The sequence below is a fragment of the Hydractinia symbiolongicarpus genome, chromosome 6, assembly GCF_029227915.1.
Source record: "Hydractinia symbiolongicarpus strain clone_291-10 chromosome 6, HSymV2.1, whole genome shotgun sequence".
NCBI lineage: Eukaryota > Metazoa > Cnidaria > Hydrozoa > Anthoathecata > Hydractiniidae > Hydractinia > Hydractinia symbiolongicarpus.
The window spans coordinates 28,758,291-28,902,469 of record NC_079880.1 but is presented as its reverse complement, the minus strand read 5'-3'; positions in this window follow the sequence as shown (position 1 = coordinate 28,902,469).

The window sequence follows — 144,179 nt, the reverse complement described above, 5'->3', positions numbered from 1 at the left end:
GTAAATCCCGGGCTTGTCCCGTATAGTCGAATGTATACAAAGAAAGTACCCTGTGAGTAAACTCATTTCCAGAACGATTTTTTAAATTATCTTTTCACCACTAAATCGCACGAGACTTGTAGTTTTCAAAAATGTTTTCATTTTTGATGAGACGCTGAATAAAAGAAGTTTAATCGCCGGCAAACGAAAACCCTCGATTTCCCGTAAATCCCGGGCTTGGCATGTATAGTCGAATGTATATAAAGAAAGTACCCTGTGAGTAAACTCATTTCCAGAACGATTTTTTAAATTATTTTTTCACCACTAAAACGCAGTTTTGAAAAATGTTTTCATTTTTGATGAGACGCTGAACAGAAGAAGTTTAATCGCCGGCAAACGAAAACCCGCGATTTGCCGTAAATCCCGGGCTTGGCCCGTATAGTTGAATGTATATAAAGAAAGTACCCAAGGAGTAAACTGATTTCCCGAACGATTTTTCAAATTATTTCTGCACCACTAGAACGAATAAGACTTGTAGTTTTCAAAAATATTTTCATTTTTAATGAGACGCGTAATGAAAGAGGTTTAATCGCCGGCAAACGAAAACCCGCGATTTCCCGTAAATCCCGGGCTTGGCCCGTATAGTCGAATGTATACAAAGGAAGTACCCAGGGTGTAAACTCATTTCCCCAATGATTTTTTAAATTTTTTTTTTCACCACTAAAACACATGAGACTTGTAGTTTTCAAAAATGTTTTCATTTTTGATGAGACGCTTAATGAAAGAGGTTTATTCGCCGGCAAACGAAAACCCGCGATTTCCCGTAAATCCCGGGCTTGTCCCGTATAGTCGAATGTATACAAAGAAAGTACCCTGTGAATAAACTCATTTCCAGAACGATTTTTTAAATTATCTTTTCACCACTAAATCGCACGAGACTTGTAGTTTTCAAAAATGTTTTCATTTTTGATGAGACGCTGAATAAAAGAAGTTTAATCGCCGGCAAACGAAAACCCTCGATTTCCCGTAAATCCCTGGCTTGGCATGTATAGTCGAATGTATATAAAGAAAGTACCCTGTGAGTAAACTCATTTCCAGAACGATTTTTTAAATTATTTTTTCACCACTAAAACGCAGTTTTGAAAAATGTTTTCATTTTTGATGAGACGCTGAACAGAAGAAGTTTAATCGCCGGCAAACGAAAACCCGCGATTTGCCGTAAATCCCGGGCTTGGCCCGTATAGTTGAATGTATATAAAGAAAGTACCCAAGGAGTAAACTGATTTCCCGAACGATTTTTCAAATTATTTCTGCACCACTAGAACGAATAAGACTTGTAGTTTTCAAAAATATTTTCATTTTTAATGAGACGCGTAATGAAAGAGGTTTAATCGCCGGCAAACGAAAACCCGCGATTTCCCGTAAATCCTGGGCTTGTCCCGTGTAGTCGAATGTATACAAAGAAAGTACCCTGTGAGTAAACTCATTTCCAGAACGATTTTTTAAATTATCTTTTCACCACTAAATCGCACGAGACTTGTAGTTTTCAAAAATGTTTTCATTTTTAATGAGACGCTGAATAAAAGAAGTTTAATCGCCGGCAAACGAAAACCTGCAATTTCCCGTAAATCCAAGACTCGGCCCGTATAGTCAAAAGCATACAAAGAAAGTACCCAGGGAGTAAACTCATTTCCCGAACGATTTTTTAAATTATTATTTCACCACTAAAACCCATGAGTCTTGTAGTTTTTAAAAATGTTTTCATTTTCGATGAGACGCTGAATAAAAGGAGTTTAATCGCCGGCAAACGAAAACCCGTCATTTCCCGTAAACCCCGGACTCGGCCCGTATAGTCAAAAGTATACAAAGAAAGTACCCAGGGAGTAAACTCATTTCCCGAACGATTTTTTAAATTATTTTTTCACCACTAAAACGCATGAGACTTGTAGTTTTCAAAAATGTTTTCATTTTTGATGGGACGCTGAATAAAAGTAGTTTAATCGCCGGCATACGAAAACCCGCGATTTCCCGTAAATCCCGGACTGGGCCCGTATAGTCAAAAGTATATAAAGAAAGTAGCCAGGAAGTAAACTCATTTCCCGAACGATTTTTTAAATTATTTTTTCACCACTAAAACGCATGAGACTTGTAGTTTTCAAAAATGTTTTCATTTTTGATGAGACGCTTAATGAAAGAGGTTTAATCGCCGGCAAACAAAAACCCGCGATTGCACGTAAATCCCGGCCTTGGCCCGTATAGTCGAATGTATACAAAGAAAGTACCCAGGGTGTAAACTCATTTCCCGAACGATTTTTTAAATTTTGTTTTCACCAATAAAACGCTGGAGATTTGTAGTTTCAAAAATGTTTTCATTTTTGATGAGACGCTTAATGAAAGAGGTTTAATCGCCGGCAAACGAAAACCCTCGATTTCCAGTAAATCCCGGGCTTGGCATGTATAGTCGAATGTATACAAAGAAAGTACCCTGTGAGTAAACTCATTTCCAGAACGATTTTTTAAATTATTTTTTCACCACTAAAACGCGTGAGACTTGTAGTTTTCAAAAATGTTTTCATTTTTGATGAGACGCTGGATAAAAGAAGTTTAATCGCCGGCAAACGAAAACCCGCGATTTCCCGTAAATCCCGGGCTTGGCCCGTATAGTTGAATGCATATAAAGAAAGTACCCAGGGAGTAAACTGATTTCCCAAACGATTTTTAAAATTATCTCTGCACCAATAGAACGAATGCGACTTGTAGTTTCCAAAAATGGTTTCATTTTTAATGAGACGCCTAATGAAAGAGTTTTAATCGCCGGCAAACGAAATACCACGATTTCCCTAAATCCTGGGCATGTCCCGTATAGTCGAATGTTTACAAAGAAAGTACCCTGTGCGTAAACTCATTTCCAGAACGATTTTTTAAATTATCTTTTCACCACTAAAACGCATGAGACTTGTAGTTTTCAAAAATGTTTTCATTTTTAATGAGACGCTTAATGAAAGAGGTTTAATCGCTGGCAAACGAAAACCCGCAATTTCCCGTAAATCCCGGGCTTGGCCCGCATAGTTGAATGTATATAAGGAAAGTACCCAGGGAGTAAACTGACTTCCCGAACAATTTTTCAAATTATTTCTGCACCAATAGAACGAATGAGACTTGTAGTTCCCAAAAATGTTTTCATTTTTAATGAGACGCTTAATGAAAGAGGTTTAATCGCCGGCAAACGAAATACCACGATTTCCCTAAATCCCGGGCTTGTCCTGTATAGTCGAATGTTTACAAAGAAAGTACCCTGTGAGTAAACTCATTTCCAGAACGATTTTTTAAATTATCTTTTCACCACTAAAGCGCATGAGACTTGTAGTTTTCAAAAATGTTTTCATTTTTGATGAGACGCTGAATAAAAGGAGTTTAATCGCCGGCAAACGAAAACCCGCGATTTCCCGTAAATCCCGGACTTGGCCCGTATAGTCGATTGTATACAAAGAAAGTACCCAGGGTGTAAACTCATTTCCCGAACGATTTTTCAAATTATTTCTGCACCAATAGAACGAATGAGACTTGTAGTTTCCAAAAATGTTTTCATTTTTAATGAGACGCTTAATGAAAGAGGTTTAATCGCCGGCAAACGAAATACCACGATTTCCCTAAATCCCGGGCTTGTCCTGTATAGTCGAATGTTTACAAAGAAAGTACCCTGTGAGTAAACTCATTTCCAGAACGATTTTTTAAATTATCTTTTCACCACTAAAGCGCATGAGACTTGTAGTTTTCAAAAATGTTTTCATTTTTGATGAGACGCTGAATAAAAGGAGTTTAATCGCCGGCAAACGAAAACCCGCGATTTCCCGTAAATCCCGGACTTGGCCCGTATAGTCGATTGTATACAAAGAAAGTACCCAGGGTGTAAACTCATTTCCCGAACGATTTTTCAAATTATTTCTGCACCAATAGAACGAATGAGACTTGTAGTTTCCAAAAATGTTTTCATTTTTAATGAGACGCTTAATGAAAGAGGTTTAATCGCCGGCAAACGAAATACCACGATTTCCTTAAATCCCGGGCTTGTCCCGTATAGTCGAATGTTTACAAAGAAAGTACCCTGTGAGTAAACTCATTTCCAGAACGATTTCTTAAATTATCTTTTCACCACTAAAACGCATGAGACTTGTAGTTTTCAAAAATGTTTTCATTTTTGATGAGACGCTGAATAAAAGGAGTTTAATCGCCGGCAAACGAAAACCCGCGATTTCCCGTAAATCCCGGGCTTGGCCCGTATAGTCGAATGTATACAAAGAAAGTACCCAGGGTGTAAACTCATTTCCCGAACGATTTTTTAAATTTTTTTTTCACCACTAAAACGCATGAGACTTGTAGTTTTCCAAATGTTTTCATTTTTGATAAGACGCTTTATGAAAGAGGTTTAATCGCCGGCAAATGAAAACCCTCGATTTTCCGTAAATCCCGGGCTTGGCATGTATAGTCGAATGTATACAAAGAAAGTACCCTGTGAGTAAACTCATTTCCAGAACGATTTTTTAAATTATTTTTCACCACTAAAACGCGTGAGACTTGTAGTTTTCAAAAATGTTTTCATTTTTGATGAGACGCTGAATAAAAGAAGTTTAATCGCCGGCAAACGAAAACCCGCAATTTCCCGTAAATGCCGGGATTGGCCCGTATAGTTGAATGTATATAAATAAAGTACCCAGGGAGTAAACTGATTTCCCGGACGATTTTTTAAACTATCTCTGCACCAATAGAACGAATGAGACTTGTAGTTTCCGAAAATGTTTTCATTTTTAATGAGACGCCTAATGAAAGAGGTTTAATCGCCGGCAAACGAAAACCCGCGATTGCACGTAAATCCCGGGCTTGGCCCGTATAGTCGAATGTATACAAAGAAAGTACCCAGGGTGTAAACTCATTTCCCGAACGATTTTTTAAATTTTCTTTTCACTATTAAAACGCATGAGACTTGTAGTTTTCAGAAATGTTTTCATTTTTGATGAGACGCTTAATGAAAGAGGTTTAATCACCGGCAAACGAAAACCCTCGATTTCCTGTAAATCCCGAGCTTGGCCTGTATAGTCAAATGTATACAAAGAAAATACCCTGTGAGTAAACTCATTTCCAGAACGATTTTTTAAATTATTTTTTCACCACTAAAACGCGTGAGACTTGTAGTTTTCAAAAATGTTTTTATTTTTGATGAGACGCTGAATAAAAGAAGTTTAATCGCCGGCAAACGAAAACCCGCGATTTCCCGTAATTCCCGGGCTTGGCCCGTATAGTAGAATGTATATAAAGAAAGTACCCAGGGAGTAAACTGACTTCCCGAACGATTTTTCAAATTATTTCTGTACCAATAGAACGAATGAGACTTGTAGTTTCCAAAAATGTTTTCATTTTTAATGAGACGCTTAATGAAAGAGGTTTAATCGCCGGCAAACGAAATACCACGATTTCCCTAAATCCCGGGCTTGTCCCGTATAGTCGAATGTTTACAAAGAAAGTACCCTGTGAGTAAACTCATTTCCAGAACGATTTCTTAAATTATCTTTTCACCACTAAAACGCATGAGACTTGTAGTTTTCAAAAATGTTTTCATTTTTGATGAGACGCTTAATGAAAGAGGTTTAATCGCCGGCAAACGAAAACCCTCGATTTTCCGTAAATCCCGGGCTTGGCATGTATAGTCGAATGTATACAAAGAAAGTACCCTGTGAGTAAACTCATTTCCAGAACGATTTTTTAAATTATTTTTCACCACTAAAACGCGTGAGACTTGTAGTTTTCAAAAATGTTTTCATTTTTGATGAGACGCTGAATAAAAGAAGTTTAATCGCCGGCAAACGAAAACCCGCAATTTCCCGTAAATGCCGGGATTGGCCCGTATAGTTGAATGTATATAAATAAAGTACCCAGGGAGTAAACTGATTTCCCGAACGATTTTTTAAACTATCTCTGCACCAATAGAACGAATGAGACTTGTAGTTTCCGAAAATGTTTTCATTTTTAATGAGACGCCTAATGAAAGAGGTTTAATCGCCGGCAAACGAAAACCCGCGATTTCCCGTAAATCCCGGGCTTGGCCCGTATAGTTGAATGCATATAAAGAAAGTACCCAGGGAGTAAACTGATTTCCCAAACGATTTTTTAAATTATCTCTGCACCAATAGAACGAATGCGACTTGTAGTTTCCAAAAATGGTTTCATATTTAATGAGACGCCTAATGAAAAAGTTTTAATCGCCGGCAAACGAAATACCACGATTTCCCTAAATCCTGGGCATGTCCCGTATAGTCGAATGTTTACAAAGAAAGTACCCTGTGAGTAAACTCATTTCCAGAACGATTTTTTAAATTATCTTTTCACCACTAAAACGCATGAGACTTGTAGTTTTCAAAAATGTTTTCATTTTTAATGAGACGCTTAATGAAAGAGGTTTAATCGCCGGCAAACGAAAACCCTCGATTTTCCGTAAATCCCGGGCTTGGCATGTATAGTCCAATGTATACAAAGAAAGTACCCTGTGAGTAAACTCATTTCCAGAACGATTTTTTAAATTATTTTTCACCACTAAAACGCGTGAGACTTGTAGTTTTCAAAAATGTTTTCATTTTTGATGAGACGCTGAATAAAAGAAGTTTAATCGCCGGCAAACGAAAACCCGCAATTTCCCGTAAATGCCGGGATTGGCCCGTATAGTTGAATGTATATAAATAAAGTACCCAGGGAGTAAACTGATTTCCCGAACGATTTTTTAAACTATCTCTGCACCAATAGAACGAATGAGACTTGTAGTTTCCGAAAATGTTTTCATTTTTAATGAGACGCCTAATGAAAGAGGTTTAATCGCCGGCAAACGAAAACCCGCGATTTCCCGTAAATCCCGGGCTTGGCCCGTATAGTTGAATGCATATAAAGAAAGTACCCAGGGAGTAAACTGATTTCCCAAACGATTTTTTAAATTATCTCTGCACCAATAGAACGAATGCGACTTGTAGTTTCCAAAAATGGTTTCATTTTTAATGAGACGCCTAATGAAAGAGTTTTAATCGCCGGCAAACGAAATACCACGATTTCCCTAAATCCTGGGCATGTCCCGTATAGTCGAATGTTTACAAAGAAAGTACCCTGTGAGTAAACTCATTTCCAGAACGATTTTTTAAATTATCTTTTCACCACTAAAACGCATGAGACTTGTAATGTTCAAAAATGTTTTCATTTTTAATGAGACGCTTAATGAAAGAGGTTTAATCGCTGGCAAACGAAAACCCGCAATTTCCCGTAAATCCCGGGCTTGGCCCGCATAGTTGAATGTATATAAGGAAAGTACCCAGGGAGTAAACTGACTTCCCGAACAATTTTTCAAATTATTTCTGCACCAATAGAACGAATGAGACTTGTAGTTCCCAAAAATGTTTTCATTTTTAATGAGACGCTTAATAAAAGAGGTTTAATTGCCGGCAAACGAAATACCACGATTTCCCTAAATCCCGGGCTTGTCCCGTATAGTCGAATGTTTACAAAGAAAGTACCCTGTGAGTAAACTCATTTCCAGAACGATTTTTTAAATTATCTTTTCACCACTAAAACGCATGAGACTTGTAGTTTTCAAAAATGTTTTCATTTTTGATGAGACGCTGAATAAAAGGAGTTTAATCGCCGGCAAACGAAAACCCGTGATTTCCCGTAAATCCCGGACTTGGCCCGTATAGTCGATTGTATACAAAGAAAGTACCCAGGGTGTAAACTCATTTCCCGAACGATTTTTCAAATTATTTCTGCACCAATAGAACGAATGAGACTTGTAGTTTCCAAAAATGTTTTCATTTTTAATGAGACGCTTAATGAAAGAGGTTTAATCGCCGGCAAACGAAATACCACGATTTCCCTAAATCCCGGGCTTGTCCCGAATAGTCGAATGTTTACAAAGAAAGTACCCTGTGAGTAAACTTATTTCCAGAACGATTTCTTAAATTATCTTTTCACCACTAAAACTCATGAGACTTGTAGTTTTCAAAAATGTTTTCATTTTTGATGAGACGCTGAATAAAAGGAGTTTAATCGCCGGCAAACGAAAACCCGCGATTTCCCGTAAATCCCGGGCTTGGCCCGTATAGTCGAATGTATACAAAGAAAGTACCCAGGGTGTAAACTCATTTCCCGAACGATTTTTTAATTTTTTTTTTCACCACTAAAACGCATGAGACTTGTAGTTTTCCAAATGTTTTCATTTTTGATAAGACACTGAATAAAAGAAGTTTAATCGCCGGCAAACGAAAACCCGCAATTTCCCGTAAATGCCGGGATTGGCCCGTATAGTTGAATGTATATAAATAAAGTACCCAGGGAGTAAACTGATTTCCCGAACGATTTTTTAAACTATCTCTGCACCAATAGAACGAATGAGACTTGTAGTTTCCGAAAATGTTTTCATTCTTAATGAGACGCCTAATGAAAGAGGTTTAATCGCCGGCAAACGAAATACCACGATTTGCCTAAATCCCGGGCATGTCCCGTATTGTCGAATGTTTACAAAGAAAGTACCCTGTGAGTAAACTCATTTCAAGAACGATTTTTTAAATTATCTTTTCACCACTAAAACGCATGAGACTTGTAGTTTTCAAAAATGTTTTCATTTTTAATGAGACGCTTAATGAAAGAGGTTTAATTGCCGGCAAACGAAAACCCGCGATTGCACGTAAATCCCGGGCTTGGCCCGTATAGTCGAATGTATACAATGAAAGTACCCAGGGTGTAAACTCATTTCCCGAACGATTTTTTAAATTTTCTTTTCACCATTAAAACGCATGAGACTTGTAGTTTTCAGAAATGTTTTCATTTTTGATGAGACGCTTAATGAAAGAGGTTTAATCACCGGCAAACGAAATACCACGATTTCCCTAAATCCCGGGCTTGTCCCGTATAGTCGAATGTTTACAAAGAAAGTACCCTGTGAGTAAACTCATTTCCAGAACGATTTTTTAATATATCTTTTCACCACTAAAACGCATGAGACTTGTAGTTTTCAAAAATGTTTTCATTTTTGATGAGACGCTGAATAAAAGGAGTTTAATCGCCGGCAAACGAAAACCCGCGATTTCCCGTAAATCCCGGACTTGGCCCGTATAGTCGATTGTATATAAGGAAAGTACCCAGGGTGTAAACTCATTTCCCGAACGATTTTTCAAATTATTTCTGCACCAATAGAACGAATGAGACTTGTAGTTTCCAAAAATGTTTTCATTTTTAATGAGACGCTTAATGAAAGAGGTTTAATCGCCGGCAAACGAAATACCACGATTTCCCTAAATCCCGGGCTTGTCCCGTATAGTCGAATGTTTACAAAGAAAGTACCCTGTGAGTAAACTCATTTCCAGAACGATTTCTTAAATTATCTTTTCACCACTAAAACGCATGAGATTTGTAGTTTTCAAAAATGTTTTCATTTTTGATGAGACGCTGAATAAAAGGAGTTTAATCGCCGGCAAACGAAAACCAGCGATTTCCCGTAAATCCCGGGCTTGGCCCGTATAGTCGAATGTATACAAAGAAAGTACCCAGGGTGTAAACTCATTTCCCGAACGATTTTTTAAATTTTTTTTTCACCACTAAAACGCATGACACTTGTAGTTTTCCAAATGTTTTCATTTTTGATAAGACGCTTAATGAAAGAGGTTTAATCGCCGGCAAACGAAAACCCTCGATTTTCCGTAAATCCCGGGCTTGGCATGTATAGTCGAATGTATACAAAGAAAGTACCCTGTGAGTAAACTCATTTCAAGAACGATTTTTTAAATTATCTTTTCACCACTAAAACGCATGAGACTTGTAGTTTTCAAAAATGTTTTCATTTTTAATGAGACGCTTAATGAAAGAGGTTTAATTGCCGGCAAACGAAAACCCGCGATTGCACGTAAATCCTGGGCTTGGCCCGTATAGTCGAATGTATACAATGAAAGTACCCAGGGTGTAAACTCATTTCCCGAACGATTTTTTAAATTTTCTTTTCACCATTAAAACGCATGAGACTTGTAGTTTTCAGAAATGTTTTCATTTTTGATGAGACGCTTAATGAAAGAGGTTTAATCACCGGCAAACGAAATACCACGATTTCCCTAAATCCCGGGCTTGTCCCGTATAGTCGAATGTTTACAAAGAAAGTACCCTGTGAGTAAACTCATTTCCAGAACGATTTTTTAATATATCTTTTCACCACTAAAACGCATGAGACTTGTAGTTTTCAAAAATGTTTTCATTTTTGATGAGACGCTGAATAAAAGGAGTTTAATCGCCGGCAAACGAAAACCCGCGATTTCCCGTAAATCCCGGACTTGGCCGTATAGTCGATTGTATATAAGGAAAGTACCCAGGGTGTAAACTCATTTCCCGAACGATTTTTCAAATTATTTCTGCACCAATAGAACGAATGAGACTTGTAGTTTCCAAAAATGTTTTCATTTTTAATGAGACGCTTAATGAAAGAGGTTTAATCGCCGGCAAACGAAATACCACGATTTCCCTAAATCCCGGGCTTGTCCCGTATAGTCGAATGTTTACAAAGAAAGTACCCTGTGAGTAAACTCATTTCCAGAACGATTTCTTAAATTATCTTTTCACCACTAAAACGCATGAGATTTGTAGTTTTCAAAAATGTTTTCATTTTTGATGAGACGCTGAATAAAAGGAGTTTAATCGCCGGCAAACGAAAACCAGCGATTTCCCGTAAATCCCGGGCTTGGCCCGTATAGTCGAATGTATACAAAGAAAGTACCCAGGGTGTAAACTCATTTCCCGAACGATTTTTTAAATTTTTTTTTCACCACTAAAACGCATGAGACTTGTAGTTTTCCAAATGTTTTCATTTTTGATAAGACGCTTAATGAAAGAGGTTTAATCGCCGGCAAACGAAAACCCTCGATTTTCCGTAAATCCCGGGCTTGGCATGTATAGTCGAATGTATACAAAGAAAGTACCCTGTGAGTAAACTCATTTCCAGAACGATTTTTTAAATTATTTTTCACCACTAAAACGCGTGAGACTTGTAGTTTTCAAAAATGTTTTCATTTTTGATGAGACGCTGAATAAAAGAAGTTTAATCGCCGGCAAACGAAAACCCGCATATTCCCGTAAATGCCGGGATTGGCCCGTATAGTTGAATGTATATAAATAAAGTACCCAGGGAGTAAACTGATTTCCCGAACGATTTTTTAAACTATCTCTGCACCAATAGAACGAATGAGACTTGTAGTTTCCGAAAATGTTTTCATTTTTAATGAGACGCCTAATGAAAGAGGTTTAATCGCCGGCAAACGAAATACCACGATTTCCCTAAATCCCGGGCATGTCCCGTATTGTCGAATGTTTACAAAGAAAGTACCCTGTGAGTAAACTCATTTCAAGAACGATTTTTTAAATTATCTTTTCACCACTAAAACGCATGAGACTTGTAGTTTTCAAAAATGTTTTCATTTTTAATGAGACGCTTAATGAAAGAGGTTTAATTGCCGGCAAACGAAAACCCGCGATTGCACGTAAATCCCGGGCTTGGCCCGTATAGTCGAATGTATACAAAGAAAGTACCCTGTGAGTAAACTCATTTCAAGAACGATTTTTTAAATTATCTTTTCACCACTAAAACGCATGAGACTTGTAGTTTTCAAAAATGTTTTCATTTTTAATGAGACGCTTAATGAAAGAGGTTTAATTGCCGGCAAACGAAAACCCGCGATTGCACGTAAATCCCGGGCTTGGCCCGTATAGTCGAATGTATACAAAGAAAGTACCCAGGGTGTAAACTCATTTCCCGAACGATTTTTTAAATTTTCTTTTCACCATTAAAACGCATGAGACTTGTAGTTTTCAGAAATGTTTTCATTTTTGATGAGACGCTTAATGAAAGAGGTTTAATCGCCGGCAAACGAAAACCCTCGATTTCCTGTAAATCCCGGGCTTGGCCTGTATAGTCAAATGTTTACAAAGAAAGTACCCTGTGAGTAAACTCATTTCCAGAACGATTTCTTAAATTATCTTTTCACCACTAAAACGCATGAGACTTGTAGTTTTCAAAAATGTTTTCATTTTTGATGAGACGCTGAATAAAAGGAGTTTAATCGCCGGCAAACGAAAACCAGCGATTTCCCGTAAATCCCGGGCTTGGCCCGTATAGTCGAATGTATACAAAGAAAGTACCCAGGGTGTAAACTCATTTCCCGAACGATTTTTTAAATTTTTTTTCACCACTAAAACGCATGAGACTTGTAGTTTTCCAAATGTTTTCATTTTTGATAAGACGCTTAATGAAAGAGGTTTAATCGCCGGCAAACGAAAACCCTCGATTTTCCGTAAATCCCGGGCTTGGCATGTATAGTCGAATGTATACAAAGAAAGTACCCTGTGAGTAAACTCATTTCCCGAACGATTTTTTAAATTTTTTTTTCACCACTAAAACGCATGAGACTTGTAGTTTTCCAAATGTTTTCATTTTTGATAAGACGCTTAATGAAAGAGGTTTAATCGCCGGCAAACGAAAACCCTCGATTTTCCGTAAATCCCGGGCTTGGCATGTATAGTCGAATGTATACAAAGAAAGTACCCTGTGAGTAAACTCATTTCCAGAACGATTTTTTAAATTATTTTTCACCACTAAAACGCGTGAGACTTGTAGTTTTCAAAAATGTTTTCATTTTTGATGAGACGCTGAATAAAAGAAGTTTAATCGCCGGCAAACGAAAACCCGCATATTCCCGTAAATGCCGGGATTGGCCCGTATAGTTGAATGTATATAAATAAAGTACCCAGGGAGTAAACTGATTTCCCGAACGATTTTTTAAACTATCTCTGCACCAATAGAACGAATGAGACTTGTAGTTTCCGAAAATGTTTTCATTTTTAATGAGACGCCTAATGAAAGAGGTTTAATCGCCGGCAAACGAAATACCACGATTTTCCGTAAATCCCGGGCTTGGCATGTATAGTCGAATGTATACAAAGAAAGTACCCTGTGAGTAAACTCATTTCCCGAACGATTTTTTAAATTTTTTTTTCACCACTAAAACGCATGAGACTTGTAGTTTTCCAAATGTTTTCATTTTTGATAAGACGCTTAATGAAAGAGGTTTAATCGCCGGCAAACGAAAACCCTCGATTTTCCGTAAATCCCGGGCTTGGCATGTATAGTCGAATGTATACAAAGAAAGTACCCTGTGAGTAAACTCATTTCCAGAACGATTTTTTAAATTATTTTTCACCACTAAAACGCGTGAGACTTGTAGTTTTCAAAAATGTTTTCATTTTTGATGAGACGCTGAATAAAAGAAGTTTAATCGCCGGCAAACGAAAACCCGCATATTCCCGTAAATACCGGGATTGGCCCGTATAGTTGAATGTATATAAATAAAGTACCCAGGGAGTAAACTGATTTCCCGAACGATTTTTTAAACTATCTCTGCACCAATAGAACGAATGAGACTTGTAGTTTCCGAAAATGTTTTCATTTTTAATGAGACGCCTAATGAAAGAGGTTTAATCGCCGGCAAACGAAATACCACGATTTCCCTAAATCCCGGGCATGTCCCGTATTGTCGAATGTTTACAAAGAAAGTACCCTGTGAGTAAACTCATTTCAAGAACGATTTTTTAAATTATCTTTTCACCACTAAAACGCATGAGACTTGTAGTTTTCAAAAATGTTTTCATTTTTAATGAGACGCTTAATGAAAGAGGTTTAATTGCCGGCAAACGAAAACCCGCGATTGCACGTAAATCCCGGGCTTGGCCCGTATAGTCGAATGTATACAAAGAAAGTACCCTGTGAGTAAACTCATTTCAAGAACGATTTTTTAAATTATCTTTTCACCACTAAAACGCATGAGACTTGTAGTTTTCAAAAATGTTTTCATTTTTAATGAGACGCTTAATGAAAGAGGTTTAATTGCCGGCAAACGAAAACCCGCGATTGCACGTAAATCCCGGGCTTGGCCCGTATAGTCGAATGTATACAAAGAAAGTACCCAGGGTGTAAACTCATTTCCCGAACGATTTTTTAAATTTTCATTTCACCATTAAAACGCATGAGACTTGTAGTTTTCAGAAATGTTTTCATTTTTGATGAGACGCTTAATGAAAGAGGTTTAATCGCCGGCAAACGAAAACCCTCGATTTCCTGTAAATCCCGGGCTTGGCCTGTATAGTCAAATGTTTACAAAGAAAGTACCCTGTGAGTAAACCCATTTCCAGAACGATTTCTTAAATTATCTTTTCACCACTAAAACGCATGAGACTTGTAGTTTTCAAAAATGTTTTCATTTTTGATGAGACGCTGAATAAAAGGAGTTTAATCGCCGGCAAACGAAAACCAGCGATTTCCCGTAAATCCCGGGCTTGGCCCGTATAGTCGAATGTATACAAAGAAAGTACCCAGGGTGTAAACTCATTTCCCGAACGATTTTTTAAATTTTTTTTTCACCACTAAAACGCATGAGACTTGTAGTTTTCCAAATGTTTTCATTTTTGATAAGACGCTTAATGAAAGAGGTTTAATCGCCGGCAAACGAAAACCCTCGATTTTCCGTAAATCCCGGGCTTGGCATGTATAGTCGAATGTATACAAAGAAAGTACCCTGTGAGTAATCTCATTTCCAGAACGATTTTTTAAATTATTTTTCACCACTAAAACGCGTGAGACTTGTAGTTTTCAAAAATGTTTTCATTTTTGATGAGACGCTGAATAAAAGAAGTTTAATCGCCGGCAAACGAAAACCCGCAATTTCCCGTAAATGCCGGGATTGGCCCGTATAGTTGAATGTATATAAATAAAGTACCCAGGGAGTAAACTGATTTCCCGAACGATTTTTTAAACTATCTCTGCACCAATAGAACGAATGAGACTTGTAGTTTCCGAAAATGTTTTCATTTTTAATGAGACGCCTAATGAAAGAGGTTTAATCGCCGGCAAACGAAATACCACGATTTCCCTAAATCCCGGGCATGTCCCGTATTGTCGAATGTTTACAAAGAAAGTACCCTGTGAGTAAACTCATTTCAAGAACGATTTTTTAAATTATCTTTTCACCACTAAAACGCATGAGACTTGTAGTTTTTAAAAATGTTTTCATTTTTAATGAGACGCTTAATGAAAGAGGTTTAATTGCCGGCAAACGAAAACCCGCGATTGCACGTAAATCCCGGGCTTGGCCCGTATAGTCGAATGTATACAAAGAAAGTACCCAGGGTGTAAACTCATTTCCCGAACGATTTTTTAAATTTTCTTTTCACCATTAAAACGCATGAGACTTGTAGTTTTCAGAAATGTTTTCATTTTTGATGAGACGCTTAATGAAAGAGGTTTAATCACCGGCAAACGAAAACCCTCGATTTCCTGTAAATCCCGGGCTTGGCCTGTATAGTCAAATGTATACAAAGAAAGTACCCTGTGAGTAAACTCATTTCCAGAACGATTTTTTAAATTATTTTTTCACCACTAAAACGCGTGAGACTTGTAGTTTTTAAAAATGTTTTTATTTTTGATGAGACGCTGAATAAAAGAAGTTTAATCGCCGGCAAACGAAAACCCGCGATTTCCCGTAAATCCCGGGCTTGGCCCGTATAGTAGAATGTATATAAAGAAAGTACCCAGGGAGTAAACTGACTTCCCGAACGATTTTTCAAATTATTTCTGTACCAATAGAACGAATGAGACTTGTAGTTTTCAAACATGTTTTCATTTTTGATGAGACGCTGAATAAAAGGAGTTTAATCGCCGGCAAACGAAAACCCGCGATTTCCCGTAAATCCCGGGCTTGGCCCGTATAGTCGAATGTATACAAAGAAAGTACCCAGGGTGTAAACTCATTTCCCGAACGATTTTTTAAATTATTTTTTCACCACTAAAACGCGTGAGACTTGTAGTTTTCAAAAATGTTTTCATTTTTAATGAGACGCTTAATGAAAGAGGTTTAATCACCGGCAAACGAAAACCCTCGATTTCCTGTAAATCCCGGGCTTGGCCTGTATAGTCAAATGTATACAAAGAAGGTACCCTGTGAGTAAACTCATTTCCAGAACGATTTTTTAAATTATTTTTTCACCACTAAAACGCGTGAGACTTGTAGTTTTCAAAAATGTTTTTATTTTTGATGAGACGCTGAATAAAAGAAGTTTAATCGCCGGCAAACGAAAACCCGCGATTTCCCGTAAATCCCGGGCTTGGCCCGTATAGTAGAATGTATATAAAGAAAGTACCCAGGGAGTAAACTGACTTCCCGAACGATTTTTCAAATTATTTCTGTACCAATAGAACGAATGAGACTTGTAGTTTTTAAAAATGTTTTCATTTTTGATGAGACGCTGAATAAAAGGAGTTTAATCGCCGGCAAACGAAAACCCGCGATTTCCCGTAAATCCCGGGCTTGGCCCGTATAGTCGAATGTATACAAAGAAAGTACCCAGGGTGTAAACTCATTTCCCGAACGATTTTTTAAATTATTTTATTCACCACTAAAACGCGTGAGACTGGTAGTTTTCAAAAATGTTTTCATTTTTAATGAGACGCTTAATGAAAGAGGTTTAATCGCCGGCAAACGAAATACCACGATTTCCCTAAATCCCGGGCTTGTCCCGTATAGTCGAATGTTTACAAAGAAAGTACCCTGTGAGTAAACTCATTTCCAGAACGATTTCTTAAATTATCTTTTCACCACTAAAACGCATGAGACTTGTAGTTTTCAAAAATGTTTTCATTTTTGATGAGACGCTGAATAAAAGGAGTTTAATCGCCGGCAAACGAAAACCTGCGATTTCCCGTAAATCCCGGGCTTGGCCCGTATAGTCGAATGTATACAAAGAAAGTACCCAGGGTGTAAACTCATTTCCCGAACGATTTTTTAAATTTTTTTTCACCACTAAAACGCATGAGACTTGTAGTTTTCCAAATGTTTTCATTTTTGATGAGACACTTAATGAAAGAGGTTTAATCGCCGGCAAACGAAAACCCTCGATTTTCCGTAAATCCCGGGCTTGGCATGTATAGTCGAATGTATACAAAGAAAGTACCCTGTGAGTAAACTCATTTCCAGAACGATTTTTTAAATTATTTTTCACCACTAAAACGCGTGAGACTTGTAGTTTTCAAAAATGTTTTCATTTTTGATGAGACGCTGAATAAAAGAAGTTTAATCGCCGGCAAACGAAAACCCGCAATTTCCCGTAAATGCCGGGATTGGCCCGTATAGTTGAATGTATATAAATAAAGTACCCAGGGAGTAAACTGATATCCCGAACGATTTTTTAAACTATCTCTGCACCAATAGAACGAATGAGACTTGTAGTTTCCGAAAATGTTTTCATTTTTAATGAGACGCCTAATGAAAGAGGTTTAATCGCCGGCAAACGAAATACCACGATTTCCCTAAATCCCGGGCATGTCCCGTATTGTCGAATGTTTACAAAGAAAGTACCCTGTGAGTAAACTCATTTCAAGAACGATTTTTTAAATTATCTTTTCACCACTAAAACGCATGAGACTTGTAGTTTTCAAAAATATTTTTATTTTTAATGAGACGCTTAATGAAAGAGGTTTATTTGCCGGCAAACGAAAACCCGCGATTGCACGTAAATCCCGGGCTTGGCCCGTTTAGTCGAATGTATACAAAGAAAGTACCCAGGGTGTAAACTCATTTCCCGAACGATTTTTTAAATTTTCTTTTCACCATTAAAACGTAAGAGACTTTTAGTTTTCAGAAATGTTTTCATTTTTGATGAGACGCTTAATGAAAGAGGTTTAATCACCGGCAAACGAAAACCCTCGATTTCCTGTAAATCCCGGGCTTGGCCTGTATAGTCAAATGTATACAAAGAAAGTACCCTGTGAGTAAACTCATTTCCAGAACGATTTTTTAAATTATTTTTTCACCACTAAAACGCGTGAGACTTGTAGTTTTCAAAAATGTTTTTATTTTTGATGAGACGCTGAATAAAAGAAGTTTAATCGCCGGCAAACGAAAACCCGCGATTTCCCGTAAATCCCGGGCTTGGCCCGTATAGTGGAATGTATATAAATAAAGTACCCAGGGAGTAAACTGATTTCCCGAACGATTTTTTAAACTATCTCTGCACCAATAGAACGAATGAGACTTGTAGTTTCCGAAAATGTTTTCATTTTTAATGAGACGCCTAATGAAAGAGGTTTAATCGCCGGCAAACGAAATACCACGATTTCCCTAAATCCCGGGCATGTCCCGTATTGTCGAATGTTTACAAAGAAAGTACCCTGTGAGTAAACTCATTTCAAGAACGATTTTTTAAATTATCTTTTCACCACTAAAACGCATGAGACTTGTAGTTTTCAAAAATGTTTTCATTTTTAATGAGACGCTTAATGAAAGAGGTTTATTTGCCGGCAAACGAAAACCCGCGATTGCACGTAAATCCCGGGCTTGGCCCGTATAGTCGAATGTATACAAAGAAAGTACCCAGGGTGTAAACTCATTTCCCGAACGATTTTTTAAATTTTCTTTTCACCATTAAAACGCATGAGACTTTTAGTTTTCAGAAATGTTTTCATTTTTGATGAGACGCTTAATGAAAGAGGTTTAATCACCGGCAAACGAAAACCCTCGATTTCCTGTAAATCCTGGGCTTGGCCTGTATAGTCAAATGTATACAAAGAAAGTACCCTGTGAGTAAACTCATTTCCAGAACGATTTTTTAAATTATTTTTTCACCACTAAAACGCGTGAGACTTGTAGTTTTCAAAAATGTTTTTATTTTTGATGAGACGCTGAATAAAAGAAGTTTAATCGCCGGCAAACGAAAACCTGCGATTTCCCGTAAATCCCGGGCTTGGCCCGTATAGTGGAATGTATATAAAGAAAGTACCCAGGGAGTAAACTGACTTCCCGAACGATTTTTCAAATTATTTCTGTACCAATAGAACGAATGAGACTTGTAGTTTCCAAAAATGTATTCATTTTTAAGGAGACGCTTAATGAAAGAGGTTTTATTGCCGGCAAACGAAATACCACGATTTCCCTAAATCCCGGGCTTGTCCCGTATAGTCGAATGTTTACAAAGAAAGTACCCTGTGAGTAAACTCATTTCCAGAACGATTTTTTAAATTATCTTTTCACCACTAAAACGCATGAGACTTGTAGTTTTTAAAAATGTTTTCATTTTTGATGAGACGCTGAATAAAAGAAGTTTAATCGCCGGCAAACGAAAACCCGCGATTTCCCGTAAATCCCGGGCTTGGCCCGTATTGTCAAAAGTACACGAAGAAAGTACCCAGGGAGTAAACTCATTTCCCGAACGATTTTTTAAATTATTTTTTCACCATTAAAACGCATGAGACTTGTAGTTTTTAAAAATGTTTTCATTTTTGATGAGACGCTTAATGAAAGTGGTTTAATCGCCGGCAAACGAAAACCCGCGATTTCCCGAAAATCCCGGGCTTGGCCCGTATAGTCGAATGTATACAAAGAAAGTACCCAGGGAGTAAACTCATTTCCTGAACGATTTCTTAAATTATTTTTTCACCACTAAAACGCATGAGACTTGTAGTTTTCACAAATGTTTTCATTTTTGATGAGACGCTGAATAAAAGAAGTTTAATCGCCGGCAAACGAAAACCCGCGATTTCCCGTAAATCCCGGGCTTGGCCCGTATAGTGGAATGTATATAAAGAAAGTACCCAGGGAGTAAACTGACTTCCCAAACGTTTTTTCGAATTATTTTTGTACCAATAGAACGAATGAGACTTGTAGTTTCCAAAAATGTTTTCATTTTTAAGGAGACGCTTAATGAAAGAGGTTTAATCGCCGTCAAACGAAATACCACGATTTCCCTAAATCCCGGGCTTGTCCCGTATAGTCGAATGTTTACAAAGAAAGTACCCTGTGAGTAAACTCATTTCCAGAACGATTTCTTAAATTATCTTTTCACCACTAAAAGGCATGAGACTTGTAGTTTTCAAAAATGTTTTCATTTTTGATGAGACGCTGAATAAAAGGAGTTTAATCGCCGGTAAACGAAAACCCGCGATTTCCCGTAAATCCCGGGCTTGGCCCGTATAGTCGAATGTATACAAAGAAAGTACCCAGGGTGTAAACTCATTTTCCGAACGATTTTTTAAATTTTTTTTTCACCACTAAAACGCATGAGACTTGTAGTTATCCAAATGTTTTCATTTTTGATGAGACGCTTAATGAAAGAGGTTAAATCGCCGGCAACCGAAAACCCTCGATTTTCCGTAAATCCCGGGCTTGGCATGTATAGTCGAATGTATACAAAGAAAGTACCCTGTGAGTAAACTCATTTCCAGAACGATTTTTTAAATTATTTTTCACCACTAAAACGCGTGAGACTTGTAGTTTTCAAAAATGTTTTCATTTTTGATGAGACGCTGAATAAAAGAGGTATAATTGCCGGCAAACGAAAACCCGCGATTGCACGTAAATCCCGGGCTTGGCCCGTATAGTCGAATGTATACAAAGAAAGTACCCAGGGTGTAAACTCATTTCCCGAACGATTTTTTAAATTTTCTTTTCACCATTAAAACGCATGAGACTTGTAGTTTTCAGAAATGTTTTCATTTTTGATGAGACGCTTAATGAAAGAGGTTTAATCACCGGCAAACGAAAACCCTCGATTTCCTGTAAATCCCGGGCTTGGCCTGTATAGTCAAATGTATACAAAGAAAGTACCCTGTGAGTAAACTCATTTCCAGAACGATTTTTTAAATTATTTTTTCACCATTAAAACGCGTGAGACTTGTAGTTTTCAAAAATGTTTTTATTTTTGATGAGACGCTGAATAAAAGAAGTTTAATCGCCGGCAAACGAAAACCCGCGATTTCCCGTAAATCCCGGGCTTGGCCCGTATAGTGCAATGTATATAAAGAAAGTACCCAGGGAGTAAACTGACTTCCCGAACGATTTTTCAAATTATTTCTGTACCAATAGAACGAATGAGACTTGTAGTTTCCAAAAATGTATTCATTTTTAAGGAGACGCTTATTGAAAGAGGTTTAATCGCCGGCAAACGAAATACCACGATTTCCCTAAATCCCGGGCTTGTCCCGTATAGTCGAATGTTTACAAAGAAAGTACCCTGTGAGTAAACTCATTTCAAGAACGATTTTGTAAATTATCTTTTCACCGCTAAAACGCATGAGACTTGTAGTTTTTAAAAATGTTTTCATTTTTGATGAGACGCTGAATAAAAGAAGTTTAATCGCCGGCAAACGAAAACCCGCGATTTCCCGTAAATCCCGGGCTTGGCCCGTATAGTCAAAAGTATACGAAGAAAGTACCCAGGGAGTAAACTCATTTCCTGAACGATTTTTTAAATTATTTTTTCACCACTAAAACGCATGAGACTTGTAGTTTTCAGAACTGTTTTCATTTTTGATGAGACGCTTAATGAAAGAGGTTTAATCGCCGGCATACGAAAACCCGCGATTTCCCCTAAATCCCAGACTCGGCCCGTACAGTCAAAAGTATACAAAAAAAGTACCCAGGGAGTAAACTCATTTCCCGAACGATTTTTTAAATTTTTTTTCACCACTAAAACGAATGAGACTTGTAGTTTACAAAAATGTTTTCATTTTTGATGAGACGCTGAATAAAAGAGGTTTAATCACCGGCAAACGAAAACCCTCGATTTCCTGTAAATCCCGGGCTTGGCCTGTATAGTCAAATGTATACAAAGAAAGTACCCTGTGAGTAAACTCATTTCCAGAACGATTTTTTAAATTATTTTTTCACCATTAAAACGCGTGAGACTTGTAGTTTTCAAAAATGTTTTTATTTTTGATGAGACGCTGAATAAAAGAAGTTTAATCGCCGGCAAACGAAAACCCGCGATTTCCCGTAAATCCCGGGCTTGGCCCGTATAGTGCAATGTATATAAAGAAAGTACCCAGGGAGTAAACTGACTTCCCGAACGATTTTTCAAATTATTTCTGTACCAATAGAACGAATGAGACTTGTAGTTTCCAAAAATGTATTCATTTTTAAGGAGACGCTTAATGAAAGAGGTTTAATCGCCGGCAAACGAAATACCACGATTTCCCTAAATCCCGGGCTTGTCCCGTATAGTCGAATGTTTACAAAGAAAGTACCCTGTGAGTAAACTCATTTCAAGAACGATTTTTTAAATTATCTTTTCACCGCTAAAACGCATGAGACTTGTAGTTTTTAAAAATGTTTTCATTTTTGATGAGACGCTGAATAAAAGAAGTTTAATCGCCGGCAAACGAAAACCCGCGATTTCCCGTAAATCCCGGGCTTGGCCCGTATAGTCAAAAGTATACGAAGAAAGTACCCAGGGAGTAAACTCATTTCCTGAACGATTTTTTAAATTATTTTTTCACCACTAAAACGCATGAGACTTGTAGTTTTCAGAACTGTTTTCATTTTTGATGAGACGCTTAATGAAAGAGGTTTAATCGCCGGCATACGAAAACCCGCGATTTCCCCTAAATCCCAGACTCGGCCCGTACAGTCAAAAGTATACAAAAAAAGTACCCAGGGAGTAAACTCATTTCCCGAACGATTTTTTAAATTTTTTTTCACCACTAAAACGAATGAGACTTGTAGTTTACAAAAATGTTTTCATTTTTGATGAGACGCTGAATAAAAGAAGTTTAATCGCCGGCATACGAAAACCCGCGATTTCCCGAAAATCCCGGGCTTGGCCCGTATAGTCGAATGTATACAAAGAAAGTACCCAGGGAGTAAACTCATTTCCTGAACGATTTCTTAAATTATTTTTTCACCACTAAAACGCATGAGACTTGTAGTTTTCACAAATGTTTTCATTTTTGATGAGACGCTGAATAAAAGAAGTTTAATCGCCGGCAAACGAAAACCCGCGATTTCCCGTAAATCCCGGGCTTGGCCCGTATAGTGGAATGTATATAAAGAAAGTACCCAGGGAGTAAACTGACTTCCCAAACGTTTTTTCAAATTATTTTTGTACCAATAGAACGAATGAGACTTGTAGTTTCCAAAAATGTTTTCATTTTTAAGGAGACGCTTAATGAAAGAGGTTTAATCGCCGTCAAACGAAATACCACGATTTCCCTAAATCCCGGGCTTGTCCCGTATAGTCGAATGTTTACAAAGAAAGTACCCTGTGAGTAAACTCATTTCCAGAACGATTTCTTAAATTATCTTTTCACCACTAAAAGGCATGAGACTTGTAGTTTTCAAAAATGTTTTCATTTTTGATGAGACGCTGAATAAAAGGAGTTTAATCGCCGGTAAACGAAAACCCGCGATTTCCCGTAAATCCCGGGCTTGGCCCGTATAGTCGAATGTATACAAAGAAAGTACCCAGGGTGTAAACTCATTTTCCGAACGATTTTTTAAATTTTTTTTTCACCACTAAAACGCATGAGACTTGTAGTTATCCAAATGTTTTCATTTTTGATGAGACGCTTAATGAAAGAGGTTAAATCGCCGGCAACCGAAAACCCTCGATTTTCCGTAAATCCCGGGCTTGGCATGTATAGTCGAATGTATACAAAGAAAGTACCCTGTGAGTAAACTCATTTCCAGAACGATTTTTTAAATTATTTTTTACCACTAAAACGCGTGAGACTTGTAGTTTTCAAAAATGTTTTCATTTTTGATGAGACGCTGAATAAAAGAGGTATAATTGCCGGCAAACGAAAACCCGCGATTGCACGTAAATCCCGGGCTTGGCCCGTATAGTCGAATGTATACAAAGAAAGTACCCAGGGTGTAAACTCATTTCCCGAACGATTTTTTAAATTTTCTTTTCACCATTAAAACGCATGAGACTTGTAGTTTTCAGAAATGTTTTCATTTTTGATGAGACGCTTGATGAAAGAGGTTTAATCACCGGCAAACGAAAACCCTCGATTTCCTGTAAATCCCGGGCTTGGCCTGTATAGTCAAATGTATACAAAGAAAGTACCCTGTGAGTAAACTCATTTCCAGAACGATTTTTTAAATTATTTTTTCACCATTAAAACGCGTGAGACTTGTAGTTTTCAAAAATGTTTTTATTTTTGATGAGACGCTGAATAAAAGAAGTTTAATCGCCGGCAAACGAAAACCCGCGATTTCCCGTAAATCCCGGGCTTGGCCCGTATAGTGCAATGTATATAAAGAAAGTACCCAGGGAGTAAACTGACTTCCCGAACGATTTTTCAAATTATTTCTGTACCAATAGAACGAATGAGACTTGTAGTTTCCAAAAATGTATTCATTTTTAAGGAGACGCTTAATGAAAGAGGTTTAATCGCCGGCAAACGAAATACCACGATTTCCCTAAATCCCGGGCTTGTCCCGTATAGTCGAATGTTTACAAAGAAAGTACCCTGTGAGTAAACTCATTTCAAGAACGATTTTTTAAATTATCTTTTCACCGCTAAAACGCATGAGACTTGTAGTTTTTAAAAATGTTTTCATTTTTGATGAGACGCTGAATAAAAGAAGTTTAATCGCCGGCAAACGAAAACCCGCGATTTCCCGTAAATCCCGGGCTTGGCCCGTATAGTCAAAAGTATACGAAGAAAGTACCCAGGGAGTAAACTCATTTCCTGAACGATTTTTTAAATTATTTTTTCACCACTAAAACGCATGAGACTTGTAGTTTTCAGAACTGTTTTCATTTTTGATGAGACGCTTAATGAAAGAGGTTTAATCGCCGGCATACGAAAACCCGCGATTTCCCCTAAATCCCAGACTCGGCCCGTACAGTCAAAAGTATACAAAAAAAGTACCCAGGGAGTAAACTCATTTCCCGAACGATTTTTTAAATTTTTTTTCACCACTAAAACGAATGAGACTTGTAGTTTACAAAAATGTTTTCATTTTTGATGAGACGCTGAATAAAAGAAGTTTAATCGCCGGCATACGAAAACCCGCGATTTCCCCTAAATCCCAGACTCGGCCCGTACAGTCAAAAGTATACAAAAAAAGTACCCAGGGAGTAAACTCATTTCCCGAACGATTTTTTAAATTTTTTTTCACCACTAAAACGAATGAGACTTGTAGTTTACAAAAATGTTTTCATTTTTGATGAGACGCTGAATAAAAGAGGTTTAATCGCCGGCAAAGGAAAACCTGCGACTTCCCGAAAATCCCGGACTCAGCCCGTATAGTCAAAAGTTTACAAGGAAAGTACCCAGGGAGTAAACTCAGTTCCCGAACGATTTTTTAAATTGTTATTTCACCACTAAAGCCCATGAGACTTGTAGTTTTTAAAAATGTTTTCATTTTTGATGAGACGCTTAATGGAAGTGGTTTAATCGCCGGCAAACGAAAACCCGCGATTTCCCGTTAATTCCGGACTTGGCCCGTATAGTCGAATGTATACAAAGAAAGTACCCAGGGAGTAAACTCATTTCCCGAACGATTTTTTAAATTATTTTTTTACCACTAAAACGCATGAGACTTGTAGTTTTTAAAAATGTTTTCGTTTTTGATGAGACGCTTAATGAAAGAGGTTTAATCGCCGGCAAACGAAAACCCGCGATTGCACGTAAATCCCGGGCTTGGGCCGTATAGTCGAATGTATACAAAGAAAGTACCCAGGGTGTAAACTCATTTCCTGAACGATTTTTTAAATTATTTTTTTACCACTAAAAGGCATGAGACTTGTAGTTTTCAGAAATGTTTTCATTTTTGATGAGACGCTTAATGAAAGAGGTTTAATCACCGGCAAACGAAAACCCTCGATTTCCTGTAAATCCCGGGCTTGGCCTGTATAGTCAAATGTATACAAAGAAAGTACCCTGTGAGTAAACTCATTTCCAGAACGATTTTTTAAATTATTTTTTCACCACTAAAACGCGTGAGACTTGTAGTTTTCAAAAATGTTTTCATTTTTGATGAGACGCTGAATAAAAGAAGTTTAATCGCTGGCAAACGAAAACCCGCGATTTCCCGTAAATCCCGGGCTTGGCCCGTATAGTGGAATGTATATAAAGAAAGTACCCAGGGAGTAAACTGACTTCCCGAACGATTTTTTAAATTATTTCTGTACCAATAGAACGAATGAGACTTGTAGTTTCCAAAAATGTATTCATTTTTAAGGAGACGCTTAATGAAAGAGGTTTAATCGCCGGCAAACGAAATACCACGATTTCCCTAAATCCCGGGCTTGTCCCGTATAGTCGAATGTTTACAAAGAAAGTACCCTGTGAGTAAACTCATTTCCAGAACGATTTTTTAAATTATCTTTTCACCACTAAAACGCATGAGACTTGTAGTTTTTAAAAATGTTTTCATTTTTGCTGAGACGCTGAATAAAAGAAGTTTAATCGCCGGCAAACGAAAACCTGCGATTTCCCGAAAATCCCGGACTCAGCCCGTATAGTCAAAAGTTTACAAGGAAAGTACCCAGGGAGTAAACTCAGTTCCCGAACGATTTTTTAAATTATTATTTCACCACTAAAGCCCATGAGACTTGTAGTTTTTAAAAATGTTTTCATTTTTGATGAGACGCTTAATGAAAGTGGTTTAATCGCCGGCAAACGAAAACCCGCGATTTCCCGTTAATTCCGGACTTGGCCCGTATAGTCGAATGTATACAAAGAAAGTACCCAGGGAGTAAACTCATTTCCCGAACGATTTTTTAAATTATTTTTTTACCACTAAAACGCATGAGACTTGTAGTTTTTAAAAATGTTTTCGTTTTTGATGAGACGCTTAATGAAAGAGGTTTAATCGCCGGCAAACGAAAACCCGCGATTGCACGTAAATCCCGGGCTTGGGCCGTATAGTCGAATGTATACAAAGAAAGTACCCAGGGTGTAAACTCATTTCCTGAACGATTTTTTAAATTATTTTTTTACCACTAAAACGCATGAGACTTGTAGTTTTCAGAAATGTTTTCATTTTTGATGAGACGCTTAATGAAAGAGGTTTAATCACCGGCAAACGAAAACCCTCGATTTCCTGTAAATCCCGGGCTTGGCCTGTATAGTCAAATGTATACAAATAAAGTACCCTGTGAGTAAACTCATTTCCAGAACGATTTTTTAAATTATTTTTTCACCACTAAAACGCGTGAGACTTGTAGTTTTCAAAAATGTTTTTATTTTTGATGAGACGCTGAATAAAAGAAGTTTAATCGCCGGCAAACGAAAACCCGCGATTTCCCGTAAATCCCGGGCTTGGCCCGTATAGTGGAATGTATATAAAGAAAGTACCCAGGGAGTAAACTGACTTCCCGAACGATTTTTTAAATTATTTCTGTACCAATAGAACGAATGAGACTTGTAGTTTCCAAAAATGTATTCATTTTTAAGGAGACGCTTAATGAAAGAGGTTTAATCGCCGGCAAACGAAAACCCGCGATTTCCCGAAAATCCCGGGCTTGGCCCGTATAGTCGAATGTATACAAAGAAAGTACCCTGTGAGTAAACTCATTTCCAGAACGATTTTTTAAATTATTTTTCACCACTAAAACGCCTGAGACTTGTAGTTTTCAAAAATGTTTTCATTTTTGATGAGACGCTGAATAAAAGAGGTTTAATTGCCGGCAAACGAAAACCCGCGATTGCACGTAAATCCCGGGCTTGGCCCGTATAGTCAAATGTATACAAAGAAAGTACCCAGGGAGTAAACTCATTTCCTGAACGATTTTTTAAATTATTTTTTCACCACTAAAACGCATGAGACTTGTAGTTTTCAGAACTGTTTTCATTTTTGATGACACGCTTAATGAAAGAGCTTTAATCGCCGGCATACGAAAACCCGCGATTTCCCCTAAATCCCAGACTCGGCCCGTATAGTCAAAAGTATACAAAAAAAGTACCCAGGGAGTAAACTCATTTCCCGAACGATTTTTTAAATTTTTTTTCACCACTAAAACGAATGAGACTTGTAGTTTACAAAAATGTTTTCATTTTTGATGAGACGCTGAATAAAAGAAGTTTAATCGCCGGCAAACGAAAACCTGCGATTTCCCGAAAATCCCGGACTCAGCCCGTATAGTCAAAAGTTTAATAGGAAAGTACCCAGGGAGTAAACTCAGTTCCCGAACGATTTTTTAAATTATTATTTCACCACTAAAGCCCATGAGACTTGTAGTTTTTAAAAATGTTTTCATTTTTGATGAGACGCTTAATGAAAGTGGTTTAATCGCCGGCAAACGAAAACCCGCGATTTCCCGTTAATTCCGGACTTGGCCCGTATAGTCAAATGTATACAAAGAAAGTACCCAGGGAGTAAACTCATTTCCCGAACGATTTTTTAAATTATTTTTTTACCACTAAAACGCATGAGACTTGTAGTTTTTAAAAATGTTTTCGTTTTTGATGAGACGCTTAATGAAAGAGGTTTAATCGCCGGCAAACGAAAACCCGCGATTGCACGTAAATCCCGGGCTTGGGCCGTATAGTCGAATGTATACAAAGAAAGTACCCAGGGTGTAAACTCATTTCCCGAACGATTTTTTAAAATTTTTTTTTCACCACTAAAACGCATGAGACTTGTAGTTTTCAAAAATGTTTTCATTTTTGATGACACGCTTAATGAAAGAGGTTTAATCGCCGGCAAACGAAAACCCTCGATTTCCCGTAAATCCCGGGCTTGGCATGTATAGTCGAATGTATACAAAGAAAGTACGCTGTGAGTAAACCCATTTCCAGAACAATTTTTTAAATTATTTTTTCACCACTAAAACGCGTGAGACTTGTAGTTTTCAAAAATGTTTTCATTTTTAATGAGACGCTGAACAAAAGAAGTTTAATCGCCGGCAAACGAAAACCTGCGATTTCCCGTAAATCCCAGGCTTGGCCCGTATAGTTGAATGTATATAAAGAAAGTACCCAAGGAGTAAACTGATTTCCCGACCGATTTTTCAAATTATTTCTGCACCACTAGAACGAATGAGACTTGTAGTTTACAAAAATGTTTTCATTTTTAATGAGACGCTTAATGAAAGAGGTTTATTCGCCGGCAAACGAAAACCCGCGATTTCCCGTAAATCCCGGGCTTGTCCCGTATAGTCGAATGTATACAAAGAAAGTACCCTGTGAGTAAACTCATTTCCAGAACGATTTTTTAAATTATCTTTTCACCACTAAATCGCACGAGACTTGTAGATTTCAAAAATGTTTTCATTTTTGATGGGACGCTGAACAGAAGAAGTTTAATCGCCGGCAAACGAAAACCCGCGATTTCCCGTAAATCCCGGGCTTGGCCCGTATAGTTGAATGTATATAAAGAAAGTACCCAAGGAGTAAACTGATTTCCCGAACGATTTTTCAAATTATTTCTGCACCACTAGAACGAATAAGACTTGTAATTTTCAAAAATGTTTTCATTTTTAATGAGACGCTTAATGAAAGAGGTTTAATCGCCGGCATACGAAAACCCGCGATTTCCCCTAAATCCCAGACTCGGCCCGTATAGTCAAAAGTATACAAAAAAAGTACCCAGGGAGTAAACTCATTTCCCGAACGATTTTTTAAATTTTTTTTCACCACTAAAACGAATGAGACTTGTAGTTTACAAAAATGTTTTCATTTTTGATGAGACGCTGAATAAAAGAAGTTTAATCGCCGGCAAACGAAAACCTGCGATTTCCCGAAAATCCCGGACTCAGCCCGTATAGTCAAAAGTTTAATAGGAAAGTACCCAGGGAGTAAACTCAGTTCCCGAACGATTTTTTAAATTATTATTTCACCACTAAAGCCCATGAGACTTGTAGTTTTTAAAAATGTTTTCATTTTTGATGAGACGCTTAATGAAAGTGGTTTAATCGCCGGCAAACGAAAACCCGCGATTTCCCGTTAATTCCGGACTTGGCCCGTATAGTCAAATGTATACAAAGAAAGTACCCAGGGAGTAAACTCATTTCCCGAACGATTTTTTAAATTATTTTTTTACCACTAAAACGCATGAGACTTGTAGTTTTTAAAAATGTTTTCGTTTTTGATGAGACGCTTAATGAAAGAGGTTTAATCGCCGGCAAACGAAAACCCGCGATTGCACGTAAATCCCGGGCTTGGGCCGTATAGTCGAATGTATACAAAGAAAGTACCCAGGGTGTAAACTCATTTCCCGAACGATTTTTTAAAATTTTTTTTTCACCACTAAAACGCATGAGACTTGTAGTTTTCAAAAATGTTTTCATTTTTGATGACACGCTTAATGAAAGAGGTTTAATCGCCGGCAAACGAAAACCCTCGATTTCCCGTAAATCCCGGGCTTGGCATGTATAGTCGAATGTATACAAAGAAAGTACGCTGTGAGTAAACCCATTTCCAGAACAATTTTTTAAATTATTTTTTCACCACTAAAACGCGTGAGACTTGTAGTTTTCAAAAATGTTTTCATTTTTAATGAGACGCTGAACAAAAGAAGTTTAATCGCCGGCAAACGAAAACCTGCGATTTCCCGTAAATCCCAGGCTTGGCCCGTATAGTTGAATGTATATAAAGAAAGTACCCAAGGAGTAAACTGATTTCCCGACCGATTTTTCAAATTATTTCTGCACCACTAGAACGAATGAGACTTGTAGTTTACAAAAATGTTTTCATTTTTAATGAGACGCTTAATGAAAGAGGTTTATTCGCCGGCAAACGAAAACCCGCGATTTCCCGTAAATCCCGGGCTTGTCCCGTATAGTCGAATGTATACAAAGAAAGTACCCTGTGAGTAAACTCATTTCCAGAACGATTTTTTAAATTATCTTTTCACCACTAAATCGCACGAGACTTGTAGATTTCAAAAATGTTTTCATTTTTGATGGGACGCTGAACAGAAGAAGTTTAATCGCCGGCAAACGAAAACCCGCGATTTCCCGTAAATCCCGGGCTTGGCCCGTATAGTTGAATGTATATAAAGAAAGTACCCAAGGAGTAAACTGATTTCCCGAACGATTTTTCAAATTATTTCTGCACCACTAGAACGAATAAGACTTGTAATTTTCAAAAATGTTTTCATTTTTAATGAGACGCTTAATGAAAGAGGTTTAATCGCCGGCAAACGAAAACCCGCGATTTCCCGTAAATCCCGGGCTTGTCCCGTGTAGTCGAATGTATACAAAGAAAGTACCCTGTGAGTAAACTCATTTCCAGAACGATTTTTTAAATTATCTTTTCACCACTAAATCGCACGAGACTTGTAATTTTCAAAAATGTTTTCATTTTTAATGAGACGCTTAATGAAAGAGGTTTAATCGCCGGCATACGAAAACCCGCGATTTCCCCTAAATCCCAGACTCGGCCCGTATAGTCAAAAGTATACAAAAAAAGTACCCAGGGAGTAAACTCATTTCCCGAACGATTTTTTAAATTTTTTTTCACCACTAAAACGAATGAGACTTGTAGTTTACAAAAATGTTTTCATTTTTGATGAGACGCTGAATAAAAGAAGTTTAATCGCCGGCAAACGAAAACCTGCGATTTCCCGAAAATCCCGGACTCAGCCCGTATAGTCAAAAGTTTAATAGGAAAGTACCCAGGGAGTAAACTCAGTTCCCGAACGATTTTTTAAATTATTATTTCACCACTAAAGCCCATGAGACTTGTAGTTTTTAAAAATGTTTTCATTTTTGATGAGACGCTTAATGAAAGTGGTTTAATCGCCGGCAAACGAAAACCCGCGATTTCCCGTTAATTCCGGACTTGGCCCGTATAGTCAAATGTATACAAAGAAAGTACCCAGGGAGTAAACTCATTTCCCGAACGATTTTTTAAATTATTTTTTTACCACTAAAACGCATGAGACTTGTAGTTTTTAAAAATGTTTTCGTTTTTGATGAGACGCTTAATGAAAGAGGTTTAATCGCCGGCAAACGAAAACCCGCGATTGCACGTAAATCCCGGGCTTGGGCCGTATAGTCGAATGTATACAAAGAAAGTACCCAGGGTGTAAACTCATTTCCCGAACGATTTTTTAAAATTTTTTTTTCACCACTAAAACGCATGAGACTTGTAGTTTTCAAAAATGTTTTCATTTTTGATGACACGCTTAATGAAAGAGGTTTAATCGCCGGCAAACGAAAACCCTCGATTTCCCGTAAATCCCGGGCTTGGCATGTATAGTCGAATGTATACAAAGAAAGTACGCTGTGAGTAAACCCATTTCCAGAACAATTTTTTAAATTATTTTTTCACCACTAAAACGCGTGAGACTTGTAGTTTTCAAAAATGTTTTCATTTTTAATGAGACGCTGAACAAAAGAAGTTTAATCGCCGGCAAACGAAAACCTGCGATTTCCCGTAAATCCCAGGCTTGGCCCGTATAGTTGAATGTATATAAAGAAAGTACCCAAGGAGTAAACTGATTTCCCGACCGATTTTTCAAATTATTTCTGCACCACTAGAACGAATGAGACTTGTAGTTTACAAAAATGTTTTCATTTTTAATGAGACGCTTAATGAAAGAGGTTTATTCGCCGGCAAACGAAAACCCGCGATTTCCCGTAAATCCCGGGCTTGTCCCGTATAGTCGAATGTATACAAAGAAAGTACCCTGTGAGTAAACTCATTTCCAGAACGATTTTTTAAATTATCTTTTCACCACTAAATCGCACGAGACTTGTAGATTTCAAAAATGTTTTCATTTTTGATGGGACGCTGAACAGAAGAAGTTTAATCGCCGGCAAACGAAAACCCGCGATTTCCCGTAAATCCCGGGCTTGGCCCGTATAGTTGAATGTATATAAAGAAAGTACCCAAGGAGTAAACTGATTTCCCGAACGTTTTCAAATTATTTCTGCACCACTAGAACGAATAAGACTTGTAATTTTCAAAAATGTTTTCATTTTTAATGAGACGCTTAATGAAAGAGGTTTAATCGCCGGCAAACGAAAACCCGCGATTTCCCGTAAATCCCGGGCTTGTCCCGTGTAGTCGAATGTATACAAAGAAAGTACCCTGTGAGTAAACTCATTTCCAGAACGATTTTTTAAATTATCTTTTCACCACTAAATCGCACGAGACTTGTAGTTTTCAAAAATGTTTTCATTTTTGATGAGACGCTGAGTAAAAGAAGTTTAATCGCCGGCAAACGAAAACCTGCAATTTCCCGTAAATCCAAGACTCGGCCCGTATAGTGAAAAGCATACAAAGAAAGTACCCAGGGAGTAAACTCATTTCCCGAACGTTTTTTTAAATTATTTTTTCACCACTAAAACGCATGAGACTTGTAGTTTTCAAAAATGTTTTCATTTTTGATGAGACGCTTAATGAAAGAGGTTTAATCGCCGGCAAACGAAAACCCGCGATTGCACGTAAATCCCGGCCTCGGCCCGTATAGTCGAATGTATACAAAGAAAGTACCCAGGGTGTAAACTCATTTCCCGAACGATTTTTTAAATTTTTTTTCACCACTAAAACGCATGAGATTTGTAGTTTCAAAAATGTTTTCATTTTTGATGAGACGCTTAATGAAAGAGGTTTAATCGCCGCAAACGAAAACCCTCGATTTCCCGTAAATCCCGGGCTTGGCATGTATAGTCGAATGTATACAAAGAAAGTACCCTGTGAGTAAACTCATTTCCAGAACGATTTTTTAAATTATTTTTTCACCACTAAAACGCGTGAGACTTGTAGTTTTCAAAAATGTTTTCATTTTTGATGAGACGCTGGATAAAAGAAGTTTAATCGCCGGCAAACGAAAACCCGCGATTTCCCGTAAATCCCGGGCTTGGCCCGTATAGCTGAATGCATATAAAGAAAGTACCCAGGGAGTAAACTGATTTCCCAAACGATTTTTTAAATTATTTCTGCACCAATAGAACGAATGCGACTTGTAGTTTCCAAAAATGTTTTCATTTTTAATGAGACGCTTAATGAAAGAGGTTTAATCGCCGGCAAACGAAATACCACGATTTCCCTAAATCCCGGGCTTGTCCCGTATAGTCGAATGTTTACAAAGAAAGTACCCTGTGAGTAAACTCATTTCCAGAACGATTTTTTAAATTATCTTTTCACCACTAAAACGCATGAGACTTGTAGTTTTCAAAAATGTTTTCATTTTTGATGAGACGCTGAATAAAAGGAGTTTAATCGCTGGCAAACGAAAACCCGCGATTTCCCGTAAATCCCGGACTTGGCCCGTATAGTCGAATGTATACAAAGAAAGTACCCAGGGTGTAAACTCATTTCCCGAACGATTTTTCAAATTATTTCTGCACCAATAGAACGAATGAGACATGTAGTTTCCAAAAATGTTTTCATTTTTAATGAGACGCTTAATGAAAGAGGTTTAATCGCCGGCAAACGAAATACCACGATTTCCCTAAATCCCGGGCTTGTCCCGTATAGTCGAATGTTTACAAAGAAAGTACCCTGTGAGTAAACTCATTTCCAGAACGATTTCTTAAATTATCTTTTCACCACTAAAACGCATGAGACTTGTAGTTTTCAAAAACGTTTTCATTTTTGATGAGACGCTGAATAAAAGGAGTTTAATCGCCGGCAAACGAAAACCCGCGATTTCCCGTAAATCCCGGGCTTGGCCCGTATAGTCGAATGTATACAAAGAAAGTACCCAGGGTGTAAACTCATTTCCCGAACGATTTTTTAAATTTTTTTTTCACCACTAAAACGCATGAGACTTGTAGTTTTCCAAATGTTTTCATTTTTGATGAGACGCTTAATGAAAGAGGTTTAATCGCTGGCAAACGAAAACCCTCGATTTTCCGTAAATCCCGGGCTTGGCCCGTATAGTTGAATGCATATAAAGAAAGTACCCAGGGAGTAAACTGATTTCCCAAACGATTTTTTAAATTATTTCTGCACCAAAAGAACGAATGCGACTTGTAGTTTCCAAAAATGTTTTCATTTTTAATGAGACGCTTAATGAAAGAGGTTTATTCGCCGGCAAACGAAATACCACGATTTCCCGTAAATCCCGGGCTTGGCCCGTATAGTTGAATGCATATAAAGAAAGTACCCAGGGAGTAAACTGATTTCCCAAACGATTTTTTAAATTATTTCTGCACCAATAGAACGAATGCGACTTGTAGTTTCCTAAAATGGTTTCATTTTTAATGAGACGCCTAATGAAAGAGGTTTAATCGCCGGCAAACGAAATACCACGATTTCCCTAAATCCTGGGAATGTCCCGTATAGTCGAATGCTTACAAAGAAAGTACCCTGTGAGTAAACTCATTTCCAGAACGATTTTTTAAATTATCTTTTCACCACTAAAACGCATGAGACTTGTAGTTTCCAAAAATGTTTTCATTTTTAATGAGACGCTTAATGAAAGAGGTTTAATCGCTGGCAAACTAAAACCCGCATTTTCCCGTAAATCCCGGGCTTGGCCCGCATAGTTGAATGTATATAAGGAAAGTACCCAGGGAGTAAACTGACTTCCCGAACAATTTTTCAAATTATTTCTGCACCAATAGAACGAATGAGACTTGTAGTTCCCAAAAATGTTTTCATTTTTAATGAGACGCTTAATGAAAGAGGTTTAATCGCCGGCAAACGAAATACCACGATTTCCCTAACTCCCGGGCTTGTCCGTATAGTCGAATGTTTACAAAGAAAGTACCCTGTGAGTAAACTCATTTCCAGAACGATTTTTTAAATTATCTTTTCACCACTAAAACGCATGAGACTTGTAGTTTTCAAAAATGTTTTCATTTTTGATGAGACGCTGAATAAAAGGAGTTTAATCGCTGGCAAACGAAAACCCGCGATTTCCCGTAAATCCCGGACTTGGCCCGTATAGTCGAATGTATACAAAGAAAGTACCCAGGGTGTAAACTCATTTCCCGAACGATTTTTCAAATTATTTCTGCACCAATAGAACAAATGAGACTTGTAGTTTCCGAAAATGATTTCATTTTAATGATACGCCTAATGAAAGAGGTTTAATCGCCGGCAAACGAAATACCACGATTTCCCTAAATCCCGGGCATGTCCCGTATTGTCGAATGTTTACAAAGAAAGTACCCTGTGAGTAAACTCATTTCAAGAACGATTTTTTAAATTATCTTTTCACCACTAAAACGCATAAGACTTGTAGTTTTTAAAAATGTTTTCATTTTTAATGAGACGCTTAATGAAAGAGGTTTAATTGCCGGCAAACGAAAACCCGCGATTGCACGTAAATCCCGGGCTTGGCCCGTATAGTCGAATGTATACAAAGCAAGTACCCAGGGTGTAAACTCATTTCCTGAACGATTTTTTAAAATTTCTTTTCACCATTAAAACGCATGAGACTTGTAGTTTTCAAAAATGTTTTCATTTTTGATGAGACGCTTAATGAAAGAGGTTTAATCACCGGCAAACGAAAACCCTCGATTTCCTGTAAATCCCGGGCTTGGCCTGTATAGTCAAATGTGTACAAAGAAAGTACCCTGTGAGTAAACTCATTTCCAGAACGATTTTTTAAATTATTTTTTCACCACTAAAACGCGTGAGACTTGAAGTTTTCAAAAATGTTTTTATTTTTGATGAGACGCTGAATAAAAGAAGTTTAATCGCCGGCAAACGAAAACCCGCGATTTCCCGTAAATCCCGGGCTTGGCCCGTATAGTGGAATGTATATAAAGAAAGTACCCAAGGAGTAAACTGACTTCCCGAACGTTTTTTCAAATTATTTCTGTACCAATAGAACGAATGAGACTTGTAGTTTCCAAAAATGTTTTCATTTTTAAGGAGACGCTTAATGAAAGAGGTTTAATCGCCGGCAAACGAAATACCACGATTTCCCTAAATCCCGGGCTTGTCCCGTATAGTCGAATGTTTACAAAGAAAGTACCCTGTGAGTAAACTCATTTCCAGAACGATTTTTTAAATTATCTTTTCACCGCTAAAACGCATGAGACTTGTAGTTTTTAAAAATGTTTTCATTTTTGATAAGACGCTGAATAAAAGAAGTTTAATCGCCGGCAAACGAAAACCCGCGATTTCCCGTAAATCCCGGGCTTGGCCCGTATAGTCAAAAGTATACGAAGAAAGTACCCAGGGAGTAAACTCATTTCTTACACGATTTTTTAAATTATTTTTTCACCACTAAAACGCATGAGACTTGTAGTTTTCAGAAATGTTTTCATTTTTGATGAGACGCTTAATGAAAGAGGTTTAATCGCCGGCATACGAAAAACCGCGATTTCCCCTAAATCCCAGACTCGGCCCGTATAGTCAAAAGTATACAAAAAAAGTACCCAGGGAGTAAACTCATTTCCCGAACGATTTTTTAAATTTTTTTTCGCCACTAAAACGCATGAGACTTGTAGTTTACAAAAATGTTTTCATTTTTGATGAGACGCTGAATAAAAGAAGTTTAATCGCCGGCAAACGAAAACCTGCGATTTCCCGAAAATCCCGGACTCAGCCCGTATAGTCAAAAGTATACAAGGAAAGTATCCAAGGTGTAAACTCAGTTCCCGAACGATTTTTTAAATTATTATTTCACCACTAAAGCCCATGAGACTTGTAGTTTTTAAAAATGTTTTCATTTTTGATGAGACGCTTAATGAAAGTGGTTTAATCGCCGGCAAACGAAAACCCGCGATTTCCCGTTAATTCCGGACTTGGCCCGTATAGTCGAATGTATACAAAGAAAGTACCCAGGGAGTAAACTCATTTCCCTAACGATTTTTTAAATTATTATTTAACCACTAAAGCCCATGAGACTTGTAGTTTTTAAAAATGTTTTCATTTTTGATGAGACGCTGAATAAAAGACGTTTAATCGCCGGCAAACGAAAACCCGCGACTTCCCGTAAATCCCCGACTCGGGCCGTATAATCAAAAGTATACAAAGAAAGTACCCAGGGAGTAAACTCATTTCCCGAACGATTTTTTAAATTACTTTTTCACCACTAAAACGCATGAGACTTGTAGTTTTCAGAAATGTTTTCATTTTTGATGAGACGATTAATGAAAGTGGTTTAATCGCCGGCAAACGAAAACCCGCGATTTCCCGTAAATCCCGGGCTTGGCCCGTATAGTCGAATGTATACAAAGAAAGTACCCAGGGAGTAAACTCATTTCCCGAACGATTTTTTAAATTATTTTTTCATCACTAAAACGCATGAGACTTGTAGTTTTTAGAAATGTTTTCATTTTTGATGAGACGCTTAGTGAAAGTGGTTTAATCGCCGGCAAACGAAAACCCGCGATTTCCCGTAAATCCCGGGCTTGGCCGGTATAGTCGAATGTATACAAAGAAAGTACCCTGTGAGTAAACTCATTTCCAAAACGATTTTTTAAATTATCTTTTCACCACTAAAACGCATGAGATTTGTAGTTTTCAGAAATGTTTTCATCTTTGATGAGACGCTTAATGAATGTGGTTTGATAGCCGGCAAACGAAAACCCGCGATTTCCCGTAAATCCCGGACTCGGCCGTATAGTCAAAAGTATACAAAAAAGGTATTCAGGGAGTAAACTCATTTCCCGAACGATTTTTTAAATTATTTTTTCACCACTAAAACGCATGAGACTTGTAGTTTTTAAAAATGTTTTCATTTTTGATGAGACGCTGAATAAAAGAAGTTTAATCGCCGGCAAACGAAAACCCGCGATTTCCCGTAAATCCTGGGCTTGGCCCGTATAGTCAAAATTATACGAAGAAAGTACCCAGGGAGTAAACTCTTTTCCTGAACGATTTTTTAAATTACTTTTTCACCACTAAAACGCATGAGACTTGTAGTTTTCAGAAATGTTTTCATTTTTGATGAGACGCTTAATGAAAGAGGTTTAATCGCCGGCATACAAAAACCCGCGATTTCCCCTAAATCCCAGACTCGGCCCGTATAGTCAAAAGTATACAAAGAAAGTACCCAGGGAGTAAACTCATATCCCGAACGATTTTTTAAATTTTTTTTCACCACTAAAACGCATGAGACTTGTAGTTTACAAAAATGTTTTCATTTTTGATGAGACGCTGAATAAAAGAAGTTTAATCGCCGGCAAACGAAAACCTGCGATTTCCCGAAAATCCCGGACTCAGCCCGTATAGTCAAAAGTATACAAGGAAAGTACCCAGGGAGTAAACTCATTTCCCGAACGATTTTTTAAATTATTATTTCACCACTAAAGCCCATGAGACTTGTAGTTTTTAAAAATGTTTTCATTTTTGATGAGACGCTGAATAAACGAAGTTTAATCGCCGGCAAACGAAAACCCGCAATTTCCCGTAAATCCCGGGCTTGGCCCGTATAGTCAAAATTATACGAAGAAAGTACCCAGGGAGTAAACTCATTTCCTGAACGATTTTTTAAATTAATTTTTAACCACTAAAACGCATGAGACTTGTAGTTTTCAGAAATGTTTTCATTTTTGATAAGACGCTTAATGAAAGAGGTTTAATCGCCGGCATACGAAAACCCGCGATTTCCCCTAAATCCCAGACTCGGCCCGTATAGTCAAAAGTATACAAAGAAAGTACCCAGGGAGTAAACTCATATCCCGAACGATTTTTTAAATTTTTTTTCACCACTAAAACGCATGAGACTTGTAGTTTACAAAAATGTTTTCATTTTTGATGAGACGCTGAATAAAAGAAGTTTAATCGCCGGCAAACGAAAACCTCGGATTTCCCGAAAATCCCGGACTCAGCCCGTATAGTCAAAAGTATACAAGGAAAGTACCCAGAGAGTAAACTCATTTCCCGAACGATTTTTTAAATTATTATTTCACCACTAAAGCCCATGAGACTTGTAGTTTTTAAAAATGTTTTCATTTTTGATGAGACGCTGAATAAAAGAAGTTTAATCGCCGGCAAACGAAAACCCGCGATTTGTCGAAAATCCCGGGCTTGGCCCGTATAGTCAAAAGTATACGAAGAAAGTACCCAGGGAGTAAACTCATTTCCCGAACGATTTTTTAAATTATTTTTTCACCACTAAAACGCATGAGACTTGTAGTTTTCAGAAATGTTTTCATTTTTGATGAGACGCTTATTGAAAGTGGTTTAATCGTCGGCAAACGAAAACCCGCGATTTCCAGTTAATTCCGAGCTTGGCCCGTATAGTCAAAAGTATACAAAGAAAGTACCCAGGGAGTAAACTCATTTCCCGAACGATTTTTTAAATTATTATTTCACCACTAAAGCCCATGAGACTTGTAGTTTTCAGAAATGTTTTCATTTTTGATGAGACGCTTAATGAATGTGGTTTGATAGCCGGCAAACGAAAACCCGCGATTTCCCGTAAATCCCGGACTCGGCCCGTATAGTCAAAAGTATACAAAGAAGGTACCCAGGGAGTAAACTCATTTCCCGAACGATTTTTTAAATTATTTTTTCACCACTAAAACGCATGAGACTTGTAGTTTTCAGAAATGTTTTCATTTTTGATGAGACGCTTAATGAAAGTGGTTTAATCGCCGGCAAACAAAAACCCGCGTTTTCCCGTAAATCCCGGGCTTGGCCCGTATAGTCGAATGTATACAAAGAAAGTACCCTGTGAGTAAACTCATTTCCAAAACGATTTTTTAAATTATCTTTTCACCACTAAAACGCATGAAACTTGTAGTTTTCAAAAATATTTTCATTTTTGATGAGACGCTGAATAAAAGAAGTTTAATCGCCGGCAAACGAAAACCCGCCATTTCCCGTAAACCCCGGACTGGGCCCGTATAGTCAAAAGTATACAAAAAAGTACCCAGGGAGTAAACTCATTTCCCGAACGATTTTTTAAATTTTTTTTCACCACTAAAACGCATGAGACTTGTAGTTTACAAAAATGTTTTCATTTTTGATGAGACGCTGAATAAAAGGAGTTTAATTGCCGGCAAACGAAAATCTGCGATTTCCCGTAAATCCCGGACTCGGCCCGTATAGTCAAAAGTATACAAAGAAAGTACCCAGGGAGTAAACTCATTTCCCGAACGATTTTTTAAATTATTATTTCACCACTAAAGCCCATGAAACTTGTAGTTTTCAGAAATGTTTTCATTTTTGATGAGACGCTGAATAAAAGGAGTTTAATTGCCGGCAAACGAAAATCTGCGATTTCCCGTAAATCCCGGACTCGGCCCGTATAGTCAAAAGTATACAAAGAAAGTACCCAGGGAGTAAACTCATTTCCCGAACGATTTTTTAAATTATTATTTCACCACTAAAGCCCATGAAACTTGTAGTTTTCAGAAATGTTTTCATTTTTGATGAGACGCTTAATGAATGTGGTTTGATAGCCGGCAAATGAAAACCCGCGATTTCCCGTAAATCCAGGACTCGGCCCGTATAGTCAAAAGTATACAAAGAAGGTACCCAGGGAGTAAACTCATTTCCCGAACGATTTTTTAAATTATTTTTTCACCACTAAAACGCATGAGACTTGTAGTTTTCAGAAATGTTTTCATTTTTGATGAGACGCTTAATGAAAGTGGTTTAATCGCCGGCAAACGAAAACCCGCGATTTCCCGTAAATCCCGGGCTTGGCCCGTATAGTCGAATGTATACAAAGAAAGTACCCTGTGAGTAAACTCATTTCCAAAACGATTTTTTAAATTATCTTTTCACCACTAAAACGCATGAAACTTGTAGTTTTCAAAAATGTTTTCATTTTTGATGAGACGCTGAATAAAAGAAGTTTAATCGCCGCAAACGAAAACCCGCCATTTCCCGTAAACCCCGGACTGGGCCCGTATAGTCAAAAGTATACAAAAAAAGTACCCAGGGAGTAAACTCATTTCCCGAACGATTTTTTAAATTTTTTTTCACCACTAAAACGCATGAGACTTGTAGTTTACAAAAATGTTTTCATTTTTGATGAGACGCTGAATAAAAGAAGTTTAATCGCCGGCAAACGAAAACCTGCGATTTCCCGTAAATCCCGGACTCAGCCCGTATAGTCAAAGGTATACAAGGAAAGTACCCAGGGAGTAAACTCATTTCCCGAACGATTTTTTAAATTATTTTTTCACCACTAAAACGCATGAGACTTGTAGTTTTCAGAAATGTTTTCATTTTTGATGAGACGCTTAATGAAAGTGGTTTAATCACCGGCAAACGAAAACCCGCAATTTCCCGTAAATCCCGGGCTTGGCCCGTATAGTCGAATGTATACAAAGAAAGTACCCAGGGAGTAAACTCATTTCCCGAACGATTTTTTAAATTATTTTTTCACCACTAAAACGCATGAGACTTGTAGTTTTCAGAAATGTTTTCATTTTTGATGAGACGCTTAATGAAAATGGTTTAATCGCCGGCAAACGAAAACCCGCGTTTTACCCTAAATCCCGGGCTTTGCCCGTATAGTGGAATGCATACAAAGAAAGTACCCTGTGAGTAAACTCATTTCCCGAACGATTTTTTAAATTATTATTTCACCACTAAAGCCCATGAGACTTGTAGTTTTCAGAAATGTTTTCATTTTTGATGAGACGCTTAATGAATGTGGTTTGATAGCCGGCAAACGAAAACCCGCGATTTCCCGTAAATCCCGGACTCGGCCCGTATAGTCAAAAGTATACAAAGAAGGTACCCAGGGAGTAAACTCATTTCCCGAACGATTTTTTAAATTATTTTTTCACCACTAAAACGCATGAGACTTGTAGTTTTCAGAAATGTTTTCATTTTTGATGAGACGCTTAATGAAAGTGGTTTAATCGCCGGCAAACAAAAACACGCGTTTTCCCGTAAATCCCGGGCTTGGCCCGTATAGTCGAATGTATACAAAGAAAGTACCCTGTGAGTAAACTCATTTCCAAAACGATTTTTTAAATTATTTTTTCACCACTAAAACGCATGAAACTTGTAGTTTTCAAAAATGTTTTCATTTTTGATGAGACGCTGAATAAAAGAAGTTTAATCGCCGGCAAACGAAAACCCGCCATTTCCCGTAAACCCCGGACTGGGCCCGTATAGTCAAAAGTATACAAAAAAAGTACCCAGGGAGTAAACTCATTTCCCGAACGATTTTTTAAATTTTTTTTCACCACTAAAACGCATGAGACTTGTAGTTTACAAAAATGTTTTCATTTTTGATGAGACGCTGAATAAAAGGAGTTTAATTGCCCGCAAACAAAAATCTGCGACTTCCCGTAAATCCCGGACTCGGCCCGTATAGTCAAAAGTATACAAAGAAAGTACCCAGGGAGTAAACTCATTTCCCGAACGATTTTTTAAATTATTATTTCACCACTAAAGCCCATGAGACTTGTAGTTTTCAGAAATGTTTTCATTTTTGATGAGACGCTTAATGAATGTGGTTTGATAGCCGGCAAATGAAAACCCGCGATTTCCCGTAAATCCCGGACTCGGCCCGTATAGTCAAAAGTATACAAAGAAGGTACCCAGGGAGTAAACTCATTTCCCGAACAATTTTTTAAATTATTTTTTCACCACTAAAACGCATGAGACTTGTAGTTTTTAAAAATGTTTTCATTTTTGATGAGACGCTGAATAAAAGAAGTTTAATCGCCGCAAACGAAAACCCGCCATTTCCCGTACACCCCGGACTGGGCCCGTATAGTCAAAAGTATACAAAAAAAGTACCCAGGGAGTAAACTCATTTCCCGAACGATTTTTTAAATTTTTTTTCACCAATTAAACGCATGAGACTTGTAGTTTACAAAAGTGTTTTCATTTTTGATGAGACGCTGATTAAAAGAAGTTTAATCGCCGGCAAACGAAAACCTGCGATTTCCCGTAAATCCCGGACTCAGCCCGTATAGTCAAAGGTATACAAGGAAAGTACCCAGGGAGTAAACTCATTTCCCGAACGATATTTTAAATTATTTTTTCACCACTAAAACGCATGAGACTTGTAGTTTTCAGAAATGTTTTCATTTTTGATGAGACGCTTAATGAAAATGGTTTAATCGCCGGCAAACGAAAACCCGCGTTTTACCCTAAATCCCGGGCTTTGCCCGTATAGTGGAATGCATACAAAGAAAGTACCCTCTGAGTAAACTCATTTCCAAAACGATTTTTTAAATTATCTTTTCACCGCTAAAACGTACGAGACTTGTAGTTTTTAAAAATATTTTCATTTTTGATGAGACGCTGAATAAAAGAAGTTTAATCGCCGCAAACGAAAACCCGCCATTTCCCGTACACCCCGGACTGGGCCCGTATAGTCAAAAGTATACAAAAAAAGTACCCAGGGAGTAAACTCATTTCCCGAACGATTTTTTAAATTTTTTTTCACCACTAAAACGCATGAGACTTGTAGTTTACAAAAATGTTTTCATTTTTGATGAGACGCTGAATAAAAGAAGTTTAATCGCCGGCAAACGAAAACCTGCGATTTCCCGTAAATCCCGGACTCAGCCCGTATAGTCAAAGGTATACAAGGAAAGTACCCAGGGAGTAAACTCATTTCCCGAACGATTTTTTAAATTTTTTTTTCACCACTAAAACGCATGAGACTTGTAGTTTTCAGAAATGTTTTCATTTTTGATGAGACGCTTAATGAAAGTGGTTTAATCGCCGGCAAACGAAAACCCGCGATTTCCCGTAAATCCCGGGCTTGGCCCGTATAGTCGAATGTATACAAAGAAAGTACCCAGGGAGTAAACTCATTTCCCGAACGATTTTTTAAATTATTATTTAACCACTAAAGCCCATGAGACTCGTAGTTTTTAAAAATGTTTTCATTTTTAATGAGACGCTGAATAAAAGAAGTTTAATCGCCGGCAAACGAAAACCCGCGACTTCCCGTAAATCCCCGACTCGGGCCGTATAATCAAAAGTATACAAAGAAAGTATCCAGGGAGTAAACTCATTTCCCGAACGATTTTTTAAATTATTTTTTCACCACTAAAACGCATGAGACTTGTAGTTTTTAGAAATGTTTTCATTTTTGATGAGACGCTTAATGAAAGTGGTTTAATCGCCAGCAAACGAAAACCCGCGATTTCCCGTAAATCCCGGGCTTGGCCCGTATAGACAAATGTATACAAAGAAAGTACCCAGGGAGTAAACTCATTTCCCGAACGATTTTTTAAATTATTTTTTCACCACTAAAACGCATGAGACTTGTAGTTTTCAGAAATGTTTTCATTTTTGATGAGACGTTTAATGAAAGTGGTTTAATCGCCGGCAAACGAAAACCCGCGTTTTCCCGTAAATCCCGGGCTTGGCCCGTATAGTCGAATGTATACAAAGAAAGTACCCTGTGAGTAAACTCATTTCCAAAACGATTTTTTAAATTTTTTTTCACCACTAAAACGCATGAGACTTGTAATTTACAAAAATGTTTTCATTTTTGATGAGACGCTGAATAAAAGTAGTTTAATCGCCGGCAAACGAAAACCTGCGATTTCCCGAAAATCCCGGACTCAGTCCGTATAGTCAAAAGTATACAAGGAAAGTACCCAGGGAGTAAACTCATTTCCCGAACGATTTTTTAAATTATTATTTCACCACTAAAGCCCATGAGACTTGTAGTTTTTAAAAATGTTTTCACTTTTGATGACACGCAGAATAAAAGAAGTTTAATCGCCGGCAAACGAAAACCCGCGATTTCGCGTAAATCCCGGGTTTAGCCCGTATAGTCAAAAGTATACGAAGAAAGTACCCAGGGAGTAAACTCATTTCCCGAACGATTTTTTAAATTATCTTTTCACCACTAAAACGCATGAGACTTGTAGTTTTCAGAAATGTTTTCATTTTTGATGAGACGCTTAATGAAAGTGGTTTAATCGCCGGCAAACGAAAACCCGCGATTTCCCGTAAATCCCGGGCTTGGCCCGTATAGTCGAATGTATACAAAGAAAGTACCCTGTGAGTAAACTCATTTCCAAAACGATTTTTTAAATTATCTATTCACCACTAAAACGCATGTGACTTGTAGTTTTCAAAAATGTTTTCATTTTTGATGAGACGCTGAATAAAAGAAGTTTAATCGCCGGCAAACGAAAACCCGCCATTTCCCGTAAACCCCGGACTCGGCCCGTATAGTCAAAAGTATACAAAGAAAGTACCCAGGGAGTAAACTTATTTCTCGAACGATTTTTTAAATTATTTTTTCACCACTAAAACGCATGAGACTTGTAGTTTTCAGAAATGTTTTCATTTTTGATGAGACGTTTAGTGAAAGTGGTTTAATCGCCGGCAAACGAAAAGCCGCGATTTCCCGTAAATTCCGGACTCGGCCCGTATAATCAAAAGTATACAAAGAAAGTACCCAGGGAGTAAACTCATTTCCCGAACGATTTTTTAAATTATTATTTCACCACTAAAGCCCATGAGACTTGTAGTTTTTAAAAATGTTTTCATTTTTGATGAGACGCTGAATAAAAGAAGTTTAATCGCCGGCAAAAGAAAACCCGCGATTTCCCGTAAATCCCGGACTCGGCCCGTATAGCCAAAAGTATACATAGAAGGTACCCAGGGAGTAAACTCATTTCCCGAACGATTTTTTAAATTATTTTTGCACCAATAGAACGAATGCGACTTGTAGTTTCCAAAAATGTTTTCATTTTTAATAAGACGCCTAATGAAAGAGGTTTAATCGCCGGCAAACGAAATACCACGATTTCCCTAAATCCTGGGCATGTCCCGTATAGTCGAATGTTTACAAAGAAAGTACCCTGTGAGTAAACTCATTTCCAGAACGATTTTTTAAATTATCTTTTCACCACTAAAACGCATGAGACTTGTAGTTTTCAAAAATGTTTTCATTTTTAATGAGACGCTTAATGAAAGAGGTTTAATCGCTGGCAAACGAAAACCCGCAATTTCCCGTAAATCCCGGGCTTGGCCCGCATAGTTGAATGTATATAAGGAAAGTACCCAGGGAGTAAACTGACTTCCCGAACGATTTTTCAAATTATTTCTGCACCAATAGAACGAATGAGACTTGTAGTTCCCAAAAATGTTTTCATTTTTAATGAGACGCTTAATAAAAGAGGTTTAATCGCCGGCAAACGAAATACCACGATTTCCCTAAATCCCGGGCTTGTCCCGTATAGTCGAATGTTTACAAAGAAAGTACCCTGTGAGTAAACTTATTTCCAGAACGATTTTTTAAATTATCTTTTCACCACTAAAACGCAGGAGACTTGTAGTTTTCAAAAATGTTTTCATTTTTGATGAGACGCTGAATAAAAGGAGTTTAATCGCCGGCAAACGAAAACCCGCGATTTCCCGTAAATCCCGGACTTGGCCCGTATAGTCGAATGTATACAAAGAAAGTACCCAGGGTGTAAACTCATTTCCCGAACGATTTTTCAAATTATCTCTGCACCAATAGAACGAATGAGACTTGTAGTTTCCAAAAATGTTTTCATTTTTAATGAGACGCTTAATGAAAGAGGTTTAATCGCCGGCAAACGAAATACCACGATTTCCCTAAATCCCGGGCTTGTCCCGTATAGTCGAATGTTTACAAAGAAAGTACCCTGTGAGTAAACTCATTTCCAGAACGATTTCTTAAATTATCTTTTCACCACTAAAACGCATGAGACTTGTAGTTTTCAAAAATGTTTTCATTTTTGATGACACGCTGAATAAAAGAAGTTTAATCGCCGGCAAACGAAAACCCGCGATTTCCCGTAAATCCCGGGCTTGGCCCGTATAGTGGAATGTATATAAAGAAAGTACCCAGGGAGTAAACTGACTTCCCGAACAATTTTTCAAATTATTTTTGTACCAATAGAACGAATGAGACTTGTAGTTTCCAAAAATGTTTTCATTTTTAAGGAGACGCTTAATAAAAGAGGTTTAATCGCCGGCAAACGAAATACCACGATTTCCCTAAATCCCGGGCTTGTCCCGTATAGTCGAATGTTTACAAAGAAAGTACCCTGTGAGTAAACTCATTTCCAGAACGATTTTTTAAATTATCTTTTCACCACTAAAACGCATGAGACTTGTAGTTTTTAAAAATGTTTTCATTTTTGATGAGACGCTGAATAAAAGAAGTTTAATCGCCGGCAAACGAAAACCCGCGATTTCCCGTAAATCCCAGGCTTGGCCCGTATAGCCAAAAGTATACGAAGAAAGTACCCAGGGTGTAAACTCATTTCCCGAACGATTTTTTAAATTTTTTTTTCACCACTAAAACGCATGAGACTTGTAGTTTTCCAAATGTTTTCATTTTTGATGAGACGCCTAATGAAAGAGGTTTAATTGCCGGCAAACGAAAACCCTCGATTTTCCGTAAATCCCGGGCTTGCCATGTATAGTCGAATGTATACAAAGAAAGTACCCTGTGAGTAAACTCATTTCCAGAACGATTTTTTAAATTATTTTTCACCACTAAAACGCGTGAGACTTGGAGTTTTCAAAAATGTTTTCATTTTTGATGAGACGCTGAATAAAAGAAGTTTAATCGCCGGCAAACGAAAACCCGCGATTTCCCGTAAATCTCGGGCTTGGCCCGTATAGTGGAATGTATATAAAGAAAGTACCCAGGGAGTAAACTGACTTCCCGAACGTTTTTTCAAATTATTTCTGTATCAATAGAACGAATGAGACTTGTAGTTTCCAAAAATGTTTTCATTTTTAAGGAGACGCTTAATGAAAGAGGTTTAATCGCCGGCAAACGAAATACCACGATTTCCCTAAATCCTGGGCTTGTCCCGTATAGTCGAATGTTTAAAAAGAAAGTACCCTGTGAGTAAGCTCATTTCCAGAACGATTTTTTAAATTATCTTTTCACCGCTAAAACGCATGAGACTTGTAGTTTTTAAAAATGTTTTCATTTTTGATGAGACGCTGAATAAAAGAAGTTTAATCGCCGGCTAACGAAAACCCGCGATTTCCCGTAAATCCCTGGCTTGGCCCGTATAGTCAAAAGTATACGAAGAAAGTACCCAAGGAGTAAACTCATTTCCTAAACGATTTTTTAAATTATTTTTTCACCCCTAAAACGCATGAGACTTGTAGTTTTCAGAAATGTTTTCATTTTTGATGAGACGCTTAATGAAAGAGGTTTAATCGCCGGCAAACGAAATACCACGATTTCCCTAAATCCCGGGCTTGTCCCGTATAGTCGAATGTTTACAAAGAAAGTACCTTGTGAGTAAACTTATTTCCAGAACGATTTTTTAAATTATCTTTTCACCACTAAAACGCAGGAGACTTGTAGTTTTCAAAAATGTTTTCATTTTTGATGAGACGCTGAATAAAAGGAGTTTAATCGCCGGCAAACGAAAACCCGCGATTTCCCGTAAATCCCGGACTTGGCCCGTATAGTCGAATGTATACAAAGAAAGTACCCAGGGTGTAAACTCATTTCCCGAACGATTTTTCAAATTATCTCTGCACCAATAGAACGAATGAGACTTGTAGTTTCCAAAAATGTTTTCATTTTTAATGAGACGCTTAATGAAAGAGGTTTAATCGCCGGCAAACGAAATACCACGATTTCCCTAAATCCCGGGCTTGTCCCGTATAGTCGAATGTTTACAAAGAAAGTACCCTGTGAGTAAACTCATTTCCAGAACGATTTCTTAAATTATCTTTTCACCACTAAAACGCATGAGACTTGTAGTTTTCAAAAATGTTTTCATTTTTGATGACACGCTGAATAAAAGAAGTTTAATCGCCGGCAAACGAAAACCCGCGATTTCCCGTAAATCCCGGGCTTGGCCCGTATAGTGGAATGTATATAAAGAAAGTACCCAGGGAGTAAACTGACTTCCCGAACAATTTTTCAAATTATTTTTGTACCAATAGAACGAATGAGACTTGTAGTTTCCAAAAATGTTTTCATTTTTAAGGAGACGCTTAATAAAAGAGGTTTAATCGCCGGCAAACGAAATACCACGATTTCCCTAAATCCCGGGCTTGTCCCGTATAGTCGAATGTTTACAAAGAAAGTACCCTGTGAGTAAACTCATTTCCAGAACGATTTTTTAAATTATCTTTTCACCACTAAAACGCATGAGACTTGTAGTTTTTAAAAATGTTTTCATTTTTGATGAGACGCTGAATAAAAGAAGTTTAATCGCCGGCAAACGAAAACCCGCGATTTCCCGTAAATCCCAGGCTTGGCCCGTATAGCCAAAAGTATACGAAGAAAGTACCCAGGGTGTAAACTCATTTCCCGAACGATTTTTTAAATTTTTTTTTCACCACTAAAACGCATGAGACTTGTAGTTTTCCAAATGTTTTCATTTTTGATGAGACGCCTAATGAAAGAGGTTTAATTGCCGGCAAACGAAAACCCTCGATTTTCCGTAAATCCCGGGCTTGCCATGTATAGTCGAATGTATACAAAGAAAGTACCCTGTGAGTAAACTCATTTCCAGAACGATTTTTTAAATTATTTTTCACCACTAAAACGCGTGAGACTTGGAGTTTTCAAAAATGTTTTCATTTTTGATGAGACGCTGAATAAAAGAAGTTTAATCGCCGGCAAACGAAAACCCGCGATTTCCCGTAAATCTCGGGCTTGGCCCGTATAGTGGAATGTATATAAAGAAAGTACCCAGGGAGTAAACTGACTTCCCGAACGTTTTTTCAAATTATTTCTGTATCAATAGAACGAATGAGACTTGTAGTTTCCAAAAATGTTTTCATTTTTAAGGAGACGCTTAATGAAAGAGGTTTAATCGCCGGCAAACGAAATACCACGATTTCCCTAAATCCTGGGCTTGTCCCGTATAGTCGAATGTTTAAAAAGAAAGTACCCTGTGAGTAAGCTCATTTCCAGAACGATTTTTTAAATTATCTTTTCACCGCTAAAACGCATGAGACTTGTAGTTTTTAAAAATGTTTTCATTTTTGATGAGACGCTGAATAAAAGAAGTTTAATCGCCGGCTAACGAAAACCCGCGATTTCCCGTAAATCCCTGGCTTGGCCCGTATAGTCAAAAGTATACGAAGAAAGTACCCAGGGAGTAAACTCATTTCCTAAACGATTTTTTAAATTATTTTTTCACCCCTAAAACGCATGAGACTTGTAGTTTTCAGAAATGTTTTCATTTTTGATGAGACGCTTAATGAAAGAGGTTTAATCGCCGGCAAACGAAATACCACGATTTCCCTAAATCCCGGGCTTGTCCCGTATAGTCGAATGTTTACAAAGAAAGTACCCTGTGAGTAAACTCATTTCCAGAACGATTTTTTAAATTATTTTTCACCACTAAAACGCGTGAGACTTGGAGTTTTCAAAAATGTTTTCATTTTTGATGAGACGCTGAATAAAAGAAGTTTAATCGCCGGCAAACGAAAACCCGCGATTTCCCGTAAATCCCGGGCTTGGCCCGTATAGTGGAATGTATATAAAGAAAGTACCCAGGGAGTAAACTGACTTCCCGAACAATTTTTCAAATTATTTCTGTACCAATAGAACGAATGAGACTTGTAGTTTCCAAAAATGTTTTCATTTTTAAGGAGACGCTTAATAAAAGAGGTTTAATCGCCGGCAAACGAAATACCACGGTTTCCCTAAATCCCGGGCTTGTCCCGTATAGTCGAATGTTTACAAAGAAAGTACCCTGTGAGTAAACTCATTTCCAGAACGATTTTTTAAATTATCTTTTCACCACTAAAACGCATGAGACTTGTAGTTTTTAAAAATGTTTTCATTTTTGATGAGACGCTGAATAAAAGAAGTTTAATCGCCGGCAAACGAAAACCCGCGATTTCCCGTAAATCCCAGGCTTGGCCCGTATAGCCAAAAGTATACGAAGAAAGTACCCAGGGTGTAAACTCATTTCCCGAACGATTTTTTAAATTTTTTTTTCACCACTAAAACGCATGAGACTTGTAGTTTTCCAAATGTTTTCATTTTTGATGAGACGCCTAATGAAAGAGGTTTAATCGCCGGCAAACGAAAACCCTCGATTTTCCGTAAATCCCGGGCTTGGCATGTATAGTCGAATGTATACAAAGAAAGTACCCTGTGAGTAAACTCATTTCCAGAACGATTTTTTAAATTATTTTTCACCACTAAAACGCGTGAGACTTGGAGTTTTCAAAAATGTTTTCATTTTTGATGAGACGCTGAATAAAAGAAGTTTAATCGCCGGCAAACGAAAACCCGCGATTTCCCGTAAATCCCTGGCTTGGCCCGTATAGTGGAATGTATATAAAGAAAGTACCCAGGGAGTAAACTGACTTCCCGAACGTTTTTTCAAATTATTTCTGTACCAATAGAACGAATGAGACTTGTAGTTTCCAAAAATGTTTTCATTTTTAAGGAGACGCTTAATGAAAGAGGTTTAATCGCCGGCAAACGAAATACCACGATTTCCCTAAATCCCGGGCTTGTCCCGTATAGTCGAATGTTTACAAAGAAAGTACCCTGTGAGTAAACTCATTTCCAAAACGATTTTTTAAATTATCTTTTCACCGCTAAAACGCATGAGACTTGTAGTTTTTAAAAATGTTTTCATTTTTGATGAGACGCTGAATAAAAGAAGTTTAATCGCCGGCTAACGAAAACCCACGATTTCCCGTAAATCCCGGGCTTGGCCCGTATAGTCAAAAGTATACGAAGAAAGTACCCAGGGAGTAAACTCATTTCCTAAACGATTTTTTAAATTATTTTTTCACCCCTAAAACGCGTGAGACTTGTAGTTTTCAGAAATGTTTTCATTTTTGATGAGACGCTTAATGAAAGAGTTTTAATCGCCGGCAAACGAAATACCACGATTTCCCTAAATCCCGGGCTTGTCCCGTATAGTCGAATGTTTACAAAGAAAGTACCCTGTGAGTAAACTCATTTCCAGAACGATTTTTTAAATTATCTTTTCACCGCTAAAACGCATGAGACTTGTAGTTTTTAAAAATGTTTTCATTTTTGATGAGACGCTGAATAAAAGAAGTTTAATCGCCGGCTAACGAAAACCCGCGATTTCCCGTAAATCCCGGGCTTGGCCCGTTTAGTCAAAAGTATACGAAGAAAGTACCCAGGGAGTAAACTCATTTCCTAAACGATTTTTTAAATTATTTTTTCACCCCTAAAACGCATGAGACTTGTAGTTTTCAAAAATGTTTTCATTTTTGATGAGACGCTTAATGAAAGAGGTTTAATCGCCAACATACGAAAACCCGCGATTTCCCCTAAATCCCAGACTCGGCCCGTATAGTCAAAAGTATACAAAAAAAGTACCCAGGGAGTAAACTCATTTCCCGAACGATTTTTTAAATTTTTTTTCACCACTAAAACGCATGAGACTTGTAGTTTACAAAAATGTTTTCATTTTTGATGAGACGCTGAATAAAAGAAGTTTAATCGCCGGCAAACGAAAACCTGCAATTTCCCGAAAATCCCGGACTCAGCCTGTTTAGTCAAAAGTATACAAGGAAAGTACCCAGGGAGTAAACTCAGTTCCCGAACGATTTTTTAAATTATTATTTCACCACTAAAGCCCATGAGACTTGTAGTTTTTAAAAATGATTTCATTTTTGATGAGACGCTGAATAAAAGAAGTTTAATCGCCGGGAAACGAAAACCCGCGATTTCCCGTAAATCCCGGGCTTGGCCCGTATAGTCAAAAGTATACGAAGAAAGTACTGAGGGAGTAAACTCATTTCCCGAACGATTTTTTAAATTATTTTTTCACCACTAAAACGCATGAGACTTGCAGTTTTCAGAAATGTTTTCATTTTTGATTAGACGCTTAATGAAAGTGGTTTAATCGCCGGCAAACGAAAACCCGCGATTTCCCGTTAATTCCGGGCTTGGCCCGTATAGTCGAATGTATACAAAGAAAGTACCCAGGGAGTAAACTCATTTCCCGAACGATTTTTTAAATTATTATTTAACCACTAAAGCCCATGAGACTTGTAGTTTTTAAAAATGTTTTCATTTTTGATGAGACGCTGAATAAAAGAAGTTTAATCTCCGGCAAACGAAAACCCACGACTTCCCGTAAATCCCCGACTCGGGCCGTATAATCAAAAGTATACAAAGAAAGTACCCAATGAGTAAACTCATTTCCCGAACGATTTTTTAAATTATTTTTTCACCACTAAAACGCATGAGACTTGTAGTCTTTAGAAATGTTTTCATTTTTGATGAGACGCTTAGTGAAAGTGGTTTAATCGCCGGCAAACGAAAACCCGCGATTTCCCGTAAATCCCGGGCTTGGCCCGTATAGTCGAATGTATACAAAGAAATACCCTGTGAGTAAACTCATTTCCAAAACGATTTTTTAAATTATCTTTTCACCACTAAAACGCATGAGACTTGTAGTTTTTAAAAATGTTTTCATTTATGATGAGACGCTGAATAAAAGGAGTTTAATTGCCGGCAAACGAAAATCTGCGATTTCCTGTAAATCCCGGACTCGGCCCGTATAGTCAAAAGTATACAAAGAAAGTACCCAGGAAGTAAACTCATTTCCCGAACGATTTTTTAAATTATTATTTCACCACTAAAGCCCATGAGACTTGTAGTTTTCAGAAATGTTTTCATTTTTGATGAGACGCTTAATGAATGTGGTTTGATAGCCGGCAAACGAAAACCCGCGATTTCCCGTAAATCCCGGACTCGGCCCGTATAGTCAAAAGTATACAAAGAAGGTACCCAGGGAGTAAACTCATTTCCCGAACGATTTTTTAAATTATTTTTTCACCACTAAAACGCATGAGACTTGTAGTTTTTAAAAATGTTTTCATTTTTGATGAGACGCTGAATAAAAGAAGTTTAATCGCCGGCAAACGAAAATCCGCGATTTCCCGTAAATCCCGGGCTTGGACCGTATAGTCAAAAGTATACGAAGAAAGTACCCAGGGAGTAAACTCATTTCCTGAACGATTTTTTAAATTACTTTTTCACCACTAAAACGCATGAGACTTGTAGTTTTCAGAAATGTTTTCATTTTTGATGAGACGCTTAATGAAAGAGGTTTAATCGCCGGCATACGAAAACCCGCGATTTCCCCTAAATACCAGACTCGGCCCGTATAGTCAAAAGTATACAAAAAAAGTACCCAGGGAGTAAACTCATTTCCCGAACGATTTTTTAAATTTTTTTTCACCACTAAAACGCATGAGACTTGTAGTTTACAAAAATGTTTTCATTTTTGATGAGACGCGTAATAAAAGAAGTTTAATCGCCGGCAAACGAAAACCCGCGATTTCCCGTAAATCCCGGGCTTGGCCCGTATAGTCAAATGTATACGAAGAAAGTACCCATGGAGTAAACTCATTTCCCGAACGATTTTTTAAATGATTTTTTCACCACTAAAAGGCATGAGACTTGTAGTTTTTAGAAATGTTTTCATTTTTGATGAGACGCTTAATGAAAGTGGTTTAATCGTCGGCAAACGAAAACCCGCGATTTCCGGTTAATTCCGGGCTTGGCCCGTATAGTCGAATGTATACAAAGAAAGTACCCAGGGAGTAAACTCATTTTCCGAACGATTTTTTAAATTATTATTTAACCACTAAAGCCCATGAGACTTGTAGTTTTTAAAAATGTTTTCATTTTTGATGAGACGCTGAATAAAAGAAGTTTAATCGCCGGCAAACGAAAACCCGCGACTTCCCGTAAATCCCGGGCTTGGCCCGTATAGTCGAATGTATACAAAGAAAGTACCCAGGGAGTAAACTCATTTCCCGAACGATTTTTTAAATTATTTTTTCACCATTAAAACGCATGAGACTTGTAGTTTTTAGAAATGTTTTCATTTTTGATGAGACGCTTAGTGAAAGTGGTTTAATCGCCGGCAAACGAAAACCTGCGATTTCCTGTAAATCCCGGGCTTGGCCCGTATAGTCGAATGTATACAAAGATAGTACCCTGTGAGTAAACTCATTTCCCAAACGGTTTTTTAAATTATCTTTTCACCACTAAAACGCATGAGACTTGTAGTTTACAAAAATGTTTTCATTTTTGATGAGACGCTGAATAAAAGAAGTTTAATCGCCGGCAAACGAAAACCTGCGATTTCCCGAAAATCCCGGACTCAGCCCGTATAGTCAAAAGTATACAAGGAAAGTACCCAGGGAGTAAACTCATTTCCCGAACGATTTTTTAAATTATTATTTCACCACTAAAGCCCATGAGACTTGTAGTTTTTAAAAATGTTTTCATTTTTGATGAGACGCTGAATAAAAGAAGTTTAATCGCCGGCAAACGAAAACCCGCGATTTCCCGTAAATCCCGGGCTTGGCCCGTATAGTCAAAAGTATACGAAGAAAGTACCCAGGGAGTAAACTCATTTCCCGAACGATTTTTTAAATGATTTTTTCACCACTAAAACGCATGAGACTTGTAGTTTTTAGAAATGTTTTCATTTTTGATGAGACGCCTAATGAAAGTGGTTTAATCGTCGGCAAACGAAAACCCGCGATTTCCCGTTAATTCCGGGCTTGGCCCGTATAGTCGAATGTATACAAAGAAAGTACCCAGGGAGTAAACTCATTTCCCGAACGATTTTTTAAATTATTATTTAACCACTAAAGCCCATGAGACTTGTAGTTTTTAAAAATGTTTTCATTTTTGATGAGACGCTGAATAAAAGAAGTTTAATCGCCGGCAAACGAAAACCCGCGATTTCCCGTAAATCCCGGACTCGGCCCGTATAGTCAAAAGTATACAAAGAAAGTACCCAGGGAGTAAACTCATTTCCCGAACGATTTTTTAAATTATTATTTCACCACTAAAGCCCATGAGACTTGTAGTTTTCAGAAATGTTTTCATTTTTGATGAGACGCTTAATGAATGTGGTTTGATAGCCGGCAAACGAAAACCCGCGATTTCCCGTAAATCCCGGACTCGGCCCGTATAGTCAAAAGTATACAAAGAAGGTACCCAGGGAGTAAACTCATTTCCCGAACGATTTTTTAAATTATTTTTTCACCACTAAAACGCATGAGACTTGTAGTTTTCAGAAATGTTTTCATTTTTGATGAGACGCTTAATGAAAGTGGTTTAATCGCCGGCAAACGAAAACCCGCGTTTTCCCGTAAATCCCGGGCTTGGCCCGTATAGTCGAATGTATACAAAGAAAGTACCCTGTGAGTAAACTCATTTCCAAAACGATTTTTTAAATTATCTTTTCACCACTAAAACGCATGAAACTTGTAGTTTTCAAAAATGTTTTCATTTTTGATGAGACGCTGAATAAAAGAAGTTTAATCGCCGGCAAACGAAAACCCGCCATTTCCCGTAAACCCCGGACTGGGCGCATATAGTCAAAAGTATACAAAAAAAGTACCCAGGGAGTAAACTCATTTCCCGAACGATTTTTTAAATTTTTTTTCACCACTAAAACGCATGAGACTTGTAGTTTTCAGAAATGTTTTCATTTTTGATGAGACGCTTAATGAATGTGGTTTGATAGCCGGCAAACGAAAACCCGCGATTTCCCGTAAATCCCGGACTCGGCCCGTATAGTCAAAAGTATACAAAGAAGGTACCCAGGGAGTAAACTCATTTCCCGAACGATTTTTTAAATTATTTTTTCACCACTAAAACGCATGAGACTTGTAGTTTTCAGAAATGTTTTCATTTTTGATGAGACGCTTAATGAAAGTGGTTTAATCGCCGGCAAACGAAAACCCGCGTTTTCCCGTAAATCCCGGGCTTGGCCCGTATAGTCGAATGTATACAAAGAAAGTACCCTGTGAGTAAACTCATTTCCAAAACGATTTTTTAAATTATCTTTTCACCACTAAAACGCATGAAACTTGTAGTTTTCAAAAATGTTTTCATTTTTGATGAGACGCTGAATAAAAGAAGTTTAATCACCGGCAAACGAAAACCCGCCATTTCCCGTAAACCCCGGACTGGGCGAGTATAGTCAAAAGTATACAAAAAAAGTACCCAGGGAGTAAACTCATTTCCCGAACGATTTTTTAAATTTTTTTTCACCACTAAAACGCATGAGACTTGTAGTTTACAAAAATGTTTTCATTTTTGATGAGACGCTGAATAAAAGAAGTTTAATCGCCGGCAAACGAAAATCTGCGATTTCCCATAAATCCCGGACTCAGCCCGTATAGTCAAAAGTATACAAGGAAAGTACCCAGGGAGTAAACTCATTTCCCGAACGATTTTTTAAATTATTATTTCACCACTAAAACCCATGAGCCTTGTAGTTTTTAAAAATGTTTTCATTTTTGATGAGACGCTGAATAAAAGAAGTTTAATTGCCGGCAAACGAAAACCCGCGATTTCCCGTAAATCCCAGGCTTGGCCCGTATAGTCCAAAGTATACGAAGAAAGTACCCAGGGAGTAAACTCATTTCCCGAACGATTTTTTAAATTATTTTTTCACCACTAAAACGCATGAGACTTGTAGTTTTCAGAAATGTTTTCATTTTTGATGAGACGCTTAATGAAAGTGGTTTAATCACCGGCAAACGAAAACCCGCGATTTCCCGTAAATCCCGGGCTTGGCCCGTATAGTCGAATGTATACAAAGAAAGTACCCAGGGAGTAAACTCATTTCCCGAACGATTTTTTAAATTATTTTTTCACCACTAAAACGCATGAGACTTGTACTTTTCAGAAATGTTTTCATTTTTGATGAGACGCTTAATGAAAGAGGTTTAATCGCCGGCAAACTAAAACCCGCGATTTCCCGTAAATCCCGGGCTTGGCCCGTATAGTCGAATGTATACAAAGAAAGTACCCAGGGAGTAAACTCATTTCCCGAACGATTTTTTAAATTATTATTTAACCACTAAAGCCCATGAGACTTGTAGTTTTTAAAAATGTTTTCATTTTTAATGAGACGCTGAATAAAAGAAGTTTAATCGCCGGCAAACGAAAACCCGCGACTTCCCGTAAATCCCCGACTCGGGCCGTATAATCAAAAGTATTTAAAGAAAGTATCCAGGGAGTAAACTCATTTCCCGAACGATTTTTCAAATTATTTTTTCACCACTAAACGCATGAGACTTGTAGTTTTCACAAATGTTTTCATTTTTGATGAGACGCTTAATGAAAGTGGTTTAATCGCCAGCAAACGAAAACCCGCGATTTCCCGTAAATCCCGGGCTTGGCCCGTATAGTCAAATGTATACAAAGAAAGTACCCAGGGAGTAAACTCATTTCCCAAACGATTTTTTAAATTATTTTTTCACCACTAAAACGCATGAGACTTGTAGTTTTCAGAAATGTTTTCATTTTTGATGAGACGCTTAATGAAAGTGGTTTAATCGCCGGCAAACGAAAACCCGCGTTTTCCCGTAAATCCCGGGCTTGGCCCGTATAGTCGAATGTATACAAAGAAAGTACCCTGTGAGTAAACTCATTTCCAAAACGATTTTTTAAATTTTTTTCCACCACTAAAACGCATGAGACTTGTAGTTTTCAGAAATGTTTTCATTTTTGATGAGACGCTTAATGAAAGTGGTTTAATCGCCGGCAAACGAAAACCCGCGTTTTCCCGTAAATCCCGGGCTTGGCCCGTATAGTCGAATGTATACAAAGAAAGTACCCTGTGAGTAAACTCATTTCCAAAACGATTTTTTAAATTTTTTTTCACCACTAAAACGCATGAGACTTGTAGTTTTCAGAAATGTTTTCATTTTTGATGAGACGCTTAATGAAAGTGGTTTAATCGCCGGCAAACGAAAACCCGCGTTTTCCCGTAAATCCCGGGCTTGGCCCGTATAGTCGAATGTATACAAAGAAAGTACCCTGTGAGTAAACTCATTTCCAAAACGATTTTTTAAATTTTTTTTCACCACTAAAACGCATGAGACTTGTAGTTTACAAAAATGTTTTCATTTTTGATGAGACGCTGAATAAAAGTAGTTTAACCGCCGGCAAACGAAAACCTGCGATTTCCCGAAAATCCCGGACTCAGTCCGTATAGTCAAAAGTATACAAGGAAAGTACCCAGGGAGTAAACTCATTTCCCGAACGATTTTTTAAATTATTATTTCACCACTAAAGCCCATGAGACTTGTAGTTTTCAGAAATGTTTTCATTTTTGATGAGACGCTTAATGAAAGTGGTTTAATCGCCGGCAAACGAAAACCCGCGATTTCCCGTAAATCCCGGGCTTGGCCCGTATAGTCGAATGTATACAAAGAAAGTACCCTGTGAGTAAACTCATTTCCAAAACGATTTTTTAAATTATCTATTCACCACTAAAACGCATGTGACTTGTAGTTTTCAAAAATGTTTTCATTTTTGATGAGACGCTGAATAAAAGAAGTTTAATCGCCGGCAAACGAAAACCCGCCATTTCCCGTAAACCCCGGACTCGGCCCGTATAGTCAAAAGTATACAAAGAAAGTACCCAGGGAGTAAACTCATTTCCCGAACGATTTTTTAAATTATTATTTCACCACTAAAGCCCATGAGACTTGTAGTTTTTAAAAATGTTTTCATTTTTGATGAGACGCTGAATAAAAGAAGTTTAATCGCCAGCAAACGAAAACCTGCGATTTCCCGTAAATCCCGGACTCGGCCCGTATAGTCAAATGTATACAAAGAAAGTACCCAGGGAGTAAACTCATTTCCCGAACGATTTTTTAAATTATTATTTCACCACTAAAGCCCATGAGACTTGTAGTTTTTAAAAATGTTTTCACTTTTGATGAGACGCAGAATAAAAGAAGTTTAATCGCCGGCAAACGAAAACCCGCGATTTCCCGTAAATGCCGGGCTTAGCCCGTATAGTCAAAAGTATACGAAGAAAGTACCCAGGGAGTAAACTCATTTCCCGAACGATTTTTTAAATTATCTTTTCACCACTAAAACGCATGAGACTTGTAGTTTTCAGAAATGTTTTCATTTTTGATGAGACGCTTAATGAAAGTGGTTTAATCGCCGGCAAACGAAAACCCGCGATTTCCCGTAAATCCCGGGCTTGGCCCGTATAGTCGAATGCATACAAAGAAAGTACCCTGTGAGTAAACTCATTTCCAAAACGATTTTTTAAATTATCTATTCACCACTAAAACGCATGTGACTTGTAGTTTTCAAAAATGTTTTCATTTTTGATGAGACGCTGAATAAAAGAAGTTTAATCGCCGGCAAACGAAAACCCGCCATTTCCCGTAAACCCCGGACTCGGCCCGTATAGTCAAAAGTATACAAAGAAAGTACCCAGGGAGCAAACTCATTTCCCGTACGATTTTTTAAATTATTATTTCACCACTAAAGCCCATGAGACTTGTAGTTTTTAAAAATGTTTTTATTTTTGATGAGACGCTGAATAAAAGAAGTTTAATCGCCGGCAAAAGAAAACCCGCGATTTCCCGTAAATCCCGGACTCGGCCCGTATAGCCAAAAGTATACAAAGAAGGTACCCAGGGAGTAAACTCATTTCCCGAACGATTTTTTAAATTATTTTTTCACCACTAAAACGTATGAGACTTGTAGTTTACAAAAATGTTTTCATTTTTGATGAGACGCTGAATAAAAGAAGTTTAATCGCCAGCAAACGAAAACCTGCGATTTCCCGTAAATCCCGGACTCGGCCCGTATAGTCAAATGTATACAAAGAAAGTACCCAGGGAGTAAACTCATTTCCCGAACGATTTTTTAAATTATTATTTCACCACTAAAGCCCATGAGACTTGTAGTTTTTAAAAATGTTTTCACTTTTGATGAGACGCAGAATAAAAGAAGTTTAACCGCCGGCAAACGAAAACCCGCGATTTCCCGTAAATCCCGGGCTTAGCCCGTATAGTCAAAAGTATACGAAGAAAGTACCCAGGGAGTAAACTCATTTCCCGAACGATTTTTTAAATTATCTTTTCACCACTAAAACGCATGAGACTTGTAGTTTTCAGAAATGTTTTCATTTTTGATGAGACGCTTAATGAAAGTGGTTTAATCGCCGGCAAACGAAAACCCGCGATTTCCCGTAAATCCCGGGCTTGGCCCGTATAGTCGAATGTATACAAAGAAAGTACCCTGTGAGTAAACTCATTTCCAAAACGATTTTTTAAATTATCTATTCACCACTAAAACGCATGTGACTTGTAGTTTTCAAAAATGTTTTCATTTTTGATGAGACGCTGAATAAAAGAAGTTTAATCGCCGGCAAACGAAAACCCGCCATTTCCCGTAAACCCCGGACTCGGCCCGTATAGTCAAAAGTATACAAAGAAAGTACCCAGGGAGCAAACTCATTTCCCGTACGATTTTTTAAATTATTATTTCACCACTAAAGCCCATGAGACTTGTAGTTTTTAAAAATGTTTTCATTTTTGATGAGACGCTGAATAAAAGAAGTTTAATCGCCGGCAAAAGAAAACCCGCGATTTCCCGTAAATCCCGGACTCGGCCCGGATAGCCAAAAGTATACAAAGAAGGTACCCAGGGAGTAAACTCATTTCCCGAACGATTTTTTAAATTATTTTTTCACCACTAAAACGTATGAGACTTGTAGTTTACAAAAATGTTTTCATTTTTGATGAGACGCTGAATAAAAGAAGTTTAATCGCCAGCAAACGAAAACCTGCGATTTCCCGTAAATCCCGGACTCGGCCCGTATAGTCAAATGTATACAAAGAAAGTACCCAGGGAGAAAACTCATTTCCCGAACGATTTTTTAAATTATTTTTTCACCACTAAATCCCATGAGACTTGTCGTTTTTAAAAATGTTTTCACTTTTCATGAGACGCTGAATAAAAGAAGTTTAATCGCCGGCACACGAAAACCCGCGATTTCCCGTAAATCCCGGGCTTGGCCCGTATAGTCAGAAGTATATGAAGAAAGCACCCAGGGAGTAAACTCATTTCCCGAACGATTTTTTAAATTAATTTTTCACCACTAAAACGCATGAGACTTGTAGTTTTAAGAAATGTTTTCAATTTTGATGAGACGTTTAATGAAAGTGGTTTAATCGCCGGCAAACGAAAACCCGCGATTTCCCGTAAATCCCGGGCTTCGCCCGTATAGTCGAATGTATACAAAGAAAGTACATTGTGAGTAAACTCATTTCCAAAACGATTTTTTAAATTATCTATTCACCACTAAAACGCATGTGACTTGTAGTTTTCAAAAATGTTTTCATTTTTGATGAGACGCTGAATAAAAGAAGTTTAATCGCCGGCAAACGAAAACCCGCCATTTCCCGTAAACCCCGGACTCGGCCCGTATAGTCAAATGTATACAAAGAAAGTACCCAGGGAGTAAACTCATTTCCCGAACGATTTTTTAAATTATTATTTCACCACTAAAGCCCATGAGACTTGTAGTTTTTAAAAATGTTTTCACTTTTGATGAGACGCAGAATAAAAGAAGTTTAATCGCCGGCAAACGAAAACCCGCGATTTCCCGTAAATCCCGGGCTTAGCCCGTATAGTCAAAAGTATACGAAGAAAGTACCCAGGGAGTAAACTCATTTCCCGAACGATTTTTTAAATTATCTTTTCACCACTAAAACGCATGAGACTTGTAGTTTTCAGAAATGTTTTCATTTTTGATGAGACGCTTAATGAAAGTGGTTTAATCGCCGGCAAACGAAAACCCGCGATTTCCCGTAAATCCCGGGCTTGGCCCGTATAGTCGAATGTATACAAAGAAAGTACCCTGTGAGTAAACTCATTTCCAAAACGATTTTTTAAATTATCTATTCACCACTAAAACGCATGTGACTTGTAGTTTTCAAAAATGTTTTCATTTTTGATGAGACGCTGAATAAAAGAAGTTTAATCGCCGGCAAACGAAAACCCGCCATTTCCCGTAAACCCCGGACTCGGCCCGTATAGTCAAAAGTATACAAAGAAAGTACCCAGGGAGCAAACTCATTTCCCGTACAATTTTTTAAATTAATATTTCACCACTAAAGCTCATGAGACTTGTAGTTTTTAAAAATGTTTTCATTTTTGATGAGACGCTGAATAAAAGAAGTTTAATCGCCGGCAAAAGAAAACCCGCGATTTCCCGTAAATCCCGGACTCGGCCCGTATAGCCAAAAGTATACAAAGAAGGTACCCAGGGAGTAAACTCATTTCCCGAACGATTTTTTAAATTATTTTTTCACCACTAAAACGTATGAGACTTGTAGTTTACAAAAATGTTTTCATTTTTGATGAGACGCTGAATAAAAGAAGTTTAATCGCCAGCAAACGAAAACCTGCGATTTCCCGTAAATCCCGGACTCGGCCCGTATAGTCAAATGTATACAAAGAAAGTACCCAGGGAGTAAACTCATTTACCGAACGATTTTTTAAATTATTATTTCACCACTAAAGCCCATGAGACTTGTAGTTTTTAAAAATGTTTTCACTTTTCATGAGACGCTGAATAAAAGAAGTTTAATCGCCGGCAAACGAAAACCCGCGATTTCCCGTAAATCCCGGGCTTGGCCCGTATAGTCAAAAGTATATGAAGAAAGTACCCAGGGAGTAAACTCATTTCCCGAACGATTTTTTAAATTATTTTTTCACCACTAAAACGCATGAGATATGTAGTTTTAAGAAATGTTTTCAATTTTGATGAGACGTTTAATAAAAGTGGTTTAATCGCCGGCAAACGAAAACCCGCAATTTCCCGTAAATCCCGGGCTTGGCCCGTATAGTCAAATGTATACAAAGAAAGTACCTTGTGAGTAAACTCATTTCCAAAACGATTTTTTAAATTATCTATTCACCACTAAAACGCATGTGACTTGTAGTTTTCAAAAATGTTTTCATTTTTGATGAGACGCTGAATAAAAGAAGTTTAATCGCCGGCAAACGAAAACCCGCCATTTCCCGTAAACCCCGGACTCGGCCCGTATAGTCAAAAGTATACAAAGAAAGTACCCAGGAAGTAAACTCATTTCCCGAACGATTTTTTAAATTATTTTTTCACCACTAAAACGCATGAGACTTGTAGTTTTCAGAAATGTTTTCATTTTTGATGAGACGCTTAGTGAAAGTGGTTTAATCGCCGGCAAACGAAAAACCGCGATTTCCCGTAAATCCCGGGCTTGGCCCGTATAGTCAAAAGTATACGAAGAAAGTACCCAGGGAGTAAACTCATTTCCCGAACGATTTTTTAAATTATTTTTTCACCACTAAAACGCATGAGACTTGTAGTTTAAGAAATGTTTTCATTTTTGATGAGACGCTTAATGAAAGTGGTTTAATCGCCGGCAAACGAAAACCCGCGATTTCCCGTAAATCCCGGGCTTGGCCCTTATAGTCGAATGTATACAAAGAAAGTACCCTGTGAGTAAACTCATTTCCAAAACAATTTTTTAAATTATCTATTCACCACTAAAACGCATGTGACTTGTAGTTTTCAAAAATGTTTTCATTTTTGATGAGACGCTGAATAAAAAAAGTTTAATCGCCGGCAAACGAAAACCCGCCATTTCCCGTAAACCCCGGACTCGGCCCGTATAGTCAAAAGTATACAAGGAAAGTACCCAGGGAGTAAACTCATTTCCCGAACGATTTTTTAAATTATTTTTTCACCACTAAAACGCAGGAGACTTGTAGTTTTCAGAAATGTTTTCATTTTTGATGAGACGCTTAGTGAAAGTGGTTTAATCGCCGGCAAACGAAAAGCCGCGATTTCCCGTAAACCCCGGACTCGGCCCGTATAATCAAAAGTATACAAAGAAAGTACCCAGGGAGTAAACTCATTTCCCGAACGATTTTTGAAATTATTATTTCACCACTAAAGCCCATGAGACTTGTAGTTTTTAAAAATGTTTTCATTTTTGATGAGACGCTGAATAAAAGAAGTATAATCGCCGGCAAAAGAAAACCCGCGATTTCCCGTAAATCCCGGACTCGGCCCGTATAGCCAAAAGTATACAAAGAAGGTACCCAGGGAGTAAACTCATTTCCCGAACGATTTTTTAAATTATTTCTTCACCACTAAAACGTATGGGACTTGTAGTTTTCAGAAATGTTTTCATTTTTGATGAGACGCTTAGTGAAAGTGGTTTAATCGCCGGCAAACGAACACCCGCGATTTCCCGTAAATCCCGGGCTTGGCCCGTATAGTCAAAAGTATACGAAGAAAGTACCCAGGGAGTAAACTCATTTCCCGAACGATTTTTTAAATTATTTTTTCACCACTAAAACGCATGAGACTTGTAGTTTAAGAAATGTTTTCATTTTTGATGAGACGCTTAATGAAAGTGGTTTAATCGCCGGCAAACGAAAACCCGCGATTTCCCGTAAATCCCGGGCTTGGCCCGTATAGTCGAATGTATACAAAGAAAGTACCCTGTGAGTAAACTCATTTCCAAAACAATTTTTTAAATTATCTATTCACCACTAAAACGCATGTGACTTGTAGTTTTCAAAAATGTTTTCATTTTTGATGAGACGCTGAATAAAAGAAGTTTAATCGCCGGCAAACGAAAACCCGCCATTTCCCGTAAACCCCGGACTCGGCCCGTATAGTCAAAAGTATACAAAGAAAGTACCCAGGGAGCAAACTCATTTCCCGTACAATTTTTTAAATTAATATTTCACCACTAAAGCTCATGAGACTTGTAGTTTTTAAAAATGTTTTCATTTTTGATGAGACGCTGAATAAAAGAAGTTTAATCGCCGGCAAAAGAAAACCCGCGATTTCCCGTAAATCCCGGACTCAGCCCGTATAGCCAAAAGTATACAAAGAAGGTACCCAGGGAGTAAACTCATTTCCCGAACGATTTTTTAAATTATTTTTTCACCACTAAAACGTATGAGACTTGTAGTTTACAAAAATGTTTTCATTTTTGATGAGACGCTGAATAAAAGAAGTTTAATCGCCAGCAAACGAAAACCTGCGATTTCCCGTAAATCCCGGACTCGGCCCGTATAGTCAAATGTATACAAAGAAAGTACCCAGGGAGTAAACTCATTTACCGAACGATTTTTTAAATTATTATTTCACCACTAAAGCCCATGAGACTTGTAGTTTTTAAAAATGTTTTCACTTTTCATGAGACGCTGAATAAAAGAAGTTTAATCGCCGGCAAACGAAAACCCGCGATTTCCCGTAAATCCCGGGCTTGGCCCGTATAGTCAAAAGTATATGAAGAAAGTACCCAGGGAGTAAACTCATTTCCCGAACGATTTTTTAAATTATTTTTTCACCACTAAAACGCATGAGATATGTAGTTTTAAGAAATGTTTTCAATTTTGATGAGACGTTTAATAAAAGTGGTTTAATCGCCGGCAAACGAAAACCCGCAATTTCCCGTAAATCCCGGGCTTGGCCCGTATAGTCAAATGTATACAAAGAAAGTACCTTGTGAGTAAACTCATTTCCAAAACGATTTTTTAAATTATCTATTCACCACTAAAACGCATGTGACTTGTAGTTTTCAAAAATGTTTTCATTTTTGATGAGACGCTGAATAAAAGAAGTTTAATCGCCGGCAAACGAAAACCCGCCATTTCCCGTAAACCCCGGACTCGGCCCGTATAGTCAAAAGTATACAAAGAAAGTACCCAGGAAGTAAACTCATTTCCCGAACGATTTTTTAAATTATTTTTTCACCACTAAAACGCATGAGACTTGTAGTTTTCAGAAATGTTTTCATTTTTGATGAGACGCTTAGTGAAAGTGGTTTAATCGCCGGCAAACGAAAAACCGCGATTTCCCGTAAATCCCGGGCTTGGCCCGTATAGTCAAAAGTATACGAAGAAAGTACCCAGGGAGTAAACTCATTTCCCGAACGATTTTTTAAATTATTTTTTCACCACTAAAACGCATGAGACTTGTAGTTTAAGAAATGTTTTCATTTTTGATGAGACGCTTAATGAAAGTGGTTTAATCGCCGGCAAACGAAAACCCGCGATTTCCCGTAAATCCCGGGCTTGGCCCTTATAGTCGAATGTATACAAAGAAAGTACCCTGTGAGTAAACTCATTTCCAAAACAATTTTTTAAATTATCTATTCACCACTAAAACGCATGTGACTTGTAGTTTTCAAAAATGTTTTCATTTTTGATGAGACGCTGAATAAAAAAAGTTTAATCGCCGGCAAACGAAAACCCGCCATTTCCCGTAAACCCCGGACTCGGCCCGTATAGTCAAAAGTATACAAGGAAAGTACCCAGGGAGTAAACTCATTTCCCGAACGATTTTTTAAATTATTTTTTCACCACTAAAACGCAGGAGACTTGTAGTTTTCAGAAATGTTTTCATTTTTGATGAGACGCTTAGTGAAAGTGGTTTAATCGCCGGCAAACGAAAAGCCGCGATTTCCCGTAAACCCCGGACTCGGCCCGTATAATCAAAAGTATACAAAGAAAGTACCCAGGGAGTAAACTCATTTCCCGAACGATTTTTGAAATTATTATTTCACCACTAAAGCCCATGAGACTTGTAGTTTTTAAAAATGTTTTCATTTTTGATGAGACGCTGAATAAAAGAAGTATAATCGCCGGCAAAAGAAAACCCGCGATTTCCCGTAAATCCCGGACTCGGCCCGTATAGCCAAAAGTATACAAAGAAGGTACCCAGGGAGTAAACTCATTTCCCGAACGATTTTTTAAATTATTTTTTCACCACTAAAACGTATGGGACTTGTAGTTTTCAGAAATGTTTTCATTTTTGATGAGACGCTTAGTGAAAGTGGTTTAATCGCCGGCAAACGAACACCCGCGATTTCCCGTAAATCCCGGGCTTGGCCCGTATAGTCAAAAGTATACGAAGAAAGTACCCAGGGAGTAAACTCATTTCCCGAACGATTTTTTAAATTATTTTTTCACCACTAAAACGCATGAGACTTGTAGTTTAAGAAATGTTTTCATTTTTGATGAGACGCTTAATGAAAGTGGTTTAATCGCCGGCAAACGAAAACCCGCGATTTCCCGTAAATCCCGGGCTTGGCCCGTATAGTCGAATGTATACAAAGAAAGTACCCTGTGAGTAAACTCATTTCCAAAACAATTTTTTAAATTATCTATTCACCACTAAAACGCATGTGACTTGTAGTTTTCAAAAATGTTTTCATTTTTGATGAGACGCTGAATAAAAGAAGTTTAATCGCCGGCAAACGAAAACCCGCCATTTCCCGTAAACCCCGGACTCGGCCCGTATAGTCAAAAGTATACAAAGAAAGTACCCAGGGAGTAAACTCATTTCCCGAACGATTTTTTAAATTATTTTTTCACCACTAAAACGCAGGAGACTTGTAGTTTTCAGAAATGTTTTCATTTTTGATGAGACGCTTAGTGAAAGTGGTTTAATCGCCGGCAAACGAAAAGCCGCGATTTCCCGTAAATCCCGGACTCGGCCCGTATAATCAAAAGTATACAAAAAAAGTACCCAGGGAGTAAACCCATTTCCCGAACGATTTTCGAAATTATTATTTCACCACTAAAGCCCATGAGACTTGTAGTTTTTAAAAATGTTTTCATTTTTGATGAGACGCTGAATAAAAGAAGTTTAATCGCCGGCAAAAGAAAACCCGCGATTTCCCGTGAATCCCGGACTCGGCCCGTATAGCCAAAAGTATACAAAGAAGGTACCCAGGGAGTAAACTCATTTCCCGAACGATTTTTTAAATTATTTTTTCACCACTAAAACGTATGAGACTTGTAGTTTTCAGAAATGTTTTCATTTTTGATGAGACGCTTAGTGAAAGTGGTTTAATCGCCGGCAAACGAATACCCGCGATTTCCCGTAAATCCCGGGCTTAGCCCGTATAGTCGAATGTATACAAAGAAAGTAACCTGTGAGTAAACTCATTTCCAAAACGATTTTTTAAATTATCTTTTCACCACTAAAAGGCATGAGACTTGTAGTTTTTAAAAATGTTTTAATTTTTGATGAGACGCTGAATAAAAGAAGTTTAATCGCTGGCAAACGAAAACCCGCTATTTCCCGTAAACCCCGGACTCGGCCCGTATAGTCAAAAGTATACAAAGAAAGTACCCAGGGAGTAAACTCATTTCCCGAACGATTTTTTAAATTATTTTTTCACCACTAAAACGCATGAGACTTGTAGTTTACAAAAATGTTTTCATTTTTGATGAGACGCTGAATAAAAGAAGTTTAATCGCCGGCAAACGAAAACCTGCAATTTCCCGTAAATCCCGGACTCGGCCCGTATAGTCAAAAGTATACAAAGAAAGTACCCAGGGAGTAAACTCATTTCCGGAACGATTTTTAAATTATTATTTCACCACTAAAGCCCATGAGACTTGTAGTTTTTAAAAATGTTTTCATTTTTGATGAGACGCTGAATAAAAGAAGTTTAATCGCCGGCAAACGAAAACCCGCGACTTCCCGTAAATCTCGGACTCGGCCCGTATAGTCAAAAGTATACAAAGAAAGTACCCAGGGAGTAAACTCATTTCTCGAACGATTTTTTAAATTATTTTTTCACCACTAAAATGCATGAGACTTGTAGTTTAAGAAATGTTTTCATTTTTGATGAGACGCTTAATGAAAGTGGTTTAATCGCCGGCAAACGAAAACCCGCGATTTCCCGTAAATCCCGGGCTTGGCCCGTATAGTCGAATGTATACAAAGAAAGTACCCTGTCAGTAAACTCATTTCCAAAACAATTTTTTAAATTATCTATTCACCACTAAAACGCATGTGACTTGTAGTTTTCAAAAATGTTTTCATTTTTGATGAGACGCTGAATAAAAGAAGTTTAATCGCCGGCAAACGAAAACCCGCCATTTCCCGTAAACCCCGGACTCGGCCCGTATAGTCAAAAGTATACAAAGAAAGTACCCAGGGAGTAAACTCATTTCCCGAACGATTTTTTAAATTATTTTTTCACCACTAAAACGCAGGAGACTTGTAGTTTTCAGAAATGTTTTCATTTTTGATGAGACGCTTAGTGAAAGTGGTTTAATCGCCGGCAAACGAAAAGCCGCGATTTCCCGTAAATCCCAGACTCGGCCCGTATAATCAAAAGTATACAAAGAAAGTACCCAGGGAGTAAACTCATTTCCCGAACGATTTTTGAAATTATTATTTCACCACTAAAGCCCATGAGACTGGTAGTTTTTAAAAATGTTTTAATTTTTGATGAGACGCTGAATAAAAGAAGTTTAATCGCTGGCAAACAAAAACCCGCTATTTCCCGTAAACCCCGGACTCGGCCCGTATAGTCAAAAGTATACAAAGAAGGTACCCAGGGAGTAAACTCATTTCCCGAACGATTTTTTAAATTATTTTTTCACCACTAAAACGTATGAGACTTGTAGTTTTCAGAAATGTTTTCATTTTTGATGAGACGCTGAATAAAAGAAGTTTAATCGCCGGCAAACGAAAACCTGCGATTTCCCGTAAATCCCGGACTCGGCCCGTATAGTCAAAAGTATACAAAGAAAGTACCCAGGGAGTAAACTCATTTCCCGAACGATTTTTAACCTATTATTTCACCACTAAAGCCCATGAGACTTGTAGTTTTTAAAAATGTTTTCATTTTTGATGAGACGCTGAATAAAAGAAGTTTAATCGCCGGCAAACGAAAACCCGCGACTTCCCGTAAATATCGGACTCGGCCCGTATAGTCAAAAGTATACAAAGAAAGTACCCAGGGAGTAAACTCATTTCCCGAACGATTTTTTAAATTATTTTTTCACCACTAAAACGCATGAGACTTCTAGTTTTCAGAAATGTTTTCATTTCTGATGAGACGCTTGATAAAAGTGGTTGAATCGCCGGCAAACGAAAACCCGCGATTTCCCGTAAATCCCGGGCTTGGCCCGTATAGTCGAATGTATACAAAGAAAGTACCCAGGGAGTAAACTCATTTCCCGAACGATTTTTTAAATTATTATTTAACCACTAAAGCCCAAGGGACTTGTAGTTTTTAAAAATGTTTTCATTTTTGATGAGACTCTGAATAAAAGAAGTTTAATCGCCGGCAAACGAAAACCCGCGACTTCCCGTAAATCCCCGACTCGGCCCGTATAGTCAAAAGTATACAAAGAAAGTACCCAGGGAGTAAACTCATTTCCCGAACGATTTTTTAAATTATTTTTTCACCACTAAAATGCATGAGACTTGTAGTTTTCAGAAATGTTTTCATTTTTGATGAGACGCTTAATGAATGTGGTTTAATAGCCGGCAAACGAAAACCCGCGACTTCCTGTAAATCCCGGGCTTCGCCCGTATAGTCGAATGTATACAAAGAAAGTACCCTGTAAGTAAACTCATTTCCAAAACGATTTTTTAAATTATCTTTTCACCACTAAAACGCATGAGACTTGTAGTTTTTAGAAATGTTTTCATTTTTGATGAGACGCTTAATGAAAGTGGTTTAATCGCCGGCAAACGAAAACCCGCGATTTCCCGTAAATCCCGGGCTTGGCCCGTATAGACGAATGTATACAAAGAAAGTACCCAGGGAGTAAACGCATTTCCCGAACGATTTTTTAAATTATTATTTCACCACTAAAGCCCATGAGACTTGTAGTTTTTAAAAATGTTTACATTTTTGATTAGACGCTGAATAAAAGAAGTTTAATCGCCGGCAAACGAAAACCCCCGATTTCCCGTAAATCCCGGGCTTGGCCCGTATAGACGAATGTATACAAAGAAAGTACCCTGTGAGTAAACTCATTTCCAAAACGATTTTTTAAATTATCTTTTCACCACTAAAACGCATGAGACTTGTAGTTTTCAGAAATGTTTTCATTTTTGATGAGACGCTTAATGAAAGTGGTTTAATCGCCGGCAAACGAAAACCCGCGATTTCCCGTAAATCCCGGGCTTGGCCCGTATAGACGAATGTCTACAAAGAAAGTACCCAGGGAGTAAACGCATTTCCCGAACGATTTTTTAAATTATTATTTCACCACTAAAGCCCATGAGACTTGTAGTTTTTAAAAATGTTTACATTTTTGATGAGACGCTGAATAAAAGAAGTTTAATCGCCGGCAGACGAAAACCCGCGATTTCCCGTAAATCCCGGGCTTGGCCCGTATAGACGAATGTATACAAAGAAAGTACCCAGGGAGTAAACTCATTTCCCGAACGATTTTTTAAATTATTTTTTTAACCACTAAAACGTATGAGACTTGTAGTTTTCAGAAATGTTTTCATTTTTGATGAGACTCTTAGTGAAAGTGGTTTACTCGCCGGCAAACGAAAAGCCGCGATTTCCCGTAAATCCCGGACTCGGCCCGTATAATCAAAAGTATACAAAGAAAGTACCCAGGGAGTAAACTCATTTCCCGAACGATTTTTGAAATTATTATTTCACCACTAAAGCCCATGAGACTTGCAGTTTTTAAAAATGTTTTCATTTTTGATGAGACACTGAATAAAAGAAGTTTAATCGCCGGCAAAAGAAAACCCGCGATTTCCCGTAAATCCCGGACTCGGCCTGTATAGCCAAAAGTATACAAAGAAAGTACCCAGGGAGTAAACTCATTTCCCGAACGATTTTTTAAATTATTATTTCACCACTAAAGCCCATGAGACTTGTAGTTTTTAAAAATGTTTTCATTTTTGATGAGACGCTGAATAAAAGAAGTTTAATCGCCGGCAAAAGAAAACCCGCGAATTCCCGTAAATCCCGGACTCGGCCCGTATAGTCAAAAGTATACAAAGAAGGTACCCAGGAAATAAACTCATTTCCCGACCGATTTTTTAAATTATTTTTTCACCACTAAAACGCATGAGACTTGTAGTTTTCAGAAATGTTTTCATTTTTGATGAGACGCTTAATGAAAGTGGTTTAATCGCCGGCAAAAGAAAAGCCGCGATTTCCCGTAAATCCCGGGCTTGGCCCGTATAGTCGAATGTATACAAAGAAAGTACCCAGGGAGTAAACTCATTTCCCGAACGATTTTTTAAATTATTATTTCACCACTAAAGCCCATGAGACTTGTAGTTTTTAAAAATGTTTTCATTTTTAATGAGACGCTGAATAAAAGATGTTTAATCGCCGGCAAAAGAAAACCCGCGATTTCCCGTAAATCCCGGACTCGGCCCGTATAGCCAAAAGTATACAAAGAAGGTACACAGGGAGTAAACTCATTTCCCGAACGATTTTTATATTATTTTTTCACCACTAAAACGTATGAGACTTGTAGTTTTCAGAAATGTTTTCATTTTTGATGAGACTCTTAGTGAAAGTGGTTTACTCGCCGGCAAACGAAAAGCCGCGATTTGCCGTAAATCCCGGACTCGGCCCGTATAATCAAAAGTATACAAAGAAAGTACCCAGGGACTAAACTCATTTCCCGAACGATTTTTAAAATTATTATTTCACCACTAAAGCCCATGAGACTTGTAGTTTTTAAAAATGTTTTCATTTTTGATGAGACACTGAATAAAAGAAGTTTAATCGCCGGCAAAAGAAAACCCGCGATTTCCCGTAAATCCCGGACTCGGCCTGTATAGCCAAAAGTATACAAAGAAAGTACCCAGGGAGTAAACTCATTTCCCGAACGATTTTTTAAATTATTATTTCACCACTAAAGCCCATGAGACTTGTAGTTTTTAAAAATGTTTTCATTTTTGATGAGACGCTGAATAAAAGAAGTTTAATCGCCGGCAAAAGAAAACCCGCGATTTCCCGTAAATCCCGGGCTTCGCCCGTATAGTCGAATGTATACAAAGAAAGTACCCTGTGAGTAAACTCATTTCCAAAACGATTTTTTAAATTATCTTTTCACCACTAAAACGCATGAGACTTGTAGTTTTCAGAAATGTTTTCATTTTTGATGAGACGCTTAATAAAAGTGGTTTAATCGCCGGCAAACGAAAACCCGCGATTTCCCGTAAATCCCGGGCTTGGCCCGTATAGACGAATGTCTACAAAGAAAGTACCCAGGGAGTAAACGCATTTCCCGAACGATTTTTTAAATTATTATTTCACCACTAAAGCCCATGAGACTTGTAGTTTTTAAAAATGTTTACATTTTTGATGAGACGCTGAATAAAAGAAGTTTAATCGCCGGCAAACGAAAACCCGCGATTTCCCGTAAATCCCGGGCTTGGCCCGTATAGACGAATGTATACAAAGAACGTACCCAGGGAGTAAACTCATTTCCCGAACGATTTTTTAAATTATTTTTTCACCACTAAAACGTATGAGACTTGTAGTTTTCAGAAATGTTTTCATTTTTGATGAGACTCTTAGTGAAAGTGGTTTACTCGCTGGCAAACGAAAAGCCGCAATTTCCCGTAAATCCCGGACTCGGCCCGCATAATCAAAAGTATACAAAGAAAGTACACAGGGAGTAAACTCATTTCCCAAACGATTTTTTAAATTATTTTTTTACCACTAAAGCCCATGAGACTTGTAGTTTTTAAAAATGTTTTCATTTTTGATGAGACACTGAATAAAAGAAGTTTAATCGCCGGCAAAAGAAAACCCGCGATTTCCCGTAAATCCCGGACTCGGCCTGTATAGCCAAAAGTATACAAAGAAAGTACCCAGGGAGTAAACTCATTTCCCGAACGATTTTTTAAATTATTATTTCACCACTAAAGCCCATGAGACTTGTAGTTTTTAAAAATGTTTTCATTTTTGATGAGACGCTGAATAAAAGAAGTTTAATCGCCGGCAAACGAAAACCCGCGATTTCCCGTAAATCCCGGGCTTGGCCCGTATAGACGAATGTATACAAAGAAAGTACCCAGGGAGTAAACTCATTTCCCGAACGATTTTTTAAATTATTTTTTCACCACTAAAACGTATGAGACTTGTAGTTTTCAGAAATGTTTTCATTTTTGATGAGACTCTTAGTGAAAGTGGTTTACTCGCCGGCAAACGAAAAGCCGCGATTTCCCGTAAATCCCGGACTCGGCCCGTATAATCAAAAGTATACAAAGAAAGTACCCAGGGAGTAAACTCATTTCCCGAACGATTTTTGAAATTATTATTTCACCACTAAAGCCCATGAGACTTGCAGTTTTTAAAAATGTTTTCATTTTTGATGAGACACTGAATAAAAGAAGTTTAATCGCCGGCAAAAGAAAACCCGCGATTTCCCGTAAATCCCGGACTCGGCCTGTATAGCCAAAAGTATACAAAGAAAGTACCCAGGGAGTAAACTCATTTCCCGAACGATTTTTTAAATTATTATTTCACCACTAAAGCCCATGAGACTTGTAGTTTTTAAAAATGTTTTCATTTTTGATGAGACGCTGAATAAAAGAAGTTTAATCGCCGGCAAAAGAAAACCCGCGATTTCCCGTAAATCCCAGACTCGGCCCGTATAGTCAAAAGTATACAAAGAAGGTACCCATGAAATAAACTCATTTCCCGACCGATTTTTTAAATTATTTTTTCACCACTAAAACGCATGAGACTTGTAGTTTTCAGAAATGTTTTCATTTTTGATGAGACGCTTAATGAAAGTGGTTTAATCGCCGGCAAAAGAAAAGCCGCGATTTCCCGTAAATCCCGGGCTTGGCCCGTATAGTCGAATGTATACAAAGAAAGTACCCAGGGAGTAAACTCATTTCCCGACCGATTTTTTAAATTATTTTTTCACCACTAAAACGCATGAGACTTGTAGTTGTCAGAAATGTTTTCATTTTTGATGAGACGTTTAATGAAAGTGGTTTAATCGCCGGCAAAAGAAAAGCCGCGATTTCCCGTAAATCCCGGGCTTGGCCCGTATAGTCGAATGTATACAAAGAAAGTACCCAGGGAGTAAACTCATTTCCCGAACGATTTTTTAAATTATTATTTGACCACTAAAGCCCATGAGACTTGTAGTTTTTAAAAATGTTTTCATTTTTAATGAGACGCTGAATAAAAGAAGTTTAATCGCCGGCAAAAGAAAACCCGCGATTTCCCGTAAATCCCGGACTCGGCCCGTATAGCCAAAAGTATACAAAGAAGGTACCCAGGGAGTAAACTCATTTCCCGAACGATTTTTATATTATTTTTTCACCACTAAAACGTATGAGACTTGTAGTTTTCAGAAAGGTTTTCATTTTTGATGAGACGGTTAGTGAAAGTGGTTTAATCGCCGGCAAACGAACACCCGCGATTTCCCGTAAATCCTGGGCTTGGCCCGTATAGTCGAATGTATACAAAGAAAGTAACCTGTGAGTAAACTCATTTCCAAAACGATTTTTTAAATTATCTTTTCACCACTAAAACGCATGAGACTTGTAGTTTTCAAAAATGTTTTAATTTTTGATGAGACGCTGAATAAAAGAAGTTTAATCGCTGGCAAACGAAAACCTGCTATTTCCCGTAAACCCCGGACTCGGCCCGTATAGTCAAAAGTATACAAAGAAAGTACCCAGGGAGTAAACTCATTTCCCGAACAATTTTTTGAATTATTTTTTCACCACTAAAACGCATGAGACTTGTAGTTTACAAAAATGTTTTCATTTTTGATGAGACGCTGAATAAAAGAAGTTTAATCGCCGGCAAACGAAAACCTGTGATTTCCCGTAAATCCCGGACTCGGGCCGTATAGTCAAAAGTATACAAAGAAAGTACCCAGGGAGTAAACTCATTTCCAGAACGATTTTTTAAATTATTATTTCACCACTAAAGCCCATGAGACTTGTAGTTTTTAAAAATGTTTTCATTTTTGATGAGACGCTGAATAAAAGAAGTTTAATGGCCGGCAAACGAAAACCCGCGACTTCCCGTAAATCCCCGACTCGGCCCGTATAGTCAAAAGTATACAAAGAAAGTACCAAGGGAGTAAACTCATTTCCCGAACGATTTTTTGAATTATTTTTTCACCACTAAAACACATGAGACTTGTAGTTTTCAGAAATGTTTTCATTTTTGATGAGACGCTTAATGAATGTGGTTTATTAGCCGGCAAACGAAAACCCGCGACTTCCTGTAAATCCCGGGCTTCGCCCGTATAGTCAAATGTATACAAAGAAAGTACCCTGTGAGTAAACTCATTTCCAAAACGATTTTTTAAATTATCTTTTCACCACTAAAACGCATGAGACTTGTAGTTTTCAGAAATGTTTTCATTTTTGATGAGACGCTTACTGAAAGTGGTTTAATCGCCGGCAAACGAAAACCCGCGATTTCCCGTAAATCCCGGGCTTTGCCCGTATAGACGAATGTATACAAAGAAAGTACCCAGGGAGTAAACTCATTTCCCGAACGATTTTTTAAATTATTATTTAACCACTAAAGCCCATGAGACTTGTAATTTTTAAAAATGTTTTCATTTTTGATGAGACGCTGAATAAAAGAAGTTTAATCGCCGGCAAACGAAAACCCGCGACTTCCCGTAAATCCCCGACTCGGGCCGTATAGTTAAAAGTATACGAAGAAAGTACCCAGGGAGTAAACTCATTTCCCGACCGATTTTTTAAATTATTTTTTCACCACTAAAACGCATGAGACTTGTAGTTTTCAGAAATGTTTTCATTTTTGATGAGACGCTTAATGAAAGTGGTTTAATCGCCGGCAAACGAAAACCTGTGATTTCCCGTAAATCCCGGACTCGGGCCGTATAGTCAAAAGTATACAAAGAAAGTACCCAGGGAGTAAACTCATTTCCAGAACGATTTTTTAAATTATTATTTCACCACTAAAGCCCATGAGACTTGTAGTTTTTAAAAATGTTTTCATTTTTGATGAGACGCTGAATAAAAGAAGTTTAATGGCCGGCAAACGAAAACCCGCGACTTCCCGTAAATCCCCGACTCGGCCCGTATAGTCAAAAGTATACAAAGAAAGTACCAAGGGAGTAAACTCATTTCCCGAACGATTTTTTGAATTATTTTTTCACCACTAAAACACATGAGACTTGTAGTTTTCAGAAATGTTTTCATTTTTGATGAGACGCTTAATGAATGTGGTTTATTAGCCGGCAAACGAAAACCCGCGACTTCCTGTAAATCCCGGGCTTCGCCCGTATAGTCAAATGTATACAAAGAAAGTACCCTGTGAGTAAACTCATTTCCAAAACGATTTTTTAAATTATCTTTTCACCACTAAAACGCATGAGACTTGTAGTTTTCAGAAATGTTTTCATTTTTGATGAGACGCTTACTGAAAGTGGTTTAATCGCCGGCAAACGAAAACCCGCGATTTCCCGTAAATCCCGGGCTTTGCCCGTATAGACGAATGTATACAAAGAAAGTACCCAGGGAGTAAACTCATTTCCCGAACGATTTTTTAAATTATTATTTAACCACTAAAGCCCATGAGACTTGTAATTTTTAAAAATGTTTTCATTTTTGATGAGACGCTGAATAAAAGAAGTTTAATCGCCGGCAAACGAAAACCCGCGACTTCCCGTAAATCCCCGACTCGGGCCGTATAGTCAAAAGTATACGAAGAAAGTACCCAGGGAGTAAACTCATTTCCCGACCGATTTTTTAAATTATTTTTTCACCACTAAAACGCATGAGACTTGTAGTTTTCAGAAATGTTTTCATTTTTGATGAGACGCTTAATGAAAGTGGTTTAATCGCCGGCAAACGAAAACCCGCGATTTCCTGTAAATCCCGGGCTTGGCCCGTATAGTCGAATGTATACAAAGAAAGTACCATGTGAGTAAACTCATTTTCAAAAAGATTTTTTAAATTGTCTTTTCATCACTAAAACGCATGAGACTTGTAGTTTTCAAAAATGTTTTCATTTTCGATGAGACGCTGAATAAAAGAAGTTTAATCGCCGGCAAACGAAAACCCGCGACTTCCCGTAAATCCCGGACTCGGCCCGTATAGTCAAAAGTATACAAAGAAAGTACCCAGGGAGTAAACTCATTTCCCGAACGATTTTTTAAATTATTTTTTCACCACTAAAACGCATGAGACTTGTAGTTTTCAGAAATGTTTTCATTTTTGATGAGACGCTTAATGAAAGTGGTTTAATCGCCGGCAAACGAAAACCCGCGATTTCCCGTAAATCCCGGGCTTGGCCGTATAGTCGAATGTATACAAAGAAAGTACCCAGGGAGTAAACTCATTTCCCGAACGATTTTTTAAATTATTATTTAACCACTAAAGCCCAAGGGACTTGTAGTTTTTAAAAATGTTTTCATTTTTGATGAGACGCTGAATAAAAGAAGTTTAATCGCCGGCAAACGAAAACCCGCGACTTCCCGTAAATCCCCGACTCGGGCCGTATAGTCAAAAGTATACGAAGAAAGTACCCAGGGAGTAAACTCACTTCCCGAACGATTTTTTAAATTATTTTTTCACCACTAAAACGCATGAGACTTGTAGTTTTCAGTAATGTTTTCATTTTTGATGAGACGCTGAATAAAAGAAGTTTAATCGCCAGCAAAAGAAAACGCGCGATTTCCCGTAGATCCCGGACTCGGCCCGTATAGTCAAAAGTATACAAAGAAGGTACCCAGGAAATAAACTCATTTCCCGAGCGATTTTTTAAATTATTTTTTCACCACTAAAACGCATGAGACTTGTAGTTTTCAGAAATGTTTTCATTTTTGATGAGACGCTTAATGAAATTGGTTTAATCGCCGGCAAACGAAAACCCGCGATTTCCTGTAAATGCCGGGCTTGGCCCGTATAGTCGAATGTATACAAAGAAAGTACCATGTGAGTAAACTCATTTTCAAAAAGATTATTTAAATTGTCTTTTCATCACTAAAACGCATGAGACTTGTAGTTTTCAAAAATGTTTTCATTTTCGATGAGACGCTGAATAAAAGAAGTTTAATCGCCGGCAAACGAAAACCCGCGACTTCCCGTAAATCCCGGACTCGGCCCGTATAGTCAAAAGTATACAAAGAAAGTACCCAGGGAGTAAACTCATTTCCCGAACGATTTTTCAAATTATTTTTTCACCACTAAAACGCATGAGACTTGTAGTTTTCAGAAATGTTTTCATTTTTGATGAGACGCTTAATGAAAGTGGTTTAATCGCCGGCAAACGAAAACCCGCGATTTCCCGTAAATCCCGGGCTTGGCCGTATAGTCGAATGTATACAAAGAAAGTACCCAGGGAGTAAACTTATTTCCCGAACGATTTTTTAAATTATTATTTAACCACTAAAGCCCAAGGGACTTGTAGTTTTTAAAAATGTTTTCATTTTTGATGAGACGCTGAATAAAAGAAGTTTAATCGCCGGCAAACGAAAACCCGCGACTTCCCGTAAATCCCCAACTCGGCCCGTATAGTCAAAAGTATACAAAGAAAGTACCCAGGTAGTAAACTCATTTCCCGAACGATTTTTTAAATTATTTTTTCACCACTAAAACGCATGAGACTTGTAGTTTTCAGAAATGTTTTCATTTTTGATGAGACGCTTAATGAATGTGGTTTAATAGCCGGCAAACGAAAACCCGCGACTTCCTGTAAATCCCGGGCTTCGCCCGTATAGTCGAATGTATACAAAGAAAGTACCCTGTGAGTAAACTCATTTCCAAAACGATTTTTTAAATTATCTTTTCACCACTAAAACGCATGAGACTTGTAGTTTTCAGAAATGTTTTCATTTTTGATGAGACGCTTAATGAAAGTGGTTTAATCACCGGCAAACGAAAACCCGCGATTTCCCGTAAATCCCGGGCTTGGCCCGTATAGTCGAATGTATACAAAGAAAGTACCCAGGGAGTAAACTCATTTCCCGAACGATTTTTTAAATTATTTTTTCACCACTAAAACGCATGAGACTTGTAGTTTTCAGAAATGTTTTCATTTTTGATGAGACGCTTAAGGAAAGTGGTTTAATCGCCGGCAAACGAAAACCCGCGATTTCCCGTAAATCCCGGGCTTGGCCGTATAGTCGAATGTATACAAAGAAAGTACCCAGGGAGTAAACTCATTTCCCGAACGATTTTTTAAATTATTATTTAACCACTAAAGCCCAAGGGACTTGTAGTTTTTAAAAATGTTTTCATTTTTGATGAGACGCTGAATAAAAGAAGTTTAATCGCCGGCAAACGAAAACCCGCGACTTCCCGTAAATCCCCGACTCGGGCCGTATAGTCAAAAGTATACGAAGAAAGTACCCAGGGAGTAAACTCACTTCCCGAACGATTTTTTAAATTATTTTTTCACCACTAAAACGCATGAGACTTGTAGTTTTCAGTAATGTTTTCATTTTTGATGAGACGCTGAATAAAAGAAGTTTAATCGCCGGCAAAAGAAAACGCGCGATTTCCCGTAGATCCCGGACTCGGCCCGTATAGTCAAAAGTATACAAAGAAGGTACCCAGGAAATAAACTCATTTCCCGAGCGATTTTTTAAATTATTTTTTCACCACTAAAACGCATGAGACTTGTAGTTTTCAGAAATGTTTTCATTTTTGATGAGACGCTTAATGAAATTGGTTTAATCGCCGGCAAACGAAAACCCGCGATTTCCTGTAAATCCCGGGCTTGGCCCGTATAGTCGAATGTATACAAAGAAAGTACCATGTGAGTAAACTCATTTTCAAAAAGATTTTTTAAATTGTCTTTTCATCACTAAAACGCATGAGACTTGTAGTTTTCAAAAATGTTTTCATTTTCGATGAGACGCTGAATAAAAGAAGTTTAATCGCCGGCAAACGAAAACCCGCGACTTCCCGTAAATCCCGGACTCGGCCCGTATAGTCAAAAGTATACAAAGAAAGTACCCAGGGAGTAAACTCATTTCCCGAACGATTTTTTAAATTATTTTTTCACCACTAAAACGCATGAGACTTGTAGTTTTCAGAAATGTTTTCATTTTTGATGAAACGCTTAATGAAAGTGGTTTAATCGCCGGCAAACGAAAACCCGCGATTTCCCGTAAATCCCGGGCTTGGCCGTATAGTCGAATGTATACAAAGAAAGTACCCAGGGAGTAAACTCATTTCCCGAACGATTTTTTAAATTATTATTTAACCACTAAAGCCCAAGGGACTTGTAGTTTTTAAAAATGTTTTCATTTTTGGTGAGACGCTGAATAAAAGAAGTTTAATCGCCGGCAAACGAAAACCCGCGACTTCCCGTAAATCCCCAACTCGGCCCGTATAGTCAAAAGTATACAAAGAAAGTACCCAGGTAGTAAACTCATTTCCCGAACGATTTTTTAAATTATTTTTTCACCACTAAAACGCATGAGACTTGTAGTTTTCAGAAATGTTTTCATTTTTGATGAAACGCTTAATGAAAGTGGTTTAATCGCCGGCAAACGAAAACCCGCGATTTCCCGTAAATCCCGGGCTTGGCCGTATAGTCGAATGTATACAAAGAAAGTACCCAGGGAGTAAACTCATTTCCCGAACGATTTTTTAAATTATTATTTAACCACTAAAGCCCAAGGGACTTGTAGTTTTTAAAAATGTTTTCATTTTTGGTGAGACGCTGAATAAAAGAAGTTTAATCGCCGGCAAACGAAAACCCGCGACTTCCCGTAAATCCCCAACTCGGCCCGTATAGTCAAAAGTATACAAAGAAAGTACCCAGGTAGTAAACTCATTTCCCGAACGATTTTTTAAATTATTTTTTCACCACTAAAACGCATGAGACTTGTAGTTTTCAGAAATGTTTTCATTTTTGATGAGACGCTTAATGAATGTGGTTTAATAGCCGGCAAACGAAAACCCGCGACTTCCTGTAAATCCCGGGCTTCGCCCGTATAGTCGAATGTATACAAAGAAAGTACCCTGTGAGTAAACTCATTTCCAAAACGATTTTTTAAATTATCTTTTCACCACTAAAACGCATGAGACTTGTAGTTTTCAGAAATGTTTTCATTTTTGATGAGACGCTTAATGAAAGTGGTTTAATCACCGGCAAACGAAAACCCGCGATTTCCCGTAAATCCCGGGCTTGGCCCGTATAGTCGAATGTATACAAAGAAAGTACCCAGGGAGTAAACTCATTTCCCGAACGATTTTTTTAATTATTATTTAACCACTAAAGCCCATGAAACTTGTAGTTTTTAAAAATGTTTTCATTTTTGATGAGACGCTGAATAAAAGAAGTTTAATCGCCGGCAAACGAAAACCTGCGACTTCCCGTAAATCCCCGACTCGGGCCGTATAGTCAAAGGTATACGAAGAAAGTACCCAGGGAGTAAACTCACTTCCCGAACGATTTTTTAAATTATTTTTTCACCACTAAAACGCATGAGACTTGTAGTTTTCAGAAATGTTTTCATTTTTGATGAGACGCTTAGTGAAAGTGGTTTAATCGCCGGCAAACGAAAACCCGCGACTTCCCGTAAATCCCCGACTCGGGCCGTATAGTCAAAAGTATACAAAGAAAGTACCCAGGTAGTAAACTCATTTCCCGAACGATTTTTTAAATTATTTTTTCACCACTAAAACGCATGAGACTTGTAGTTTTCAGAAATGTTTTCATTTTTGATGAGACGCTTAATGAATGTGGTTTAATAGCCGGCAAACGAAAACCCGCGACTTCCTGTAAATCCCGGGCTTCGCCCGTATAGTCGAATGTATACAAAGAAAGTACCCTGTGAGTAAACTCATTTCCAAAACGATTTTTTAAATTATCTTTTCACCACTAAAACGCATGAGACTTGTAGTTTTCAGAAATGTTTTCATTTTTGATGAGACGCTTAATGAAAGTGGTTTAATCACCGGCAAACGAAAACCCGCGATTTCCCGTAAATCCCGGGCTTGGCCCGTATAGTCGAATGTATACAAAGAAAGTACCCAGGGAGTAAACTCATTTCCCGAACGATTTTTTTAATTATTATTTAAACACTAAAGCCCATGAGACTTGTAGTTTTTAAAAATGTTTTCATTTTTGATGAGACGCTGAATAAAAGAAGTTTAATCGCCGGCAAACGAAAACCTGCGACTTCCCGTAAATCCCCGACTCGGGCCGTATAGTCAAAGGTATAAGAAGAAAGTACCCAGGGAGTAAACTCACTTCCCGAACGATTTTTTAAATTATTTTTTCACCACTAAAACGCATGAGACTTGTAGTTTTCAGAAATGTTTTCATTTTTGATGAGACGCTTAGTGAAAGTGGTTTAATCGCCGGCAAACGAAAACCCGCGACTTCCCGTAAATCCCCGACTCGGGCCGTATAGTCAAAAGTATACAAAGAAAGTACACAGGGAGTAAACTCACTTCCCGAACGGTTTTTTAAATTATTTTTTCACCACTAAAGCCCATGAGACTTGTAGTTTTTAAAAATGTTTTCATTTTTGATGAGACGCTGAATAAAAGGAGTTTAATCGCCGGCAAAAGAAAACCCGCGATTTGCCGTAAATCCCGGACTCGGCCCGTATAGTCAAAAGTATACAAAGAGGGTACCCAGGAAATAAACTCATTTCCCGACCGATTTTTTAAATTATTTTTTCACCACTAAAACGCATGAGACTTGTAGTTTTCAGAAATGTTTTCATTTTTGATGAGACGCTTAATGAAAGTGGTTTAATCGCCGGCAAACGAAAACCCGCGATTTCCCGTAAATCCCGGGCTTGGCCCGTATAGTCGAATGTATACAAAGAAAGTACCATGCGAGTAAACTCATTTCCAAAACGATTTTTTAAATTGTCTTTTCATCACTAAAACGCATGAGACTTGTAGTTTTCAAAAATGTTTTCATTTTCGATGAGACGCTGAATAAAAGAAGTTTAATCGCCGGCAAATGAAAACCCGCCATTTCCCGTAAACCCCGGACTCGGCCCGTATAGTCAAAAGTATACAAAGAAAGTACCCAGGGAGTAAACTCATTTCCCGAACGATTTTTTAACTTTTTTTTTCACCACTAAAACGAATGAGACTTGTAGTTTTCAAAAATGTTTTCATTTTTGATGAGACGCTTAAGGAAAGTGGTTTAATCGCCGGCAAACGAAAACCCGCCATTTCCCGTAAATACCGGGCTTGGCCCGTATAGTCGAATGTATACAAAGAAAGTACCCTGTGAGTAAACTCATTTCCAAAACGATTTTTTAAATTAACATTTCACCACTAAAACGCATGAGACTTGTAGTTTCTAAAAATGTTTTCATTTTTGATGAGACGCTGAATAAAAGAAGTTTAATCGCCGGCAAACGAAAACCTGCGATTTCCCGTAAATCCCGGACTCGGTCCGTATAGTCAAAAGTATACAAAGAAAGTACCCAGGGAGTAAACTGATTTCCCGAACGATTTTTTAAATTATTATTTCACCACTAAAGCCCATGAGACTTGTAGTTTTCAGAAATGTTTTCATTTTTGATGAGACGCTTAATGAATATGGTTTAATAGCCGGCAAACGAAAACCCGCGATTTCCTGTAAATCCCGGGCTTGGTCCGTATAGTCGAATGTATACAAAGAAAGTACCCTGTGAGTAAACTCATTTCCAAAACGATTTTTTAAATTATCTTTTCACCACTAAAACGCATGTGACTTGTAGTTTTCAAAAATGTTTTCATTTTTGATGAGACGTTGAATAAAAGAAGTTTAATCGCCGGCAAGCGAAAACCCACCATTTCCCGTAAACCCGGACTCGGCCCGTATAGTCAAATGTATACAAAGAAGGTACCCAGGGAGTAAACTCATTTCCCGAACGATTTTTTAAATTATTATTTCACCACTAAAACACATGAGACTTGTAGTTTTAAGAAATGTTTTCATTTTTGATGAGACGCTTAATGAAAGTGATTTAATCGCCGTCAAACGAAAACCCGCGATTTCCCGTAAATCCCGGGCTTGGCCCGTATAGTCGAATGTATACAAAGAAAGTACCCAGGGAGTAAACTCATTTCCCGAACGATTTTTTAAATTATTATTTAACCACTAAAGCTCATGAGACTTGTAGTTTTTAAAAATGTTTTCATTTTTGATGAGACGCTGAATAAAAGGAGTTTAATCGCCGGCAAACGAAAACCCGCCATTTCCCGTAAACCCTGGACTCGGCACGTATAGTCGAATGTATACAAAGAAAGTACCATGTGAGTAAACTCATTTCCAAAACGATTTTTTAAATTGTCTTTTCACCACTAAAACGCATGAGACTTATAGTTTTCAAAAATGTTTTCATTTTTGATGAGACGCGGAATAAAAGAAGTTTAATCGCCGGCAAACGAAAACCCGCCATTTCCCGTAAACCCCGGACTCGGCCCGTATAGTCAAAAGTATACAAAGAAAGTACCCAGGGAGTAAACTCATTTCCCGAACGATTTTTTAAGTTATTTTTTCACCACTAAAACGCATGAGACTTGTAGTTTTCAGAAATGTTTTCATTTTTGATGAGACGCTTAATGAAAGTGGTTTAATCGCCGGCAAACGAAAACCCGCGATTTCCCGTAAATCCCGGGCTTCGCCCGTATAGTCAAATGTATACAAAGAAAGTACCCAGGGAGTAAACCCATTTCCCGAACAATTTTTTAAATTATTATTTAACCACTAAAGCTCATGAGACTTGTAGTTTTTAAAAATGTTTTCATTTTTGATGAGACGCTGAATAAAAGAAGTTTAATCGCCGCCAAACGAAAACCCGCGACTTCCCGTAAATCCCCGACTGGGCCCGTATAGTCAAAAGTATACAAAGAAAGTACCCAGGGAGTAAACTCATTTTCCGAACGATTTTTTAAATTATTTTTTCACCACTAAAACGCATGAGACTTGTAGTTTACAAAAATGTTTTCATTTTTGATGAGACGCTGAATAAAAGAAGTTTAATCGCCGGCAAACGAAAACCTGCGATTTCCCGTAAATCCCGGACTCGGCCCGTGTAGTCAAAAGTATACAAAGAAAGTACCCAGGGAGTAAACTCATTTCCCGAACGATTTTTTAAATTATTCTTTCACCACTAAAGCCCATGAGACTTGTAGTTTTCAGAAATGTTTTCATTTTTGATGAGACGCTTAATGAAAGTGGTTTAATCGCCGGCAAACGAAAACCCGCGATTTCCCGTAAATCCCGGGCTTCGCCCGTATAGTCAAATGTATACAAAGAAAGTACCCAGGGAGTAAACCCATTTCCCGAACAATTTTTTAAATTATTATTTAACCACTAAAGCTCATGAGACTTGTAGTTTTTAAAAATGTTTTCATTTTTGATGAGACGCTGAATAAAAGAAGTTTAATCGCCGCCAAACGAAAACCCGCGACTTCCCGTAAATCCCCGACTGGGCCCGTATAGTCAAAAGTATACAAAGAAAGTACCCAGGGAGTAAACTCATTTTCCGAACGATTTTTTAAATTATTTTTTCACCACTAAAACGCATGAGACTTGTAGTTTACAAAAATGTTTTCATTTTTGATGAGACGCTGAATAAAAGAAGTTTAATCGCCGGCAAACGAAAACCTGCGATTTCCCGTAAATCCCGGACTCGGCCCGTGTAGTCAAAAGTATACAAAGAAAGTACCCAGGGAGTAAACTCATTTCCCGAACGATTTTTTAAATTATTCTTTCACCACTAAAGCCCATGAGACTTGTAGTTTTTAAAAATATTTTCATTTTTGATGAGACGCTGAATAAAAGGAGTTTAATCGCCGACAAACGAAAACCCGCCATTTCCCGTAAACCCCGGACTCGGCACGTATAGTCGAATGTATACAAAGAAAGTACCATGTGAGTAAACTCATTTCCAAAACGATTTTTTAAATTGTCTTTTCACCACTAAAACGCATGAGACTTATAGTTTTCAAAAATGTTTTCATTTTTGATGAGACGCTGAATAAAAGAAGTTTAATCGCCGGCAAACGAAAACCCGCCTTTTCCCGTAAACCCCGGACTCGGCCCGTATAGTCAAAAGTATACAAAGAAAGTACCCAGGGAGTAAACTCATTTCCCGAACGATTTTTTAAATTATTCTTTCACCACTAAAGCCCATGAGACTTGTAGTTTTTAAAAATATTTTCATTTTTGATGAGACGCTGAATAAAAGGAGTTTAATCGCCGGCAAACGAAAACCCGCCATTTCCCGTAAACGCCGGACTCGGCACGTATAGTCGAATGTATAAAAAGAAAGTACCATGTGAGTAAACTCATTTCCAAAACGATTTTTTAAATTGTCTTTTCACCACTAAAACGCATGAGACTTGTAGTTTTCAGAAATGTTTTCATTTTTGATGAGACGCTTAATGAAAGTGGTTTAATCGCCGGCAAACGAAAACCCGCGATTTCCCGTAAATCCCGGGCTTCGCCCGTATAGTCAAATGTATACAAAGAAAGTACCCAGGGAGTAAACCCATTTCCCGAACAATTTTTTAAATTATTATTTAACCACTAAAGCTCATGAGACTTGTAGTTTTTAAAAATGTTTTCATTTTTGATGAGACGCTGAATAAAAGAAGTTTAATCGCCGCCAAACGAAAACCCGCGACTTCCCGTAAATCCCCGACTGGGCCCGTATAGTCAAAAGTATACAAAGAAAGTACCCAGGGAGTAAACTCATTTTCCGAACGATTTTTTAAATTATTTTTTCACCACTAAAACGCATGAGACTTGTAGTTTACAAAAATGTTTTCTTTTTTGATGAGACGCTGAATAAAAGAAGTTTAATCGCCGGCAAACGAAAACCTGCGATTTCCCGTAAATCCCGGACTCGGCCCGTGTAGTCAAAAGTATACAAAGAAAGTACCCAGGGAGTAAACTCATTTCCCGAACGATTTTTTAAATTATTCTTTCACCACTAAAGCCCAATAGACTTGTAGTTTTCAGAAATGTTTTCATTTTTGATGAGACGCTTAATGAATATGGTTTAATAGCCGGCAAACGAAAACCCGCGATTTCCTGTAAATCCCGGGCTTGGTCCGTATAGTCGAATGTATACAAAGAAAGTACCCTGTGAGTAAACTCATTTCCAAAACGATTTTTTAAATTATCTTTTCACCACTAAAACGCATGTGACTTGTAGTTTTCAAAAATGTTTTCATTTTTGATGAGACGTTGAATAAAAGAAGTTTAATCGCCGGCAAGCGAAAACCCACCATTTCCCGTAAACCCGGACTCGGCCCGTATAGTCAAATGTATACAAAGAAAGTACCCAGGGAGTAAACTCATTTCCCGAACGATTTTTTAAATTATTATTTCACCACTAAAGCCCATGAGACTTGTAGTTTTTAAAAATGTTTTCATTTTTGATGATACGCTGAATAAAAGGAGTTTAATCGCCGGCAAACGAAAACCCGCCATTTCCCGTAAACCCCGGACTCGGCCCGTATAGTCAAAAGTATACAAAGAAAGTACCCAGGGAGTAAACTCATTTCCCGAACGATTTTTTAAATTATTTTTTCACCACTAAAACGCATGAGACTTGTAGTTTTCAAAAATGTTTTTATTTTTGATGAGACGCTGAATAAAAAAAGTTTAATCGCCGGCAAGCCAAAACCTGCGATTTCCCGTAAATCCCGGACTCGGCCTGTAAAGTCAAAAGTATACAAAGAAAGTACCCAGGGAGTAAAATCATTTCCCGAACGATTTTTTAAATTGTCTTTTCACCACTAAAACGCATGAGACTTGTAGTTTTAAGAAATGTTTTCATTTTTGATGAGACGCTTAATGAAAGTGATTTATTCGCCGTCAAACGAAAACCCGCGATTTCCCGTAAATCCCGGGCTTGGCCCGTATAGTCGAATGTATACAAAGAAAGTACCCAGGGAGTAAACTCATTTCCCGAACGATTTTTTAAATTATTATTTAACCACTAAAGCTCATGAGACTTGTAGTTTTAAAAAATGTTTTCATTTTTGATGAGACGCTGAATAAAAGGAGTTTAATCGCCGGCAAACGAAAACCCGCCATTTCCCGTAAACCCTGGACTCGGCACGTATAGTCGAATGTATACAAAGAAAGTACCATGTGAGTAAACTCATTTCCAAAACGATTTTTTAAATTGTCTTTTCACCACTAAAACGCATGAGACTTATAGTTTTCAAAAATGTTTTCATTTTTGATGAGACGCGGAATAAAAGAAGTTTAATCGCCGGCAAACGAAAACCCGCCATTTCCCTTAAACCCCGGACTCGGCCCGTATAGTCAAAAGTATACAAAGAAAGTACCCAGGGAGTAAACTCATTTCCCGAACAATTTTTTAAGTTATTTTTTCACCACTAAAACGCATGAGACTTGTAGTTTTCAGAAATGTTTTCATTTTTGATGAGACGCTTAATGAAAGTGGTTTAATCGCCGGCAAACGAAAACCCGCGATTTCCCGTAAATCCCGGGCTTCGCCCGTATAGTCAAATGTATACAAAGAAAGTACCCAGGGAGTAAACCCATTTCCCGAACAATTTTTTAAATTATTATTTAACCACTAAAGCTCATGAGACTTGTAGTTTTTAAAAATGTTTTCATTTTTGATGAGACGCTGAATAAAAGAAGTTTAATCGCCGCCAAACGAAAACCCGCGACTTCCCGTAAATCCCCGACTGGGCCCGTATAGTCAAAAGTATACAAAGAAAGTACCCAGGGAGTAAACTCATTTTCCGAACGATTTTTTAAATTATTTTTTCACCACTAAAACGCATGAGACTTGTAGTTTACAAAAATGTTTTCATTTTTGATGAGACGCTGAATAAAAGAAGTTTAATCGCCGGCAAACGAAAACCTGCGATTTCCCGTAAATCCCGGACTCGGCCCGTGTAGTCAAAAGTATACAAAGAAAGTACCCAGGGAGTAAACTCATTTCCCGAACGATTTTTTAAATTATTCTTTCACCACTAAAGCCCATGAGACTTGTAGTTTTTAAAAATATTTTCATTTTGATGAGACGCTGAATAAAAGGAGTTTAATCGCCGGCAAACGAAAACCCGCCATTTCCCGTAAACCCCGGACTCGGCACGTATAGTCGAATGTATACAAAGAAAGTACAATGTGAGTAAACTCATTTCCAAAACGATTTTTTAAATTGTCTTTTCACCACTAAAACGCATGAGACTTATAGTTTTCAAAAATGTTTTCATTTTTGATGAGACGCTGAATAAAAGAAGTTTAATCGCCGGCAAACGAAAACCCGCCTTTTCCCGTAAACCCCGGACTCGGCCCGTATAGTCAAAAGTATACAAAGAAAGTACCCAGGGAGTAAACTCATTTCCCGAACGATTTTTTAAATTATTCTTTCACCACTAAAGCCCATGAGACTTGTAGTTTTTAAAAATATTTTCATTTTTGATGAGACGCTGAATAAAAGGAGTTTAATCGCCGGCAAACGAAAACCCGCCATTTCCCGTAAACGCCGGACTCGGCACGTATAGTCGAATGTATAAAAAGAAAGTACCATGTGAGTAAACTCATTTCCAAAACGATTTTTTAAATTGTCTTTTCACCACTAAAACGCATGAGACTTGTAGTTTTCAGAAATGTTTTCATTTTTGATGAGACGCTTAATGAAAGTGGTTTAATCGCCGGCAAACGAAAACCCGCGATTTCCCGTAAATCCCGGGCTTCGCCCGTATAGTCAAATGTATACAAAGAAAGTACCCAGGGAGTAAACCCATTTCCCGAACAATTTTTTAAATTATTATTTAACCACTAAAGCTCATGAGACTTGTAGTTTTTAAAAATGTTTTCATTTTTGATGAGACGCTGAATAAAAGAAGTTTAATCGCCGCCAAACGAAAACCCGCGACTTCCCGTAAATCCCCGACTGGGCCCGTATAGTCAAAAGTATACAAAGAAAGTACCCAGGGAGTAAACTCATTTTCCGAACGATTTTTTAAATTATTTTTTCACCACTAAAACGCATGAGACTTGTAGTTTACAAAAATGTTTTCATTTTTGATGAGACGCTGAATAAAAGAAGTTTAATCGCCGGCAAACGAAAACCTGCGATTTCCCGTAAATCCCGGACTCGGCCCGTGTAGTCAAAAGTATACAAAGAAAGTACCCAGGGAGTAAACTCATTTCCCGAACGATTTTTTAAATTATTCTTTCACCACTAAAGCCCATGAGACTTGTAGTTTTTAAAAATATTTTCATTTTTGATGAGACGCTGAATAAAAGGAGTTTAATCGCCGGCAAACGAAAACCCGCCATTTCCCGTAAACCCCGGACTCGGCACGTATAGTCGAATGTATACAAAGAAAGTACCATGTGAGTAAACTCATTTCCAAAACGATTTTTTAAATTGTCTTTTCACCACTAAAACGCATGAGACTTATAGTTTTCAAAAATGTTTTCATTTTTGATGAGACGCTGAATAAAAGAAGTTTAATCGCCGGCAAACGAAAACCCGCCTTTTCCCGTAAACCCCGGACTCGGCCCGTATAGTCAAAAGTATACAAAGAAAGTACCCAGGGAGTAAACTCATTTCCCGAACGATTTTTTAAATTATTCTTTCACCACTAAAGCCCATGAGACTTGTAGTTTTTAAAAATATTTTCATTTTTGATGAGACGCTGAATAAAAGGAGTTTAATCGCCGGCAAACGAAAACCCGCCATTTCCCGTAAACGCCGGACTCGGCACGTATAGTCGAATGTATAAAAAGAAAGTACCATGTGAGTAAACTCATTTCCAAAACGATTTTTTAAATTATTATTTAACCACTAAAGCTCATGAGACTTGTAGTTTTTAAAAATGTTTTCATTTTTGATGAGACGCTGAATAAAAGAAGTTTAATCGCCGGCAAACGAAAACCTGCGATTTCCCGTAAATCCCGGACTCGGCCCGTATAGTCAAAAGTATACAAAGAAAGTACCCAGGGAGTAAACTCATTTCCCGAACGATTTTTTAAGTTATTTTTTCACCACTAAAACGCATGAGACTTGTAGTTTTCAGAAATGTTTTCATTTTTGATGAGACGCTTAATGAAAGTGGTTTAATCGCCGGCAAACGAAAACCCGGGATTTCCCGTAAATCCCGGGCTTGGCCCGTATAGTAAAATGTATACAAAGAAAGTACCCAGGGAGTAAACCCATTTCCCGAACGATTTTTTAAATTATTATTTAACCACTAAAGCTCATGAGACTTGTAGTTTTTAAAAATGTTTTCATTTTTGATGAGACGCTGAATAAAAGAAGTTTAATCGCCGGCAAACGAAAACCTGCGATTTCCCGTAAATCCCGGACTCGGCCCGTATAGTCAAAAGTATACAAAGAAAGTACCCAGGGAGTAAACTCATTTCCCGAACGATTTTTTAAATTATTCTTTCACCACTAAAGCCCATGAGACTTGTAGTTTTTAAAAATATTTTCATTTTTGATGAGACGCTGAATAAAAGGAGTTTAATCGCCGGCAAACGAAAACCCGCCATTTTCCGTAAACCCCGGACTCGGCACGTATAGCCGAATGTATACAAAGAAAGTACCATGTGAGTAAACTCATTTCCAAAACGATTTTTTAAATTGTCTTTTCACCACTAAAACGCATGAGACTTGTAGTTTTCACGAATGTTTTCATTTTTGATGGGACGCTGAATAAAAGAAGTTTAATCGCCGGCAAACGAAAACCCGCCATTTCCCGTAAACCCCGGACTCGGCACGTATAGTCGAATGTATACAAAGAAAGTACCATGTGAGTAAACTCATTTCCCGAACGATTTTTTAAGTTATTTTTTCACCACTAAAACGCATGAGACTTGTAGTTTTCAGAAATGTTTTCATTTTTGATGAGACGCTTAATGAAAGTGGTTTAATCGCCGGCAAACGAAAACCCGCGATTTCCCGTAAATCCCGGGCTTGGCCCGTATAGTCAAATGTATACAAAGAAAGTACCCAGGGAGTAAACCCATTTCCCGAACGATTTTTTAAATTATTATTTAACCACTAAAGCTCATGAGACTTGTAGTTTTTAAAAATGTTTTCATTTTTGATGAGACTCTGAATAAAAGAAGTTTAATCGCCGCCAAACGAAAACCCGCGACTTCCCGTAAATCCCCGACTGGGCCCGTATAGTCAAAACTATACAAAGAAAGTACCCAGGGAGTAAACTCATTTCCCGAACGATTTTTTAAATTATTTTTTCACCACTAAAACGCATGAGACTTGTAGTTTACAAAAATGTTTTCATTTTTGATGAGACGCTGAATAAAAGAAGTTTAATCGCCGGCAAACGAAAACCTGCGATTTCCTGTAAATTCCGGACTCGGCCCGTATAGTCAAAAGTATACAAAGAAAGTACCCAGGGAGTAAACCCATTTCCCGAACGATTTTTTAAATTATTATTTAACCACTAAAGCTCATGAGACTTGTAGTTTTTAAAAATGTTTTCATTTTTGATGAGACTCTGAATAAAAGAAGTTTAATCGCCGCCAAACGAAAACCCGCGACTTCCCGTAAATCCCCGACTGGGCCCGTATAGTCAAAACTATACAAAGAAAGTACCCAGGGAGTAAACTCATTTCCCGAACGATTTTTTAAATTATTTTTTCACCACTAAAACGCATGAGACTTGTAGTTTACAAAAATGTTTTCATTTTTGATGAGACGCTGAATAAAAGAAGTTTAATCGCCGGCAAACTAAAACCTGCGATTTCCTGTAAATTCCGGACTCGGCCCGTATAGTCAAAAGTATACAAAGAAAGTACCCAGGGAGTAAACTCATTTCCCGAACGATTTTTTAAATTATTATTTCACCACTAAAGCCCATGAGACTTGTAGTTTTCAGAAATGTTTTCATTTTTGATGAGACGCTTAATGAATATGGTTTAATAGCCGGCAAACGAAAACCCGCGATTTCCTGTAAATCCCGGCTTGGTCCGTATAGTCGAATGTATACAAAGAAAGTACCCTGTGAGTAAACTCATTTCCAAAACGATTTTTTAAATTATCTTTTCACCACTAAAACGCATGTGACTTGTAGTTTTCAAAAATATTTTCATTTTTGATGAGACGTTGAATAAAAGAAGTTTAATCGCCGGCAAACGAAAACCCACCATTTCCCGTAAACCCGGACTCGGCCCGTATAGTCAAATGTATACAAAGAAAGTACCCAGGGAGTAAACTCATTTCCCGAACGATTTTTTAAATTATTATTTCACCACTAAAGCCCATGAGACTTGTAGTTTTTAAAAATGTTTTCATTTTTGATGAGATGCTGAATAAAAGGAGTTTAATCGCCGGCAAACGAAAACCCGCCATTTCCCGTAAACCCCGGACTCGGCCCGTATAGTCAAAAGTATACAAAGAAAGTACCCAGGGAGTAAACTCATTTCCCGAACGATTTTTTAAATTATTTTTTCACCACTAAAACGCATGAGACTTGTAGTTTTCAAAAATGTTTTCATTTTTGATGAGACGCTGAATAAAAGAAGTTTAATCGCCGGCAAGCGAAAACCTGCGATTTCCCGTAAATCCCGGACTCGGCCTGTAAAGTCAAAAGTATACAAAAAAAGTACCCAGGGAGTAAACTCATTTCCCGAACGATTTTTTTAATTATTATTTCACCACTAAAACGCATGAGACTTGTAGTTTTCAGAAATGTTTTCATTTTTAATGAGACGCTTAATGAAAGTGATTTAATCGCCGGCAAACGAAAACCCGCGATTTCCCGTAAATCCCGGGCTTGGCCCGTATAGTCGAATGTATACAAAGAAAGTACCCAGGGAGTAAACTCATTTCCCGAACGATTTTTTAAATTATTATTTCACCACTAAAACGCATGAGACTTGTAGTTTTCAGAAATGTTTTCATTTTTGATGAGACGCTTAATGAAAGTGATTTAATCGCCGTCAAACGAAAACCCGCGATTTCCCGTAAATCCCGGGCTTGGCCCGTATAGTCGAATGTATACAAAGAAAGTACCCAGGGAGTAAATTCATTTCCCGAACGATTTTTTAAATTATTATTTAACCACTAAAGCTCATGAGACTTGTAGTTTTTAAAAATGTTTTCATTTTTGATGAGACGCTGAATAAAAGACGTTTAATCGCTGCCAAACGAAAACCCGCGACTTCCCGTAAATCCCCGACTGGGCCCGTATAGTCAAAAGTATACAAAGAAAGTACCGAGGGAGTAAACTCATTTCCCGAACGATTTTTTAAATTATTTTTTCACCACTAAAACGCATGAGACTTGTACTTTACAAAAATGTTTTCATTTTTGATGAGATGTTGAATAAAAGAAGTTTAATCGCCGGCAAACAAAAACCTGCGATTTCCCGTAAATCCCGGACTCGGTCCGTATAGTCAAAAGTATACAAAAAAAGTACCCAGGGAGTAAACTCATTTCCCGAACGATTTTTAAATTATTATTTCACCACTAAAGCCCATGAGACTTGTAGTTTTCAGAAATGTTTTCATTTTTGATGAGACGATTAATGAATATGGTTTAATAGCCGGCAAACGAAAACCCGCGATTTCCTGTAAATCCCGGGCTTGGCCTGTATAGTCGAATGTATACAAAGAAAGTACCCTGTAAGTAAACTCATTTACAAAACGATTTTTTAAATTATCTTTTCACCACTAAAACGCATGTGACTTGTAGTTTTCAAAAATGTTTTCATTTTTAATGAGGCGTTGAATAAAAGAAGTTTAATCGCCGGCAAATGGAAACCCACCATTTCCCGTAAACCCAGACTCGGCCCGTATAGTCAAATGTATACAAAGAAAGTACCCAGGGAGTAAACTCATTTCCCGAACGATTTTTTAAATTATTATTTCACCACTAAAGCCCATGAGACTTGTACTTTTTAAAAATGATTTCATTTTTGATGAGACGCTGAATAAAAGGAGTTTAATCGCCGGCAAACGAAAACCCGCCATTTCCCGTAAACCCCGGACTCGGCCCGTATAGTCAAAAGTATACAAAGAAAGTACCCAGGGAGTAAACTCATTTCCCGAACGATTTTTTAAATTATTATTTCACCACTAAAGCCCATGAGACTTGTAGTTTTTAAAAATGTTTTCATTTTTGATGAGACGCTGAATAAAAGCAGTTTAATCGCCGGCAAACGAAAACCCGCGATTTCCCGTAAATCCCGGGCTTGTCCCCTATAGTCGAATGTATACAAAGAAAGTACACTGTGAGTAAACTCATTTCCAGAACGATTTTTTAAATTATATTTTCACCACTAAATCGCATGAGACTTGTAGTTTTCAAAAATGTTTTCATTTTTGGTGAGACGCTGAATAAAAGAAGTTTAATCGCCGGCAAACGAAAACCTGCGATTTCCCTAAATCCCAGACTCGGCCCGTATAGTCAAAAGTATAATAAGAAAGTACCCAGGGAGTAAACTCATTTCCCGAACGATTTTTTAAACTATTATTTCACCACTAAAGCCCATGAGACTTGTAGTTTTTAAAAATGTTTTCATTTTTGATCAGACGCTGAATAAAAGGAGTTTAATCTCCGGCAAACGAAAACCCGCGATTTCCCGTAAACCCAGGCTCGACACGTATAGTCAAAAGTATACAAAGAAAGTACCCAGGGAGTAAACTCATTTCCCGAACGATTTTTTAAATTATTTTTTCACCACTAAAACGCATGAGACTTGTAGTTTTCAAAAATGTTTTCATTTTTGATGAGACGCTTAATGAAAGAAGTTTAATGGCCGGCAAACGAAAACCAGCGATTTCCCCTAAATTCCGGGCTTGGCCCGTGTAGTCGAATGTATACAAAGAAAGTACCCAGGGAGTAAACTCATTTCCAGAACGATTTTTTAAATTATTTTTTCACCACTAAAACGCATGAGACTTGTAGTTTTTAAAAATGTTTTCATTTTTGATGAGACGCTTAATGAGAGAGGTTTAATCGCCGGCAAACGAAAACCAGCGATTTCCCCTAAATTCCGGGCTTGGCCCGTGTAGTCGAATGTATACAAAGAAAGTACCCAGGGAGTAAACTCATTTCCAGAACGATTTTTTAAATTATTCTTTCACCACTAAAACGCATGAGACTTGTAGTTTTTAAAAATGTTTTCATTTTTGATGAGACGCTGAATAAAAGTAGTTTAATCGCCGGCAAGCTAAAACCTGCGATTTCCCGTAAATCGCGGACTCGGCCTGTAAAGTCAAAAGTATACAAAAAAAGTACCCAGGGAGTAAACTCATTACCCGAACGATTTTTCAAATTATTTCTGCACCACTAGAACGAATGAGACTTGTAGTTTTCAAAAATGTTTTTATTTTTCATGAGACGCTTAATGAAAGAGTTTTAATCGCCGGCAAACAAAAACCCGCGATTTCCCGTAAATCCCGGGCTTGTCCCGTATAGTCGAATGTATACAAAGAAAGTACACTGTGAGTAAACTCATTTCCAGAACGATTTTTTAAATTATATTTTCACCACTAAATCGCATGAGACTTGTAGTTTTCAAAAATGTTTTCATTTTTGGTGAGACGCTGAATAAAAGAAGTTTAATCGCCGGCAAACGAAAACCTGCGATTTCCCGTAAATCCCAGACTCGGCCCGTATAGTCAAGAGTATAATAAGAAAGTACCCAGGGAGTAAACGCATTTCCCGAACGATTTTTTAAACTATTATTTCACCACTAAAGCCCATGAGACTTGTAGTTTTTAAAAATGTTTTCATTTTTGATCAGACGCTGAATAAAAGGAGTTTAATCGCCGGCAAACGAAAACCCGCGATTTCCCGTAAATCCCGGACTTGGCACGTATAGTTAAAAGTATACAAAGAAAGTACCCAGGGAGTAAACTCATTTCCCGAACGATTTTTCAAATTATTTCTGCACCACTAGAACGAATGAGACTTGTAGTTTTAAAAAATGTTTTTATTTTTCATGAGACGCTTAATGAAAGAGTTTTAATCGCCGGCAAACAAAAACCCGCAATTTCCCGTAAATCCCGGGCTTGTCCCGTATAGTCGAATGTATACAAAGAAAGTACACTGTGAGTAAACTCATTTCCAGAACGATTTTTTAAATTATATTTTCACCACTAAATCGCATGAGACTTGTAGTTTTCAAAAATGTTTTTATTTTTGGTGAGACGCTGAATAAAAGAAGTTTAATCGCCGGCAAACGAAAACCTGCGATTTCCCGTAAATCCCAGACTCGGCCCGTATAGTCAAAAGTATAATAAGAAAGTACCCAGGGAGTAAACTCATTTCCCGAACGATTTTTTAAACTATTATTTCACCACTAAAGCCCATGAGACTTGTAGTTTTTAAAAATGTTTTCATTTTTGATCAGACGCTGAATAAAAGGAGTTTAATCTCCGGCAAACGAAAACCCGCGATTTCCCGTAAACCCCGGCTCGACCCGTATAGTCAAAAGTATACAAAGAAAGTACCCAGGGAGTAAACTCATTTCCCGAACGATTTTTTAAATTATTCTTTCACCACTAAAACGCATGACACTTGTAGTTTTCAAAAATGTTTTCATTTTTGATGGGACGCTGAATAAAAGAAGTTTAATCGCCGGCAAACGAAAACCCGCGATTTCCCGTAAATCCCGGACTCGGCCCGTATAGTCAAAAGTATACAAAGAAAGTACCCAGGGAGTAAACTCATTTCCCGAACGATTTTTTAAATTATTTTTTCACCACTAAAACGCATGAGACTTGTAGTTTTCAAAAATGTTTTCATTTTTGATGAGACGCTTAATGAAAGAGGTTTAATGGCCGGCAAACGAAAACCTGCGATTTCCCCTAAATTCCGGGCTTGGCCCGTGTAGTCGAATGTATACAAAGAAAGTACCCAGGGAGTAAACTCATTTCCAGAACGATTTTTCAAATTTTTTTATCACCCCTAAAACGCATAAGACTTGTAGTTTTCAAAAATGTTTTCATTTTTGATGAGACGCTGAATAAAAGAAGTTTAATCGCCAGCAAACGAAAACCCGCGATTTCCCGTAAATACTGGGCTTGGCCCGTATAGTCAAAAGTATACAAAGAAAGTACCCAGGGAGTAAACTCATTTCCCGAACGATTTTTTAAATTATTCTTTCGCCACTAAAACGCATGAGACTTGTAGTTTTCAAAAATGTTTTCATTTTTGATGGGACGCTGAATAAAAGAAGTTTAATCGCCGGCAAACGAAAACCCGCGATTTCCCGTAAATCCCGGACTTGGCCCATATAGTCAAAAGTATACAAAGAAAGTACCCAGGGAGTAAACTCAATTCCCGAACGATTATTTAATTTATTTTTTCACCACTAAAACGCATGAGACTTGTAGTTTTCAAAAATGTTTTCATTTTTGATGAGACGCTTAATGAAAGAGGTTTAATCGCCGGCAAACGAAAACCAGCGATTTCCCCTAAATCCCGGGCTTGGTCCGTGTAGTCGAATGTATACAAAGAAAGTACCCAGGGAGTAAACTCATTTCCGGAACGATTTTTTAAATTCTTTTTTCACCACTAAAACGCATGAGACTTGTAGTTTTCAAAAATGTTTTCATTTTTGATGAGACGCTTAATGAAAGAGGTTTAATCGCCGGCAAACGAAAACCCGCGATTTTCCGTAAATCCCGGACTCGGCCCGTATAGTCAAAAGTATACAAAGAAAGTACCCAGGAAGTAAACTCATTTCCCGAAAGATTTTTTAAATTATTCTTTCACCACTTAAACGCATGAGACTTGTAGTTTTCAAAAATGTTTTCATTTTTGATGGAACGCTGAATAAAAGAAGTTTAATCGCCGGCAAACGAAAACCCGCGATTTCCCGTAAATCCCGGACTCGGCCCGTATAGTCAAAAGTATACAAAGAAAGTACCCAGGGAGTAAACTCATTTCCCGAACGATTTTTTAAATTATTTTTTCACCACTAAAACGCATGAGACTTGTAGTTTTCAAAAATGTTTTCATTTTTGATGAGACGCTTAATGAAAGAGGTTTAATCGCCGGCAAACGAAAACCAGCGATTTCCCCATAAATCCCGGGCTTGGCCCGTGTAGTCGAATGTATACAAAGAAAGTACCCAGGGAGTAAACTCATTTCCAGAACGATTTTTTAAATTATTTTTTCACCACTGAAACGCCTGAGACTTGTAGTTTTCAAAAATGTTTTCATTTTTGATGAGACGCTTAATGAAAGAGGTTTAATCTCCGGCAAACGAAAACCAGCGATTTCCCCTAAATCCCGGGCTTGGCCCGTGTAGTCGAATGTATACAAAGAAAGTACCCAGGGAGTAAACTCATTTCCAGAACGATTTTTTAAATTTTTTTATCACCACTAAAACGCATAAGACTTGTAGTTTTCAAAATTGTTTTCATTTTTGATGAGACGCTGAATAAAAGAAGTTTAATCGCCAGCAAACGAAAACCCGCGATTTCCCGTAAGTACTGGGCTTGGCCCGTATAGTCAAAAGTATACAAAGAAAGTACCCAGGGAGTAAACTCATTTCCCGAACGATTATTTAAATTATTCTTTCGCCACTAAAACGCATGAGACTTGTAGTTTTCAAAAATGTTTTCATTTTTGATGGGTCGCTGAATAAAAGAAGTTTAATCGCCGGCAAACGAAAACCCGCAATTTCCCGTAAATCCCGGACTTGGCCTGTATAGTCAAAAGTATACAAAGAAAGTATCCAGGGAGTAAACTCAATTCCCGAACGATTTTTTAATTTATTTTTTCACCATTAAAACGCATGAGACTTGTAGTTTTCAAAAATGTTTTCATTTATGATGAGACGCTTAATGAAAGAGGTTTAATCGCCGGCAAACGAAAACCAGCGATTTCCCCTAAATCCCGGGCTTGGCCCGTGTAGTCGAATGTATACAAAGAAAGTACCCAGGGAGTAAACTCATTTCCAGAACGATTTTTTAAATTATTTTTTCACCACTAAAACGCATGAGACTTGTAGTTTTCAGAAATGTTTTCATTTTTGATGAGACGCTTAATGAAAGAGGTTTAATCGCCGGCAAAAGAAAACCCGCGATTTTCCGTAAATCCCGGACTCGGCCCGTATAGTCAAAAGTATACAAAGAAAGTACCCAGGGAGTAAACTCATTTCCCGAACGATTTTTTAAATTATTTTTTCACCACTAAAACGCATGAGACTTGTAGTTTTCAGAAATGTTTTCATTTTTGATGAGACGCTTAATGAAAGAGGTTTAATCGCCGGCAAAAGAAAACCCGCGATTTTCCGTAAATCCCGGACTCGGCCCGTATAGTCAAAAGTATACAAAGAAAGTACCCAGGGAGTAAACTCATTTCCCGAACGATTTTTTAAATTATTTTTTCACCACTAAAACGCATGAGACTTGTAGTTTTCAAAAATGTTTTCATTTTTGATGAGACGCTTAATGAAAGAGGTTTAATCGCCGGCAAACGAAAACCAACGATTTCCCCCAAATCCTGGGCTTGGCCCGTGTAGTGGAATGTATACAAAGAAAGTACCCAGGGAGTAAACTCATTTCCAGAACGATTTTTTAAATTATTTTTTCACCACTAAAACGCATGAGACTTGTAGTTTTCAAAAATGTTTTCCTTTTTGATGAGACACTGAATAAAAGAAGTTTAATCGCCGGCAAACGAAAACGCGCAATTTACCGTAAATCCCGGGCTTGGCCCGTGTAGTCGAATGTATACAAAGAAAATACCCAGGGAGTAAACTCATTTCCAGAACGATTTTTTAAATTATTTTTTCACCACTAAAACGCATGAGACTTGTAGTTTTCAAAAATGTTTTCATTTTTGATAAGACGCTGAATAAAAGAAGTTTAATCGCCGGCAAACGAAAACCCGCGATTTCCCGTAAATACCGGGCTTGGCCCGTATAGTCAAAAGTATACAAAGAAAGTACCCAGGGAGTAAACTCAATTCCCGAACGATTTTTTAAATTATTTTTTCACCACTAAAACGCATGAGACTTGTAGTTTTCAGAAATGTTTTCATTTTTGATGAGACGCTTAATGAAAGAGGTTTAATCGCCGGCAAAAGAAAACCCGCGATTTTCCGTAAATCCCGGACTCGGCCCGTATAGTCAAAAGTATACAAAGAAAGTACCCAGGGAGTAAACTCATTTCCCGAACGATTTTTTAAATTATTTTTTCACCACTAAAACGCATGAGACTTGTAGTTTTCAAAAATGTTTTCATTTTTGATGAGACGCTTAATGAAAGAGGTTTAATCGCCGGCAAACGAAAACCAACGATTTCCCCCAAATCCTGGGCTTGGCCCGTGTAGTCGAATGTATACAAAGAAAGTACCCAGGGAGTAAACTCATTTCCAGAACGATTTTTTAAATTATTTTTTCACCACTAAAACGCATGAGACTTGTAGTTTTCAAAAATGTTTTCCTTTTTGATGAGACACTGAATAAAAGAAGTTTAATCGCCGGCAAACGAAAACGCGCAATTTACCGTAAATCCCGGGCTTGGCCCGTGTAGTCGAATGTATACAAAGAAAATACCCAGGGAGTAAACTCATTTCCAGAACGATTTTTTAAATTATTTTTTCACCACTAAAACGCATGAGACTTGTAGTTTTCAAAAATGTTTTCATTTTTGATAAGACGCTGAATAAAAGAAGTTTAATCGCCGGCAAACGAAAACCCGCGATTTCCCGTAAATACCGGGCTTGGCCCGTATAGTCAAAAGTATACAAAGAAAGTACCCAGGGAGTAAACTCAATTCCCGAACGATTTTTTAAATTATTTTTTCACCACTAAAACGCATGAGACTTGTAGTTTTCAGAAATGTTTTCATTTTTGATGAGACGCTTAATGAAAGAGGTTTAATCGCCGGCAAAAGAAAACCCGCGATTTTCCGTAAATCCCGGACTCGGCCCGTATAGTCAAAAGTATACAAAGAAAGTACCCAGGGAGTAAACTCATTTCCCGAACGATTTTTTAAATTATTTTTTCACCACTAAAACGCATGAGACTTGTAGTTTTCAAAAATGTTTTCATTTTTGATGAGACGCTTAATGAAAGAGGTTTAATCGCCGGCAAACGAAAACCAACGATTTCCCCCAAATCCTGGGCTTGGCCCGTGTAGTCGAATGTATACAAAGAAAGTACCCAGGGAGTAAACTCATTTCCAGAACGATTTTTTAAATTATTTTTTCACCACTAAAACGCATGAGACTTGAAGTTTTCAAAAATGTTTTCCTTTTTGATGAGACACTGAATAAAAGAAGTTTAATCGCCGGCAAACGAAAACGCGCAATTTACCGTAAATCCCGGGCTTGGCCCGTGTAGTCGAATGTATACAAAGAAAATACCCAGGGAGTAAACTCATTTCCAGAACGATTTTTTAAATTATTTTTTCACCACTAAAACGCATGAGACTTGTAGTTTTCAAAAATGTTTTCATTTTTGATAAGACGCTGAATAAAAGAAGTTTAATCGCCGGCAAACGAAAACCCGCGATTTCCCGTAAATACCGGGCTTGGCCCGTATAGTCAAAAGTATACAAAGAAAGTACCCAGGGAGTAAACTCAATTCCCGAACGATTTTTTAAATTATTTTTTCACCACTAAAACGCATGAGACTTGTAGTTTTCAGAAATGTTTTCATTTTTGATGAGACGCTTAATGAAAGAGGTTTAATCGCCGGCAAAAGAAAACCCGCGATTTTCCGTAAATCCCGGACTCGGCCCGTATAGTCAAAAGTATACAAAGAAAGTACCCAGGGAGTAAACTCATTTCCCGAACGATTTTTTAAATTATTTTTTCACCACTAAAACGCATGAGACTTGTAGTTTTCAAAAATGTTTTCATTTTTGATGAGACGCTTAATGAAAGAGGTTTAATCGCCGGCAAACGAAAACCAACGATTTCCCCCAAATCCTGGGCTTGGCCCGTGTAGTCGAATGTATACAAAGAAAGTACCCAGGGAGTAAACTCATTTCCAGAACGATTTTTTAAATTATTTTTTCACCACTAAAACGCATGAGACTTGTAGTTTTCAAAAATGTTTTCCTTTTTGATGAGACACTGAATAAAAGAAGTTTAATCGCCGGCAAACGAAAACGCGCAATTTACCGTAAATCCCGGGCTTGGCCCGTGTAGTCGAATGTATACAAAGAAAATACCCAGGGAGTAAACTCATTTCCAGAACGATTTTTTAAATTATTTTTTCACCACTAAAACGCATGAGACTTGTAGTTTTCAAAAATGTTTTCATTTTTGATAAGACGCTGAATAAAAGAAGTTTAATCGCCGGCAAACGAAAACCCGCGATTTCCCGTAAATACCGGGCTTGGCCCGTATAGTCAAAAGTATACAAAGAAAGTACCCAGGGAGTAAACTCAATTCCCGAACGATTTTTTAATTTATTTTTTCACCACTTCAACGCATGAGACTTGTAGTTTTCAAAAATGTTTTCATTTTTGATGAGACGCTTAATGAAAGAGGTTTAATCGCCGGCAAACGAAAACCAGCGACTTCCCCTAAATCCCGGGCTTGGCCGTGTAGTCGAATGTATACAAAGAAAGTACCCAAGAAGTAAACTCATTTCCAGAACGATTTTTTAAATTATTTTTTCACCAATAAAGCGCATGAGACTTGTAGTTTTCAAAAATGTGTTCATTTTTGATGAGACGCTTAATGAAAGAGGTTTAATCGCCGGCAAACGAAAACCCGCGATTTCCCGTAAATCCCGGACTCGGCCCGTATAGTCAAAAGTATACAAAGAAAGTACCCAGGGAGTAAACTCATTTCCCGAACGATTTTTTAAATTATTTTTTCACCACTAAAACGCATGAGACTTGTAGTTTTCAAAAATGTTTTCATTTTTGATGAGACGCTTAATGAAAGAGGTTTAATCGCCGGCAAACGAAAACCAGCGATTTCCCCTAAATCCCGGGCTTGGCCCGTGTAGTCGAATGTATACAAAGAAAGTACCCAGGGAGTAAACTCATTTCCAGAACGATTTTTTAAATTATTTTTTCACCACTAAAACGCATGAGACTTGTAGTTTTCAAAAATGTTTTCATTTTTGATGAGACGCTTAATGAAAGAGGTTTAATCGCCGGCAAACGAAAACCAGCGATTTCCCCTAAATCCCGGGCTTGGCCCGTGTAGTCGAATGTATGCAAAGAAAGTACCCAGGGAGTAAACTCATTTCCAGAACGATATTTTAAGTTTTTTTATCACCACTAAAACGCATAAGACTTGTAGTTTTCAAAAATGTTTTCATTTTTCATGAGACGCTTAATGAAAGAGTTTTAATCGCCGGCAAACAAAAACCCGCGATTTCCCGTAAATCCCGGGCTTGGCCCGTGTAGTCGAATGTATACAAAGAAAGTACCCAGGGAGTAAACTCATTTCCAGTACGATTTTTTAAATTATTTTTTCACCACTAAAACGCATGAGACTTGTAGTTTTCAGAAATGTTTTCATTTTTGATGAGACGCTTAATGAAAGAGGTTTAATCGCCGGCAAAAGAAAACCCGCGATTTTCCGTAAATCCCGGACTCGGCCCGTATAGTCAAAAGTATACAAAGAAAGTACCCAGGGAGTAAACTCATTTCCCGAACGATTTTTTAAATTATTTTTTCACCACTAAAACGCATGAGACTTGTAGTTTTCAAAAATGTTTTCATTTTTGATGAGACGCTTAATGAAAGAGGTTTAATCGCCGGCAAACGAAAACCAACGATTTCCCCCAAATCCTGGGCTTGGCCCGTGTAGTCGAATGTATACAAAGAAAGTACCCAGGGAGTAAACTCATTTCCAGAACGATTTTTTAAATTATTTTTTCACCACTAAAACGCATGAGACTTGTAGTTTTCAAAAATGTTTTCCTTTTTGATGAGACACTGAATAAAAGAAGTTTAATCGCCGGCAAACGAAAACGCGCAATTTACCGTAAATCCCGGGCTTGGCCCGTGTAGTCGAATGTATACAAAGAAAATACCCAGGGAGTAAACTCATTTCCAGAACGATTTTTTAAATTATTTTTTCACCACTAAAACGCATGAGACTTGTAGTTTTCAAAAATGTTTTCATTTTTGATAAGACGCTGAATAAAAGAAGTTTAATCGCCGGCAAACGAAAACCCGCGATTTCCCGTAAATACCGGGCTTGGCCCGTATAGTCAAAAGTATACAAAGAAAGTACCCAGGGAGTAAACTCAATTCCCGAACGATTTTTTAATTTATTTTTTCACCACTAAAACGCATGAGACTTGTAGTTTTCAAAAATGTTTTCATTTTTGATGAGACGCTTAATGAAAGAGGTTTAATCGCCGGCAAACGAAAACCAGCGACTTCCCCTAAATCCCGGGCTTGGCCGTGTAGTCGAATGTATACAAAGAAAGTACCCAAGAAGTAAACTCATTTCCAGAACGATTTTTTAAATTATTTTTTCACCAATAAAGCGCATGAGACTTGTAGTTTTCAAAAATGTGTTTATTTTTGATGAGACGCTTAATGAAAGAGGTTTAATCGCCGGCAAACGAAAACCCGCGATTTCCCGTAAATCCCGGACTCGGCCCGTATAGTCAAAAGTATACAAAGAAAGTACCCAGGGAGTAAACTCATTTCCCGAACGATTTTTTAAATTATTTTTTCACCACTAAAACGCATGAGACTTGTAGTTTTCAAAAATGTTTTCATTTTTGATGAGACGCTTAATGAAAGAGGTTTAATCGCCGGCAAACGAAAACCAGCGATTTCCCCTAAATCCCGGGCTTGGCCCGTGTAGTCGAATGTATACAAAGAAAGTACCCAGGGAGTAAACTCATTTCCAGAACGATTTTTTAAATTATTTTTTCACCACTAAAACGCATGAGACTTGTAGTTTTCAAAAATGTTTTCATTTTTGATGAGACGCTTAATGAAAGAGGTTTAATCGCCGGCAAACGAAAACCAGCGATTTCCCCTAAATCCCGGGCTTGGCCCGTGTAGTCGAATGTATGCAAAGAAAGTACCCAGGGAGTAAACTCATTTCCAGAACGATATTTTAAGTTTTTTTATCACCACTAAAACGCATAAGACTTGTAGTTTTCAAAAATGTTTTCATTTTTCATGAGACGCTTAATGAAAGAGTTTTAATCGCCGGCAAACAAAAACCCGCGATTTCCCGTAAATCCCGGGCTTGGCCCGTGTAGTCGAATGTATACAAAGAAAGTACCCAGGAAGTAAACTCATTTCCAGAACGATTTTTTAAATTATTTTTTCACCACTAAAACGCATGAGACTTGTAGTTTTCAAAAATGTTTTCCTTTTTGATGAGACGCTGAATAAAAGAAGTTTAATCGCCGGCAAACGAAAACCCGCGATTTCCCGTAAATCCCGGGCTTGGCCTGTATAGTTGAATGTATATAAAGAAAGTACCCTGTGAGTAAACTCAATTCCAAAACGATTTTTTAAATTACCTTTTCACCACTAAAACGCATGAGACTTGTAGTTTTCAAAAATGTTTTCATTTTTCATGAGACGCTTAATGAAAGAGTTTTAATCGCCGGCAAACAAAAACCCGCAATTTACCGTAAATCCCGGACTCGGCCCGTAAAGTCAAAAGTATACAAAGAAAGTACCCAGGGAGTAAACTTATTTCCCGAACGATTTTTTAAATTATTTTTTCACCACTAAAACGCATGAGACTTGTAGTTTTCAAAAATGTTTTCCTTTTTGATGAGACACTGAATAAAAGAAGTTTAATCGCCGGCAAACGAAAACCCGCAATTTACCGTAAATCCCGGACTCGGCCCGTAAAGTCAAAAGTATACAAAGAAAGTACCCAGGGAGTAAACTTATTTCCCGAACGATTTTTTAAATTATTTTTTCACCACTAAAACGCATGAGACTTGTAATTTTCAAAAATGCTTTTATTTTTGGTGAGACGCTGAATAAAAGAAGTTTAATCGCCGGCAAACGAAAACCTGCGATTTCCCGTAAATCCCAGACTCGGCCCGTATAGTCAAAAGTAAACAAAGAAAGTACCCAGGGAGTAAACTCATTTCCCGAACGATTTTTTAAAAATTTTTTTCACCACTAAAACGCATGAGACTTGTAGTTTTCAAAAATGTTTTCATTTTTGATGAGACGCTTAATGAAAGAGGTTTAATCGCCGGCAAACGAAAAACCGCGATTTCCCGTAAATCCCGGGCTTGTCCCGTATAGTCGAATGTATACAAAGAAAGTACCCTGTGAGTAAACTCATTTCCAGAACGATTTTTTAAATTATCTTTTCACCGCTAAATCGCATGAGACTTGTAGTTTTCAAGAATGTTTTCATTTTTGAAAAGACGCGGAATAAAAGAAGTTTAATCGCCGGCAAACGAAAACCTGCGATTTCCCGTAAATCCCAGACTCGGCCCTTATAGTCAAATGTACACAAAGAAAATACCCAGGAAGTAAACTCATTTCCCGAACGAATTTTTAAATTATTATTTCACCACTAAAGCCCATGAGACTTGTTGTTTTCAAAAATGTTTTCATTTTTGATGAGACGCTGAATAAAAGAAATTTAATCGCCGGCAAACGAAAATCTGCGATTTCCCGTAAGTCCCGGACTCGGCCTTTAAAGCCAAAAGTATACAAAAAAGTACCCTGGGAGTAAACTCTTTTCCCGAACGATTTTTTAAATTATTATTTAACCACTAAAGCCCATGAGACTTGTAGTTTTCAAACACGTTTTCATTTTTGATGAAACGCTGAATAAAAGAAGTTTAATCGCCGGCAAACGAAAACCCGCGATTTCCCGTAAATCCCGGGCTTGGCCCGTATAGTTAAAAGTATACAAAGAAAGTACCCTGTGAGTAAACTCATTTCCGGAACGATTTTTTAAATTATCTTTTCACCACTAAATCCAATGAGACTTGTAGTTTTTAAAAGTGTTTTCATTTTTAATGAAACGCTGAATAAAAGGCGTTTAATCGCCGGCAAACGAAAAGCCGCGACTTCCCGTAACTCCCGGACTCTGCCCGTATAGTCAAAAGTATACAAAGAAAGTACCCAGGGAGTAAACTCATATCCCGAACGATTTTTTAAATTATCTTTTCACCGCTAAATCGCATGAGACTTGTAGTTTTCAAGAATGTTTTCGTTTTTGATAAGACGCTGAATAAAAGAAGTTTAATCGCCGGCAAACGAAAACCTGCGATTTCCCGTAAATACCATACTCGGCCCGTATAGTCAAATGTACTCAAAGAAAATACCCAGGGAGTAAACTTATTTCCCGAACGATTTTTTAAATTATTATTTCACCACTAAAGCCCATGAGACTTGTAGTTTTTAAAAATGTTTTCATTTTTGATGAGACGCTGAATAAAAGGAGTTTAATCGCCGGCAAACGAAAACCCGCCATTTTCCGTAAACCCTGGACTCGGCCCGTATAGTCAAAAGTATACAAAGAAAGTACCCAGGGAGTATACTCATTTCCCGAACGATTTTTTAAGTTATTTTTTCACCACTAAAACGCATGAGACTTGTAGTTTTCAAAAATGTTTTCATTTTTGATGAAACGCTGAATAAAAGAAGTTTAATCGCCGGCAAACGAAAACCCGCGATTTCCCGTAAATCCCGGGCTTGGCCTGTATAGTTGAATGTATATAAAGAAAGTACCCTGTGAGTAAACTCAATTCCAAAACGATTTTTTAAATTACCTTTTCACCACTAAAACGCATGAGACTTGTAGTTTTCAAAAATGTTTTCCTTTTTGATGAGACACTGAATAAAAGAAGTTTAATCGCCGGCAAACGAAAACCCGCAATTTACCGTAAATCCCGGACTCGGCCCGTAAAGTCAAAAGTATACAAAAAAGTACCCTGGGAGTAAACTCTTTTCCCGAACGATTTTTTAAATTATTATTTAACCACTAAAGCCCATGAGACTTGTAGTTTTCAAACACGTTTTCATTTTTGATGAAACGCTGAATAAAAGAAGTTTAATCGCCGGCAAACGAAAACCCGCGATTTCCCGTAAATCCCGGGCTTGGCCCGTATAGTTAAAAGTATACAAAGAAAGTACCCTGTGAGTAAACTCATTTCCGGAACGATTTTTTAACCTATCTTTTCACCACTAAATCCAATGAGACTTGTAGTTTTTAAAAGTGTTTTCATTTTTAATGAAACGCTGAATAAAAGGCGTTTAATCGCCGGCAAACGAAAAGCCGCGACTTCCCGTAACTCCCGGACTCTGCCCGTATAGTCAAAAGTATACAAAGAAAGTACCCAGGGAGTAAACTCATATCCCGAACGATTTTTTAAATTATCTTTTCACCGCTAAATCGCATGAGACTTGTAGTTTTCAAGAATGTTTTCGTTTTTGATAAGACGCTGAATAAAAGAAGTTTAATCGCCGGCAAACGAAAACCTGCGATTTCCCGTAAATACCATACTCGGCCCGTATAGTCAAATGTACTCAAAGAAAATACCCAGGGAGTAAACTCATTTCCCGAACGATTTTTTAAATTATTATTTCACCACTAAAGCCCATGAGACTTGTAGTTTTTAAAAATGTTTTCATTTTTGATGAGACGCTGAATAAAAGGAGTTTAATCGCCGGCAAACGAAAACCCGCCATTTTCCGGAAACCCTGGACTCGGCCCGTATAGTCAAAAGTATACAAAGAAAGTACCCAGGGAGTATACTCATTTCCCGAACGATTTTTTAAGTTATTTTTTCACCACTAAAACGCATGAGACTTGTAGTTTTCAAAAATGTTTTCATTTTTGATGAGACGCTGAATAAAAGAAGTTTAATCGCCGGCAAACGAAAACCCGCGATTTCCCGTAAATCCCGGGCTTGGCCTGTATAGTTGAATGTATATAAAGAAAGTACCCTGTGAGTAAACTCAATTCCAAAACGATTTTTTAAATTACCTTTTCACCACTAAAACGCATGAGACTTGTAGTTTTCAAAAATGTTTTTCTTTTTGATGAGACACTGAATAAAAGAAGTTTAATCGCCGGCAAACGAAAACCCGCAATTTACCGTAAATCCCGGACTCGGCCCGTAAAGTCAAAAGTATACAAAGAAAGTACCCAGGGAGTAAACTTATTTCCCGAACGATTTTTTAAATTACCTTTTCACCACTAAAACGCATGAGACTTGTAGTTTTCAAAAATGTTTTCCTTTTTGATGAGACACTGAATAAAAGAAGTTTAATCGCCGGCAAACGAAAACCCGCAATTTACCGTAAATCCCGGACTCGGCCCGTAAAGTCAAAAGTATACAAAGAAAGTACCCAGGGAGTAAACTCATTTCCCGAACGATTTTTTAAAAAATTTTTTCACCACTAAAACGCATGAGACTTGTAGTTTTCAAAAAAGTTTTCATTTTTGATGAGACGCTTAATGAAAGAGGTTTAATCGCCGGCAAACGAAAACCCGCGATTTCCCGTAAATCCCGGGCTTGTCCCGTATAGTCGAATGTATACATAGAAAGTACCCTGTGAGTAAACTCATTTCCAGAACGATTTTTTAAATTATCTTTTCACAGCTAAATCGCATGAGACTTGTAGTTTTCAAGAATGTTTTCATTTTTGATAAGACGCTGAATAAAAGAAGTTTAATCGCCGGCAAACGAAAACCTGCGATTTCCCGTAAATTCCAGACTCGGCCCGTATAGTCAAATGTACACAAAGAAAATACCCAGGGAGTAAACTCATTTCCCGAACGAATTTTTAAATTATTATTTCACCAGTAAAGCCCATGAGACTTGTAGTTTTTAAAAATGTTTTCATTTTTGATAAGACGCTGAATAAAAGGAGTTTAATCGCCGGCAAACGAAAACCCGCCATTTCCCGTAAACCCCGGACTCGGGCCGTATAGTCAAAAGTATACAAAGAAAGTGCCCATGGAGTATACTCATTTCCCGAACGATTTTTTAAGTTATTTTTTCACCACTAAAATCCATGAGACTTGTAGTTTTCAAAAATGTTTTCATTTTTGATGAGACGCTGAATAAAAGAAATTTAATCGCCGGCAAACGAAAACCTGCGATTTCCCGTAAATCCAAGACTCGGCCCGTATAGTCAAATGTACACAAAGAAAATACCCAGGGAGTAAACTCATTTCCCGAACGAATTTTTAAATTATTATTTCACCACTAAAGCCCATGAGACTTGTAGTTTTCAAACATGTTTTCATTTTTGATGAAACGCTGAATAAAAGAAGTTTAATCGCCGGCAAACGAAAAGCCGCGATTTCCCGTAAATCCCGGGCTTGGCCCGTATAGTTAAAAGTATACAAAGAAAGTACCCTGTGAGTAAACTCATTTCCAGAACGATTTTTTAAATTATCTTTTCACCACTAAATCCTATGAGACTTGTAGTTTTTAAAAGTGTTTTCATTTTTAATGAGACGCTGAATAAAAGGAGTTTAATCGCCGGCAAACGAAAAGCCGCGACTTCCCGTAACTCCAGGACTCTGCCCGTATAGTCAAAAGTTTACAAAGAAAGTACCCAGGGAGTAAACTCATTTCCCGAACGATTTTTTAAATTATCTTTTCACCGCTAAATCGCATGAGACTTGTAGTTTTCAAGAATGTTTTCGTTTTTGATAAGACGCTGAATAAAAGAAGTTTAATCGCCGGCAAACGAAAACCTGCGATTTACCGTAAATACCATACTCGGCCCGTATAGTCAAATGTACACAAAGAAAATACCCAGGGAGTAAACTCATTTCCCGAACGATTTTTTAAATTATCTTTTCACCGCTAAATCGCATGAGACTTGTAGTTTTCAAGAATGTTTTCATTTTTGATGAGACGCTGAATAAAAGAAATTTAATCGCCGGCAAACGAAAACCTGCGATTTCCCGTAAGTCCCGGACTCGGCCTTTAAAGTCAAAAGTATACAAAAAAAGTACCCTGGGAGTAAACTCTTTTCCCGAACGATTTTTTAAATTATTATTTAACCACTAAAGCCCATGAGACTTGTAGTTTTCAAACATGTTTTCATTTTTGATGAAACGCTGAATAAAAGAAATTTAATCGCCGGCAAACGAAAACCCGCAATTTACAGTAAATCCCGGACTCGGCCCGTAAAGTCAAAAGTATACAAAGAAAGTACCCAGGGAGTAAACTTATTTCCCGAACGATTTTTTAAATTATTTTTTCACCACCAGTTTAATCGCCGGCAAACGAAAACCTGCATTTTCCCGTAAATCCCAGACTCGGCCCATATAGTCAAATGTACACAAAGAAAATACCCAGGGAGTAAACTCATTTCCCGAACGAATTTTTAAATTATTATTTCACCACTAAAGCCCATGAGACTTGTAGTTTTCAAACATGTTTTCATTTTTGATGAAACGCTGAATAAAAGAAGTTTAATCGCCGGCAAACGAAAAGCCGCGATATCCCGTAAATCCCGGGCTTGGCCCGTATAGTTAAAAGTATACAAAGAAAGTACCCTGTGAGTAAACTCATTTCCAGAACGATTTTTTAAATTATCTTTTCACCACTAAATCCTATGAGACTTGTAGTTTTTAAAAGTGTTTTCATTTTTAATGAGACGCTGAATAAAAGGAGTTTAATCGCCGGCAAACGAAAAGCCGCGACTTCCCGTAACTCCCGGACTCTGCCCGTATAGTCAAAAGTATACAAAGAAAGTACCCAGGGAGTACACTCATTTCCCGAACGATTTTTTAAATTATCTTTTCACCGCTAAATCGCATGAGACTTGTAGTTTTCAAGAATGTTTTCGTTTTTGATAAGACGCTGAATAAAAGAAGTTTAATCGCCGGCAAACGAAAACCTGCGATTTCCCGTAAATACCATACTCGGCCCATATAGTCAAATGTACACAAAGAAAATACCCAGGGAGTAAACTCATTTCCCGAACGATTTTTTAAATTATCTTTTCACCGCTAAATCGCATGAGACTTGTAGTTTTCAAGAATGTTTTCATTTTTGATGAGACGCTGAATAAAAGAAATTTAATCGCCGGCAAACGAAAACCTGCGATTTCCCGTAAGTCCCGGACTCGGCCTTTAAAGTCAAAAGTATACAAAAAAAGTACCCTGGGAGTAAACTCTTTTCCCGAACGATTTTTTAAATTATTATTTAACCACTAAAGCCCATGAGACTTGTAGTTTTCAAACATGTTTTCATTTTTGATGAAACGCTGAATAAAAGAAGTTTAATCGCCGGCAAACGAAAACCCGCGATTTCCCGTAAATCCCGGGCTTGGCCCGTATAATTAAAAGTATACAAAGAAAGTACCCTGTGAGTAAACTCATTTCCAGAACGATTTTTTAAATTATCTTTTCACCACTAAATCCTATGAGACTTGTAGTTTTTAAAAGTGTTTTCATTTTTAATGAGACGCTGAATAAAAGGAGTTAAATCGCCGGCAAACGAAAAGCCGCGACTTCCCGTAACTCCCGGACTCTGCCCGTATAGTCAAAAGTATACAAAGAAAGTACCCAGGGAGTAAACTCATTTCCCGAACGATTTTTTAAATTATCTTTTCACCGCTAAATCGCATGAGACTTGTAGTTTTCAAGAATGTTTTCGTTTTTGATAAGACGCTGAATAAAAGAAGTTTAATCGCCGGCAAACGAAAACCTGCGATTTCCCGTAAATACCATACTCGGCCCGTATAGTCAAATGTACACAAAGAAAATACCCAGGGAGTAAACTCATTTCCCGAACGATTTTTTAAATTATCTTTTCACCGCTAAATCGCATGAGACTTGTAGTTTTCAAGAATGTTTTCATTTTTGATGAGACGCTGAATAAAAGAAATTTAATCGCCGGCAAACGAAAACCTGCGATTTCCCGTAAGTCCCGGACTCGGCCTTTAAAGTCAAAAGTATACAAAAAAAGTACCCTGGGAGTAAACTCTTTTCCCCGAACGATTTTTTAAATTATTATTTAACCACTAAAGCCCATGAGACTTGTAGTTTTCAAACATGTTTTCATTTTTGATGAAACGCTGAATAAAAGAAATTTAATCGCCGGCAAACGAAAACCCGCAATTTACCGTAAATCCCGGACTCGGCCCGTAAAGTCAAAAGTATACAAAGAAAGTACCCAGGGAGTAAACTCATTTCCCTAACGATTTTTTAAAAATTTTTTTCACCACTAAAACGCATGAGACTTGTAGTTTTCAAAAATGTTTTCATTTTTAATGAGACGCTTAATGAAAGAGGTTTAATCGCCGGCAAACGAAAACCCGCGATTTCCTGTAAATCCCGGGCTTGTCCCGTATAGTCGAATGTATACAAAGAAAGTACCCTGTGAGTAAACTCATTTCCAGAACGATTTTTTAAATTATCTTTTCACCGCTAAATCGCATGAGACTTGTAGTTTTCAAGAATGTTTTCATTTTTGATAAGACGCTGAATAAAAGAAGTTTAATCGCCGGCAAACGAAAACCTGCGATTTCCCGTAAATCCCAGACTCGGCCCGTATAGTCAAATGTACACAAAGAAAATACCCAGGGAGTAAACTCATTTCCCGAACGAATTTTTAAATTATTATTTCACCACTAAAGCCCATGAGACTTGTAGTTTTTAAAAATGTTTTCATTTTTGATGAGACGCTGAATAAAAGGAGTTTAATCGCCGGCAAACGAAAACCCGCCATTTCCCGTAAACCCCGGACTCGGCCCGTATAGTCAAAAGTATACAAAGAAAGTGCCCAGGGAGTATACTCATTTCCCGAACGATTTTTTAAGTTATTTTTTCACCACTAAAATGCATGAGACTTGTAGTTTTCAAAAATGTTTTCATTTTTGATGAGACGCTGAATAAAAGAAATTTAATCGCCGGCAAACGAAAACCTGCGATTTCCCGTAAATCCCAGACTCGGCCCGTATAGTCAAATGTACACAAAGAAAATACCCAGGGAGTAAACTCATTTCCCGAACGAATTTTTAAATTATTATTTCACCACTAAAGCCCATGAGACTTGTAGTTTTCAAACATGTTTTCATTTTTGATGAAACGCTGAATAAAAGAAGTTTAATCGCCGGCAAACGAAAAGCCGCGATTTCCCGTAAATCCCGGGCTTGGCCCGTATAGTTAAAAGTATACAAAGAAAGTACCCTGTGAGTAAACTCATTTCCAGAACGATTTTTTAAATTATCTTTTCACCACTAAATCCTATGAGACTTGTAGTTTTTAAAAGTGTTTTCATTTTTAATGAGACGCTGAATAAAAGGAGTTTAATCGCCGGCAAACGAAAAGCCGCGACTTCCCGTAACTCCCGGACTCTGCCCGTATAGTCAAAAGTATACAAAGAAAGTACCCAGGGAGTAAACTCATTTCCCGAACGATTTTTTAAATTATCTTTTCAACGCTAAATCGCATGAGACTTGTAGTTTTCAAGAATGTTTTCGTTTTTGATAAGACGCTGAATAAAAGAAGTTTAATCGCCGGCAAACGAAAACCTGCGATTTCCCGTAAATACCATACTCGGCCCGTATAGTCAAATGTACTCAAAGAAAATACCCAGGGAGTAAACTCATTTCCCGAACGATTTTTTAAATTATCTTTTCACCGCTAAATCGCATGAGACTTGTAGTTTTCAAGAATGTTTTCATTTTTGATGAGACGCTGAATAAAAGAAATTTAATCGCCGGCAAACGAAAACCTGCGATTTCCCGTAAGTCCCGGACTCGGCCTTTAAAGTCAAAAGTATACAAAAAAAGTACCCTGGGAGTAAACTCTTTTCCCGAACGATTTTTTAAATTATTATTTAACCACTAAAGCCCATGAGACTTGTAGTTTTCAAACATGTTTTCATTTTTGATGAAACGCTGAATAAAAGAAGTTTAATCGCCGGCAAACGAAAACCCGCGATTTCCCGTAAATCCCGGGCTTGGCCTGTATAGTTAAAAGTATACAAAGAAAGTACCCTGTGAGTAAACTCATTTCCAGAACGATTTTTTAAATTATCTTTTCACCACTAAATCCTATGAGACCTGTAGTTTTTAAAAGTGTTTTCATTTTTAATGAGACGCTGAATAAAAGGAGTTTAATCGCCGGCAAACGAAAAGCCGCGACTTCCCGTAACTCCCGGACTCTGCCCGTATAGTCAAAAGTATACAAAGAAAGTACCCAGGGAGTAAACTCATTTCCCGAACGATTTTTTAAATTATCTTTTCACCGCTAAATCGCATGAGACTTGTAGTTTTCAAGAATGTTTTCGTTTTTGATAAGACGCTGAATAAAAGAAGTTTAATCGCCGGCAAACAAAAACCTGCGATTTCCCGTAAATACCATACTCGGCCCGTATAGTCAAATGTACACAAAGAAAATACCCAGGGAGTAAACTCATTTCCCGAACGATTTTTTAAATTATCTTTTCACCGCTAAATCGCATGAGACTTGTAGTTTTCAAGAATGTTTTTATTTTTGATGAGACGCTGAATAAAAGAAATTTAATCGCCGGCAAACGAAAACCTGCGATTTCCCGTAAGTCCCGGACTCGGCCTTTAAAGTCAAAAGTATACAAAAAAAGTACCCTGGGAGTAAACTCTTTTCCCGAACGATTTTTTAAATTATTATTTAACCACTAAAGCCCATGAGACTTGTAGTTTTCAAACATGTTTTCATTTTTGATGAAACGCTGAATAAAAGAAGTTTAATCGCCGGCAAACGAAAACCCGCGATTTCCCGTAAATCCTGGGCTTGGCCCGTATAGTTAAAAGTATACAAAGAAAGTACCCTGTGAGTAAACTCATTTCCAGAACGATTTTTTAAATTATCTTTTCACCACTAAATCCTATGAGACTTGTAGTTTTTAAAAGTGTTTTCATTTTTAATGAGACGCTGAATAAAAGGAGTTTAATCGCCGGCAAACGAAAACCTGCGATTTCCCGTAAATACCATACTCGGCCCGTATAGTCAAATGTACACAAAGAAAATACCCATGGAGTAAACTCATTTCCCGAACGATTTTTTAAATTATCTTTTCACCGCTAAATCGCATGAGACTTGTAGTTTTCAAACATGTTTTCATTTTTGATGAAACGCTGAATAAAAGAAGTTTAATCGCCGGCAAACGAAAACCCGCGATTTCCCGTAAATCCCGGGCTTGGCCCGTATAGTTAAAAGTATACAAAGAAAGTACCCTGTGAGTAAACTCATTTCCAGAACGATTTTTTAAATTATCTTTACACCACTAAATCCTATGAGACCTGTAGTTTTTAAAAGTGTTTTCATTTTTAATGAGACGCTGAATAAAAGGAGTTTAATCGCCGGCAAACGAAAAGCCGCGACTTCCCGTAACTCCCGGACTCTGCCCGTATAGTCAAAAGTATACAAAGAAAGTACCCAGGGAGTAAACTCATTTCCCGAACGATTTTTTAAATTATCTTTTCACCGCTAAATCGCATGAGACTTGTAGTTTTCAAGAATGTTTTCGTTTTTGATAAGACGCTGAATAAAAGAAGTTTAATCGCCGGCAAACGAAAACCTGCGATTTCCCGTAAATACCATACTCGGCCCGTATAGTCAAATGTACACAAAGAAAATACCCAGGGAGTAAACTCATTTCCCGAACGATTTTTTAAATTATCTTTTCACCGCTAAATCGCATGAGACTTGTAGTTTTCAAGAATGTTTTCATTTTTGATGAGACGCTGAATAAAAGAAATTTAATCGCCGGCAAACGAAAACCTGCGATTTCCCGTAAGTCCCGGACTCGGCCTTTAAAGTCAAAAGTATACAAAAAAAGTACCCTGGGAGTAAACTCTTTTCCCGAACGATTTTTTAAATTATTATTTAACCACTAAAGCCCATGAGACTTGTAGTTTTCAAACATGTTTTCATTTTTGATGAAACGCTGAATAAAAGGAGTTTAATCGCCGGCAAACGAAAACCTGCGATTTCCCGTAAATACCATACTCGGCCCGTATAGTCAAATGTACACAAAGAAAATACCCAGGGAGTAAACTCATTTCCCGAACGATTTTTTAAATTATTATTTCACCACTAAAGCCCATGAGACTTGTAGTTTTTAAAAATTTTTTCATTTTTGATGAGACGCTGAATAAAAGGAGTTTAATCGCCGGCAAACGAAAACCCGCCATTTCCCGTAAACCCCGGACTCGGCCCGTATAGTCAAAAGTATACAAAGAAAGTACCCAGGGAGTATACTCATTTCCCGAACGATTTTTTAAGTTATTTTTTCACCACTAAAACGCATGAGACTTGTAGTTTTCAAAAATGTTTTCATTTTTGATGAGACGCTGAATAAAAGAAGTTTAATCGCCGGCAAACGAAAACCCGCGATTTCCCGTAAATCCCGGGCTTGGCCTGTATAGTTGAATGTATATAAAGAAAGTACCCTGTGAGTAAACTCAATTCCAAAACGATTTTTTAAATTACCTTTTCACCACTAAAACGCATGAGACTTGTAGTTTTCAAAAATGTTTTCCTTTTTGATGAGACACTGAATAAAAGAAGTTTAATCGCCGGCAAACGAAAACCCGCAATTTACCGTAAATCCCGGACTCGGCCCGTAAAGTCAAAAGTATACAAAGAAAGTACCCAGGGAGTAAACTTATTTCCCGAACGATTTTTTAAATTATTTTTTCACCACTAAAACGCATGAGACTTGTAGTTTTCAAAAATGTTTTCATTTTTGGTGAGACGCTGAATAAAAGAAGTTTAATCGCCGGCAAACGAAAACCTGCGATTTCCCGTAAATCCTAGACTCGGCCCGTATAGTCAAAAGTATACAAAGAAAGTACCCAGGGAGTAAACTTATTTCCCGAACGATTTTTTAAAAAATTTTTTTCACCACTAAAACGCATGAGACTTGTAGTTTTCAAAAATGTTTTCATTTTTGATGAGACTCTTAATGAAAGAGGTTTACTCGCTGGCAAACGAAAACCCGCGATTTCCCGTAAATCCCGGGCTTGTCCCGTATAGTCGAATGTATACAAAGAAAGTACCCTGTGAGTAAACTCATTTCCAGAACGATTTTTTAAATTATCTTTTCACCGCTAAATCGCATGAGACTTGTAGTTTTCAAAAATGTTTTCATTTTTGGTGAGACGCTGAATAAAAGAAGTTTAATCGCCGGCAAACGAAAACCTGCGATTTCCCGTAAATCCCAGACTCGGCCCGTATAGTCAAATGTACACAAAGAAAATACCCAGGGAGTAAACTCATTTCCCGAACGAATTTTTAAATTATTATTTCACCACTAAAGCCCATGAGACTTGTAGTTTTTAAAAATGTTTTCATTTTTGATGAGACGCTGAATAAAAGGAGTTTAATCGCCGGCAAACGAAAACCCGCCATTTCCCGTAAACCCCGGACTCGGCCCGTATAGTCAAAAGTATACAAAGAAAGTGCCCAGGGAATATACTCATTTCCCGAACGATTTTTTAAGTTATTTTTTCACCACTAAAATGCATGAGACTTGTAGTTTTCAAAAATGTTTTCATTTTTGATGAGACGCTGAATAAAAGAAATTTAATCGCCGGCAAACGAAAACCTGCGATTTCCCGTAAGTCCCGGACTCGGCCTTTAAAGTCAAAAGTATACAAAAAAAGTACCCTGGGAGTAAACTCTTTTCCCGAACGATTTTTTAAATTATTATTTAACCACTAAAGCCCATGAGACTTGTAGTTTTCAAACATGTTTTCATTTTTGATGAAACGCTGAATAAAAGAAGTTTAATCGCCGGCCAACAAAAACCCGCGGTTTCCCGTAAATCCTGGGCTTGGCCCGTATAGTTAAAAGTATACAAAGAAAGTACCCTGTGAGTAAACTCATTTCCAGAACGATTTTTTAAATTATCTTTTCACCACTAAATCCTATGAGACTTTTAGTTTTTAAAAGTGTTTTCATTTTTAATGAGACGCTGAATAAAAGGAGTTTAATCGCCGGCAAACGAAAAGCCGCGACTTCCCGTAACTCCCGGACTCGGCCCGTATAGTCAAAAGTATACAAAGAAAGTACCCAGGGAGTAAACTCATTTCCCGAACGATTTTTCAAATTATTTCTGCACCACTAGAACGAATGAGACTTGTAGTTTTCAAATCCTGGGCTTGGCCCGTATAGTTAAAAGTATACAAAGAAAGTACCCTGTGAGTAAACTCATTTCCAGAACGATTTTTTAAATTATCTTTTCACCACTAAATCCTATGAGACTTTTAGTTTTTAAAAGTGTTTTCATTTTTAATGAGACGCTGAATAAAAGGAGTTTAATCGCCGGCAAACGAAAAGCCGCGACTTCCCGTAACTCCCGGACTCGGCCCGTATAGTCAAAAGTATACAAAGAAAGTACCCAGGGAGTAAACTCATTTCCCGAACGATTTTTCAAATTATTTCTGCACCACTAGAACGAATGAGACTTGTAGTTTTCAAAAATGTTTTCATTTTTAATGAGACGCTTAATGAAAGAGGTTTAATCGCCGGCAAAGGAAAACCCGCGATTTCCCGTAAATCCCGGGCTTGTCCCGTATAGCCGAATGTATACAAAGAAAGTATCCTGTGAGTAAACTCATTTCCAGAACGATTTTTTAAATTATCTTTTCACCGCAAAATCGCATGAGACTTGTAGTTTTCAAGAATGTTTTCGTTTTTGATAAGACGCTGAATAAAAGAAGTTTAATCGCCGGCAAACGAAAACCTGCGATTTCCCGTAAATCCCATACTCGGCCCGTATAGTCAAATGTACACAAAGAAAATACCCACGGAGTAAACTCATTTCCCAAACGATTTTTTAAATTATTATTTCACCACTAAAGCCCATGAGACATGTAGTTTTTAAAAATGTTTTCATTTTTGAGGAGACGCTGAATAAAAGAAGTTTAATCGCCGGCAAACGAAAACCCGTCATTTCCCGTAAACCCCGGACTCGGCCCGTATAGTCAAAAGTATACAAAAAAAGTACCCAGGGAGTATACTCATTTCCCGAACGATTTTTTAAGTTATTTTTTCACCACTAAAACGCATGAGACTTGTAGTTTTCAAAAATGTTTTCATTTTTGATAAGACTCTGAATAAAAGAAATTTAATCGCCGGCAAACGAAAAACCGTCATTTCCCGTAAACCCCGGACTCGGCCCGTATAGTCAAAAGTATACAAAGAAAGTACCCAGGGAGTATAATCATTTCCCGAACGATTTTTTAAGTTATTTTTTCACCACTAAAACGCATGAGACTTGTAGTTTTCAAAAATGTTTTCATTTTTGATGAGACGCTGAATAAAAGAAATTTAATCGCCGGCAAACGAAAACCTGCGATTTCCCGTAAATCCCGGACTCGGCCTGTAAAGTCAAATGTATACAAAAAAAGTACCCTGGGAGTAAACTCTTTTCCCGAACGATTTTTTAAATTATTATTTAACCACTAAAGCCCATGAGACTTGTAGTTTTCAAAAATGTTTTCATTTTTGATGAGACGTTGAATAAAAGAAATTTAATCGCCGGCAAACGAAAACCTGCGATTTCCCGTAAATCCCGGACTCGGCCTGTAAAGTCAAAAGTATACAAAAAAAGTACCCTGGGAGTAAACTCTCTTCCCGAACGATTTTTTAAATTATTATTTAACCACTAAAGCCCATGAGACTTGTAGTTTTCAAAAATGTTTTCATTTTTGATGAGACGCTGATTAAAAGAAGTTTAATCGCCAGCAAACGAAAACCCGCCATTTCCCTTAAATCCCTGGCTTGGCCTGTATAGTCAAAAGTATACAAAGAAAGTTCCCAGGGCGTAAACTCATTTCCCGAACGATTTTTTATAATATTTTTTCACCACTAAAACGCATGAGACTTGTAGTTTTCAAAAATGTTTTCATTTTTGATGAGACGTTGAATAAAAGAAATTTAATCGCCGGCAAACGAAAACCTGCGATTTCCCGTAAATCCCGGACTCGGCCTGTAAAGTCAAAAGTATACAAAAAAAGTACCCTGGGAGTAAAGTCTTTTCCCGAACGATTTTTTAAATTTTTATTTAACCACTAAAGCCCATGAGACTTGTAGTTTTCAAAAATGTTTTCATTTTTGATGAGACGCTGATTAAAAGAAGTTTAATCGCCAGCAAACGAAAACCCGCCATTTCCCTTAAATCCCTGGCTTGGCCCGTATAGTCAAAAGTATACAAAGAAAGTTCCCAGGGAGTAAACTCATTTCCCGAACGATTTTTTATAATATTTTTTCACCACTAAAACGCATGAGACTTGTAGTTTTCAAGAATGTTTTCATTTTTGATGGGACGCTGAATAAAAGAAGTTTAATCGCCGGCAAACGAAAACCCGCAATTTACCGTAAATCCCGGACTCGGCCCGTAAAGTCAAAAGTATACAAAGAAATTGCCCAGGGAGTAAACTCATTTCCCGAACGATTTTTTAAATTATTTTTTCACCACTAAAACGCATGAGACTTGTAGTTTTCAAAAATGTTTTCATTTTTGATGAAACGCTGAATAAAAGAAGTTTAATCGCCGGCAAACGAAAATCCGCGATTTCCCGTAAATCCCGGGCTTGGCCCGTATAGTCAAAAGTATACAAAGAAAGTACCCTGTGAGTAAACTCATTTCCAGAACGATTTTTTAAATTATCTTTTCACCACTAAATCGCATGAGATTTGTAGTTTTCAAAAAATGTTTTCATTTTTGATGAGACGCTTAATGAAAGAGGTAGAGATAGGAAAAGGCCGATGTTAGGACAGCGATTAATATGTTGTGCCATTCCACGTCAAATTATAGACCATCCACGTCAAATCAACGATAGAGGAGTCAATAAATCCATGTGCACTTTACCACTTTACGTTAGATAAGCGGGCATGCTCTATAATATCTGTCCAAAACCCCCACCTCCGCCGTGTCCCCCCGTCCCATGGGTCCTTCCCCACCCTCATCTGTCGTGCCCTATAAATTATAGTGATATGTGTGTCTATCTTTACCAGAAACAAGTAAAGATGATTGCAATGTTGCAAGGTTTAGCGCCACATAATGTCATAACTGAAGAATCGATTTTGATGATTGTTTTGAGATTGTTTGAGACCATTTGATCTGACAAAGGCATCACCCTTCCAACCATAATCCTTCAATTCATCACAAAGTCTTGCGGGCAACCATGTCTTATATTTATTTCCCATTCTATCTTGAACCTCCGCATACATAGATTTTTCAGAAAGAGCACCAGGTCTTGATATTTCCATCTCTTTCACATATTTAACAAGGTAAATATCGTTTTTAGGCAGCTCTCTCCACTTTATGATTGGAGTAACTTGTTCTATGTTTTGTTCAAATTCTTCAACTGTTGGAAAAGCCATTGTGTTTATATTCACGATTATATCTCTTTATACCACTTTATACCACTTTATAGATTCTATCGGAAAGCAGTTTTTGTTATCTACCATCTGTCAATCAAACGCTTATTGCGGAGAGAAGTGGAGTGCGCGTCAGCGCACGGAGCGTAGCGGAGCCTATTTCCTCATTATATAAGCCAAATATAAAGGAAATGTAAGTACGGTGGAGAGTATATAGGATTTCGTCCCTATACATCCAAATTATCATGGTTACTATGGAAATATTAAAATTTCGTCCAAAGGATCACAGTAATCCAGCAATTTAATATGGTCATTCTCTAGTACATTTTTTAGTAAGCGAGACAACTTGTTTATAGCACGGCGAAGGAGTGTTTGTTGTTTTTTAACCAAGCGTAAATGGTGCTGTTTCCAGTTGAGATTAAGTTTGCCTACAATTTTTAGGCACGTGATACACATATTAATTTCACTAATATCACATGACTTTTTTTTCGGACACAGCGCCTCAAACTCAAACTTTCGGTAATCTAAGCTATATCGCAACTGACGGAAGGGCTTGTTCAAGAAAACGAAGAAAGGGTATGTTTTTAGCTAGCTAGTATATCACTATTCCTTTACATGTAATGAACTTTTTCTTATTCTCACTCACACTTAAGGCTAGCTAGCTTAAAACTGCAGATTTAGATAGAATAATAATAGAACTTAGATAGCATTTAGCTACCTAGCTACTGTAAGAGTTAGCTAGCATAAAAACAAACAAACAATGCAATATAGCTAGCATAAAACTAGCTACAAAGCTTGCAGAAAATTAACTACTTAGCTGGGATAGAACTACCCATGTAGCTAGCAATAAATTGCTATTTTTGCTGGCATAAAATCAGCAACATAGCTAGCATAGAAAAATTGTTTGAGACTGATTTTCTACCTATCCTCTATCTAGCTAGCTATTATACATATATACTACACAGTGAGTGAGATAATTCTACTCTGTAGGAATGTCCCATCATACAGCTTGTTCTAGCTACAATCGTCCACAAAATGGCCAAACATATCCAGCTAGATATTTTGCAGATAGTAAATGTTTATATACAGGTATGTCACGTGTAATTGTTTACGTTGCTTAGCCACAAATGGGCAGTTCTTAACATTAAGGGGGAATAGAGAGCTATATTTTCGTGGACCGTTGTAGCTAGCTATATATATTGTACACACGTCAGGAAATAAACTTTTTTAACCCTGCCGCTGAGCATACATCAGTGCGGCTTAAGTTGCAGAAGCGAAAATTATTTCAATATATATATAAATAGATAGATAGATGTAGATGTAGATAGATATCTCGTTCAAGCGTCAACATGTATTGAAAATCTTCAAGTGTATTCATTATTTTTTACCTAATTTCACGATATGTATACAAATAATGTCGCAATAACTTCTGTTTTTGTAACTTGACCCGATCCTTACACATGTGGCTCTAATGATGTTTTTGTTCAGTCTGGAATAAGAGATTTTTATCCTACTGTCATAAAAACTTGTTTGCAAACAAAACATATACTGCTATTTGATTTTTATCTGCACAGGCTAACAACAGGCTGTTTCCGCTGTGTTTTTTTAAACCGAAGTTGCAGTAAAGGTTTTTTTAAAACTGTATTACGGCTGTCCGATTTTATGATTAATTTTTGATCTAGCACAAACTTTTCCCATAAAATATTGCAGGATTCTTTAGGAGCATAAAAACAGGTTTTGAGCAGTGTTTTTATTTTTAAATGTTACAAAAACTTTTCCGCAAAATAAAAGTGCTGCATGATTGTTTTAGCTGTGTAGGATAACAACAGGGTGTTTACTGTCTGTTTATTTGAACCAAAGTTTTTCGGATGTGCGCCACAGTATATTTGTACTAATCACTCAGCCTAGTGTTAACAACAAGCTATTACCTGTGTTTCTATTTAACAGAAGTTGTGCTAAAGTTTTTTTGAAAGGGTTTGTTTACCTATACTAATGGTGCACCACAGATTAAAGTACATATATATTTTAGGTTTTTATGGGAACATTTTGTGAAACAGTTTTCGCTATGACATGGCACAATATGTAAATTGTGTTTCTATTCAAGCTAAAGTTGAAGGAAATATATATTTTGTGAATCTGAAAAATATAATTACACACCCGACACACCTTAAATGTTGTGTGTTTCACTCGATTTATGATTGTGTGGTACAGTTTAAAATTTGTATTAATTGTTCCATCAAGCGTTTAACGCCAGGTAACACAGTTACTTGTGGCTTAACCAGCGTAAATTCCTAAGTGTATATAATACTCACCTGTAAAGTTTTGTATATATATTTATGTTTATGCCCTGCTGGTCTAATGGCTATGACACTCTTGCAAATGAGAGATCCAGGTTCAAATCCTGGACAGGGCTAGGAAAAACATAATTATCTTGCACCTACAACAACCAGGTTTTCATATAATAGGTTATCTTTAAGTAAGACTTCTCTGATTATTTCTATATCTTGACTTTTTAATGTTGTTGTCATTGGAACCAAGGTAATCTCAGATTTATCAAAAAATGATATGTCGTTATGACCGATTGTTTAAATACTTAATGGCGTAATGGCTATGATTCACTGTATATTGACCTGAGATAAATTTGATAATATTGAGTATACGCAATCTTTGAGTTGTAAGGTGGAGATTTTCTATTAAAGTCATGCACCCCTGCCTTGCCGTTCCATTGCCTTGCCAGCACTGACCGTGCCTTTCTTTGCCTACCCTTCCTATGCCTTTTCTGGTGCCTGCCTACTATGTCCTTGTCTGTGGCTCCCATGCCTTGCCTACCCCTGCCTTCCTGATTCCTCTTCCTATTTCCTTGCCTGCCTTTGCCCTTTCCTTGCCGTGCTTAATGCCTTTGCCTTGGCAACCTCTCCGCAACACTTTCTATATTGATTTGCGGAGAGAAGCGGAGTGCGCGTCAGCGCACGGAGCGTAGCGGAGCCTATTTCCTCATTATATAAGCCAAATATAAAGGAAATGTAAGTACGGTGGAGAGTATATAGGATTTCGTCCCTATACATCCAAATTATCATGGTTACTATGGAAATATTAAAATTTCGTCCAAAGGATCACAGTAATCCAGCAATTTAATATGGTCATTCTCTAGTACATTTTTTAGTAAGCGAGACAACTTGTTTATAGCACGGCGAAGGAGTGTTTGTTGTTTGTTAAAACTCAAACTTTCGTTAATCTGAAGCTATATCGTATTGTTCAAGAAAAGGAAGAAAGGCTAACTATTTTTTACATGTAACGAACCCTTTCTTATTCTCACTTACACTTAAGGCTAGCTAGCATAAAACTACTGACTAAGCTGGCTGGCATAAAATAGAGCAATAGAACAAACATATAACATATACAGCTAGCATAAAACTGGCTACAGAGCTAGCATAAATTTAACTACTTAGCTGGCATAAAATTAGCTAATTAAGCTAGCATAAAATTATCTACATAGCTAGCATAGAAAAATTCTTTTGGACAGATTTTCAATGAGATAGGCCACCTAGCTTATACTTATGACACAGTATATAAGTGATATAATTCTACTCTGATTAGGAATGTCCCATTACATAGCTTGTTCTAGCGACAATCCACAATGGTCCAATTTTAGACCAAAGTTCAAGGGCAAAAAATGTTTAGCGAAATCAGCAAAAGTACATACCTATATATAATTCTACAGATACTTCCCTTCCCACTTACGAGGTCAAGTTGGGTATTTTATAACATTAAATTTTATAGAGGGGGTGAAAGCCATATGTTCAGCTAGATATTTTGCAGATAGTAAATGTTTATATACAGGTATGTCACGTGTAATTGTTTACGTTGCTTAGCCACAAATTGACAGTTCTTAACATTAAGGGGGAATAGAGAGCTATATTTTCGTGGACGGTTGTAGCTAGCTATATATATATTGTACACACGTCAGGAAATAAACTTTTTTAACCCTGCCGCTAAGCATACATCAGTGCGGCTTAAGTTTCAGAAGCGAAAATTATTTCAATATATATATATAAATAGATAGATAGATGTAGATGTAGATAGATATCTCGTTCAATCGTCAACATGTATTGAAAATCTCCAAGTGTATTCATTATTTTTTACCTAATTTCACGATATGTATACAAATAATGTCCCAATAATTTCTGTTTTTGTAACTTGACCCGATCCTTATACACATGTGGCTCTAATGATGTTTCTGTTCAGTCTGGAATAAGAGATTTTTATCCTACTGTCATAAAAACTTGTTTGCAAACAAAACATATACTGCTATTTGATTTTTAGCTGCACAGGCTAACAACAGGCTGTTTCCGCTGTGTTTTTTTAAACCGAAGTTGCAGTAAAGGTTTTTTTTAAAATGTATTACGGTTGTTCGATTTTATGATTAATTTTTGATCTAGCACAAACTTTTCCCATAAAATATTGCAGGATTCTTTAGGAGCATAAAAACAGGTTTTAAGCAGTGTTTTTATTTTTAAATGTTACAAAAACTTTTCCGCAAAATAAAAGTGCTGCATGATTGTTTTAGCTGTGTAGGATAACAACAGGGTGTTTACTGTCTGTTTATTTGAACCAAAGTTTTTCGGATGTGCCCCACAGTATATTTGTACTAATCACTCAGCCTAGTGTTAACGACAAGCTATTACCTGTGTTTCTATTTAACAGAAGTTGTGCTAAAGTTTTTTTGAAAGGGTTTGTTTACCTATACTAATGGTGCACCACAGATTAAAGTACATATATATTTTACGTTTTACCGGGAACATTTTGTGAAACAGTTTTCGCTATGACATGGCACAATATGTAAATTGTGTTTCTATTCAAGCTAAAGTTGAAGGAAATATATATTTTTTGAATCTGAAAAATATAATTACACACCCGACACACCGTAAATGTTGTGTGTTTCACTCGATTTATGATTTTGTGGTACAGTTTAAAATTTGTATTAATTGTTCCATCAAGCGTTTAACGCCAGGTAACACAGTTACTTGTGGCTTAACCAGCGTAAATTCCTAAGTGTATATAATACTCACCTGTAAAGTTTTGTATATATATTTATGTTTATGCCCTGCTGGTCTAATGGCTATGACACTCATGCAAATGAGAGATCCAGGTTCAAATCCTGGACAGGGCTAGGAAAACATAATTATCTTGCACCTACAACAACCAGGTTTTCATATAATAGGTAATCTTTAAGTAAGACTTCTCTGATTATTTCTATATCTTGACTTTTTGATGTTGTTGTCATTGGAACCAAGTTAATCTCAGATTTATCAAAAAAATGATATGTCGTTATGACCGATTGTTTAAATACTTGTAATGGCTATGATTCACTGTATATTGACCTGAGATAAATTTGATAATATTGAGTATACGCAATCTTTGAGTTGTAAGGTGGAGATTTTCTATTAAAGTCATGCACCCCTGCCTTGCCGTTCCATTGCCTTGCCAGCACTGACCGTGCCTTTCTTTGCCTACCCTTCCTATGCCTTTTCTGGTGCCTGCCTACTATGTCCTTGCCTGTGGCTCCCATGCCTTGCCTACCCCTGCCTTCCTGATTCCTCTTCCCATTTCCTTGCCTGCCTTTGCCCTTTCCTTGCCGTGCTTAATGCCTTTGCCTTGGCAACCTCTCCGCAACACTTTCTATATTGATAACAATAGGATTTTACATACCAGAAAGTTGTTTACATAAGAAAAAATTCAAAACGAAAGTAGCCGTTGCTAAGGATATTTGGTATGTAAGGAATGCATTGTTTCTCTATTGTTATTCCGGCTTGATTGACATTTAATTGACGTCATTCTTTATCTAAACAAATACCATATGAAATAACCTGTTGTCATAACAATCACAAGAGCTATCTTCTCATCTTCGTGTGTAGGAGGAGTATCTTTGTGGTAAGGTGCAGTAATGTGTTTATCTGTAGTATCCACGTGGTGTACGGTAATGTGTTTATCAGGATGGATATCAGGATGATCGGGTGTTACCTGCTTCTTTTTATGTGATTCAGCTGTTTTTTCAATAACATTAACCTTTAGATTATTCCCAATGGTAAGATCCTCACCCGATATCAAAATCTTGTTGTTGTAACCCACCACCCCTGTCTTAATTCTGAGATTCATGTCACTAGGTAACATATAAATACCTTGTCCAACCGAATAATCAACCTTACTTGAAGCGTAGTTTAACGTATCCTGATAACGCTTAATATCCTCCTGAATATCAACCCTACGGTTAACAATGTCTTCAAGGTTATTCATAAAAACTCTTTGGGCGGTCAGAGCACTTGAATCATTACCAAGGATGGAGGAGCGTGCTGAGGCCTGAGAACTAAGAACAAGATAGGCATAGGCCCTAACACTGCTTGAGATCTTCACAAGGCCCGTTTTTGTAAATCCATCGGATTTTTCCACAATCCACCGCGTCATGGAGTCGTTAGTGAAATAACTCAACCCGGGAGTTGGATAGTCTTTACGTCTTTTTTGATATGAACTGAAAAAGTACTGACCTCTGTATTTCATGGGGTTGGAATCAACATCATACTCGCCACAGATTTTTAGAAATTCCTCATTTGAATAGGGATTATCATATTGATTAAAACTATTCTCAAAGGGTAGAGGTGTCTGCAGGCGCTTAATGATTCGTCTAATGTGATAATACACATGAAAACGATATATTGACCTGACCATAGATCTACCATCATTAAGGTGTTCGGAACTTACCCCACAGGCACTTGAAGCACACCAAGTGGCGAAATTTAGCTGGGTTTGCCATAATCTAAAAGGTTGCTCATTCCAAATTCTCATACGTTGCGCGTTCTGACTAAGTTCATAATTGGTAAAAATATTAGGAAAGGAAGCGGGGAAAGAGCCACTTTCAGACACAATAATGGCCTGTTTGTACAGATCCCTGGCGCTCAATATTTGAAGATCAAGCCCTCCATTTGGTTTATATGTCGCATTCGGGTTATATCTGAAAATGTCATCCATTCTTTGATTTAAATATATTCACAATCTCTAATATAATAATGTATATCACAATAAAGGACGTAAATAGCGAGAAGAAAATCTATTTGTATCAACCGATAGACAACTCACATGGTACAAAGGAGGTTGCGATCGTGGAGACGTTTTCGGATAATGTCACATATGTAGCTACAGCTCCAATAGATATACCCTTGGCTGATGGAGTTACCACGGTTAGGTTACAACAGGGTCAGCACTACACGGGGAGGGAGTTGAATTCAATAGTGAGAGGTGATGTAAAATCAACACAACTAGCTAGAAACTCTAAGTTGAGTAAAATATTCAATATGGAGGGTGTAACGGAACTACCTTTTAATCTTAATGAATTGGATAACTCGTTAAATCGTAAAGATGGTGAATATTGCAACAACCTGATGACATATCATATATCTGAGTATGGTGGTGATTTTACATATATTGAACCGAAAAATCCGCAATATAAGAAACTAAAGAAAGGTTTACTTCAATCACTTACCATGAGAGTCACAGGTCAGGATGGTAAGGTGCTATGGGGTGGTATGAAGACAACAGTTACCCTACACATAAGAGATACGGCGGACAGATGATACCGAATTAAAGTAAAATAAAATAAAAAGTAATATGGAGTAGCATGGAATACGGGAAAAAGTTAAACCCAGAGCGTTCACTTAGAACCGCACATGGCGTAAAAGGAACGCATCAAAAAGTAATTGTCACTCACAACCCAAGTGAGATTGATCAGAACCAGTTACTCCTGATTAGGTTCCCTAATTTAGGTAACGATGATGTCATTGTTCCGGGTACTTCGAAAATAAGTTTCGACATTGATCTCGAGTCAAAAGCTGACACGAAGAGAACATTGGCCTCTAACATCGGGAGGGCAATTGTTAAAAAGCTAGCTATCAAGTTCGAGGGTACCGAGATTCTGAGCATTGATGACTTTGATCTTTTCGGGTGCTACAGAGATTTATGGCTAACCAAGTCTGAAAAAAGAAATGCAATAAGACAAGGTATCATCTTTGATGAAGGGTGTACAGAAAACTGTATGAAACTGAGAGTTGGAGCTGCGGATAAAGACGCATCGGAGGTAGCGGACAAAGCTATTTATGATGCATACAAAAACAAGTTCACCATACCACTAGATTTTGAAATGTTGGATAGCACGATCCCATATTATCAGGCTGGATTAGGTAATAGGGTGTGTTATGAGATAAAATTCAACAATTATGACAGGGTAGTATTATCAACACCTACCAAACCTTCGGGTTCCGCCACGGCACCGGCGCTGGATGCTAAATACAAAATCTCCAACATATCTCTAGAATATGAGATTGTGACACAACCCACACTCGCCAGATTCTTCTCAAATGAATACCAAAACATGGCCGTGCTCTATGACAGATTTCTGAGACATAGACAAATTAGGGTGGATAAGTCAGACACAACATGGAATTGGTCATTCAATACACCATGCAAGTCCCTGAAGGGTATATTGGTTCTGTTTGAGGAAGAGAAAGCCTACAAACGAGATACAGGTAGGTTTTACAATCCTAAGATCAAAAAGGTATCCGCTATAGTTGAGGGTAAGCCTAACCAACTTTTCGCTCAGGGGATGCAACCGTTTGAGCATTATGGTGAAATTTGTAAGTATTTTGCGGAGGGCAAGCAAAGGGATGGCAACGCCGGTGAAATACAAAAACATCTGCAACTACATGATGTGAAGGTCGCGGACTACCTAACCACGAAATATGCTCTATGGCTGGATTTCAGAACCATAGATGAAAACTCACTGCACGGGACTGGCCGCCGGATTGAAAATGCGAGCGAGGGCATCACACTGCAAGTTGAAAAGACGACCGAGGCAGCTGGATCCTTAAACGCTTACATATATCTAATAATGAATGCTCAATTAAATATACAAAACGGTGAAATTATGGATGTACTATATTAAGATGGACTACATGAAAGATCCTCACACGGCACTATTCGTCGGTCCAACGGGCTGCGGAAAATCCAAACGCGTAGTAACGCTACTAGAGAGTGAATACTTTGATCACTTCGATTTCATTGTGATTATATGTCCAACATTAAGATGGAATAAGACATATATGTGTCGAAAATGGTTCTGGAAGGATAGATATGTTATTCTAATCGAGCCCATGGGCTTGTTGTATGAATGGATCCAAAAGATGACGGATTTATTCGCAGGATACAAAACATTATTCCTGATCGACGATATCATCGCGGATGAGAAACTGGACAAAAAGAGGCAACCATTGCTGGAGCTGGCCATCAGCGGTCGGCATCGAAACCACACCATGTGGCTACTCACACAATCATACACCGCGATACCGAAGAACTTACGAAGGCAGGCAAAAATGTTATATGTGTGGTATCCGAAGGATAGACATGATCTTGCAACTATCCACGAGGAGAATGATGTCATTGAATCATCGGAGATACAGAAGGTTAAGGAAAGGCTAAAAGATGGCAAATATACACATTTAGTCATGAGGATGGAACATCCAAGAACCCACGTGATTTGCTAGATTGGAAGTTTTTTTGTTACAAGACCCTTGTAACAAATCTATAGGAAAACTACAGTACTATCCTATAATGATAGAATATATAAATTTCATATTACTGGTGATAACTGTAGTGCTATTGCTGGTATTGGTTAGTTTCTGTCTTTTTTGTATTAAAAAATACCTATCGCTATTGAAAATGGCTGAGACCACAATTGACAACCTAATTTTTATCGAGGACCAAGATGATGGTAAGAGACAGAAATTGCTCGAGTGCGTGTTGACGGGAAATAGCAAGTTATATCTTGGTAAGATGTATACGGAGGTGGAGATCCAGAAGCTCAAGAATGATGAGGTGGATAAACTGTTCACCATATACGAGGCTAAACTGTCTGGTCAAATGGTAAAGTCTTTGGGACAGTCAATAATACACATGTACTCCATGGGCGCCTGTACAGCCCTGGGTATAAAAAATCAAAAAGCTCTGAGTGATGACCTGGAGAATGATCCATTCCTAAACTCGGCACTCCAAAGGTTCACATGTGATCTATATTATAAGTTCGGATCACTACTATCACCAATCAGTGTAGGTTTAATAACAGGTAGGCATTATATCGCGGGAAAAAATTTAAACAATATCGATACGGATACTAAAGATGTCGGATACTCCAGTTCAGGTGACAACTAAGGACCCTAAAAAGGTTGAGGCCGGTAAGAGGCTGGCTGAATTCAATCGTAAAACTAGGGAAGAATATAAAAGATTGCTCATGGCACAGACGGAGGTACAGTCGGCACCTCAGACACAAACCCGGCCGGCGCCTCAGACACACTCAGCACCTCAGACACAGTTGGAGGATCCTAAGGATATTGTCATTGAGGATTCTGTGACAGATGGCCCTAAACACGGTGGAGTGAACTACACAATAATGGGTGGTGGTGGGGTGATAGTACTTGTCTTAATTGGTGCTTATTTCGTTTATAAAAATAAGGACAAAAATATTAAGGTGAAGGGTACCCCACCAAGTAACTCAGGTAATAAAAAAACTATGAGAATAAGTAAGCTTGAAATGGAATAAAGGGATAATATCGCGATACTATAATCTTGAAGTAAATATAAGACATGGATAAGAAAAGTATAGTCAACCATATTTATAAAGCATCGGTCGTATGCGTTTTCGCAGTAGGCTATTCAATGCTCGGGAAAAAGGTATTAAAAATGACACCACCCTCAATTCAGAAGTTTGACCTGGAAGATACCGGAAAGCTTGTAGCCATAGTCGCCGCAAGTGAAATGACAAGAGAATATCTAGTTAAGCAAAAAATTATACCTGAAACTATAAATATATAATGTTGCAAATACTGGAATGGTTGGTCTGGGTTTTATATCGACGTAAGAAAGTTGAGAGTATTTTACCCAAGGTGGAATACACGGAGGTGGATACGGATGTCATAGACTCCGAAGCTATCGTATTAAAATAACGCCACTAAAATATACTGTAGAAGTATATGAAACATGGCTTCAATTGCAATGATGTTGGGAGGTGCCTTCGCGAACGCTTTGGCTTTCACCGGATCAAGCTACCTCTTTTCAAGTTTATCCAAGGACAGGATAGATAAGGAACGGAAGCGGCATGATCTGGCCGTAGAACAGCTGCAAAAGGCTCAGGTTATATGGCAACGTAAAAGACAAGAGAGGGTGGACTTTATCAATAAGCAGCTCAGACTTGAGAAGAAGGCTGAGGGGAAATTCACAGAGCTGGATGATGCGATGCGTGAATATAGAAAAGTGTTTGGAGGGTCAACTCTCACGGATATGCCGCGCGAACCTGTATTGAGCGACTTTTATACACCCAGCAATGGCCAGCATGAACGGGAATTGGCATTTATCGCGCTAAGCATGATTGGTGTCGGGGGCGCCGTGTGGTATTTCGAAAAATAGTACGCGTGGTACTACTACTACTACTACTACTACTACTATGTTACATGACACATGTAACATATATTCCAGATTCCACTAACGCTTTGTAACCATGTAGGTGTATATCAGACCTCCGATTCCAACTATCAAAGCCCACAGGTTTTGACTCAACCAACCAACGGCCTCCTTTGCTCTATTGAGGATCCACGATACGATGGATCCAATTATACCAGGTAGTGATGCGGCTGCGGCACTGGCTAATCTACCCAGGAGAGATCCTAGTGCGCTCAGCTTGTTCTTTATCCATTCCCTCGCACCACCTTCGGTTTTTTCATGATTTTTTGTATTACCGGTGGATGACCCCCCACCCCCTGGTGTCAAAGTTTCAACTAGAAGGCCGATAACCATACCAAATGCCGTTAGTACACTGACGATGGTGATACCCTGCTCACGGAATAGCGTTCGTATCTTTTCACCCAATGTTGTATCTTTGCTAAGTACCTTGGCGATTGTCTCCTTGATGCTTTTTATTTGACTGTTAAGTTTACCCTTGAGGATATTGATACCATCCTGGTTAGCTTCCAACTCATCGTTTAGCTTTTCCAACCTCTCGGCCACCTGCTCCCTCTGTTCATCCGTGTACGACGGATCTTCCAACTCCTTCAACTTCATTTGTTCCTTCTTGATGTTGTGTTCGATATCTACCTTTTTAGCGGTCGCGAGTTGGAGACTCCCCCGAATTTTTTGTACGGAACTATCCAATCCACGAATATCACCCGCGGGATATTCACCTCTCAGTGTACCATCATCGACCAGTGATACCAGGTCCTCCACACTGTTCACCACATCTCCAGATATTGTTTCTAATTCTATATCGGTCGCCGTTTCTATTTTATCAGGTGACGGTAGTCTCTCTTCTATTTTGTTTAGTCCGGCGGCCTGTCGGGGGGTTATACTACCTTTCGGTATATCGAACCCCAAACTTCGCAGCCTTTTCTTGCCCAGTAGATCCGCAATGGTACCGGTAGACCTTAGAGATCCACCATGTGTCAGCCGTCTGTTATCACCCTTGTAGATAGTTCACCACCACGAATCTCAAACAGATCGGTATGTATCACACTAGGGTCCTCGTTTGGATATTTAGTTAATAGCACCTCATAGAGTGATTTACCCCGTTCACTAGTAACTCTGGCTCGTTGAGAGGAGCATCCGCCGAATGATGTCTCCTTTTCATCAGGTGTGTGTATCTGTACCCGTGTGCGTTCCTTCGGTACCAGGGGCGTGGTTTCATCGGCACCCTCGTCGGTTTGACCATGTTCACCAAACGGATCAATATCAATGTCCGCCATTATTTTATTTATTTATTCAGAGGATAGTTTTTTCTTAAGATAATAGAAATGGCCGAGCATTCTAGTCCTGTGGAAATGTTTAAAACAGATATATCCAATTCCCAACTTGAGGAGCTGCTGAAATTACGACATAAGTTCTATGAAACGATCATACGAATACGCGGATCTCTGATTATATCGGCGCTTATGGGGGGTATATCCGGAATCGTGGCCGTTACCAGCTCGATAGTGACCGCAGCGACCATTATTAGAAAAGGCCGCGCGGTTTGGGGTCCAGGTATGTGTCTATTAAGCTCTGCTTCATGTGCGGTTACCGCCGAATATGTTAAGATATATCGGGAGAAACTTAACAAAGTCATAGCCTCATATCGCGTTGTACAAAATGCCATCGATGTGTTCGATAAAACGCTACCAAACTTTTCATCATACATCAGTAGAGCCGATTTTGAAAGTTTGTGTGATACATATCACAGAACTCTCAAGGATCTGGATAAACTAGATAAACCATAGGTTATTTAGAGGAAAGTTTTTCTTTGTAATAACTAATGGCAGAGATTTATCCAAAGCTACCCACGGCTCCTGAGTATTCGAGCGAGCGGGACAAGTTTAATACTAATACCGTGAACTCTCAACTTGAGGAGCTTATAAAATTAAAAGGTAAATTCAACACAAAGTATGAGAAATACAACAAGAAATTACACAGACTTGTGATTATAAATGCCGGCGCCACGGCCCTAACCATCACTTCCGGCATAGGTTCGGTGGTAACAGGTGCTACACTCATTGGGATACCCGTTTCTGTCGGATTGGGTGCCGTAGCACTGTCGGGATCCATTTTCACAGGTTCTATCACGGCCTTGATTAAAAGATATCAGAGCAAACTGGACAAAGTCATGAAATTATATGATGTTGCGACGTCTGCCATCGCCGTGTTTGAAAACTCCTTCTCACGGGCCCTGAATAATGATGACATTAGTCACATTGAATTTCAAACCCTGTGTGGTATATACTATGAAGCTCTGGACAAAATTACGAAAACCGACAGAAAGATGGAGAGCGAAACGCGCAACCAGTTTGAAAAAAGTCTAATGGCCGAGGTTCAAAGCCTCAGAAAGACGGTAAATCAGGAACAAGGTTAGTGATGTGTGCATGTACGCCGCTCGCATATTTCGTGTGCTATTTGAAAAATTAATATTTGAAAGTAAGGCGGTTTGTGACATTATGTGGCGCGATCGTCCCAAGCCATAGCGGCCCTATGTGCCGACCACCCTGTGTGATCCCCGGCATCATCTTTACCAGATACAGGTAAAGATATTTTTTATGTATCGTCCCCCTTTTTCACCAACCTTGCACATAATCAGGAGGTAATTCTGTATCTTCAGGTATTAACATCAATTCCTCTTTTACAAAAGCCCGTCCAGGTCCGTCTTGAACATAGTACATTACACGCTTACCAGGTTGCACTATTACCTCACGCAATCTATATGTCTTTTTTGACCATATTCTATCGGTTGCCCGTCTCCGCCCATCATCATGCTCTTCACCAGGTTGTAGTAGATATCTATACAGGCCATCTTTAGGTAATTCTACTTCAGGTGGATAATTCTCTCGTTTAGCAAGAGGCACCTCTTTCATTATAATAGCATCTTTTGGTTTCATACCAATCATCTGCGTCTTTGTATCGTTTAGCCTATCAATCAGTTTATACAGATGCTTAACCCATGTAGATGATACCTTTTCCGAATCATTCAGTTCTTGAGCATCTTGTATTTTGAATAAATTTTCCGCAAGTATCTTGTTCAACGCCTCAACAAAAGCTGTGTGCGTATGCTTATATTTTGTAGTCGCCCTTTTAATTTCAACCTTATGCTTCTCCAACAGCTTTGTCACATCTGCTTTGAATTCTGAACCGTTATCACATTGGAAAGTTTTCGGATAAGTTAATGGTCCGGCCTTGTAGATATCTTCAATCATAGCGGCAACCTCTTTGGCTTTCTTAGTCCTCAAAGGTCGGGCTACTTTGTATCTGGAAGCAGCATCGATTCCCGACAAAATGTACTTATATTTATTACCATACAGTATGTCACCGGGCATGTACAATAAATCGAATTGATGTAAATCATTAGGGGTGGTAACTTCATAATGTGGTCTTTCATCATGTTTTGGAGCGGGTAAATGTACTTGCCAAAATGCTTGTTTTGATAGCCACTTCTTAATCTCCTTTGGTTTGAGACCCAATCCTCTTAAATTCTGAACAGCCTTTTGTCCTTTCCATAAATTTTGAGGTTGATAGTAAGTCTCTTGAAGTTTAGAGTTTGACATGTTTTATTTATGCACACCTTTATTTATCCCCTTTTTTGTTATGATGTGGTACGATAAAAGTGCTTAAAGTTTTTTATATATTATATTAATATGTCAGACATGGATACCACACCGGATTATAAATTGATGAAACTGAGAGAGTTGCGAGAGGTTGCCAAATCCCGCGGAATTAAGTATATCGTGGGTATGAGAAAGGCTAAACTGGTTGAGGTGATTGAGAAGAATGATCTCGACCCATCCTACACCATCGATCAGGATACCAAGAAGGCCCGTTACGGATACTATTCAAGGTGGAGGACGAAAAACAGGGAGGCATATCTAAAAGCTCAAAAACGTTATAACGACAAGAGATCCAAGTGATTGGGTATTTTTTTGTTACTCGAGCGGGTAACAAATTTGATTCACGACCCTCGAGGTGCTGGTGGGTAGGTACCCACGGTCTATCGATGCTCTGTGTGTTTTAGCGTGTTTTACTACAATTTTAGCACGGTGTGGCAACCACAAACTAGGACACTCATGACCCTCCAACACGGTTTACGATTTTTTATAAAAAAGGGTTAAAGATTCTGTATTCGTATATCATACACAAGCATGACTTCGAGAAATACCTTTGCTGAATTAAGAAAACTCGATAAGGAACGCGGCCTACATGGCTACGCAAAGCTCAGAAAGGCCGAGATTATCGAATTATTGAGACCAACTACCGTTTCAGCACCGGTTAGACCGGTACCCATGCCGAGACCCGCTAGACCGGTACCAGCGCCTAGACCCGTACCAGCGCCGAGATACAAATCTCTAGAGGCGTTTCTAGGATCCGGTGGATCTATACTTGTACCAGCACCGAGACCGGCACCGAGACCCTCGAGATCCGGTACGGACATGGATTTGTTTGAGCAGGAAGAAATGTCTAAAACTAGACTCCAGATAAAAAGTAAATTGAATGAATGGAGGGACTGGTTAATAAATCATGTACCTAAGGCCATTAAGGAGAAAGCGAGCAAAGCTTTCAAAGCCATGAAGGATAAGATCATGGCTTTGTATAAAAAGAGCAGTGGAGAGGAAGAGGTGAAAGAGGAGGAAGAGGTGAAGGAAGAGGAAAACCCCTATGCCCCTATTGAGGAAGCGTTTGACCGTTCATACAAACGTTTCAAGATAAACTGGGATGGTGGGAAGAATGTCAAGTTTTTTCTAAAAAAGGTCGAGCACGTCGTTAAGAGGTTGATGAGTGACGTGCTCGGGCAGAAGAAGTCGCTGAAGACTCAGGCAACCTTGTGGGTGAAGTGGGTAAGGGAGGACACCGGCTCGGCTGATGCCCCATGTGTACATGTCGATAATGCTTTCAATAGCTATATGGAGATACTGCACGCCCACGATGACATTTCTGATGTTTTCGATTGGATGTGTAATAAGATAATCGAGCAGATTGAAAACCCTGCTCTACCCGCCAGTGGGTTCACAATCGATAAAATCTTGCATATGCATGTGGACTTTCATAAGCTAAAATTAACGAGAGGTAGTTCTTACTTGCCGCTACCCAAGAATTTCAGTGGAAAGCGATCTGTGATTAACCCACAACGAGGATGAAGAATGCTTCAAATGGGCCGTTATCGCTGCTCTCAATCATGATAAGATAGATAATCATCCTGAGCGTATCTCAATTCTTAAGAAGCATGATAAGTATAATTGGGATGGTCTAACTTTCCCAATGGCGCTAAATAAAATAGATTTGTTTGAGAGAAGGAACCCTGATATCGCTGTGCATGTTTTGACAAAAGATGACATAGAGGGTGTCTATATGTGTCGAACGTCGAAGCATCTGGATCGTAGGAAGACGGTTGTTTTGTTTTTACTGTGTGATGAGGATAAGAGACATTATATCGCTGGTCGAGGATGAGAGAAAAGGCGGATCATCAACCGAGAAAGTTGGTAAACATGTCCCAACCGGATTCTGTTGTTATAGTAAATATGCTCATGGTGAAGTTCCCAACCCTCTTAATCTTTACCGTGGTGAGGACTGTGTTCCGCGCTTTGTAGATCATGTGGTTTCCGAGGCTGAAAGGTTATATAACATGTTACCTCAGAAAGAAATGGATCCACTGACGGATGAGGAGCGTGACGGTTTCAAGAGAGCCGGGGTGTGCCACATTTGTATGAAGGAATTTGATGACAAGGATGACATCAAGGTTAGGGATCACTGTCATTTCACTGGTAAGTTTCGAGGAGCCGCTCATCAGGGGTGTAATCTGCGGTATAAGGTACCTAAATATATCCCGGTTGTCTTCCACAATCTGAGCGGATATGATGCGCATTTATTCATTAAGGAGCTCGCAAGGAAGTACGGAGAGGATGGTATGGGTGTAATTGCAGAGAATAAGGAGAAATATATCTCTTTCTCGACCGATGTTAAGGTTGGTGAATACACCGACAAAAATGGTGAGACTAAGGACAAAAAGATAAAGCTAAGATTCATAGATTCGTTTAGATTTATGGTCACGTTCATTGAAAGTGGTATTAGGGGCGGATTGTGTCAGGCTGTCCACCGCTACGCCAAGGCCAACAATCCATATATGGGCGATATGTATAATACTTCAGAAGATACAACCTATCTGCAGTATCTTGATGTTAACAATCTGTATGGATGGGCCATGATACAGAAGATGCCCACCGGAGGGTTTGAGTGGGTTGATGACGTTAGTAAATTACCAGTACCCGTAACGGCACCCTCGAGATCTGGTACGGACATGGATTTGTTTGAGCAGGAAGAAATGAGTAAAACCAGACCTATTGTAAAAAGCAAGTTGATTGAATGGAGAGACTGGTTAATAAATCATGTACCTAAGGCCATTAAGGAGAAAGCGAGCAAAGCTTTCAAAGCCATGAAGGATAGGATCATGGCTTTGTATAAAAAGGGCAGTGGAGAGGAAGATGAGGAAGAGGAAAATCCATATACACCAACTCTTAGAAACGCACTTCTCCAAGGTCTTATTAATAGTGGAAAAGTTGTTCACGATCCCGTAACCAACACTTTCAATCGTGTGGTAAACTCTCCTAGGACGGGAAAGATAATGGTTTCTGATTTTACACCCGAACTTATTTCAAAATTAGCTGTGGAAAACGGTGAAAAGGGGTACATCCTTGAGGTTGATGTTAGCTATCCACGGAAACTTCATGATTCTCATAACGACCTTCCTTTCATGCCCGAGAGGAAAAAGATTAATGGTGTTGAGAAACTGACACCATGTCTTTCGGACAAGACAAACTACATCATCCATATCCGTGCGCTTGATCAGGCGTTGAAGCATGGTCTTGTTCTTGATAAGGTTCATAGAGTCTTGAGATTTAATCAGAGTGCATGGTTGAAGTCGTACATAGATTTTAACACTGATTTGCGTACTAAATCAACTAATGACTTTGAGAAGGACTTTTTCAAGCTTATGAACAATTCGTTCTTTGGTAAGACAATGGAGAATCGACGTACACACAAGGATATACGCTTGGCTACGAAGAAGGATCAGTATGAGAAGCTGGTGATGAAGCCAAACTTCAAGGGTAGCACATGGTTCTCGGAAACACTGATGGGTATAGAGATGTCCAAGATCAAGATCAAAATGAATAAGCCGATATACCTGGGACTGGCAATTCTCGACATGTCCAAGATGATTATGTACGAGTTTCACTA